At 33.1% G+C, this 111,606-nt stretch overlaps 5 protein-coding genes and 1 long non-coding RNA gene across 9 annotated transcripts; 2 read left to right on the top strand and 4 right to left on the bottom strand.

Annotated features, from left to right (window-relative positions):
- Positions 1-17,307: 17,307 nt before the first annotated feature.
- Positions 17,308-18,580, bottom strand: LOC139902756 (uncharacterized). The gene is made up of 3 exons (XM_071885357.1): positions 18,337-18,580; positions 17,923-18,110; positions 17,308-17,814 (listed from the first exon to the last, which is right to left on the bottom strand). The coding sequence occupies exons 1-3, from the start codon at positions 18,578-18,580 to the stop codon at positions 17,308-17,310; spliced, it is 939 nt and encodes a 312-aa protein (XP_071741458.1).
- Positions 18,581-36,572: 17,992 nt separating this feature from the next.
- Positions 36,573-37,460, bottom strand: LOC139902755 (uncharacterized). The gene has a single exon (XM_071885356.1). The coding sequence runs from the start codon at positions 37,458-37,460 to the stop codon at positions 36,573-36,575; it is 888 nt and encodes a 295-aa protein (XP_071741457.1).
- Positions 37,461-40,067: 2,607 nt separating this feature from the next.
- LOC139899544 (uncharacterized) lies at positions 40,068-43,449 on the top strand. 4 transcript variants are annotated; one of them, XR_011777559.1, is made up of 5 exons: positions 40,068-40,338; positions 40,643-40,709; positions 40,937-41,046; positions 41,884-41,976; positions 42,244-43,449. It is a non-coding gene; the product is annotated as an uncharacterized lncRNA (long non-coding RNA). The 4 variants fall into 4 exon arrangements; XR_011777557.1 differs by having other exon boundaries at positions 41,884-43,449; XR_011777558.1 differs by having other exon boundaries at positions 40,918-41,046; positions 41,884-43,449.
- Positions 43,450-52,869: 9,420 nt separating this feature from the next.
- Positions 52,870-54,034, bottom strand: LOC139902754 (protein FAR1-RELATED SEQUENCE 11-like). Its single transcript, XM_071885355.1, has 3 exons — positions 53,168-54,034; positions 53,013-53,099; positions 52,870-52,893 (listed from the first exon to the last, which is right to left on the bottom strand). Exons 1-3 carry the CDS (start codon positions 54,032-54,034, stop codon positions 52,870-52,872), a joined length of 978 nt encoding a protein of 325 aa, XP_071741456.1.
- Positions 54,035-55,502: 1,468 nt separating this feature from the next.
- Positions 55,503-59,419, top strand: LOC139899543 (pyruvate decarboxylase 2). The gene is made up of 7 exons (XM_071882373.1): positions 55,503-55,828; positions 56,025-56,353; positions 57,270-57,433; positions 57,540-58,190; positions 58,270-58,387; positions 58,469-58,657; positions 59,030-59,419. The coding sequence occupies exons 1-7, from the start codon at positions 55,633-55,635 to the stop codon at positions 59,198-59,200; spliced, it is 1,818 nt and encodes a 605-aa protein (XP_071738474.1). The 5' UTR covers positions 55,503-55,632; the 3' UTR covers positions 59,201-59,419.
- Positions 59,420-60,048: 629 nt separating this feature from the next.
- On the bottom strand, positions 60,049-94,672 carry LOC139899542 (chlorophyll a-b binding protein CP29.1, chloroplastic-like). Its single transcript, XM_071882372.1, has 2 exons — positions 94,181-94,672; positions 60,049-60,411 (listed from the first exon to the last, which is right to left on the bottom strand). The coding sequence occupies exons 1-2, from the start codon at positions 94,670-94,672 to the stop codon at positions 60,049-60,051; spliced, it is 855 nt and encodes a 284-aa protein (XP_071738473.1).
- Positions 94,673-111,606: the final 16,934 nt, after the last annotated feature.

Here is a 111,606-nt window from a genome sequence, read left to right as displayed (position 1 = left end):
AAATCATTATTCTTAGATCCTTAATTTTTTTTTTCAAAGCTATACTTTGACTTCAAAACTGTGATAGAACATCACTTTTAATCGTAACACTCAGATGAATATGAAAATCATTCGGGAGTCAGGACGAATTCATCATTTGGATATTGACTATGACAATCTGCATTTAAAACCCTTCGAAATTCCTGAAGACACTTTAAATAATGAACAATCGAGATGATGATCCAACCACACATTACCTGAAGTTTTGTACCTGAAAAACTCTCGAAACCAAAGTCATAATCTAACATGTGCCTGTGTCGAATTCTTCTAGTAAGAACAACATTTCGATTCCTTTTCAAAGTAGCCAATTTTGTCACAGCTCCAGCAAGTCAACTTCGATTTTTCAGTCGGACCAGTCTTATTATAACCCTGTTAGATACGTTGCCTTTCGTCATTATTACTGGGGAACCTTTCATATTCCACCATATTACCACCAGCGTTTAATCATCTAAAACATGATTCTTCTGAACCCACCTCGGATTGCTAACCAGAGATTCAGATATTAGCACTAAATGCAGAGGAAACATAAAAATGGTAGATGGTTTGAATGGTCAAAAGTTTGATGATAAAAGATAGTGAGTTGGTAAAGCTCAGAAAAAGAAAGGATTTGGTACTGAAAAACGGATTGAGCAAAGTATGAAGGAAGCAGTGGACAAATCACAAGGACTAAATCTGCCTTCAAAGAATCCAAATAAATCAGTGCCCGCTGAACTCGTTAGCAAACACCTTACTTCTTATTCTAAACCTTCACAGACAGATATTCTTCATCATCATCATATCTTAAATATTATGAGATATCTTCGTATCTTCCATTATACATATTCTCCATATCTTTGGAGATATTTTCACAACTATTCTTATCAAGTATCATTTATCTCTCCGTAATATCTGTAACATAAAAGAAACTGTGTTAGTTTCTAAATTCTGAAAAATTTGAATATGAATGTTTTTGAAGTGGTGTTGGGAACTGATGCATAGGTTAGTATAATATAATGACACTTGATCAACGTCATTATATTACAGTAATTCATGCTGAGTTTCTAATGGACGTGATGATTCACAGGACATACCGTCATCATGTGTCATTTACACGACTCTTACATTCTATCTAACCTCTAAATATATCAAGAAAATATTTCTTGATGATTCGGTCTTTTCCAGGGTATTCTGGTAATTTAACAAATCAATATTTTACCATTACCATTTCCTTCTTAGAACAATTACTATATTCCTTCTTAAATCCATACTTATCAATTTCGGACCATTACAAGAGCTATTTAATTGCAAGAAGAAGAAACGAAAGGACAAAGCTTTGAAACAGAAATTGGAGTATAGATCGCAACAAATAGAAGGGAGCATTAACTATGGATGACAATGATTATAGAAGACAGAAGCAGGGACATCGAAGTATAAGGGAAGATATAAAACCCAACAACCACCCGTAAATTATAAACCATAGATGTCAATGCAAATAGCAATATAAAGACACGGGAGGACTAGAAAAACTATAAACCCAAGAGTATAGTAGAAGTAAATAGATTCTTCCGGTGGCAGATTAAAAAGAAGAATGACAGATATGAAAGTTAAGAGGATATCAAGGATCAGGATGGGATGGAGCATATTAATGAATACTTTAAAGTATGAATTGAGGAAAAAAGAATAGAAGGTGTGAGTTGTAAGGAAACGAAGGGGGTAGATTTATAGACAAAGTAATCAAAGCAGATTATCGCGTATAACCAAAGAGGATCCTAATCTCCTTAATTACCGACGAATCAAATCTTATTATGGAGATCTTCTTCTAAATTCCTTAAATTCCGGAAAGCAATCTTGAACACGCCGCCGGTTAAGTCAAACCTGCATTTATTCATTTTTCACTCTTTTGCGATAGCTTCACTTATACTCTTCGCATAATCAAATTGGGTTATCTATATTACTCAATGATGATAAAACTCTATGTATCAGTTTACATTCGTCATAATAACATTCTTACTGTTAGCCATGACGACCTCTATCAAATTTCGGGACGAAATTTCTTTTAACGGGTAGGTACTGTGATGACCCGGAAATTTCCAATCAAATTTAAACTTTAATCTTTATATGTTCCCGACACGATGAGCAAAAATATGTAATGTTGAGTCTCGAAAGTTTTGAAAACTATATTCATATAATCAATTACCCTTTGACCATGCCAAACGATTCACGAACAATTATGTGTAAATAAATATACATGTATATATACATGTGTGATTATTAAATTGAGATATATTAGTAAAACATTGAACGGATTAGTTAATATGAAAATAAGCTATGAGATCTATTTTATGAACTTGGAAATGCTATCAAGGTATTAAATGAATAATACTTTATATGAACGTATTTGTTCGATGTAAGTTTATCGACGAGATTAAGAGATAATATTAAATGATTGAATTATCAGATACATTGAATTATGATTTCGAGTCTCTGTTATGAGACCCACTTTGAATTAGAAAACCCTTACTTTTTAACGGTATTCGGAATAAATGGTAAATTGATTACAAGTAAGAACAAAGTATCACTTATTGGGAGTTAGACAAAAGTTAGTGGAGAATCGAATTTCATAATACTCGATTTATCATATAGAAGGAATAATTGGGATAAGATTCGTTGACTAGATAAACCCATTTGATATGTTATATTAAGATATATTATTTAGAAAGTTAAAGAAATTAAACTAAACATTTACGCATAAAAGAATGAAATCAAATTAAGTTTTAAAGCATAAACGTTATAGGATTTTTCGATTTTGTAAAGGATCTTAAATTATATAATTAGTTTTGAAAGGATAACTAGTATGTTATTAGATGAATATTTTAAAAATATGTATAAGATTATAAATTTTAATTTAAATTAGTCATAAAACGTTTTAATATTAAACTAATATTAATAAATAGGCTTTGATAAATAACAAGATTATGAATTATAAAAGTAAATGACCAAAACACTCAAAAGATTAAGTTACACTTTGAGTGGGTTAGTTTTTAATTAATTTAAGTCTAGTTGTTAATAATGGTACGTGTCACAAAATGTTTAATTTAAAATAAAATATTTTGACAAACAACGAGACTTTGATTTATTGAAGGAAATGACCACAACGCTCAACTTTATAAGTTATATTTTTATAAAGGTAATTTATTGTTATATAAGTCTAATTTTTGTAAAAGATACATGTCACGTAACGTAAAAGGCTAGTTTTCTAAACGTACGAAAGTGCGCACGAAAAACCGAAAGTGGTACATGAGTCGTGAGACTATGACCGTGTCATTTTTGTAAAAATTATATTTTTACCATGAGCGTAAATATAATATAATATTTAATTAATTCTAAAGATTAAATATATTAAATATTAAATAATATTAAATCTATATATAAGCTAGTTTTTTTGGACGTTCATATGTATGTATGTAAAGTTAGGCCTTTTTGGACAATTCATATATGCCGCTAATTACGGTTGCTTTTTCCTTCATCACTCCAGTGAATGGGTCCCAAAACATTCTATAAATATCAAACACGTTTTGGTTAATTTCACAATTCATATATCCACTTATCTCCCTGATTACTCTGCAATATTTATTTAATTTAATATTTTATCTATTATTAAAGATTATTATTATTAATCTATTTATATTAATATTAGTAGTAATATTATCAGTAGTATACATAAAATATTACGACGAGGTCATGAGCGGGTCATTTCAAGACAAGTTTTATGAGTAGCATAGGGCTAGGGAAATTATGGGTTATGGCTATGGAGGTGATGGGTATGGTTCATGGGTATGCCCGTGAGGTCAATTTGGTAGTTATCATCTCCGTTGCGTCTACGTACCTTTCCTACAATATTGAATCTCAATATTGATACGTTCGTGAATCCGAGGCCAACCCTACACTTGTTCAATGATGTTATATGTATTTTTACTACAAAATACAGTATGGTGAGTTTCATTTGCCTTTTTACCCTTTATATTTTTGGGCTGAGAATACATGCGCAACTTTTATAAATGTTTTACGAAATAGACACAAGTACGTGAAACTACATTCTATGGTTGAATTATCGAAATCGAATATGCCCCTTTTTATTAAGTCTGGTAATCTAAGAATTAGGGAACAGACACCCTAATTGACGCGAATCCTAAAGATAGATCTATCGGGCCCAACAAGCCCCATCCAAAGTACCGGATGTTTTAGTACTTCGAAATTTATATCATGTCCGAAGGAGGATCCCGGAATGATGGGGATATTCTTATATATGCATATTGTTAATGTCGGTTACCAGGTGTTCAATCCATATGAATGATATTTTTGTCTCTATGCATGGGACGTATGTTTATGAGAAATGGAAATATGAAATCTTGTGGTCTATTAAAATGATGGAAACGATTGTTTAAGTTAAACTAATGAACTCACCAACCTTTTGGTTGACACTTGAAAGCATGTTTATTCTCAGGTTTGAAAGAGATCTTCCGCTGTGCATTAGCTCATTTTAAAGATATTACTTGGAGTCATTCATGACATATTTCAAAAGACGTTGCATTCGAGTCGTTGAAGTTCATTAAAGATTATTATTAAGTAAATGACAGATTAGGTCATTTATAGTTTGGATATTATGAAATGGTATGCATACATGTCAACTTTCGATGTAATGAAAGATTGTCTTTTAAAAATGAATGCAATGTTTGTAAAATGTATCATTTAGAGGTCAAGTACCTCGCGATGTAATCATATGTTATTGTATTCGTCCCTATGGATTGGGTCGGGTCGTCTCAGTGATGACCCTAATTTTGGTGCATGATGATCTTGTTTATCAGATTTGTTGCAAGTTTTTTTTTTTTTTTTTTGCAATTTATAAAAATGTAAAAAGAAAAAAAATACCCTTGTTCGTTACTGTTATATTGTAGCTACTGTTATACTGTAGCAAATTTGATGATGTGGTGGGATATGATTGGTGGCATTGTCCATATTTAGTACTACGTATATATATAAATATCATGTGTTAAAAAGAGAAAGTAGATTGACTGACCCAACCAGCTTGAGCTAAGGTTCAATCAGTTTGAGAAAGTAAATGTGTTTGATTAAATGCGTAGTAATCTTAGACCACGGATAATGGTGACGCTTACGTGGAGTGAATAATGTGCACTTTTTGAGGCAAGGACTGGACCATGCCAGGGAATGGGGAGTTGTTATGGAAAACTTTTGTCAAAGAATGACATTGACGTGACATTTTATTTTTTATTTTATTTTTTGTTTTATATATTAGATTTTATTTATTAAATAAGATAAAATAAAACAATACATAAATAAAAAAAGTTACATGAATAAAAAAAAGCACAAAAAAACTTAATTGTCATTGTTGCTAGCCACGCTTTCTCTTCGGCATCCCACACCTTTTTCTTGTATATTTCTTTTTTCGATGCACTTACATAAATACATATACAAAAATAAATACACAATTTTGTCATACGCCTTTTAATATACACGAAATACATATAAAAAAATTAAATACAATATACATTTTACATATACATAATGTATACACGAAAATATACATATTAAAAATTAATTAAAATATACATATACGAAATACGTAAATAATAAAAATATCATACCACCAATTTTTTTCTTATGGCTTCGTTTCTTTCGAGTAGGCGTGTCGGGTGCTTGGGATGTCGGTTGCGATTGTGATTGTGGTTGGGAGGTCGGTTGCGTTTATTGTGACCCGAAGTGAACATATTTGGTTGACGAGCTTGTTGAAGCAACATTTGTTGTAAGTTATGTTGTTGAATTTGTAATTGTTGTTGTTGAATAAGTTGTTGTTGTTGTTGATCAAGAGTCAATCGTTGATTCGGATAGAAACTATTGAAGTTAGGATATGGCGAAGCATTCGGGTTGGATGAAGAGGCACCAAAGGAGTTTGGGTAAGATGAACCATATGTGTTCGGGATGGAAGAAGATCCCGAGTAGAGTAAGTTGGTAAACGAATTCGTTAAACCGGAGTTATCGTTTTCATTTTCGTTAACATTTGAGTTTGAGTTATTGCTGGTATTTGCCATTTGGTTTAAAAAAATAAAGATTGATGAAGAAATGAGTGGTGTTTTGTGTTGTTGAATGTATTTTATTTGTGATAGTTGTGATATATATAGAGTAAAAATAATAAGTAAAATTATTTTTTTTATTTAATTCATCTCAAGTAACGCGGGTAGTTTCTATACATGCATAAGACCACTTGTATCAATAAGACCACGGATAATGGTGACGCCTACATTATCACACCCCCAGTTAGGGCCTGGGCGAAATGTGACTTAATATCAAAATATACCAACATATTATAATAACGAGAACAATACTAAATGATAAAATCAAACTTTATTGAGAGTACGCAGCGGAAAATGAAATGTCATTACAAAGGAATAAAGTAAATGTTTAAATGCAAAAGTAAAATATGCGATAATCTCTTGATCCTATGTCCAAGTAGCATCACATAAGCAGTAGATAAGTAAGCTTGAATCAAACAGCACCTGAGACAAAACATGCTAAAGTGTCAACCAAAAAGGTTGAGTGAAGTTCATAGGTTTAACAAAAGTTTGACCGTTGTTTTAGACCACAAGATTTAGTTTGTAAAGTTGATCTCCCGCAGGATCTAAAGTTATGCCAAAGCGTGATATTTAGACTAAACGTTTAAGTTTTCCCCATGACAAGTTGTGTCTGTCCTTGTCGGTTTTAATTTCATTATCAAGTAATACAAAGACTGAGTCAAATGTATCGGGGACGTTACTCCCGATAGGCCTACCCCCAATAATTAAGCATGCCGCAGCAACAAAAAATATCACTGTAGGGACTTAGTCGGATATAGCCGGGTATAGCATAGTTTAACAGTTTGGTACTTGTGTCTAAAGTGTAAAAAGTAAAAACAGCATGTGTCTCACCCCAAGTAAAGTAAGTAAGTTTGCTAGCAATAAAGAGGGGCTATGAACTCACCTTAGTAAGTAGAGAGAAAGTTATTTCTCGGAATAGAGAGTTGAACAAGTGAGCAGAAAAGTCAGCCTCTTGACATTTAAGAGTAGTTAAGTGTTTTGCCCATGTTTGAGTTTAAGTACGTGTTTATGTATAGTTTGTTTCATTAAATTTCTATTCCTTATAAGTTTCCATACTTAGAAAGTTTCTACTTAAAGAGTGTTTTCTATTTTAGGATACTTGTCGTATTAGATCAGCTTCCAATCACCCATTTCCCTTCGAATGGCTATTTGAGATCTAGGGGCTTGAGCCATAGGACCCTTTAAATCGGAAGTCAAAACCCTCTGCCTAGAGTCTCGTAGAACCATTTGTCAAGAAAGTTCGAAGATCTATACATCTCTAATACATATTCCAAAATGTTCTTAAGTGTTATAATATAAGTAGTAGGTTATAGGTGCTAGTAATAGTAATAATGTATACATGTTAATTAATAGTATAAGTAGTATTAGGGTTTCATTAATTAGAGTTAGTTATTTAAAGTGGTATTTAATTAACTAGGGTTTAGTAATTAATGTCCTAGGATTTCATAAATTAGGGTTTAGTAAATTAGGGTTTTACTTAATGTAGTAATGATTAGGTAATGATTAGAGTTTAATAATTAAAGTGGTATTAAATAATTAGGGTTAGGTTTAATGAATTAGGGTTTAATAATTAATTAGGTTTTTAATAAAACTAGGGTTTTAATTAAAGTAGTGTAAATATATATATATATATATATATATATATATGTCGATTTATATGTATGTATATATAAGTTTATTTTGTTTCCTTTTATAAACACAAACAAGTTTCCTAAGTGTATCTAGGGTTTTAAAAATCAAAGCTTCCTTCCTTTTTTTTTTCTAGTCGAAACATACACACACATGTGTATATTTATATTTTTTTTACATGTATAGATCTAGGTTTGTTCTTATATTTATGTGTTTATGATTTTATGTGAGTATAGATTAAAACAAAGATCAAAGATTTAAGAAAATAAATTAGGGTTTTATGTTATACCTTTGAAGATTCGAAGATGACTAACGAAGAAAAGAAGAACTTGATGAAGATGGAAGATCAAAGCCTTGAATATCTTAAAGAACACCTTGAAGATTCTTGAAGATCACGAAGAACGCGAAGAACACTTGAATATTTCTTGGAAACCCTAAGGATTTCGATGGGATGGTATTGGATTCGGTTTTGGCCGAATTCAAGAGAGGGAGAGAGAGATTTTTGAGTGAGGGATGTAATTATGATTTGGTACATGGAATGGTTTAGCCTAGGGGTCTATTTATAGGGAGGATAGGAGCATTCTAGAATTAGATTTTAATAACGAATTACTTAGAGAACAAGTTGGTTTGATGAGGAGGTTATGGGGCTGATGGGTGCCAAAAATTTGGAGGGGTAGAAGGGTAATTTTGCCCTTCTAAATTGGCTAGGGTTTTATGAGCTAGGGTTTTAATATTTTCACTTAAGTCCTTGTATTTTAATTTAGCTTAATAACCCTTAATTATTCAAGTTTATTCATTTTAATTATACAAGTCTTTTTATTTATTTACTTACTCACAAAAGTTTATTAACTTATTATTTTCATTAACTTGTCAATTAATGTACGAAGTTAATTATCGTATTTTATAATTCTTAACGCTTAACTTTTATCGATTAAAGTTTAATTATTAAGTTTAATTATTTTATTGGGCATTTAGTAAGGAAAAGTATTGAATGGAAAAATGAGAAATATATAATGGAAAAATGAGAGTCGTTATAGTACCTCCCCGTTATTGAAAACTTAGTCCCGGAGTTTTTAGGTAGTTTCCTCGTTTGCATCAGCAGTTGAGAAGAGATGGGGATATTTCCGTTTCATGTGGTCTTTGCATTCCCAGGTATATTCGGGGCCTCTACGCGAATTCCACCGGACTTTAACGATAGGTATGTTGCTTTTATGCGTTTGTTTGACTTCCCCTTCCATGATTTCTATAGGTTCTTCAACGAAATGCATTTGCTCATTAATGCGAATATCATCCAGAGGAATAACGAGTGTGTCATCAGCAAGACACTGTTTAAGATTTGAGACATGAAACACATCATGTACTTGACTGAGTTCGGTTGGTAGTTCTAATCGATATGCCACAGGACCGAATCTTTCAGTGATTGTGAAAGGTCCTACATATCGTGGACTGAGTTTACTTCGCTTACCGAAGCGAACAACACCTTTCCAAGGGGATACTTTCAACATGAGTTTATCTCCAACTTGGTATTCGATGTCTTTTTGTTTCTTATCGGCATAGCTCTTCTGTCGGCTACGGGCAGTTTCTAAATGTTGCTTAATCTGAACGATCTTTTCAGTAGTTTCATGGATAATTTCGGGACCAACTATATGTCTGTCCTCAAGTTCATCCCAACACAGAGGGGATCTACACTTCCGTCCATATAAAGCTTCAAAAGGTGCAGCTTTAATGCTAGAGTGATAACTGTTATTGTAGGAAAATTCAATCAAAGGTAGGTGTCTATCCCAATCTTTGCCGAAATCAATTGCGCAAGCACGTAGCATATCTTCCATGGTTTGGATAGTCCGTTCACTTTGACCATCAGTTTGAGGATGATAGGCTGTACTCATGTCTAGTTGAGTTCCAAGAGCAGATTGTAAAGTTTTCCAGAATCTAGAAACAAATCGACTGTCGCGATCAGAAATAATCGAGATAGGAACACCATGACGTGAGACGATTTCTTTAATATAAAGCTGTGCTAATCTCTCCATCTTGTCGGTTTCCTTGATCGGTATGAAATGTGCAGATTTAGTAAGGCGATCAACTACGACCCAAATAGTATCATTACCGTTCGCAGTCTTCGCTAACTTAGTAACAAAGTCCATAGTGATACATTCCCACTTCCACTGCGGAATATCTGGTTGTGTCAACAGACCAGAAGGCTTTTGATGCTTGGCCTTGACCTTCAAACAAGTAAGACACTTACTAACATAAGTAGCAATGTCGGCTTTCATGTTAGGCCACCAGTAGAATTGCTTCACATCGTGATACATCTTACTGGAACTGGGATGAATAGAACACTAGTCTTATGAGCTTCATCCAAGACTAGTTCACGGAGATTACCGAAACGAGGAACCCAAATTCTGTTGCCAAAATACCGTGTACCATTAGCTTTCACTTGAAGTTGGTTCTCAAAACTAATGGGTCCTTCACCTTCGATAAGTGTCGGTTTAATGGCTTCCAATTGAGCTTCACAGATTCGTGAGATAAGATTTGATTTGATTTTCAGGTTTAGAGCACGAACACGTTTAACATCGTCTTTCCGACTAAGGGCATCGGCAACTACATTCGCCTTGCCAGGATGATACTTCAGCTCACAGTGATAATCGTTCAATAACTCGAGCCATCGGCTTTGCCTCATGTTCAGCTGTTTTTGATCAAAGATGTATCGAAGACTTTTATGATCAGTGTACACCGTAAAATGGGTACCATACAAATAATGTCTCCATATCTTTAATGCAAATACCACGGCACCTAACTCAAGATCATGTGTGGTATAGTTTTCTTCATGTTTCTTCAACTGCCTAGATGCATAAACGATAACTTTCTCACGTTGCATTAAAACACAACCAAAGCCTTGCTTCGAAGCATCGCAGTAAACAACAAAATCATCAGTACCTTCAGGTAAAGATAGAATCGGGGCTGTGGTCAATTTCTCCTTCAGAATCTTGAAAGCAGATTCCTGTTCTTCGGACCACTCAAATTTCTTCCCTTTTTGAGTTAGCTTGGTAAGAGGTTTAGCAATGAGAGAAAAATATTTTATGAACCTTCGATAGTAACCGGCAAGTCCCAAAAACTGGCGAATATGTTTCGCAGTCTTTGGTATCTCCCAGTTCCGAATAGCAGTGATCTTAGCTGGATTGACATGTATTCCTTCTCTATCAACTACATGTCCAAGAAATTGTACGGTTTTGAGCCAAAACTCGTATTTAGAAAATTTAGCATAGAGTTGTTCCTTTCTTAAGAGTTCAAGAATCATACGCAAATGTTGCTCATGTTCTTTCTCACTCATGGAATAGATCAAAATATCGTCAATGAACACAATAACGAATTTATCGAGGTTAGGCTTGCAGACACGATTCATAAGATCCATGAATACATCAGGAGCATTGGTCAAAACAAAAGGCATGACACAGAGTTCATAATGTCCATATCGAGTACGAAAAGCAGTCTTAGGAATATCAGATTCCTTGACTTGGAGTTGGTGATAACCAGATCTCAAATCAATCTTTGAATAGACGCTTGACCCTTGAAGTTGGTCGAATAGATCATCAATACGCGGCAACGGATAATGGTTCTTGATAGTAAGCTTGTTAAGTTCACGATAATCTATACACATCCTTAACGTACCATCTTTCTTCTTAACAAACAGAATAGGAGCTCCCCATGGGGACGAGCTAGGACGAATGAAACCTTTATCCAATAGTTCTTGGAGCTGATTGGATAATTCCTTCATCTCGGAGGGTGCTAAACGATACGGCGCTTTAGCAATAGGAGCAGCACCAGGAGTTAAATCAATTTGAAATTCAACTTGTCGAGGAGGTGGAAGACCAGGAAGATCCTCGGGAAACACATTGGGAAAGTTTTTAACCACTGGTACATCTTCAATACGCTTCTCTTTCGATTCAATCATCTTAACGTGAGCTAGAATAGCTGGATAACCTTTCATAAGGTATTTACGAGTTTTAATACAGGAGATGATGTTGAGATTGGAATCACTCTTTTCACCTTGGATGATGAGAGTCTCTCCATTTCCCAATGGAACATTAACAGTTTTATCGTAACACATGATGGCAGCATGTAATGGACGTAACCAATCTATTCCGACTACAACGTCAAAACTTCCGAGCTCGACCGGAAAAAGGTCTATCTTAAATTTCTTATTGGCTAAGATTAAGTTGCAGTTTTTATAGATTTTATTGACTTGCATGATCTTTCCGTTGGCTACTTCTACTAATCGTTTAGTTTCTAAGGGTTGAGGCTTTTCAGTAAATAGGGTACAAAAATCACTAGACACTTAACTTCGATCGGCACCAGTATCGAATAAAATAGTTGCATAAAAATTATTAACAAGATACGTACCCGTGATGACTTCATCCTCATCTCGGGCTTCAGCAGCAGTGATAACAAACGCACGACCCTTCACAGTAGTAGCATTAGCTCCAGTAGCGGGATTATCCTTCTTCTTAGGTCAATTAGGACTAATGTGTCCCTTTTCTCCACAAGTATAGCAGGTTGGAGGAGCTTTGGCTGGAACAATAGCCTTATCCTTTGGAGGAGTCTTACACGTCTTAGCAACGTGTCCCACTTTCTTACACAACGTACAAACCGGAGTACACTTCCCCGGGTGATGCCTCTCACAACGAATACAGAAGGGATAAGTACCCTTATAATTCGACCTTATGTTATCCGCAGGCTTCTTATTATCATTCTGAGCCGAACCTTGAGATGGCTCAAACTTCCTCTTACCATCATTACCCTTGGTTTCAACCTGCTTATTGGCCAACGCTCTTCTTCTCTTGGCCAACATTAGATTTTGTGCCATAAGAATCACAGTATCCAGAGTAACCTTCTCGGCAGCTATAACATCCCCTTGAACATCCTCGGGAAGACCTTCGATATACCGCTCAATTCTTCTAGCTTCGGTAGGAAACATTTCAGGACATAGAGTAGAAAGTTCCAAATAACGATTGGTATAGTTCTCAATATCAGTATCCTTGACCTTGAGTTCCCAGAACTCAACTTCAAGTTTCTGAACTTGGCTCCTCGGGCAAAATTTATTGACCATCATGCTTTTGAGTTCGTCCCATGGAATTGCATTAGCATTATCAATTCCTACGGACTTGGCATGAGCAGTCCACCAAGTTAAAGCATTACCACCCAATGAGATAGTGGCATACTTTACTCGATCGTCATCTCCACAGTTACAAATACGAAAAATAGATTCCATCTTTTCGAACCAACGGACTAGTTCTACAGCTTCCTCTGTTCCCTTAAATGCAGGAGGATGACAGTTTGAAAAATCCTTGTAGGAACAAGGTTTCGGTTGAGGATTAACATTGTTAGCTTGGTTGTTGCCTTGTGCGGCAGTGAGTAGCTGTTGGAATTGCTCAGTAGTCAAGACGATATTGTTAACAGTAGGTGCAGCTGGACGAACCATGATGTCGCTACATAAGTGAACATAAGTCGGATAAGTTAACAAATTATAGGGTTGAGCAATTACAAGTAGGAATAAGATAAAGTATTAATATCACATGATATAAATAAAACACTTTATTTTATTAAGGAACGAGGCATTAAATAAGCCTTAATACACGATTCGGAATTAGAAATAGTTTTAAGGCATAGCCTTTACATAGATGGTAAAATAGGAAAGATAACTAAAGAATATTAAGATTAAAATAGTCTTCATATTTCTTCTTCTCGTCCTCAAACTGCTTCATCACTTTTTCCATGTTATCCTTCACAAGTTTATCTAACCTTTCAGTTTGAGAGTCGAGAGATTCTTTGATATTTTCCTTCAAGATTTTGTTTTTTTTTCTAGGTTGTTTAGACGCACTTCTATTCGAGCAACATGACGTCTACTAAACTCCCTATTCTTCTCACAGCTACTCTGAAGGTTGATGATATCAGTCTTCACCCTTACATGCTTCTCGTTATTACAGAATAATGGACTGGTAGCGGGTTCGGGTTGCTTCCTCTTTAGAGTTGAGATTTCAGACGATTCTTCCATAGGCTCTTTTTCGGGTTCATAATTGGAGAAGTCGCTGTCGTAGTTAGGGAGGTTTTGAAGAGCATCCCATTCAGGAGTACTCATCGGTTTATGTACCAATGAATGAAAAGAGCCAGAGTTAGCAGATTCAGCAGGGCTTTCTCCGTCGCTTTCAGATCTTTGAGTTGGGTGAATTTCAGGATGAGAAGGTAGTGTATCTGGACTATAGTTTGGTGAAGCAGGACTGTAAGAAGGACTTCGAACAGGTCTTGATGTTTCAGAGTGTCCAACACCTACTTCGGTAGTAGGGTTGTGATTTACCTTGTTGGGCTTGTTAACGCTTGAGCTTGACATCCTATTATTATTAAAGAGACTTTGATTAGAATATTTTAGTCAAGTTTTGGAAAGCATAAATGTTAAGATTATAGGGCAATCCTAAGTGATTTAAAGTCTAAGGCAGGAAAGGTTATAGTTTCCTAGATTGCTAAGGCACCCTAGCTAGCAAATAAGGCACACATAAAGATGCAATCCTGGTTCTCTATAACAGCCTGGTTATGCTCTGATACCAATCTATCACACCCCCAGTTAGGGCCTGGGCAAAATGTGACTTAATATCAAAATATACCAACATATTATAATAACGAGAACAATACTAAATGATAAAATCAAACTTTATTGAGAGTACACAGCGGAAAATGAAATGTCGTTACAAAGGAATAAAGTAAATGTTTAAATGCAAAAGTAAAATATGCGATAATCTCTTGATCCTATGTCCAAGTAGCATCATATAAGCAGTAGATAAGTAAGCTTGAATCAAACAGCACCTGAGACAAAACATGCTAAAGTGTCAACCAAAAAGGTTGACTGAAGTTCATAGGTTTAACAAAAGTTTGACCGTTGTTTTAGACCACAAGATTTAGTTTGTAAAGTTGATCTCCCGCAGGATCTAAAGTTATGCCAAAGCGTGATATTTAGACTAAACGTTTAAGTTTGCCCCATGACAAGTTGTGTCTGTCCTTGTCGGTTTTAATTTCATTATCAAGTAATACAAAGACTGAGTCAAATGTATCGGAGATGTTACTCCCGGTAGGCCTACCCTCAATAATTAAGCATGCCGCAGCAACTAAAAATATCACTGTAGGGACTTAGTCGGACATAGCCGAGTATAGCATAGTTTAACAGTTTGGTACTTGTGTCTAAAGTGTAAAAAGTAAAAACAGCATGTGTCTCACCCCAAGTAAAGTAAGTAAGTTTGCTAGCAGTAAAGAGGGGCTATGAACTCACCTTAGTAAGTAGAGAGAGAGTTATTCCTCGGAATAGAGAGTTGAACGAGTGAGCAAAAAAGTCAACCTATTGACATTTAAGAGTAGTTAAGTGTTTTGCCCATGTTTGAGTTTAAGTACGTGTTTATGTATAGTTTGTTTCATTAAATTTCTATTCCTAGTAAGTTTCTATACTTAGAAAGTTTCTACTTAAAGAGTGTTTTCCATTTTAGGATACTTGTCGTATTAGATCAGCTTCCAATCACCCCTTTCCCTTCGAATGGCCATTTGAGATCTAGGGGCTTGAGCCATAGGAACCTTTAAATCAGAAGTCCAAACCCTCTGCCTAAAGTTTAGTAGAACCATTCGTCAAGAAAGTTCGAAGATCTATACATCTCTAATATATATCCCAAAATGTTCTTAAGTGTTATAATATAAGTAGTAGGTTATAGGTGCTAGTAATAGTAATAGTGTATACATGTTAATTAATAGTATAAGTAGTATTAGGGTTTCATTAATTAGAGTTAGTTATTTAAAGTGGTATTTAATTAACTAGGGTTTAGTAATTAATGTCCCAGGGTTTCATAAATTAGAGTTTAGTAAATTAGGGTTTTACTTAATGTAGTAATGATTAGGTAATGATTAGGGTTTAATAATTAAAGTGGTATTAAATAATTAGGGTTAGGTTTAATGAATTAGGGTTTAATAATTAATTAGGTTTTTAATAAACTAGGGTTTTAATTAAAGTAGTATAAGTTAAATTAGGATTTAGGGTTTTAGTACGTATATGTATATGTAATCGTGTATATATATATATATATATATATATGAATACAAAAATTTATTTTTTTACAAGTATATATATATATATATATATATGTCGATTTATATGTATGTATATATAAGTTTATTTTGTTTCCTTTTATAAACACAAACAAGTTTCCTAAGTGTATCTAGGGTTTTAAAAATCAAAGCTTCCTTCCTTTTTTTTTTCTTTTCTAGTCGACACATACACACACATGTGTATATTTATATTTTTTTTTTACATGTATAGATCTAGGTTTGTTCTTATATTTATGTGTTTATGATTTTATGTGAGTATAGATTAAAACAAAGATCAAAGATTTAAGAAAATAAAATAGGGTTTTATGTTATACCTTTGAAGATTCGAAGATGACTAACGAAGAAAAGAAGAACTTGATGAAGATGGAAGATCAAAGCCTTGAATACCTTGAAGAACACCTTGAAGATTCTTGAAGATCACGAAGAACGCGAAGAACACTTGAATATTTCTTGGAAACCCTAAGGATTTCGATGGGATGGTGATGGATTCGGTTTTGGCAGAATTCAAGAGAGGGAGAGAGAGATTTTTGAGTGAGGGATGTAATTATGATTTGGTACATGGAATGGTTTAGCCTAGGGGTCTATTTATAGGGAGGATAGGAGCATTCTAGAATTATGTTTTAATAAGGAATTACTTAGGAAATAAGTTGGCTTGATGAGGAGGTTATAGGGGTGATGGGTGCCGAAAATTTGGAGGGGTAGAAGGGTAATTTTGCCCTTCCAAATTGGCTAGGGTTTAATGAGCTAGAGTTTTAATATTTTCACTTAAGTCCTTATATTTTAATTTAGCTTAATAACTCTTAATTATTCAAGTTTATTCATTTTAATTACACAAGTCTTTTTATTTATTTACTTACTCACAAAAGTTTATTAACTTATTATTTTCATTAACTTGTCAATTAATGTACGAAGTTAATTATCGTATTTTATAATTCTTAACGCTTAACTTTTATCGATTAAAGTTTAATTATTAAGTTTAATTATTTTATTGGGCATTTAGTAAGGAAAAGTATTGAATGGAAAAATGAGAAATATATAATGGAAAAATGAGAGTCGTTATATATGTGGAGTGAAAGATGTGAACTTTTTGGGGCAAGTCAGTGACTGGACCATGCCAGGGAAAGGGGAGTTGTTATTGTGGGGGGCTTTTGTTAAAGGTTAACAGTGACGTGATATTTAATTTTTAATTCTTTTTTGGTTATTTTAATTAATTTTTATTTATTAAATAAGATAAAATGTAACGTATCATATATAAATAAAAATAAGTTACGTTAATAAAAAAAATTACATTAAAAAAAACGTTACATACAAAAAAAGTTACATTAATAAAAAAACATTACATTAAAAAAAACATTACATGAATTAAAACAATAAAATACTAGTTTGTAGATCGAAAGTTTGGTGGGAGGTCCCAAATATGAGCCGTTAAATCTTCACGTAGTTGATCGTGTACGTTTCGATCACGAATTTCCTTTTCTCGTGATCTTCGATCTTTGACTCTTCTCCTAATATTACGATGGGGCCTTTTTTCGGGTTTATCAAACCATTCTTGTTCCCAAGTACTCAAGGCAAAACCGTTATCTTCTTGTATCATGTTGTGCATAACAATGTAACTGTACATTATCTTTCTCATCTTGTTAACGCCCATAACTCGTGCCGGAGTTTTTAAAATTGCAAACCTACTACCTTGTAAAACACCAAATGTACGCTCTACGTCCTTTCGAGCACTCGCTTGAAATCTAGTAAATTTGACTCGTGGCTCATCAATAGGCGTCGAGTATCCCTTTATTAAGGTTGTCCAATCAGGATAAATCCCGTCCGCTAAGTTGTAACCAAAGGGATAGACTTGTCCATTTACTTCAAACAGAGACAGTGCAGCTGTATCCTTTTTGAGTTAATCAAACAACGGAGAGTGATTCAACACATTTATGTTGTTGTTTGAACCAGCCATTCCAAAAAACGAATGCCATATCCACATATCGTATGAAGCAACCGCTTCAAGCATGATCGTAAGGTGACCGTGATCACCTCTAGCATATTGACCTTTCCATCCAACGAGACAATTTTTCCAAGCCCAATGCATACAGTCAATACTACCCAACATTCCTTTAAAACTATGTTTCTCCTCGTGCGCCAAATACAACGGAGTAACGTCAGTTGCCGTCAGCTTTCGCAAATATTCTCGGCCATATAAATCAATTATACACTTGCAAAAATTATTTAAGCAAACATATCCCGTTTTCTCCACCATTTTTATATATTCATCAAAAATATCAGCGGATGTTCCATAACGCACAAGTTATTTTATGATACGTAGTAAAACCAAGACGTCCATGTGCATCCGGACGTTGTTGGAAAAATACAAAGTGTTTAGGAGCATTATTAGTATAAGAGTGATTGAGAATACCGTCTTTGATACGTAGAAATAAATTAATTCGCATCTGAAATCGTCTCTTGAAAACGTCGTCTGGAAACGCCGGATTTTGCAAAAAGTAGTCGTTCCACAAAAGGAGACCCGCAGCTTCACGATCTCTATTAATAAAAGGTCGTGGGTTCCATTGCACCCGAGTTCTTCTAGGTGGGCTTTCCTCCTCTTCGTCGGACGAGGTGCTATCGAATAGCAAATCTAGACTAGCGGCTAAAAACTCCATTTTTTGTTGATAAAAACGAATGTGTTTATGTTTATATAATTTGAATTGATAAGTAGAAAGTATAAGAAATGTGTGAAATGAATGGTTAAATGTGTATGTATTTATAGGGAAAAAAAGAAAAAAAATGCAACGGCTACATCTCAACGGGTATAAATCCTCCACCAATCAGATTAAGACACGTGTGCAAATCGCCATCCCTCACCCCCGTGATCCAGCGACAAACGCCGCCGCACAAACGCCCATTTCTGGCTTTTGTGGTGGCGTTTGTGGCGGAATACGGCTCTATGCCGCCGCGTTATCCATGGTCTAAGTAGAAACGCTTGTTACTTGCCTAGTCCTCACAAAGAAATACCAGTTTTCAAGTAGTGAGGCGTCACTTGGTGGTGTTACTTTGGCGTTTGTTGAAAAGAGACGGTAGAAGAAACACACGTTTTTTTTATTATTATTTATTTATTAATTTAAAAATATTATTTTTATCCCCTTTTAATACTTAACCCAATTATATTTTAACACATCATCACAATACTCCTAATAAACACCAAAAAGAAACACCGCCACTACTTTACTCAAAAAAGAAACACGTCATACTCATCCAAAAAGTGCAAAAAGTCAAGTGACCCGAGCAAGAAATGCCCCATCCAATACAAGTGGTCTAAGCATAAAAAAGTTAAATTATTATTCTTAGCAATTCTAGAAAATGTAAAAAATAAGCGTAAGAAACGAACAATTTTTTCCATAATTCACAGTGCAACAAAATTCTTTTTAGAAAATTAGATTGGTGAATTTGAGCTTTTAGTCGCAACTTTGATTTAGTTTGAATTAATATTTATCTATGGTGAATACGGTGAGCAAAAAGCTGAAGTCAAAATACATATGATTTCCGTGCTACTCACGAGTCAAATCATCGGCTAAGAGAGCACATACGCTAGACCATGCAGCGCAAACATACATCAAGAGCAACTATAGGCAAACAAGCGATGACACAAGACCTGCATAAAAGACTGAAATCTGCCATCCACAGATAAAGCACAAACAAATAAAGAGAGCACAACACGATCCCGACATTATACGATCACTAGCCAGCGCTACAGCCTGCAAAGCAACTATGACAGACAAAAAACAGACCCGACATGATGCTATTTACTTTTGTCAGCTTTTCAAGTGAAATAGTACAATCAGAATCAGGCACGATATCTTTGTCCTATTATGTGAAACCTATGGAACAAATGCATTTCAGCTTAGAGTGTTAACTCTTCATTTCAAGGGAGCGACTTTCATTCTAGAAATACACATTACAACCATACTAGACCATCAATTCATAATTCTTTAGTATCAGCCCGCGCAATCATATTATACGGTATTCTACCCGCGCTACCGAACTAACCACAGGACAAGCTTTACTTAAACGATTACAGGTAACGTCCTATGAACATTAATCCTAATACCTCTCGAGAGCCTTCAATACCGGTTATCACGGTGATGGTGGGTCGATGTTTAACCACCCCCGTTGAGATCTTCATCTCGCAGTGATGTTATTCACGGTAATCTGACCGAAGAGTTAAACTTGAAAGACCCTTAAATCCCCCTCTTTGTTGTCAAGTATGGATTGAACCATTGAGTCTATTATATGCTTGATCACTATTTATAAGTGAAATGTTGATATCTTATGTTGAGAGGTATGGATCATCAGTCTATCTAAAACAATTGGCAATTGATGTTGCAGATGCAATTTCTATTTAACTAAAAATCGACCTCGTTTCCATCAAAATAAGTTTAAGAAATTTCTTAAATATGTGAAAAGTAATTGGCACGCAGTGAACAACATCTGTAGGTAACCACTGATCTATCCTTCATTTCATTATAGATTTATGTTAATATTTATTTAACTTGTTAAAATAGTGTGTTTGTTTTATAAAAAAAACCAAAAAAGGCAAAATAGTGGTTAGGAGTAAACTATTAACCCAAGGCAATTTAGGCTAATCCAAAGCTAAGAATCATATTCCCAAAAAACTCTCAGTTGAATATATATACGGAGTATTATACTGTATAATATATGAATTCTTTAAACTTACCTTATCACTGTTATATGAATAAATAGTTCAATATATTTATTTGTTCAATGTTATGTAATTAGTGGTGATGGGTGTGATAGATGCTTTTGTGGAGTATAGCTAATATGACAATTCTGACAAAGTTATGAGTTTGTAGACTATTTCTAACCCTGCCTGTGACATCACAGGCAGATTTGTACTTTTTGGCTCAAAAAGTGCATTTGCCTGTGACATGGCAGTGTCAGATTTTGACCCCCAATAACCCCAAATGTCAAATGGTAGTGTCAAATTCAGTAGGGTTCACCAATTTTGTATTTTTTTCAAATGAATTAAAATGGTAAATAAATACAACAAAATAAAATAAATTACATATTAAATAAAAAAATACATAATTAATTTTTCATAAGAATTTAAATATACATAAATTAACGATTACATAGATTCAATAAAAAAACTAATTCGCATTGCGAAAAGTAGGTGGAAGGTTCCAAATATGCTCGAATAAATCCTCGGTAAGTTGGTTGTGCATATCTCGATCCCTTATTTCTCTTGTGATGATATCTCGATCGCGTCCTCTGTTCCGTATACGTTCCATACCATTTTCCATTTCTTCGGTAGTTAATCTTTCTTCCCATTTAGAAAGTGCAAAGCCATTATCTTCAAGTATCATGTTATGTAATATGAGACAACATTCCATCACTCTTCGCATCCTGTTAACTGACATACTTCGTGAAGCTATGCGTATAATATGAAAACGACCTTGAAGAACCCCAAATGCCCTCTCTATATCCTTTCGGGCACTAACTTGAAATCTTGTAAACTTAATCGTTGGTTCTTCAGTAGGACATGAATATCCTTTAACTAAAGTTACCCAATCGGGATATATACCATTCGAAAGGTAATATGTAATGACTCGGAAATTTTTGGCTAATTTTGAACCAAACTCACGATACGATTTCATAATTCTGACACGATAAGCAAAGTCTGTAATGTTGAATCTCAAAAATTTTGAACTGTTTCATATATTCAATTGACCTTCGACCATTCTCGATGATTCACGAACAATTAATTGTAAATAGATATGTGTGTATATATATATATATATAAATAATAATTTGAAATATAGTTTGAAGTATTATATGTTGTTGTTATTAATAAAATAAAAATAGGATATTATAATAATTATTATTTAAAATATATCTATATATATAAATAAAGTATACTAAAAATAAATATTTAATAATTGTAATACTCGATGGACGTTTCGACTATTATTTATAGAAGTTTAAATCGAACTTATGAGATTTTTAAATAAGCGGTGATCCAAAAAGAAGTCATATAAATTATAGCTTTATTAAATATATATTTAGAATATATTTGTTAAGTTTTAACACTTATTATATTTTACTTGGGGTTGGGGACTAATAATTAATTTAATTTTTATTTAATAATTTTAAACAATTAATGACTGATTATTTTTACCATAATGACTGAAATAAATAAAGATAATTAAAGTAAAAATTTGAGATTTTTCCGAGAACTTTTATCCGTCACCGATTATCAACGGAGTACGATATGGCAGTCCGTGAAAACTGTCGGTAAAAGAAGACAATTCAATAATGGCCTTGTTGATGCACGTTTATTTAGCATATGATTTAATTAATTATTTTTATTATTATATTATTAATATAGTACATATTTCTGTTCTAAATTGATCCGTGAATTTGAATTTAACAATCAAACTTATTGTTTTGTTTCTTTTCTCTCCACTATCAATATTATATATTATTACATATCTAGATATTTGAGATGTTTTCACGTTTTAAGAAGTGGGTAATTCATTTACTATGTTTTCAACTTTTTAACAATAATATTATATATATGCAACCATATGCATATTAGAAGACACAATAAACAAAACCCATTAACTCTTATATTTTCTTTTAAACCTTCTACTTCTACTACTTCTACTGATTTCTTGTGCATACGATCGAGCACCAAATTCATTTCCATCACACTTTGCCACTTGAGAACAAACGGGAACCACCACGACAATTGAAACTAGTAATGTTTTCTCCTTTTGATCGACCCACTATCACTTTGAATCACCATATAACCTCACAACCATCTCCCCCCACATTCACACGATTAAGTTCTATATTTTCTTGTTGATTACTACTTGTGTCTTGTACCACCCAAGCTACTGCTCGTCCCTTTTGTGCAACTAATCGACCTATTAATTACTGCTGATGTCCCTTCGGTTGTAAACCAAAACATCAACTAACTACCGGTTCTTTCTGTTTTTGGTTCAACATGAACATCACCCTCTTTAACTATCATCAAATCCACGCCAAATGTAGTCACCTGCAACTCGACACCTTCTGTTCTACGATGAATGAAAACCATCACTTATGTTCCTGTTGTTGCACGTTCACCATCAAACAATCATCATCGAACACCACCAACTACGGCTATATATCTCTTCTGTTTTAACCCGTCGCCAACCACCATAGTACCATCTCAAACTAACACCACGAAACCACTAACCACCGGCTACATAAACTCTTGACCCACCGCCACCGACTAAGTGTTGTTGTTACTATTTTGTGATCACCACCACATTCACCATGTCTGTTACAACCAAACCCACGAATAAGCTGCTGCACCTGCAAGGTTTATATCTCTGTATCTGTTTTGGCCGAGAACCACCCAAGAAAAACAACCACCACCACCATCGTTAACTACTACAAGTTCTTGTTATTTTTTTTTTGTTTACAGCCACCACATGAAACTACAGTTCCTTCTTTCTGTTTCTGTTTATAGTTCGAACAAATACCACACTCAAATCCGTCACCATCATATTGTTCCTGTTTTCTAATCAAACTGAACCCAAACAATCACCATAATTATATTGCTCAAGCTCCTACTGTTTCGTTTTCTTTCTGATGAAGATGATTTAAACCGCAAATAATTATGATGATTAAGTAAGGATGTTTAATTAATAAGGTGATGACACGATAAGGAGGAACGTGATAACAATGATAATTATAAAGATGACTAAAGATTTATAATAATATTAAACCAAAAACAGATTGTCGGTATACATGTTGGTTATGGAATTGGATGGTTGACAGCTAATAAATCGAATTTTTAAACAATTTCTTTCCTTTTGAAGCTGCCGACCAAACTTGTCCCACGTGCAATCTTGTTCCATCACTCTCGTATTCTTTTAAACATGCTATTGGACCGAGTTTCTCTTCTATTAGGTCGTGGTCTTAGATGGGCTTGTAACAAATCATATTAGGTTCTATAAAGTGATTAACGAAGACGATGATTTAATCATGATATACGTGATACATGAGGATGAACGACGGAAGAAGATGATTATAATAACGATGATGATCGTGATGAGAAATGATGATGATGAATGTCACGATGTGAGTAGAGATGATGCTGTGATGATACGAAAACAATGGAGGTTATGAAGAATATGAAGGAACTAAAATATAAAATAAATAAAATTTAAATCGTGGTTATAATAGATAAAGAGAGACAGATGGTTGGTTAAAGATGTTATCGGGTTAGCGTGAGGTCGCGGGTTCAAACCCGGGCTTGGGCATTCTTTTATTTTTAAGACTACTCCTTTGAGGTAGTTATTACTAATACTCTTATTATTATTATTTCATTATTATTATTATTTTTATTATTATTATCATTATTATTATTACTAAGATATATATTATTATTATTATTATGAGTATTAGTATTATGATTATAATAAGTATTATTATTGTGACCATTATTACTAAAAGTATCATTATTATTGATAATAGTATTAGAATTATCATTTAACATTAATATTGGTATTATTATTAATATGACTATTAAAATTTCTATTAATATCATCATTTTTATTAAAAGTAACATTATTATTTAAAATATTATTTATATGAAAACTAACATTTTTATCTTATCATTATTATCATTTTATTAAAGTTATTATTATTACTAACATTACCTTTATTATTAGTATTATTATCAAAAATATTAATTTCAGTATTATTACTAAATCTAATTAATTTTAGTATTATTATTATCATAAAAAGATACAAATTTTTACTTACTATTATTATTGATATTTTTTTATACCAAATAAATAGCTATATAAGAATATATTTAAAACACATCATATAACGACATTAATATTTTCATAATAAATACTAATTATTTATCTAAAGTATATAAGTATAGTTAATTTAGTTATTAATGAAACATACAAGTTACTAACATAACAACTAATAATAAAACATAAACTTGTTCGATTACGATCATACGTTTTAATATATATAATTGATATAGGTTCGTGAATCCGAGGCCAACCCTGCATTGTTCAGTTCCGTCGTATGCATATTTTTACTACAAAATATCGTATTGTGAGTTAATTTGATTCCCTTTTACTCTTTACATTTTTGGGACTGAGAATACATGCGCTGTTTTTATAGTTGTTTTATTAAATACCTTTGAAATCTATATTTTTAGACTGAGAATACATGAGATGCTTTTATAAATGTTTGACGAGATAGACACAAGCAAAATATTCCTCGTATGAGTTATTATACAGACATAAGTTCTGTTGATTATTATTGAATTAGTTGGACGTTATAATTTCCACTAATTGATGTGAATATTTCCCCTTGATTATTATAGCTTGGTAACCTAAGAATTAGGAAACGGGTATGGCCCCTAATTCACGCGAATCCTAAAGGTAGCTACCGGGTTTAACACCCACACCCAGAATGTTCACTAGACGGAAGAGCTAGTGGGCGTGGTGTTTAGTACTTCGAGGTTTATATATTTATTACAGACTGAAAGTTCTGTTTATTTTGGGGATATTATTGATGCGCATTATATGTTAAGGTCGGTTACCAAGCCAAGCAAAGAAAGCAAAGTGAATGTTATATATCGAGAGAATGATTTTATACACAGGTTATGTGTAAGATATTTTGTACACGAGATATGTGTACGGTTAATAAGCATTTTGAAAGAATGATTTTGTACACTAGATATGTGTACAGTATTTAAAGGAAATCGCATGTACATTACAGGTGGGTATAGGATTCGGGCCCATTTGTACCATGCAATATTTAAATCTTGTGGTCTATCAAAATTATAAATTTTATTGTTTATGATAAACCTATGAACTCACCAACCTTTTGGTTGGCACTTTTAAAACATGTTTATTCTCAGGTATTAAAGAAATCTTCCGCTGTGCATTTGATCATTTTAAAGATATTACATGGAGTCGTTCATGGCATATAGGGGTCAGTACCTCGCAATGAGACCAGCTGTTGAAGACTTCGTCCGGGTGGATTAGGACGGGTCACTTCAGGTGGTATCAGAGCGGTGGTCTTAGCGAACCAGGTCTTGCATTAGTGCATCTAACTGGTAGTTGTTAGGATGTATTAGTGAGTCTGAACTTCGACCTAGTAGTTGTTAGGATACATTAATGAGTCTGGACTTGAACCTGGTCTGCATGTCAAAAGTTTTACTTACCATTCCTTGTCGAAAAATATCTACCTATCATTTTTAGTCTCGACACGTCTTATTGCAATTAATGCATAGATGGTGTACAGACGAATTCATATTCCATCACATTAGACCTTGTCTGACACATTTCCTTAATTCCATCCGTAATCTACGGGATCTTCTGTACTATATATAGGTATTCTACGTAATTAGAATATCATCCGATATCCGAAAATCATTTCATATCGAAAACCTTTTTTTTTCCTAACCGTACAAGATGGAACTCGCAACTAGTTCAAATTCCTCGGATTTCGACAGCTATTCCGATATGGATTTCCACTCGAGCTCCGAAAGCAGTATAGCCGGAATGAATCAACCAATTAGCCATCATCAATTCTGGATGAATTGGGTATTGGGTTCGTAGTCGACTTAAACAATGTAGATAAGAAAAAGGTAATCCTTTCCACCCAACATATTGCCCTATTGGCGAAGAACCTAAAGCAGTTACCGGCGAACCTATCCGAAACACCATCTTCACCCTCATTTCCAGAATAGCTCGCAACAATTACATAATATCCATTATTCTAAACCTTATTCATCCGCTCGTTCCTACCGCCAGTCACCCCGGAGTAATAGAAGAAGTCAACGAGCTCCGCGCTCGAGTAGTAGCTTTGGAGAGTACGATGCACAACTTACAAGTACCACTAGCGTCACCGACATCAACAATACCACCAACAACAACATCCGCAGTACACGCCTCAACATCAAAATCTGTACCTCAAGCATAATCTTGTTCTACATGACGTTCTACACCATTTATCTTCGTTCTACATGGCGATTATGTAATCTCTAAAATTTAGAGATTATGTGTCCTAGTCCTAACCGAGAACCAGATGAGATTAATATTATATTAACTCATTAAATCCATGATTACATCTAAAGAAAATATATATGTAGTTATATTTTCATAAAGATTGTAATTAAAAATTCTTTTGTACAAACTGTTAATGGTGAAAATATTTAACGGGTAGGTAATACCCGAGGAATATTTAGATTTCACATTAATAAGTTACACTGTATATTCTTCAATTCTGATTCAGCAGTCATTAACAATACTGCTCAAATCCGCACATATACGTATCCGTGCACCAAAAACAACTATTTTCATTCAAATTCAATTTCATATTTGGATTTTGACCGATCGGAATCCAAGTCAAGATTTGTCAAGTGGCATAAAGAAGAAAATAATGGACAAAATAAAATTGATTAGTAACCAATTAATTAACTACGAAAAATGTTAAAACTATACTAACCAAATCCAAGCTAACTATTCCTATAACCGTTATGACTATTTCTTTATTACATTTTATTTATTATCATTTTAAATTATCGCAATTTATTCATCGCAATTTTAATTATCGCAATTTTAATTATCGCAATTTATTTATCGCAATTTTAATACTCGCAACTTTATTTATCGTCATTTATTTTACGTACTTTATTTATAGTCATTTAAATAATGTTATTTATTTTACGCATTTTAAATATCGTCGGACAATCGGGACACATGTACACATGTACAATGGGTCACGATACATCTTGATTAACTATATTATATATTGAACTATTGGACTACTAACATTGGACTACTAACTTTGGACATATAAGAAGTATTAAAAGAGTGGAAAATATTAATTACAACATTTTGATTTAAAATATCGTAAATAAGTTACATCTACTACAGTTAAATAATTCTTCAAGTTTACCACTTGATTTCATCATATATATCTTGACGATTACATCTACGTTCAAACCCTTCGAAATTCTTGAAAACACCTCGGATTGATAACCAATGATTCAGATATGAGAGTGCTGATGAAGCAGCAAAAGCTATAGATGGTCCTAATGACCAAAAGCTTGATAATAAAGAATGGTGTGTTGAAAAAGCTCAGTTTTGGTACTGAAAAATAGATTGAGCTAACCATGAAGGAGACCAAGGAAAAATACAAGGACCAAACCCTATATTCAAAGAATCCAGGTAATTCTGGATCCGATGAAATCTTTTGAGAATATCTTGCTCCGAAGTCATGTTAAAATCTTGCGGAAAATTTTTCTTCATCAACTTTCGAACTTAGAAATCCCAAAATATCATCATAAATATCTTCGATATTTCAGAAGATATTTTCATAAATATTCTCGTCCGAAATTATATATCTCTTCGTGCTATCTGTATTACATTATATTGGAAATTTCTGTAAAACCTAAGTATAAATTATGAATGAATTCTGGAGAAGTGTTAAGAATTAGAGCATGAGTTAGTATAATATAATGACGCTTGGCCAACGTGATTATATTACAGTAAGTCATACTGGAAGTTCTAATGACACATGATGATTCACAGATCATACCATCATCATGTGCCATGTTACACAACTCTTTCATTCTAATTAACCTCTGAACATATCAAGGAAATATATTCTTGATAGTTCTATCCTCAGAGATTCTGGTAATTCGACAAATCAAATCGTGCTATTACCTTTCCTTTCTGCAAAGTATATTACGATTATTCGAAACTTCACACCTACGAATCCAAGACGTCTAAATCGCTTTACGTAAAGTCGGGAAGAGAAAACAAAAGCATAGAGCTTCAAAATATAAATAGGAGTATAAATCACAGTAATTAGAGAGATCGTTAACCGTGGATGTCAATAAATATGGAAAGACAGATGCAAGGAATGATTTTGAAAACCACTACCCCAAGAGCGAAGTAGAAGTAAACAGATTCCTCCAGTGGAAGTTGGAATAGAAGGATGATTGTTGCGATAGTCAGAATGAGGTCAAGAATCAGGACTGAATTTAGCATTTTCACCATCTTTTGAAAGTAAGAATTGAGGAAGAAAATAAAGGAGGGGTGAAAATAATGGAACGGAAGAGATTAATTTATAGCGAAATATCAGACATAGAAATCGAGGCAGATTACCGTATTTAATTAAAGATATTACCGTATTTAATTAAAGATGATCCTAATTTTCTTAATTTCTGAAGAATCAAATCTTATAAAGATTTCGAAGATTTTATTTTAAATTCCTTGAATCCCGGAAATCAACTGTGACCACGTCAAAAGTAAAGACGAATCTTATTTTCCTCATTTCACTCTTTGTGATAGCTTCACTCGTACTCTTCGAGTAATCGAATTGTTTTATCCATATTACTCAACGATGATAAAACTCTATTTATCAACTCATATTCGTCATGAAAACATTCTTATTGTTAGCCATGATGACCTCGATCAAATTTCGGGACGAAATTTCTTTAACGGGTAGGTACTGTAATGACCGGGAAATTTTTGGCTAATTTTGAACCAAACTCACGATACGATTTCATAATTCTGACACGATAAGCAAAGTCTGTAATGTTGAATCTCAAAAATTTTGAACTATTTCATATATTCAATTGACCTTCGACCATTCCCGACGATTCACGAACAATTAATTGTAAATAGATATGTGTGTATATATATAAATAATAATTTGAAATATAGTTTGAAGTATTATATGTTGTTGTTATTAATAAAATAAAAATAGGATATTATAATAATTATTATTTAAAATATATCTATATATATAAATAAAGTATACTAAAAATAAATATTTAATAATTGTAATACTCGATGGACGTTTCGATTATTATTTATAGAAGTTTAAATCGAACTTATGAGATTTTTAAATAAGCGGTGATCCAAAAAGAAGTCATATAAATTATAGCTTTACTAAATATAAATTTAGAATATATTTATTAAGTTTTAACACTTATTATATTTTACTTGGGGTTGGGGACTAATAATTAATTTAATTTTTATTTAATAATTTTAAACAATTAATGATCGATTATTTTTACCATAATGACTGAAATAAATAAAGATAATTAAAGTAAAAATTTGGGATTTTTCCGAGAACTTTTATCCGTTACTGATTATCAACGGAGTACGATATAGCAGTCCTTGAAAACTGTCGGTAAAAGAAGACAATTCAATAATGGCCTTGTTGATGCACGTTTATTTAGCATATGATTTAATTAATTATTTTTATTATTATATTATTAATATAGTACATATTTCTGTTCTAAATTGATCCGTGAATTTAAATTTAACAATCAAACTTATTGTTTTGTTTCTTTTCTCTCCACTATCAATATTATATATTATTACATTTCTAGATATTTGAGATGTTTACACGTTTTAAGAAGTGGGTAATTCATTTACTATGTTTTTAACTTTTTAACAATAATATTATATATATGCAACCATATGCATATTAGAAGACACAATAAACAAAACCCATCAACTCTTATTTTTTCTTTTAAACCTGCTACTTCTACTACTTCTACTGATTTCTTGTGCATACGATCGAGCACCAAATTCATTTCCATCACACTTTGCTACTCGAGAACAAACGGGAACCACCACGACAATTGAAACTAGTAATGTTTTCTCCTTTTGATCAACCCATTATCACTTTGAATCACCATATAACCTCACAACCATCCCCCCCCCCCACATTCACACGATTAAGTTCTATATTTTCTTGTTGATTACTACTTGTGTCTTGTACCACCCAAGCTACTGCTCGTCCCTTTTGTGCAACTAATCGACCTATTAATTACTGCTGCTGTACCTTCGGTTGTAAACCAAAACATCAACTAACTACCGGTTCTTTCTGTTTTCGGTTCAACATGAACATCACCCTCTTTAACTATCATCAAATCCACGCCAAAGGTAGTCACCTACAACTCAACACCTTCTGTTCTACGATGAATGAAAACCATCAGTTATGTTCCTGTTGTTGCACGTTCACCATCAAACAATTATCATCGAACACCACCAACTACGGCTATATATCTCTTTTGTTTTAACCCGTCGCCAACCACCGTAGTACCATCTCAAACAAACACCATGAAACCACTAACCACCGGCTACATAAACTCTTAACCCACCACCACCGACTAAGTGTTGTTGTTACTATTCGATGATCACCACCACATTCACCATGTCTGTTACAACCAAACCCACAAATAAGCTGCTGTACCTGCAAGGTTTATATCTCCGTTTCTGTTTTGGCCGAGAACCACCCAAGAAAAACAACCACCACCATCGTTAACTACTACAAGCTCTTGTTATTTTTTTCTGTTTACAGCCACCACACGAAACTACAATTCCTTCTTTCTGTTTCTATTTACAGTTCAAACTAAACACCACACTCAAATCCGTCACCATCGTATTGTTCATGTTTTCTAATCAAACTGAACCCAAACAATCACCATAATTATATTGCTCAAGCTCCTACTGTTTCATTTTCTTTCTGTGATGAAGATGATTTAAACCGCAAATAATTATGATGATTAAGTAAGGATGTTTAATTAATAATGTGATGATACGATAAGAAGGAACGTGAGAACAATGATAATTATAAAGATGACTAAAGATTTATAATAATATTAAACCAAAAACAGATTGTCGGTATACATGTTGGTTATGGAATTGGATGGTTGACAGCTAATAAATCGACTTTTTAAGCAATTTAATTCCTTTTGAAGCTGCCGACCAAACTTGTCCCACGTGCAATTGTTCCATCACTCTCGTATTCTTTTAAACATGCTATTGGACCGAGTTTCTCTTCTATTGGGTCGTGGTCTATTTTTCAATTTAGGCCGAATCCTACATTTTCTGTTGGGTTATGTTAGATGGGCTTGTAACAAATCATATTAGGTTCTATAAAGTGATTAACGAAGATGATGATTTAATCATGATATACGTGATACATGAGGATGAACAACGGCAAGAAGATGATTATAATAACGATGATGATCGTGATGAGAAATGATGATGATGAATGTCACGATGTGAGTAGAGATGATGCTGTGATGATACGAAAACAATGGAGGTTATGAAGAAGATGACGGAACTAAAATATAAAATAAATAAAATTTAAATCGTGGTTATAATAGATAAAGAGAGACAGATGGTTGGTTAAGGATGTTATCGGGTTAGCGGAAGGTCGTGGGTTCAAACCCAAGCTTGGGCATTCTTTTATTTTTAAGACTACTCATTTGAGGTCGTTATTACTAATACTCTTATTATTATTATTTCATTATTATTATTATCATTATTATTATTCCTAAGATATATATTATTATTTTTAATATGAGTATTAGTATTATGATTATAATAAGTATTATTATTGTGACCATTATTACTAAAAGTATCATTATTATTGATAATAGTATTAGAATTATCATTTAACATTAATATTGGTATTATTATTAATATGACTATTAAAATTTCTATTAAAATCATCATTTTTATTAAAAGTACCATTATTATTTAAAATATTATTTATATGAAAACTAACATTTTTATCTTATCATTATTATCATTTTATTAAAGTTATTATTATTACTAACATTACCTTTATTATTAGTATTATCATCAAAACTATTAATTTCAGTATTATTACTAAATCTAATTACTTTTAATGTTATTATTATCATAAAAAGATACAAATTTTTACTTATTATTATTGATATTTTTTTTACTAAATAAATAGCTATATAAGAATATATTTAAAACACATCATATAACGACATTAATATTTTCATAATAAATACTAATTATTTATCTAAAGTATATAAGTATAGTTAATTTAGTTATTAATGAAACATACAAGTTACTAACATAACAACTAATAATAAAACATAAACTTGTTCGATTACGATCATACGTTTTAATATATATAATTGATATAGGTTCGTGAATTCGAGGCCAACCATGCATTGTTCAGTTCCGTCGTATGCATATTTTTACTACAAAATATCGTATTGTGAGTTCATTTGATTCCCTTTTACTCTTTATATTTTTGGGACTGAGAATACATGCGCTGTTTTTATAGTTGTTTTTTTAAATACCTTTGAAATCTATATTTTTAGACTGAGAATACATGAGATGCTTTTATAAATGTTTGACGAGATAGACACAAGCTAAACATTCCTCGTATGAAATATTATACAGATAGAAGTTCTGTTGATTATTATTGAATTAGTTGGACGTTATAATTGCCACTAATTGATGTGAATATTTCCCCTTGATTATTATAGCTTGGTAACCTAAGAATTAGGAAACGGATATGGCCCCTAATTCACGCGAATCCTAAAGGTAGCTACCGGGTTTAACACCCTCACCCAGAATGTTCACTAGACGGAAGAGCTAGTGGGCGTGGTGTTTAGTACTTCGAGGTTTATTTATTTATTACAGACTGAAAGTTTTGTTTATTTTGGGGATATTATTGATGTGCATTATATGTTAAGGTCGGTTACCAAGCCAAGCAAAGAAAGCAAAGTGAATGTTATATATCGAGAGAATGATTTTATACACAGGTTATGTGTATGATATTTTGTACACGAGATATGTGTACGGTTAATAAGCATATTGTAAGACCCAAATATTTATTGTACATAATGTATTTATGGTGTACGATGCGTATACGAAGTGTACGAAGCAGGTACGTGTTGCTTGCTCGAACGTCGAAGAAAACTGGACGTTGTTTGAGGTACAAAGTGTGTACGTATCTTTTCAACCCCAAATAAAGTTTGATTTGATGTTTCAAAGCCTTACCATTGGAAAGAATATCTTATTACGTTTCCAACGATATTTGGTTCATCGAAAACGGAGCTACGGTCAAAAAGTTATGGCCAAAACAAGTTTCTGAAATCTGACCTGCAGTGTGGAGCGGCGCGCGACCTTTTGGCGCGGCGCGCCGAATGGGTCTGATGCGTTTTTTTCAGCATTTTAAGTGTCTAAATGAAGGGTATTATGGTCCTTTCACTTGTGGACGGATTTGTGGCTTTTAGATCAGTTTTAGATCCACTTTTGGATCATTTTCAAGTCCACAAACACTCTCATCTTCAACCTCAAGTTCTAGAGTGAGAGTAGAGTGAGAAGGCTTGAGAAGAGGAAGAAGAAGCTTGGATTCTTCAAGTTTAAGCTCATTACTTGTGTTGTTGTTGTACTAGCTTCGTTTTCTTCAAAAGGTAAAACCCTAATTCGGATTTAGTTGTGTTAATTCGTTTATTATGCTAGGGTTTGTGTTAAAGTAGATGTAAAACCCATTTCTTGGAAGTTTGGGGTAAACGGGTTAAGTTTTAGTGCAAGAACCCTAATATTGGTGGGTCTAGGGTTGGATGATGATATTGTGGGTTTGTAAAACTAAATTAGTTGATGAAATCACTAGCTACTTGGATTGTTGGTGATTAGGGGTGTAAACTTACAATTTGGTGTTTTGACTAGTTTTAGGTCAAAATGGTTTTTTGAGTAAACAACCCTATAAATGGCGTTTAATGGCTAAAAGAGTTAAGATTAGCTATTTCGGGAACGCGGGAAGTGATTTCATAAGTTTTGGACTTGTGAGTATTGTTTTATGCTTAATAGGGTGTAAAACACACTTTAGGACCAAATGGGCGGGTCGTGTGTTTAAATGAGTGATCGAATGACCAAACCATGTTTAAATGATGTTGTTGAGGCATAATCACAAGTCATTTGTGATTATGAAGGTTTTCGAGCGAAAAATGGTTTTTGGTCAATAGGATGTTCTAGGAGAACATATGTATTGTTTAAGTCGAACAAGCATTGTGAGTAGCTTATTTGCATGTATACTTTGCGTAGGTGATTTGCGTGAAGTCGGTGGAAGAAGTTAAGATCGCGGGATACGTTCTTCAAGTATTTCAAGGTGAGTGGAATATTTATACGCTTATGTATATAATTTGGTTGCTTGTGTGCGGGGTGGTAAGTGATATCCGTTAGGATTCACTTTTCGTGGACCACATTTGAGTTGGGAAAAATATAGTGAGTGATATCCGCGTGGATAGCTCTTCGTTGGCTATATTCGTTTTGGATATGTAGCGAGTGGTTAATGTTTGACCTATCACTCTTCGTCGGCTACATGTGTGCGTTTGGATATGTGACGAGTGGTTAATGTTTGACCTATCACTCTTCGTCGGTCACATGTGTATATTTAGTTTGTGGCGAGTGATTAACGTTTGACCTATCGCTCTTCGTCGGCCACATATGTGTTTGGGTAAGTGGTGAGTGTTAACCGTTTAGGGGTTCGCTCTTCATTGGCCACTTATCGTGGGATGGTAAGCGGTTCCGCTTTTCGTCGGCCATCCTTGTGATTGAGGTAAGTGTTAACGTTTCGGTTGCACTTTTCGTCGGCCTCATAGTGCGTAGTGGTGAGTAGTTAACGATTTTGACCTACTACTCTTCGTCGGCCACTTACGCGTGCGATGGGTGGTGAGTAGTTAACGATTTTGACCTACTACTCTTCGTCGGCCACCATCGAGTCGAATGTCGACATTGGGTATATTGGGATGTGTAATTTTATTAGCATTGTACGTATTCGTTTTTGGCATGTATTATTGTTGAGATCTCTATGCTAATGATGTTGACTTGTTGTACGTACGATTAATCGTTTATTTGTTATTGCGGTTTACTAATGTTATTGTGTTGTTGTGTAGGTGTATGCAAGTAATTGGATTATGTATGTATGCGTATAAGTATTGCATTCACTAAGCATTAGCTTACCCTCTCGTTGTTTACATTTTTAGGTTCGAAGGCGGACGTGGCAAGGGTATGCTCGGGATTAGATGATTTTCCCATTTTGATGCTTGCTTGGATTCGACCTAGGATTGGGTAGTTTATCCCCAACATCATGCTCGTAGTTTGTTGGAACTTAAACTCATTGGGTCGAAGTTGTATTTTGTATTAAAAGGGGTATTTGGGCATATGTGGGCCCCGCGATGTAAAGCTCGTTTTAATTAATTAATCATGTTAGTTTTACTTATATTAATGTGTTGTAAAAAGCGTTTCGTCTGAAAGTGTCGGGAACGAGTCTATCTTTTTCGCATTTAAAAAGCCCGGAGACAGGCCGTTTTGGCGCGGCGCGCTAGATAGGGGGCGCGGCGAGCGGGGTCACTGTACAGAAATTTTTTTTTTTTGTTTGTATTTTCACGGGGTTTGGTCGAGGGTTGGTTTGGGTTGTTACACATATTGAAAGAATGATTTTGTACACGAGATACGTGTACCGTATTTAAAGGAAATCGCATGTACATTATAGGTGGGTATAGGATTCGGGCCCATTTGTACCATGCAATATTTAAATCTTGTGGTCTATCAAAATTATCAATTTTATTGTTTATGATAAACCTATGAACTCACCAACCTTTTGGTTGACACTTTTAAAACATGTTTATTCTCAGGTATTAAAGAAATCTTCCGCTATGCATTTGCTCATTTTAAAGATATTACATGGAGTCGTTCATGGCATATAGGGGTCAGTACCTCGCAATGGGATCAGCTGTTGAACACTTCATCCGGGTGGATTAGGACGGGTCACTTCATAATATCTTTTGCTATATTCATGCCCATTTACCTCAAATGGTGCGGATGGACATGTTCCATTCTTAAGTTTATCAAATATAGGTGATTGGTTCAAAACGTTAATATCATTGTTGGAACCCGCCATTCCAAAAAAAAAAGCATGCCAAATCCACAAGTCATATGAAGCAACTGCTTCAAGCATAAGGGTCGGTTTCTTGTGATCACCCCGAGTGTATTGTTCTTTTAAAGCAACAAGACAATTCCTCCACTCCCAGTGCATACAGTCTATAATCCCAAGCATACCCCTAAAACCATGTCTCTCCTCGTGTGCACTATATAATCTAGCAACATCGTGTGCATTCGGAGATCGCATGTATTCCCTTTTGTACAAAGTAATAACACACATACAAAAGTAATCTAGACATAGTATTGATGTTTGCTCACTCATTTGCAAATATTCATCACACATATCGATAGCGGTGCCATACGCCAATTGACGTATAGCCGACGTACATTTTTGTAAAGTAGTAAATGTAGGCCTACCGATAGCATCAACTCGTTGAGAAAAGTAACTAAAATATTCTGGCATATTATCACTTTGGAAAGTAGTTATACATTGCACTATCCGGAGAAATAATTGTATTCGCAGACGAAAATGCCTTTTAAATTTTGTGTGTGGATATTTTGGCGTCTCACAAAAATAATCATCCCACAAACGTTGTGCAGCAACCTCCCGTTCCCTAGGAATGTAACCTCTAACTCTCGGAATAGATGGTGCCGATTCGACTTCAGAATCATCATCTTCTATTTCTTGAATTAATTGAACAATCCGAAAATCTTCGGAGTCGAAATTAGACCCCCGTAACCTCGAACCCATTTATAAACTAGAAAACTTTTGTAAAAAAAATGTAAAGAAAAAGAGTAAGAATGAAATGTGTGAAAAATGATAGAATTGTTGGTGTTTAAATAGGAGTAAAATAGATTAAAAATGATTTAAAAAAAATAATACAAAAAACGGGTATATATCCGCTGGGTAACGAATATATTACCCCAACCAATCACATGCTGCCACATGTCCCTTGAAGCCCCATTTTTTCCAGTCAAAACAGCAACTGACGCCCCCTAGCGTCAGATTTTGACGCCGCGGTAATGGCGTCAGGGGCGTCAGATGGCGCCAGCTCGTCTGACGCGACCATCTCTGACGCTGCGTTAGTTCCAGTCTAATTGTTTTGAAGTGATGGAGCTTGATGGAACGTATATCTCCTATTTATTTTCTTATAATTATTTTATTGTTATTAGTGCATTGTAGTTATAATTCATAACTTAAATTTTTATAAAATCAAACACATACATCCAAATTTTTTTCTTCATATTATTAAAAATAAAAATTACAATGACTTTTGTAGAAAGCTAGGATTATTTGTTAAGGACAGGATTCTGGTTTTTTTTTTTTTTTTTTTTTTTTTTTGTTGCAAGAATATTAATATGTGTATATATAAAAAAAGAACCGAGGTTCCGGTAGTACAACATTAAATAAATCATAACGATCTCTAGAGAAACTATGTTCGTTCTAAACGATATGAACGACACATAATACACATAAGCACTATAGGATTCAGGGTTAGTGAGTGATTAGAATTCTAGTTAATTATTATCTCTTTAATTATTTAATTTTATTTATTTAATTTAGTCAATTTTTATTTAAAAATTCAGGCTTATATATATATATATATATATATATATATATATATATATATATATATATATATATATATATATATAATGGTAGGATCAAGAGGGAAGTAACCATTCGGGGGAAACGAGGGGAAGCAAAAACTTTTTTTTTTTCGTTTTTTGAAAAAACTTTGTTCACGAACATTATAGATGAGATGAAAATATGAACATTTAGTAGAGACACTTTGTGATAAATGTTTTTATTTTGGCGGGAAAACGCTCGAAGAAGTAATATATAACAATTATCGTGTTTTTCGAGCGTATTTTGAGATTTTAGCTATTGGGGTTTAGATATTAGGGTTTAGATATTAGGGTTTATAGGGTTTAGATATTAGGGTTTAGAAATTTAGGGTTTAGGGTTTAGATTTAGGGTTTAGATTTAGGATTTAGATTGGGTTTTTAACACGAACGGTTTAGAGTTTAGGGTTTAGGGTTTAGGGTTTAGGGTTTGGTGTTTTGAGTTTATGGAATAAACCCAAAACACCAAACCCTAAACCCTAAACCATAAACCCTAAACTCTAAATCGGGCTAAATTTTACTTCACAAAACATGAAGAAAAAAAACGTTCACATTCTTCACGAACAATACTATCTTGAATGTTATTTTTGTCGATCGTTTTCCCGCCTAAATAATAACATTCATCACGAAGTGTCTCTTCTAAATGTTCATATTTTTGTGTGATCTTGATGCCGGAAAAAAAAATTCAAAAAAACGAAAAATTTTTTTTTTGCTTCCCCCCGCTTCCCCCCGATTGGTTACTTCCCCATTGATCCTGCCCCTATATATATATATATATATATATATGTATATATATATTTGATTCTTGTTATTTTACCAAGTGTACACTCTAGTCCTCGTACATTGTATGTATTTATTTATTTGTAATGACGATGATCCAAAATTATAAAAAGATGGTAAATAAATTACCCAAGTCTCGTTGGTTTCACACAATCTAGTCTCGGTTTCCTAAACCGCACGAGATTAAAGTTTACTTTGGTTAGTCTAGGACTCAATCCTAAGTTTAAGTTTCGTTAAATTCTTAACGGTCGTTAGTAAAAATATAAAGAAAAGAGTCGAGTTGTTACAACCGAGCCTCTTCTTCCTAAGAAAACAACAAACAAAAATTAACCTGCACTCAATATACCATTATCCAACTCGAAATATAAAACACAAACGATAAATTAATCATTTTTGGTCGGAATGACAATCTAGTAAATCAAGACGTTAGCGGACGGATCACCAACCAAAATTGCTGAAGAGGGGCAAATATACAGCGATACTTGAGATCCTGAAAGAAGCCTTTCAAAGGAATCAAACCCTTAATCACTACAAGATTTAAACATTCGACCTTGTGCAAGGATAAGTAATTATTCGATATCTCTTGTGAGTTTTAACCGAATATCATTCTTAATTATATGACTTTAATAGTTAATTAAGTTTTATAGACATCTAATGAAAGTATTACAATATCACTATCACTATATCACTATTTACTATATACATTAAAAGAGAGTCTCGATTAGCTAATAATTATTTTCAAAACCCCCTTAATTACCGTTAGATTAGATAATTACAGCATAATACCCCTTATCCAACGGTCCTTGATCATCCACTTAAAATATTAGCTAATAAATCATTCTTAATCAAAATTATACCCTTTGTACCCTTAAAAAAAAAAAAAAAAAAAAAGCGGACCTTAATTTTTTCTATTGGGATCCTTACCCACCCAACTACGGACTAAATCCCTAAATCAATTCATCTTCTTCATCCATCCTACGATTCTTCTTCCAGACTTAATCGATACCTAAGCCATTTTGTTTTCTCAGTTAATTCTTCATCCATTATGTATCCATCCTCAACATACTACGGACTAAATGCCCCAAATCAATTCATGTTCTTCATCACCCAGACTTTATCGACAGGTTCAATCAATGGCGCGAATTAAGGTTCATGACCTAAGGAGCAAATCGAAAGACGTTTTGGTTACCGGTGGTGCTCCAAACAAGCTCTCCAAGATTAAGGTGGTGTGATTTCGCAAATTAATACCATATTATATTAATATGGCTACAGATTATGATTATGATTGGGTGCATAAGTGCATCAACTGATTCCGATTAAAGCTATATTATTGTTCATTACCTTTTTGTTATCCTTAATCAAAATGAACTTAAGCAGATTTTTTGGTATCTGTACTGGAATTAGATTTTCCTTGTGTTTTTTCGATCATTATTATTGACTTGAATGCGTAATATAATAATTCAGTAGGCGTAATCCTATTATAGATCATCTTATAAACCTTTTAGCATGTATTTTCTATGATTTCAGGGTCCATAAGAGAGAGCACCAACAACCCTTGTGGCAGTTCCAACTGCACAACCTGCTTAAGTGCTCAGTGAGTGTCCTTTTTATTTCATTTTTTTATTTGTATTATGTTGCTGGAGGGTTATTTTAATGAGATTGTAATAGAACTAAACATGTAAAGCTAATTATGATGTTGTTGCTTATAATATGTTTCACAAATGCTCCTTATTATTCTATATATATACACTTATACTTATGGTGTATCTATTGTTCTAGATATGCTCTCACAATCCATATAGTGTTTGTTTTTTTTTGCAGGAAGTTCACTTAATAAAATAGTCAGGCATTTTTCCTTTGCAGTGATGGATGATCGTTTTTAAGGCTCTTTAAAAGTCACTCTAGCTTTTGGTGTTGATTTTCTCAAATAGGTAATTGATTAAAGTGCATAATCACTATCACTATCACTATATCACTATCACTATCACTATATACATTAAAAGAGAGTCTCAATTAGCTAATAAATCAATTTTACATATAATCCATCCCTAAATTACCCTTCTAATGAGAAACACGGTGGCTGTTAAAAAAATTAGGGGTTTCTCTATTGAATTTTAGATGAGCCTTATAGGTTATGAAGAGCCTAACGAGTAACGAAAAGCAATTGAAGATCGACCGGGCATTAGTTAAATCGGCCTAGATTATGTTTAAGTTATCGTATGTTCAAAAAATTCGTTTGATTCTTCGGCTTTATAATTGAGTTTAAAAATTAATGTTAGATTAGTACCGTGTTTGCGATTTTTCTTTGTTTCTAATCTAACAATAATCAGATTATCTGGCTTGATATTTGAGTTCTAATTTGGATTCGGTGTGTTCTTCACTTGCAGTGGTTTTCATTTTTAAGTTTCTTGTGTGATTTATATATATTGTAAGTACTTGGTTAATTATTAGTTATAATTGATATCAATTTCCACCTATTTCATCCAATTATGTACCCTTTTTGTGTTTAATATGATAAGTGGTAGGAGTTTTGAAAATAACTACTTCCACTACATCAAAAATAGAAATGTTTCACATTTATATGGCAAAGATGTAGTACTGATTAAATGTTTTATTTAGTTAATGTTGTCAGTTTCATGAATTTGTTAACTTTTATGATAAAATTTGCGAGTTCCGTGACATATATATGTGAGGGGATAAAATGGCGAGTTGTTGAGGCTTCGTCTTAGCTATATTTAAATCTAACAGTCCTATGATTTTTGCTTCAGCGTTTCGTTGTGTTTGTTCAAGAACATGGTGGAAAGGATTTGGAGAGCTTTGTGCTTTCGAGCTTCGATGAAGCACGTAGTTTGTTAGTCCAGGTATGTTCATTTACCATTAAATGGGTCGATTTGGGTTATGCTTTATCTTTAACGGGTCAAGTGGTAAAAGAAAAGGTAGAAGGAAAATGGGTCAAAAAGATCACATAAGTTTTTTCATCCTGCATGCAACCTGCTTAATACCTTTATATGAAAAATGTTGATTTGTATGTTGTATGTATGTTTTGAATGATAACACAACCTGCCCATAATGAGGCTAATTTGAAGATCCTAATTATGTTGTAATGGTTAATTGATCAATGTACACAGGTTACTGTTGCTTTGGCAGTTACAGAAGCTGCTTTTGAATTTGAACATAGGGATTTGCACTGGTTAGTAACAACCTATAATTTAGGTTATAGTTTGTGCTCGGGGTTTGATGGTTGTTTATTAACTTTGTCGATATTATAGGAAGAATATATTGTTGAACCGAAAAGGTTCTGATACATTGCAGTTCATTGTTGATGGGAAGAAAGTTAATGTCAAAACATTTGTTTTGGTGGCATCGATAATCGATTTCACATTGTCTAGGATCAATACAGGTTGTGCACCACCAGATCCCGAAGAGGTACGAGACTGCGAAAAAAAACCTAGAGTATTCCTTGGTCGCCTTGATGAGAGACCAAAATGTCCTAAGTTGCATCAGAGTGTTCGTGATGTTGTCTTCGGAAGTGGTGAAATTGTGAGTTCTTTAACCTTTTTTTTTTTTTTTTTTTTAAATGATATAGTTTACAAAATAGGCGAGTTAGGTAAAGAACCAAAATAGGTTGATATGGGTTGACCTCAGTTAGGACGTATACACTAGGACTTTGAAAAGTCGATCGAGACGTACGTTGACCAGCGTTGACTTTTAAATAAATAAATATATTATATATTAAATTAAATATTAATATAATATTTGAAACATAAACATTTTAAACATAAATGAATCGCCTTTAAAAAGAGGAAAAAAAAACATAAGTGAATTACAAATAAGATGATGTGATGTTAGTTTAAATAATATATATGTTTTTATAATGTTTTCTATAAATATAGTGTATTTATTAACTGGTTTTGATAGTTGACCCAACGTTGACCTACTTTGACCTGACTATTTAGCGATGACAGACTAAATTTTTTTTTTTTTGGGTGAAACGGGACGGGATGGTCACTAAACCGCCGCAACTTCCATTCGCAACCATGGAGAAAATGGGAGGGTCTGGCGGGTTTGGTAACGGGTACATACATGTTCGGTTCAAAGTTCATGGCTATTTGTTATAGGAATCAAAATGGGTCCAGTTGGGTTCGCCTGGAACACTTTTTATCTAAAATTATTAATTTAAATAGTAATTATATTGGATGTCAGGCATAGTTTTGGATCCTAATGAAATCATTACACCATTTTCTTCCCTGACTTAGTACAAATGAAAAATATAAAATAAATTCATGGAGTAACATACATGAATACAACTGACATAACACCAATACGAAAGATAAGGGTATGCAAAAAGAACCTTTCTTTGTTCTCCAGATAGCAAAAAGGTATGCAAAATCCAAATTGTTATATTCAAAGATGTAGATTATCACAGTAACTATAAATTTGTCTAAAATAATGGATCACAATGTTTTAATCACAACCTGACCCATCCCATTTTGACCTTTTTTTAAAAGACCCGTTTTAACCTGGTTAGATCAAGTTTGGCCCATAACCCAACCTGCCCATCTTGTCACTTATAAAAAAGATTGGACTTAGGAGATTGCGTGAGCCACACGGTTCCAGTTTATGATGTGACTGATGCATCAATGAAAATTCTAACCGAACGAGGTTTGATGCGAAAGGATTGATGGTAATAGAAGGATTAGAATATTATACCTATATCTAAATGGTATAGTGGAAATGAATAGTCCTATTCATTTCCCCACTTTCAACAAACTTAACCCCTTAACTTTTAATTAAAATACAAATCGAACCCCACACTTTATACGTTTACTTTTCCCCAAATTTCACAAGCTTAACCCCCACCTTTTATTAAAATACAAATCAAACCCCCACTTTACTAACTTTTTTTTTTTTTACTAATATTCAATTTTCACAAACTTAACCCCCTAACTTTTATTAAAATACAAATCGAACCCCCACTTTATACGTACAGTTTTTTCAAATTTCACAAACTTAACCCACTAACTTTTATTAAAATACAAATCGAACCCCCACTTTACTAACTTTTTCTTTTTAAAATAAAACCCGAACGCTAAAAGAAGCAACTTTCACAAAAGGAACAACCCTTCAATGTTATGTCGAAAAAAATTCTTTTTTACAAAATAGATCAAGACTTTTTTTTAACTCGCATTCAAAACGGAGCCCCCGGCGCGAAGCGAGGGCTCCACAACTAGTTATGTTTATTTAGTAAAAATCATAGTTATGTTTTTTTGGGTGTAGATATGCAGGGCACTTGCTTACATTCACAATTGTATCGATTTGATTATTGTTTTGTGACTTCTATAAGATGGTGGTGATCAAGGTTGTAAAAGTCGCGAGTCGGGGACGCATCGGTCGAGACCTAAAAAGGACGCGTCGGCCGAGTCGGGGGACGCATCGGTCGTTGACCAACGTTGACTTTATTAATAATTTCTTATATATATATATATATATATGTGTGTGTGTGTGTGTGTGTGTGTGTGTGTGTGTGTGCGTGTAAAATAGTTGATTATGTACCATAAATTTCTTAAATAAGAACTCGAATTTAAAAACAATCAAACTTGAAACTAAATTAATGTTACCGAGTACATAATCAGTAAGGACACAGAGAAAAGAGCGGCCCAAAAAATGAAAACAACCCCTAATTTTAAAATATATCAGATCTTGACGAAAATTTGACTGACGTTGACCATTTTTGACCGTCTTTAACAGACTTTGACCGAACTTTTAGCTCTGACCGTCTTTTGAGTCGTTTTCTGATAAAACGGGACGGAGAACCCAAAAAAACAATGCATCGCTGGTGGTGATACTGATATTGTTATAAAATCTCAAAGTGGTTGTGAAAGCCATTTGAACAGGCATTTAATTTAATTTGTTATGGTGTGACACTATAAAAGGGATCTTTTTGTCTTTGTATGTGTGGCGCAAGAAGACAGCACATAACATGTTTTGTTAATGTTGCTAAGTTAAGTAAGTTTATATCAACTTGTATTTATCTTTTAAGTATACTGATCCAGCCATGTCAATATGGTCATTGTTTCCTATTAACGAAAATGGCCTTTGGTATGCTTTGGAGAGTTTGAAAAGTTTTATATTCTGTCGCTATGAATGATCCAAGAGTTGGTAATATCTTAACATTCGATATCACGATTTTCGTTTTTTTTTTTTATATTATTCCAAAGTTGTAACCTGATAGAATACTCTATAAGTTGGTGTCACTAAATTGTCTTTGTCCTTTAGATTTAGATTCTTACTAAATTTCATTTACTATGTGAAACACGCAAGCTGGCTTATCAAATTAGGATTCTTCTAAAATCAGCTAGCTATCTATATTTGCGAAAACTTTTAGAGAAGATGATTGATAATGCGTAGATTTTAGGTCAATCGCCATACTTTCCACCCTGTATTCTAATGACAAAAAAAAAATAAAAAAATAAAAAAATAAATTAATTAATAATGACACATTACATTTGTCAAGTAACATATACATCATATTACAAAAAATATGAATATGTATTTACTTCTTTCAATAAGATGATTAACCCCAATTTTTAAACTCTAATTTCTAAACCCTAATTGCTAAATCATAAACCCTGGATATAAGGTTTAGGGTTTAGGTTTTAGGGTATAAGTTTTAGGGTTTAGGATTGGTTTAGGGTTAAGAGTTTAGGGTTGGTTTAGGGTTGGTTAAGGGTTTAGGTAGGGGTGAGTATGGAGCGGTTGGGGGCGGTTTTTTGCGGCACCCACCCCCATAACCAATACTTCGGTTAATAGATATTTTTAACCGTTCGGTTAGGTTAAAACGATTTGGTTAATTCGGTTAAATCGGTTAATGAATAGATTTAAAATGGTTAATTTGGTTAACCATTTATGTGTAAAAAAACTTCATGGGAAACTAACATTATATATATGATTAGGTCTTTTCTCATTTTTTTAAGTCAAAATAAAAATTAAATAGTGTATCTTTTACACTTCAGATTCAAGCAAAAATACATAAATGATTAAAATAATTATACATGGAAAGTTTTGAAAGTGTTAACTATTCTTCAAACCTTATTTATCAAAGAGTCATTGATATGTTAACACCAATATAACAATATTATTAGCAATATACTCCAAAATTCGGTTTCGAACAGAAGCCATGAGTCCATGGCCTTTTATATCCTTTTCATTTATTAAATGATAACCCGATAACACACACATAACACACACAGATTAACTGAGAATAATGCTACAACAAGCAATCAAACTAAAATTGGAACATAGTAATAAGTGTATATATGTGAATTAATTAGTTCACATTCTTTATATGATTTGGTCATTTCTATGATTTGGTCAGTGATACGTATGGACTATTCTTTACACGTAAAAAGTAATGATTTGTTCAATGATAATGGGGCGGGTCGGTTAATGTGGTGCGGATATCTATTATTTTCATAACCGCCCCACAAACTTCGGTTAATCCATTAGTGTTAACCACATCCACGGTTATAGGTTTGGTTTGGTTAATTCGGTTCGGTTTTATCGGTTAATACGGTTATGGTTCGGTTAATTCGGTTTCCTGCTCGGCCATAGGTTTAGGATTTGGGGTTTTTAGTTTTGAGTTTAGGGTTTATGAAAACTAAAACCCCAAACACTAATTTCTAAACCCCAATTTCTAAACCCTAATTTCTAAAATGTAATTGCTAAACCCTGGATATAGGCTTTAGGGTTTAAGGTTGGTTTAGGGATTAGGGTTTGGGGTTGATTTAGAGTTTAGGGTTTAGGATTACTTTAGGGTTTAGGGTTGGTTAAGGGTTTAGAGTTTAGTGTTTAGGGTTTAGGGTTTAGGAAAACTAAAACCATAAACCCTAATTTCTAAACCCCAAATTCTAAACACTAATTTCTAAACCCTAATTGCTAAACACTGGAAATAGTGTATATGGTTTAGGGTTGGTTTAGAGTGTCGTGTTTAGGGATGGTTTAAGGTTTAGCATTTAAAGTTAGTTTAGGGTTAATTTAGGGTTCAGGGTTGGTGAAGGGCTCAGGGTTTAGGATTTAGGATTTAGGATTTAGTGCTTAGGGTTTAGGGTTTATGATTGGTTTGGGGTTTAGGGTTTAGGATTGGTTTAGGGTTTGAGTTTTAAGGTTTAGGATTGGTTGAGGGTTTAGGGTTTAGGATTTAGGGCTTAGGGTTTAGAAAAAGTAAAACCATAAACACTAATTGCTAAACCATAAACCCTGGATATATGGTATAGGGTTTACGGTTTAGGGTTGTTTAGGGTGTAGTGTTTAGGGATGGTTTGGGGTTTAGGGTTTAGAGTTGGTTTAAGATTTAGGGTGAGTTTAGGGTTTAAGGTCTAGGGATGGTTAATGGTATAGGGTTTAGGATTTAGGGTTTAGTGTTTAGGGTTTATGTAAGATCCTGAATTTCCTGTTGATCGGGACGCCGTCTAAAATGGTGGGACGCCGTCCCAGTGTGAAGAGCTGGACGCCGTCCAGTAATTTGGACGCCGTTCAGATATACTGGCGGGCCTGCTGTCTTGTTTTTAGATATTTTAAAGGGGTATCTTGGTAATTTCACATGGGGGACGACTTAAAGGCCCCAAGATCAGTTTGGTGGAGAACTTTACTTCATTTCCACCTACCTTTTTCCTTTCACTTACATCCTAGAGAGAGATGAGACTTTTAGTATGAGAAATCTCAATCCAAGAAGGAAGAAGTTTGTTTCGGGTTAAAGCTCGAGTTTTAAAGTTGTTCATCTACTTCCTAGCTACATTTTGATCGTGGTGGTAAGTCTAACCTTGATTTTCTTACTTTAATTGTTTAAGGGTTAGGGTTTTGGTTAGTGATGAACTTAAAACCCATTTGCTTGTGCATTGGGGGTTTTTATTGGGTAAGATTGGGTCATGAGGACTCAAAGATGACTAACCTAGGGTTTCAAAGTGTAAATTGGTGTTGGTGAGACCTAAGTTGGTTAGTTAACTACTAGCACACCTAGATGTTATGTAAGTGGGTGTTATTTGGGTATGTGGTGACCCAAATGGGGGTGTGAACCTTGAAATGGGTCAAAATGATACTAGGATGGCGAGTGAGTTGGTTGACCAACTCGATTGTGTGATTGATTATATGCATATATATATAGGTACGTCGCGTTGAAGGTTGCGAGCTTGATCATCTCACCAAAGACGTTAAGGTGAGTGGAATAATTATGCGTATATGTATATGGCGAATTTATTTGTGAATGTTATGGTATGAACCACGAGCCGGTAGTACCATAGCATGTATGTGACGAGTATCAAGTGTGAACCACGAGCCGGTAGCACTATAAACAAGTGTGAACCACGAGCCGGTAGCACTATAAACAAGTGTGAACCACGAGCCGGTAGCACTATAAACAAAGTGTGAACCACGAGCCGGTAGCACTATAAAAGAGTGAGACTCAAATGCGTATGGTGTGAACCACGAGCCGGTAGCACCATAGCGTTATGGTTAACCATATTATGTTGTTGGATATTGTTTAGCATGCTATGTATATATATGTATATATTGTGTTGAGGATATACTAATGTGGTGTTGTGATAGTGTACGAGTTGTTAGCATTATGAGTATGACGGCATGCTAATTGAGTTATTTTATCGTATGAGGTATTTGGTGGGTGCGGTTGCAAATAGATGGGTTATATATGTGTATGTATAATTGTTGCACTCACTAAGCATTGCTTACCCTCTCGTTGTTTACCCTTTTTAGTTTCGGGCTTGGATAAAGGCAAAGGTATACGATTGGATTAGAGGCCTCCCGCTTGTTTTGGATAGGGGATGCTTTTGGGATGTTAGCTTTTGAAGTTTGGCCATGATGTGGGTAGTTTAACCCCAAACACCATGCTCTAGGTGTCGTTTGGAATTTAAACTCTTATGGTCGAACTTGTATTTTTGAACGAAACTCGTAAAACGGACGATGCGGGCCCGATGTTGTAAAACTTGGTTTTATTGCAGAAACTTCTTAGTTTTAATTATGTTGACATGTTGTAAAAGGGGTTTCGTCTAAAAGTGTCGGGAAGCGGGTTTTCCGCTCATGTGAGTTGGACCCGGGGAGCAGTATTATTTAGTTCATTGGGACGCCGTCCCAAAAGGTTGGACGCCGTCCAGACCTTCAGTACTGGACGCCGTCCAGAAATCTCGACGCCGTCCAGATGTATTGAAACAGAATTTTTTTTTTTTTGGGTCGTATTTTGGTATAACGAGGGTTGGGTTGTTACAGTTTATGGATTGGGTTTTAGAGTTGGTTTAGGATTTAAGGTTGGTTTAGGGTTTAGGATTGGTTTAGGGTTTAGGATTGGTTAAGGGTTTAGGATTTAGTGTATATGGTTTAAGATTTTAGAATTTTGAATGCATGTTTTAGGGTTGAAGGTATAGGGTTTATGGTTTAGTTTTTATATTTTACTGTTTAGGGTTTAAGGTTTAGAGTTTATGGTTTAGGGATTAGGGTTTAGGGTTTAGAATTGGTTAAGTGTTTTAAGTTTAGGGTTTAGGATTTAGGGTTTGGTGTTTAGGGTTTAAGGTTTAAGGTTTAGGTTTTAAATTTTAGAATGCATGTTTTTGGGTTGAAGGTATATGGTTTAAGGTTTAGTGTTTATAATTTATTGTTTATAGTTTAGGTTTAGCGTTTAGGGTTTAGGGGTGGTTAAGGGTTTAGGATTTAGAGTTTAGTGTTTTGGATGTAGGGTTTAGGGATTTGGGTTTATGTTTGATTTAGGGTTTAGGATTTAGGGATGGTTTAATGTTTAGGGTTTAGGATTGGTTTAGGGTTTAGGGTTTAGGATTGGTTAAGGGTTTAGGGTTTAAGATTTAGGGTTTATGGTTTAGTGTTTATGTTTTAAGGTTTAGGGTTTAGGTTATAGGTTTAGTGTTTTTGTTTAACATTAGTATCTATTGATAGGGTTTAGTGACTACATGTTTAGTGGGTCTATAATGTTTTACGGTTTAGGGTTTAGTGGGTGATCATTATAATTCGCGGGTTTTGGGTTTAGATTTAGGGTTTAGGGTTTAGATTCTAGGGTTTATATTTTAGGGTTTAGGGTTAGGGTTTAGGTTAGGTTTTAGATTTAGGGTGTAAGGTTTAGAGTTTAGGTTTAGAGTTTAGGGTTTAGATTTAGGGTCTAGGTTAGGGTTTAGGGGTTTAGATTTAGGGTTTAGGGTTTAGATTTTAGGGTTTAGAGTTTAGGTTTAAGGTTTAGATTATAGGGTGTAGGATTGTGGGTTTAGATTTAGGGTTATTGTAGGGTGTAGGGTTTAGATTTAGGGTTTAGGGTTTGAATTTTAAGGTTTAGAGTTTAGGTTTAGGGTTTTGGGTTTAGAGTTTAGGTTTAGGTTTAGGTTTTGGGTTTAGATTTAAGGTTTAGATTTTAGGGCTTAAGGTTTATGGTTAGGGTTTAGATTTAGTTTTTAATTCAAAAGATTTAGAAGAGTTTAGGGTTTAAGGTGTAGGGTTTAGATTTTAGGGTGTAAGGTTTAGATTTTATGGTTAAATTATAGAGTTTAAGGTTTAGGTTAGGGTTACCTAATATTATCATATGAGATCTGCAATCTGTACATTGGTTTTACTAATTAAATCTGTAATCTGTATAAAATGATGTATTTTTACTATCATTTTAAGGTATGATTTAACTAATCTTAAATCATGTTGAATATTTAATGTGTTTTTAAAAGTAATGTAACCAGTACATGTAACCTATAGTTTGTGTTTAGTTCTACCTTCTACTATAACTTTATCATCTGAACATTACCACGAACAATCAACTTAGTAGTCACGATGGCGCGTTGAATGTAACTAATACATGATTCACGTTAATTGTATTCAATATGAGCTATTGAGTTTTGTCAACGCTTATCGTCGTGTAAAAAATTATACAGTAATTCATAACATATAGCTGTGTCTCTACACCTATATCATTTCAGACATCACAAATTATTTGATGCACATAATTGAATTTAGTTACTTGTATTGAAAGAAGCAATGAGTTGGTGAATTAATACATGATAGGAGTTTTGAATGAAACGAATTCATTAACCAATTTAGGATCCGCTCCCGATCCAAAAACTTGCTCAAGTTTGATGTTAACGGAAGCATGTATAAACTTAACACCTTCCAAATACAATATAATATAATAAAATATGATATTAATAAATGATTTCAACTTTCAAAATAACAACAACAACAACAACAACGAAACTCAATACCACATGAGTGGTGTATGGGGAAGTGAGATGTAGACAATCCTTCCCATATCCGAGAATAAATACAAGTCATTTCTCCACCCAGAGTGAAAACACTCTCAAGAGTTGGGAAAGTCATCCCTCTCTTTATTCGACGGATAAAGAGGTTGCTTCCGAGAGAACATCCGGCCTTCAAGTAGGAAAAAATATTTTTTTTAAAAATAGAATAAAAATAATAATAGACGCCTTGAAAATGGTAGAATCAAATTTTCATGAGTTTTAAATCATGTCTGGAATTTAATTTAGGTTCTAAGAGTCAGTCAAGTCGTCAATATATCGACGATTGTTGTCGACTCAATAGAGCCGTTATTTCAACTTTCAAAAATCCCGCGAAATCGCGGGTCTTTAACTAGTTTAATAGATATTTTATGATTAAAAATATATAAATAAAATCGAGAAACAATTGCTACTCGTCCTCAAATCATAAAACTTTGTACCTCAACATATATATATTTGTTTAATTATTACTCCGTATTAATAAAAAAAAAAAAAAAAATTACTCCGTATTACTTTTGGACTTATGGTTGACACGGGTCACGTTGCCTTGTTTTCTCTGTGGAACCATGGTCTTTGTGACCTTGATACCGTTTAATTGTTTTTAATACAATTGAATCCCACCGATTACTCACCCGATAATTAATAAAGTATCTTTTCTACTTTATGGTTGGTAATATTTTAATATCAATCATGTTTGGGATATCATTTTCCACTTTTTTAAGTATAGCTTTTATGATAATAAAATAAGATATTACTTCTGCATAAATTACAGTAAGATTTAAGATACATTTGACTTGCAATATTAAAAAAAAAAAAAAAAAAAAAAAAAAAAGTAGATGAAGAAAATAAATAAGGGTACGATAATAAGCTTTTATTACTCGTATTATTTTTAAAAGTTTTTCTAATGGTAGCCCTTAGGGCTATCCTTAAGGGTATAACTTCCAACTAAATTTTAGTAACTGCTCCTATATTCAACTGTTTAATTTATTTGCAAAATTTTTGACATAAAACTGCAACCCACGTTCATATATATCATAAAAAGTCAATGCATTTATCTTCCATTATTTTAGCAGAAAACATTAAATTCACTTAATTATACGATGTACACAATTAAATTAATTAGTAAATTAGAGATGTATTACTTGAAAAGGAGGGAGTATTACTACTTTCATTTCATTGAAGCCAGACTTTACTGCATCCACATCTAAATGGATAAAGTAAGGCTACTTTTTGATTTTAAACTCGAAGACAATTTATGTTCCTTATATTTTTCACTTGAAAAGACCAACAATAATTCAATAAGAATACCAACATAATTACATAAACAGATACTCCCTACTAATTGTTAAAACAACATGAAGACATACAATAATTGTTAAAACCCAAGACTTTCGTAATTCGTACAAACCTTGCACATGCTTATTATTCTCCAAATTATACTTTTTAACTATTAGAAACCAATTGTGCTCAAACTCTTCGACCGAATTCATCCTATAGAGGATATAAAAATCATGACACCAATTTTGATATTCGGTACGAAGAAGTGCAGTAAACCAACAACTGAATTTAGAAGAGATATGCCATATGCAATAGCTATGTTTTGTAGTTGCCATTTCAATCGCAATTGCTCCAGACATCCACCTATCTTGATCCGTGATGATTGTTTTTGATGGCTTTTTCATTGTAGTTACAAAAGTCTGCATATATAATATAAGTTAGTAAGAAAACATAACGTATAAATTACATATGTATGTTAAAGATATACCTTCATTAACCACCTAAATGTATTTGTGGTCTCGTTCCGAAGAAGTGCACTTCCGAACAATACGGTCTTGCCATAATTATTAACTCCAACAAAAAGTGCACAAGACATGTCATAGGCATTAACTTTGTAAGTGGTATCAAATACAACTACATCACCATACTTTTCATACCATTCATAACTTTGTGGATGACACCAAAACAAGTTTTCTAACCTCTTTTCTGCATCTAACGTGTAAACATACTGAAAATTCTTATCTTGTAGTTTTGAATTTTCCATGTACTCAATTAGGTCCACTGCATCACTAGCTCCATGCAATCTACTCACTTTAGCAAATAAGTTATGAACATCTTTTTCAAGGAAAGAAAGATCTCCATGTTTTACTTGTTTTTGAAGCTCCATGACTCGAACTATTTGTTGAACTTTAAGTCCAGCTTCTTTGTATAACAATATCTGTTGTTCATCCTCGGGAGTGATAATACGGTTGACGGGAAGAAAACGCATTGCTTCCGGAGAAAATAATTCATGATTATGTTCCTTCACGAATTTTGTAATATGCCATTCTTCGGGAAATATATCATAGCTTCTTTTAAAAGTAAGGCGCATATGAGCATTACATCCACATCTAATTGACTCTCTTTTTCTATGATGCTTTGATTTTAACTGTTTTTTCCCTCCACGATGACAGTAAATATCACGTCGTACTGTCCTATTTTTTTCTTCTGTCAGATCTATCTTTACGTACAACAAAACCGTTTTGCTTGGCACAACTTTCATACATAACAAATGCTTCTTGAAATGTAGAAAAGGTTTGCCCAACGAAAGGTTCGTTAATTTGTGATTGGCCAATGGATAATTCAACATCTTCATCGATAGGAGGAAGGTTTAAATCTAACATAGTATACCTGTGTTAAATATCATTAAGTGGATGCCAACAACTCATAACCCAAAAACTACCATTACAAAAATAAAGCAAGCCGTATCATACAGTAATTGAAAAGGAATAAAAGTTAAAAATAAAAAATGAAATGGATGAATGTAATGTATCAATCCATATGTAATTGCGAACAGTAATATACATATCCATATTAAAAAGTTAAAACTCATAATATACATTCCGTTTACATTAACATATATTAATCCATATGATACTATGCAAATCGAACTTTATTGAACTCAATTACCTCTTGAAAGTGAATGAAGAATGAAGTTGGTCTTGATTTTTAACTTATATACTTTGAGTTATCTGCAAATTGTGAATGAAAAAGTACAGACACGTTTTCTCCTTTTTGCTTTTAATAAAGGAAAAATGGGGGAAATCCAATTGTTAAAAGCACTTTGACTAGAAACAGTTAACAAATACGTGTGTGATTTTATTATGATTTTCTATTTTCTATTTATTTATTGGTAGTTGGAAGTTAACCTTAAGATAGCTCTAAGGGCTACAATTAGAAAAACTCTATTTTTAATATAGTTTTTTTTTTTTTAAATATAGTTGTTATAGTTAACTAATAACTTATATAAGTGATTTTTTTTTCCAAAAGTATGATAATAATTAATAGTTAATAATTTCTTACTCTCAATTTATGTATAGTAAATCACTTTCTTTTCTATCAAGAAATACCAATGTATTTTATCTACCCTGATTTATAGCTAAGAATCTAAAACCGAAATAGATTTAAATTTAAATTAAATGTTTGGAAAGGGCCAGAGTATTATATTAAGATAGTAACAGTATATTATAATTAATGAAATTATAGTTATTGATTTGCAATATTATAGATTTAAATTTAAATTTAATTAATCAAATTACTTCTGCATAAGACATATTACGGTAAGATTTAAGATACATTTGCCTTGCAATATAAAAAAAAAAAAAAAAAAAAAAAAGTAGATGAGGAAAATAAATAAGGGTACGATAATCAGCTTTTATTATTATTATTTTTACTATAGTTATTATATATAGTTATAGTTATAGTTATTATAGTTAACTAATAACTTATATAAGTGATTTTTTTTTTTTTTTCAAACGTATGATAATAATTACAGTAATAGTTAATAATTAAAAATTAAAAATTAATAATAATATTACTCTGAATATTTTTAGACATAAAAAAAAGTGAATAAATAATTTGAAACTGGTTTAACCTAAATGTATGGTAAATCACTTTCTTTTTTATCAAGAAATACCAATGTATTTTACGATATCATAATTAATTAAAAGTTCTGGTTTTAAAAAATAATATTATAATTAATGAATAAATATAAATATAAATAAATTACTCCGTATATTTTAGTAAATGAAAACCATTTCCTTTACAAACAACGCACATATAAACCGCCTCTGGTGTTTCCAGTCTAGACTATATACGTTTAGCGCCAGTATAAATAGGCTTCCATCTATTCATCACTTCGTCAAACTCAAAATCAACTCAAATTATCAATCAAATCAAATTAATTTATTGAAAATGGATACAAAAATCGGTGCTCTAGAAGTTGTTACTTCCCCTAACGGCAATCTCGGTTGCCCTGCCACAATCAACGGCGGTGCATCTTGTGTACAATCATCCACCGTACCATTCAACTCCGGCGAAGCTACTCTCGGCCGTCACCTTGCTCGCCGTCTCGTTCAAATCGGCGTTTCCGACGTCTTCTCTGTTCCAGGTAATTATTTATTTTTTTTTTTTTTTACAACGATGAACCTACGATTTTATCTCACGTGAACGTATATAGTTTACATGTATAGAAACGTTACACGTGGTTTCTCTTACAATTTATTTTTAAATTCGTAAATTTACAACCTACTATCTACAATCTACAATGAACTCATTCAATTCACATACTAATGTTGTTTGATCAGGTGACTTTAATCTAACTTTGCTTGATCATCTAATTGATGAGCCTGGGCTCAATCTGGTTGGCTGTTGTAATGAACTGAATGCCGGATACGCTGCTGACGGTTATGCTAGGGTTCGTGGTGTTGGTGCGTGTGTTGTTACGTTTACTGTTGGTGGATTAAGCGTGCTTAATGCTATTGCTGGCGCGTATAGTGAGAATTTGCCTGTGATTTGTATTGTTGGTGGACCAAATTCAAATGATTATGGAACCAACAGAGTTCTTCATCATACGATTGGTTTGCCAGATTTTAGTCAGGAGCTTCGTTGCTTTCAGACTGTCACTTGCTTTCAGGTATAAAATTTGAAACTCGTTAAGGTTGTAAATCTGTTTGTTAATCCGCGTGTGCCTATGTATGTGTAGTAGTTTGTGATATAAAATGATTCTCCAGCATAACCATAGAAATCAGAGTATTACACTTGTGGATCTAAATTAATTGGTTCTAATTATTAGTTATTGTGATCAGTGGCGGATCCAGGAAATTTTTTCACCGGGGGCGAAATTTTTTTCTAAACGTAGAGATTTTTTTTGGGCAAAATATGGAGTTTTTGGGGCAACATATAGAGGTTTTTGAGCAAAATTTAGAGATTTTTGGGCAAAATACTAAGATTTTGGGGCAAAATATGAAGGGTTTGGGGAAAAAAAAATTCCACCCGGGTCAAAATCGAAAAACCGAAAAAATTTATACTAAAAATTGCAAATCCACTGGGGGCGCGGCCGACCCACCCTTCATAGGTCCGCCCCTGAATTTGTGATTTTACTTATTGTTAAATTATTATTTGATGTTAGCTCTGTATACGTTTATGTTTATTTTGTTATTGTATTATAATAATAATGATGATGATGATGATGATGATGATGATGATGATGATGATGATATTAATATTATTATTATTATTATTATTATTATTATTATTATTATTATTATTATTATTATTATTATTATTATTATTATTATTATTTATAGATTATAGATTAACTGATTTGATTATATTACTTTTAAATTAAATAATGACTTGTTTCTGCGACTAGATATAAGGTATAAGGTGGTGTGCACTTGTAATGTACTAATACTTGAAACATTGAATAGTTGTGTAAAATAGCTACACATAACACATTGAATATAGGTATAAGGTGGTGTGCACTTGTAATGTACTAATACTTGAAACATTGGAATTGTTTGGTTAACTTATTAGTGTTTTGAATGCAGGCTGTGGTGAATAACTTGGAAGATGCTCACGAGCTAATTGATACAGCAATTGCTACTGCTTTGAAAGAGAGCAAGCCTGCATATATCAGCATTGGTTGTAATCTGCCAGCAATTCCTCATCCTACTTTTAGCCGAGACCCGGTTCCATTTTCCTTAGCCCCAAAGTATGTTTTACATATAGCCTTCAGAGTCTTGCACCTTTTCATTTTATAAATGTTGTAGTAGATTATTATATGTGCTTTGAATTTATAGATATTTCTAATGGTTTAGGTTGAGTAATAAGATGGGTTTGGAAGCAGCTGTTGAGGCTGCAGCAGAATTCTTAAACAAGGCGGTGAAGCCTGTGATGGTTGGTGGACCTAAACTGCGTGTTGCACGCGCATGCCAGGCTTTTGTTGAATTGGCAGATGCTTCGGGTTATGCTCTTGCGGTAATGCCATCTGGAAAAGGGCTAGTTCCAGAGAACCATCCTCACTTCATTGGGACATATTGGGGTGCTGTGAGCACTGCATTCTGTGCAGAAATTGTTGAATCGGCTGATGCTTACGTGTTTGCTGGTCCTATATTCAATGATTACAGCTCTGTTGGTTATTCTCTATTACTTAAGAAAGAGAAGGCCCTAATCGTTCAACCTGATAGGGTCGTAATTGGAAATGGCCCAACTTTTGGGTGTATTTATATGAAGGATTTCTTACAAGCTCTAGCCAAGAGGGTTAATAAGAACACCACCGCTTATGAGAATTACCATCGTATTTTCGTTCCTGAAGGACACCCTCTAAAGTGTGTCCCGAAGGAGCCATTGAGGGTTAATGTTCTTTTTGAACATATACAAAAGATGTTGTCAAGTGACACAGCTGTAATTGCTGAAACAGGTGACTCCTGGTTCAATTGCCAGAAGCTAAAATTGCCACAAGGATGTGGGTAAGTATCAAATAGGATGTTACAAATTCTACACTTGCAATTTTTCATTGTATTTGATTATTCAAAACGGATATTGTAGGTATGAATTCCAGATGCAATACGGGTCGATTGGGTGGTCAGTTGGTGCTACCCTTGGGTATGCACAAGGTGCAACTGATAAGAGAGTGATTGCATGTATTGGTGATGGCAGCTTCCAGGTATATACAACTTAACATAAATCTCCTTCAGGTTTAATGGTCTGAATTGATAATTTTTGAGATAATTTGTTTTAACCGCAGGTTACAGCTCAAGATGTGTCAACAATGCTGCGATGTGGGCAAAATACCATCATCTTCCTGATAAACAATGGCGGTTACACTATTGAAGTAGAGATACATGATGGGCCTTACAATGTGATCAAGAATTGGAACTACACTGGATTAGTTGATGCAATTCACAATGGGGAGGGCAAGTGCTGGACAACAAAGGTAAGATACTCTTATGGAACACCGCGGAGGTGGCAATATTGGTTCATATTTATGAACAAGTTGAGATAGGTGCTATCTCAAATGGGTTAGATGTGCTAAAAATAGCTTATATACAGACAGGCCAAACGGGCTGAAATTGAATGTGATTCCCCTAAAAAGTTTTCTTTTCAAAGATATATGTATTCTTGTAAAAGATTGTTTTGGTTATTCAAAATCAACGCATTAGTTAATGTAACTCGATTCTGACCTGTTTTAAGCCTTAATTCTAGAAAGGAGAAATATATTTTGACCCATTATCCAACACGCCCATTCATCCATCCTTGCTCATAATGTACAACAAGAAAACTCACTAGAAAATATTAAATTTTGTAGGTGTTTTGTGAGGAAGACTTGATTGAAGCAATAGAGACAGCAGAGGGTGATAAAAAGGATTGCTTGTGCTTTATTGAAGTGATTGTTCACAAGGACGATACTAGCAAAGAGTTACTCGAGTGGGGTTCAAGAGTCTCTGCTGCAAACAGCCGTCCTCCAAACCCTCAGTAAAGTCTTTTCTTTCTGATGGTTGGTTACTCTTAATTGTCAAAATAACAAGCATTAATGAGCTTGGAATTCTTATTACAAGTATCTTTATTTCAAATTTTTTTTTTTTTTTTTTTCATTAAGAGCATAATAAGTACTGTCTTTTAAGTTGTTTTTCTTTTGAGTAATATGAGAATGGTTTATTGCATTGAAATTGCTATCTTACCTGTTACCTTTTGTTTATCGTTTTATTTTTACCTTAAAGCTCTTCTTGTTCCTTTTCATCTATGATTATAAACATTAATGTATTGATGTATATATTTCATATAGAAGTTCAGATCCCTATATGTAAGCATATAGCGTATAAAACTGTTCAAGTACTTTGATTGTTTCAAAGTAGTCTAATTATATGAACCTCACAATGTTACTCTGTTATCATCTACGGTAGAAACTTTGGCAAAAAGACTGGTTATGCTTGGTGCATAATTAAAAGATACTGTTAAGCCACATTGTTTCTAGATTATTATGTATACATGTTAAAAAGAAAGTGTCTTTAAATTAGGTGATTCCTTGAGTTTAAGATCCTTCATTATTGTCACTACAGAGAGTTCATATAGAGCATTTGAAATGTTGCAATATCTCCGGTCACCAAAAAGTGCACTTGTGAAAGTATAAGATTAATGTTTGGTTCATATTAACATATCAAATTAAGCAAATGAAGCAACATTGGGTTAGTTTACGTCTTGATCCATATGACTGACATCAAAAGCATACATTGTTTCGTCAAATGTTACGTCCTTTGCAAGATAGAATTGACGATAAAAATACAGAGGTGAACCATATATATATATAGAGTGGCTAAGAATGGAAATCTAAGAGAAGAAGCCGAAAGTGTCAAGGATGGTGGTGTGAAGTGGGTCACTCAAATGGGTAACCCAGTTGTTGAGTGGGCCCTTTCCAGTGGCTGCAGCTTGGACAGCAAACCCGAGGAATGCCACCATGGCAAGACGGGCGTGTTTAATCTCTGCCAACTGAAGGGTCGCCTTCTTCTCTGGGTCGCTGGCCAAGTTTAACGGATCAAATGGACCACCTGGGTAGAGCCTCTTTTCGGGTTCAAGTTCAGCATTTCTTTGAAACTCGATGAACCCAATAACCAAAACCTCGATCCAGATTAAAGTGGTGATTGAGAAGGGAAGTGGTTGGCCAAAATAAGATGATCCATCAATAAGTTCCACCTAAGAAAGATCACGGGAAAAAATCAAATCTTTTTTTAAGCTAATAAGGTTATTTATAATCTGATAAACAATCTTAACTTTCCTTGTTAAAATACAACTTTCATTATATGCTAAAGATTCACACCTATGATAGGTAATGAACATAGTCCGCCTTGACTAATATCCGATAAATTCAGAACGATCTCTACTTTATGATCTAGCTAGCTATATTTCAGTTAAAATTTTCGAAACCAAAGACATGAATTTGTAAATTAAATAGGAAAATATTTAAGTAAAGGCATGACTTCAAGAGAACTTGTAAGGATTCTTTGTCGCATTATGCAAAGTACGATAGTTGTAAAGCTGAACTTATTCACTTTATCTACTCTGAAACTATTCACTTGATCAAGTTTTTTACGTAGTCAACAAATGACAAAATTACGCTCGTCGTCCCTCAACTTGTTCCCAACCTTCTCAGGTCATCCTTAAACTTTTTTTTTGCTGACGTCGTCCCTAAACTTGTAATTCGTAACTCTGGTCGTCCCTCCGTCTATATTCCGTCCAATTTGTCTGTTAAACTGACTCATGTGCGAATCATGTGAGGGTATTTTAGTCTTTTTAACTCTTTTACTCCTTTTAATCCTGATTACAAGTTCAGGGACGTCGGGCGTAATTTTTCCTTTATATCTAATTTTATATTTCCACATTTTCTCCAACTTATTTCGTCTTTAATCTTCATCTTCTCCAACAAAATTCTCTAAAATAAATTCAAAATTAAAACCCACATATATTCAATTTCACTCTTCGATCGATGCATAAATAATAAAAAACAAAAACATAATTTAAACCCACCTATATTCAATCTCACTCTTTTACCCTCTCTGTTTAACAAATCCTTAAAAAATTTGAAATCTCTTACACTTGAATTTATCTTTTTTTACTTTGACAGCAGTTAAAAATCCACAGCAACATCAAACACCTTTATACACAAAATTAGGAAACTAATATATGAAACCTCACTTGAATTTATCTGATGTAACTGTACCATTCCAAATGTTAGTCGATTGCAACCTCTCAACCGTCACCAGCGGACCACCGATCACCACCACAATATCCGGTCACCACCATAAGGGTTTCAATCTGTATTTTTTTACTGGCTACGAACTGGGTCTCTCGAATTATACAAAAAGATATAATTTTTAAAGGTACTTTTTTCACAATCGCAAATCTTATGACTGGGTCTCTGAATTTTACAGAATAGATTGAATTTTTATTGATGCGTTTCCTCCATCAATTTTTTGAGCTTATTGGAAGTGGGTTTCTCGATTTAGATAAAAAGATTGAATCTTTTTCACTTTTGTGGGTCTGATTTTGCTTGAGTTTCATGGACCGATGTTGTAGATGATGGATCTTTAAAGTGAAGATGATTTAATTGTGTGGCTGCAAGTGAATGGTAGAGAAGGGATAAGGAAGAAAGAGATGAATTAAGAAATGAAATGGTTAAGTAAATAACGAGATAAAAAGTAAGGAAAGTGAGGGACGACCCGGGCAATTTTGTTGAGAGTTTAAAAGGAGTAAAACAGGAAAATGACTGAAATACCCTCACATGTTTTGCACATGTTTTAGGTTAACAGAAAAAGAGACGGAAAATTAACATAAGGACGACATGAGTTACAAAATTGAAGTTTAGGGACGACCTCAGCAAAAAAAAAAGATTAGGGACGACCCTGGAAGGTTGGGAACAAGTTGAGGGACGACGAGCGTAATTTTGTCTTAACAAATTGACACCTATCATATATTATTATTGTTTGCTCAAACAAAATAAAAGGCATAACATAATATTATATGGATTAATAACACATATGAAAGGACCCGTTCATATACATTATAAACGATTCACAATAGTTGATTACATCGCGAGGTATTTGACCTCTATATGATACATTTTACAAATATTGCATTCGTTTTTAAAAGACAAACTTTCTTTACAATGAAAGTTGACGGCATGCACACCATTTCATAATACATCCAACTATAATTGACATAATAATAATCTTGATGAACTCAATGACTCGAATGCAACGTCTTTTAAAATATGCCATGAATGACTCCAAGTAATAATATCCTTAAAATAAGCTAATGCACAGCGGAAGATTTCTTTAATACCTGAGAATAAACATGCTTTAAAGTGTCAACCAAAAGGTTGGTGAGTTCATAGGTTTATCATAACAATCATTTCAATATATTAATAGACCACAAGATTTTCGTTTATAAATATACGTACACTCGCAAGTGTATAAAAGTATTCTATAAGTTGTATTATTTTGTAATAATAATTATTATTATTCTATAAAAAAATAATAATATTTATATTTACTAAAAATGTTATTATGATAAAATGATAATACTAACATAATAGTAATAATGATATTTTATAATAACAATGATATTTCTATTAAAATAATAACGACGATAGTAATAATAATCATTTTAACAATAATACTAAAATTCAGTTGACTATAACTTCTAATCCGTTCATCGAAACCATTCGATATCTAAATGAAAAGTTCTTAACTTTTTGCTAGCTTTCCAATGACATGCATATCATATACCCTATCTCAGTAGCATATGTATCTAATTCAGGATTCAACAAACCTATCTAAGGACAATATCGAATGTACAAGCATGCATAATCCTATATACTCGAGCACTAGTCAGGGATACACTATTGATATATAAAAGTTAAGTTATGAGTGCTCACGTATCAATATTGAGATTCAATATTGCAGAAAAGTACGTAGACGCAACGGAGATGATAAACACTAGATTGACCTCACAAGCATACCTATGAACCATACCCATCACCTCCATAGCTATAACCCATAATTTCCTTAGCTTCGACTCATTCAAAAAAACTATTTTGAAATCACTCGGACATCACTCCGTCGTAATATTTTATGTATACTAATAATATCTTGAAATAATACAGAGCAAATATATATATATATATATATATATATATATATATATATATATATATATATATATATATATATATATATATATATATATATATATATATATATATATATATATATATATAAAAATCGATTGAGAGAGATAAGAGAAATATATTTTCAAGTTTCTATGAAATAATGAAATCTATTGAATTCTATTTATAATAGATTTTTGAATTATTAAAGTATGAATTATTAAAGTGAATTATTAAAGTATGAATTATTAAAGTGAATTATTAAAGTATGAATTATTAAAGTGAATTATTAAAGTATGAATTATTAAAGTGAATTATTAAAGTTAAAGTAAAGTAAAAGTAAAGTAAAGGTAAAGTAAAGGTAAAGTTAAAGTATAGTAAAAGTATAAAAACTATGTATGTATAATACGCGTATAAATATATATAATATTAATTTAAATCGTTATATATATTTAATGAAATAAAATAGAAATATCGTTATATTTATTATACTGGTTAAGTAATGAGTTGTCAAAAGTGGTTCTAGATATTTATAAAAATTATATACGTTTTAATAATAAAGTTCTTTTTAAACTAAAAACGTTTTTGTACGTTTGAAAATAGATTAATAGAATATTATGGAAACCAATTCTCCACTAGCTTTTGTCTAACTTTCGTAAATGACACTTTTTATTTTTATTTATAAATAGTTTTACAAATTATTCCGAATATCGTTAAGAGGAATAGATTTTCTCAAATCATAGTGGACCTCTCAACAGAGACTTGTAATCATAATTCAATGTTTCTGATAATTCAATCATTTAATATATTTTTTTTAATTTCGTCGATAATCATATTGAAACAAATACGTTCATATAAAGCATTATACGTTTAAATACTTTGTTGACATTTTCAATTTATAACATATACACATATACATACATATTCATATATGTTCATTTAATGGTTCGTGAATCATTGGAATTTGGTCGAGGTTTAAATGAATGTATAAACATAGTTTAAAATCCATGAGATTTAACTTAACAAACATTTCTTATCGTGTCAGAATAATATAAAGATAAAGTTTAAATTTAGCCGAAAATTTCCGGGTCGTCACAGTACCTACCCGTTAAAGAAATTTCGTCCCCGAAATTTGATAGAGGTCGTTATGGCTAACAATGAGAATGTTATTATGACGATTATGAAGTTTTATCATGTCTAAGAAGTATGGATAAAATAATTCGATTACTCGAAGCGTATGAGGAAAGTTATCGTAAATGAAGGAAATAAGATTATAGTGATTCGTCATATCTTTTGACGTCATCACAATTGATCTCCGAATTTAAAGAAAAACTTTGTAATCTATGTTGGATTTGATGCTTCGGTGATTAAGGAGATTATGATTCTCTTCGAATTAATACGATAATCCATCTTGATTTCTCTGTCGGGTATTTCACTATAAATCCACCTCCTTCGTTTCCTTACAACTCACACCTTCTATTCTTTCTCCCTCAACTCATATTTTAAAGTATTTGTCAATATGCTTCATCCAGTACTGATTCTCGATATATGATGTTTTGCGAGGTGTATATAAAATAGCTTTATATTTCAGCAGGAGATACTATTAAATACGATACAATTTTATACAAGATATTTATTTATTTAGAGAATGGATATACTTAAATCTTGCTACAACACTTATAGGCAGTGTACCTAATCGTACAGTAGTGTAGTTTTTAGTAAGTCCGGTTCGTTCCACAGGGAAAATCTTTAAACAAAGCTTAACGCTATATTAGTTTACTTTTATAAAAATACAAATATATATATAAGTAATATTATTATTATAAAGAGGGGTTTTTACCGTTTAATGACCGGTTTGTCGATTTTAAAACTTTAGTCGCAGTTAAAACCAAATGTAAAATAATAAATAAATACAAGACTTAATTTAAAGCGTAAAGTAAATAACGATAATGAAATTGCGAATAATAAAAGTGCGATAAAATAAACTTGCGATAATTAAAAAGTACGATAATTAAAAGTGCAATTAAATATAATAACAATAAATAAAAGTGCTATAATTAGAAGTGCAATTAAATATAAAATAAAGGAAATAAAATATGAAATAAAAGAATTATGCTTATTTAAACTTCCGTAATCATGATGTTTGACGTGTTGATTTTAGTTTTATGCCCATGGGTTAATTGTCCTTTGTCCTGGATTATTTAATATGTCCATACGGATTTGTCCATAATAGTCCATCAGTCATAAATATAAAGAGCGAAAGCCTTCGTCAAATTATTCTTATTCCCGAAGTCAAATATTCCAACTAATTGGGGATTCGAATTGTAACAAGGTTTTAATACTTTGTTTAATGAATACACCAGGTTATCGACTGCGTGTAAACCAAGGTTTTACTACTTTGTTAACAATTACACCAATTACCCTTGAATGTAATTCACCCCTGTTTCAACAAGTCTATTAACTATTAATCCAGTTCCGTGTCCGGTAAAATGAATAATTATTAGTATTTATAGATATCCCGCCACCGTACCCAGTCAAGCGTATGTGGTTATATATAAATACGTCGAATTATAAGTTTGTATATTAAATTAACAAGGTATTGTTTAGTTAATATAAAACCCATTAATAGCCCATAGTCTAATTTCCACAAGTGTCGTTCTTTTATCCAAACCCCAATTATGGTACAAAGCCCAATTACCCAATTTTAGTAATTAGCCCAACATCATGATTACTTCAGATTAAATAAGCATAATAATAACTTAGCTACAAGACATTAAATTAAAAAGGTTGAACATAACTTACAATGATTAAAAATAGCGTAGCGTTACACGGACAGAATTTCGACTTACACCCTTACAACATTCGCTAACATACCCTTATTATTAGGATTAAAATTAAAATTAAAATATAAATTATAAATATAAATATTACGTATATAGATAGAGAGATGGATATATATTATGTTATTTTTGCGATCAGAATTCGTTTGCTTTTATAGGGAGTTTCAGTATTTGGGGCTCCGCGACTCGCGGCATTTTTGCTCTTCAAACTCCGCGAGTCGCAGAGTTTGAAATTCCAGCTCACTCCAAATTGGATCTTAGTCTGCCGACGGTTTATTATATAATATAATATATATATATAATTTATATAATTAATTATATATTATATTATATTTATATGCATAGTTAACTTGTAATTTTTAGTCCGTTGCGTCAAGCGTTGAGAGTTGATTCTGGTCCCGATTCCGGATTTTCGAACGTCCTTGCGTACTATTTTATATCTTGTACTTTGCGTTTTGAATCTTGTACTCTTGTAATTTCGAGACGTTTCTTATCAATAATTTGAACCTCTTTGATTGTCTTTTGTACTTTTGAGCTTTTTGGTCGTTTGCGTCTTCAATTCGTCGAATCTGTCTTTTGTCTTCACCTTTTATTATTTAAACGAATATCACTTGTAAATAGAACAATTGCAACTAAAAGCTTGTCTTTCTTGAGGAATAATGCTATGAAATATATGTTCGTTTTTAGCATTATCAAATATTCCCACACTTGAGCGTTGCTTGTCCTCAAGCAATATCGTCTTGAAATACTAGAATCACTTCTTTATTCTTCACACTTTGTACATCAGTGATTTCTTATACGGCGGTATAAACAATGGTAGTAACGATATGGTTTACAGTCCCACATGACTATAAAAATTTAGATCCATTAAGGAAATTGGATCTTTATGAAAACATTTGATCTTTTGAAAATTAAATCTAGTTTTTACCCTAGATAAGTTTTCCGGAATAACCCTTCACCGGTGTTTGCAAAATATTTTTGTGGGTTTGGTGGGTTTCAGATTTGAAAATTTTAGCTCAAAACTTGCGGTTTTGTGTCACCCACTTGCTAACCTTGTATTAGGAAAGCAACACGTCCAGTTTACTTGTCCCGTATATTACCTTTGGGTAAACTACCGTCCGGTTGTAAAGGAAAGCGTTGAACAAGCAACTGTTAAGGCAATGTCCCCTGACATGCTTTTAATTATGGTCTATAACGTGTCAGACGCAATTACTATCCTTGGTAGGAGCAATAGTAAAGCTTACCCTTATAATTTGTAGGTTTGGCACAAGGTCCTGTCCTTGACCATGCTATGCAACCACCGTTCTTACGGTTGACACCCGATTTGGTTCAGGTGACCTAATGAATTCCAGGTGAATTCCTAGGATTTTACGTTCAATGGTAATGAACGCATTGAAAATAGGGTTTTCAGAAAACAAATCGGTTTGTAATTTTGATCAAAATATTTTCTCGTTCAGGCTCGAGTTTAGATATCATTGAATTTCATGAGTTTGTAATTCTCAATCTTTAAGGTCAATCTCAAGGATTGAGTAATATCAGGCTTAAAAGCTGATTTTTGATCTTTAAGGAGATTATCCTTTCTGGGGATCTGATTTATTAGTCTTATCAAGCTAATTTGCACAGTGCCCCCCATTGTACGAGATAAATCCTTCTCATGGTTAGGATAAATCTGACCACTTGGCGACCCTGTTTAATGCTGAGGTCCGTGGATTTCCTGCTGATTTTAGTGATGACTTTTCTAGGTTTTTCGTCAACCTACAGCTGGTCTGGACGACAACTTCATGACCTAAATCAAGAAGCGCGTTTCTTTTTCGGAAGACTTTACTTCCTTTTAATGATGGAATTGATTCATCGTGTAGATCCATCTCTTCTTTTCTTTCATCGGGTAAAATAGTTTAGTTTAGTCCAAAGCAAAAGTATTTTCAGTTATTTGTTACAGAAATATGTGACATATGTTTAAGATAACTTGGTAATTTTTCCCACACTTGGCTTTTATTTTTCTTTTTATTGTCCTCTATTCCATTTTAAATGTATTTTAACATTTTGGTTTGTTTCTCAATTTATGTCCTTTTCGAGGTAACAATAATTTCGGTGTTAACACCTAGTTTTATCGTTCATAAATATGTATAAACATGATTTTGAGTTCATTTAGTTGAAAATTTTGAAAATTTTTACTAGAATTGGGTAGTCAGTATATAAGACTAGGGCTGTTCTTTATTATCAGAGAGCACTAGATTCTAATACAACTACTACTTTACTAGTATTTTTAATGGTAACCAAGTGTTTAAGATAAAAATTTTAAAAATCCGAAAGAATTTAACCCCTTCCCACACTTAAGATCTTGCAATGCCCTCATTTGCAAGAAATCAGTAACAATTTAAATTATTGAGGGTGATTTGTGTGAAAATGATTAAATTTTACCAAAGTTTCCAAACATATTTGTGTTTGCTTGCTGAATGATAAATGGTGCATATCATTTGTTCATTCCGTCTTGTTGTTATTTCACATATATTTTGCATCTTGTCGTCAAAATTAGTTGCTTTTGCTGAACTTAATGCCAGTCTTTGAAAATGCGTTGTTTTACCCTGTTGTGTACATAAGATAAACTGCAAACATATATACATATTTTTGAAGTTTGGTATATTACCCCACATTCAAAAATTATTAAAATCTAAGAATAAAAGTTAGAAAATTATAACAACTATTACAATATTAACATAAGTATTAAACGTATCAACATTACAAATTATAAAATAAATAAAACTAAGTAGACTAGGGATGACACTGATACCAATAGGGGTTCCATGCATAACCATAGGTGCTATAAAATGCTTCGGCTGGGTTATACGTAGGATACGGTGGTTGAATCTCTATAGACCAGGGAGGGAATATGGGCATTGGAGTAGGAATATAGTTTCTACCTATATGTTGGCAATAAGCAATGATTTAGTTTTGATGAACTTGCCAATCTTCAAATGCTCTCTGTCTAGCATTTTCGTACTCCTGTGAAGCTATAAACCTTTGCATTTCTTGCATTTCATTTCCCCCTCCTACATTACCTTGCTGTTGGTTTCTCTCAACCTGTGGATGTCTACCATGGTATTGTACTGCGGCGTTATTTCGCCTCTTCAAAACTTTCGCACCATGGTATACATTTAAACCTATTGTATCGCGGGGTTCTGGTTCTTCGACTAATAATCCCCCCCGACTTATATCCACACCGAGATATTCAGCAATCAAAGTAATAAATATACCACCTCCTATTATGCTATGCGGTCTCATCCCCCTAACCATAGCTGATAAATAATAACCCACACAATAAGGTATACTTACAGCGCTTTGTGGGTCTCGAATACACATATGGTAAAACAAATCCTGTTCATTTACCTTTTCCTTGTTCTTACCTCTTTGTGTAATCGAATTAGCTAAAAACTTATGAATTACTCTTAATTCAGCTCTATCTATATCCAAATAAGAGTAATTTCCCCCTTTGAATCGGTGATGGCTTGTCATTTGACTCCATACACCATGTGTATCAAAATTTTCATCTATCTTTCTACCATTTAGTATCAACCCTCTACAATCGGCAGATGCTAACTCCTCAGGCGTATATATACGTAAAGCCTGAGCCATGTCTAGTAAAGACATGTGGCGCATCGAACCTCCTAACAAAAATCTAATAAAAGATCGATCGGTTAAACTAGCTACCCGATCATTTAATTCTATACTACACAACAATTCTTCACACCATACTTTATATACAAGTCTACGCATGGTGAATAAACGTACCCAGTCGTTAAAAGTAGAATTACCATACCTCTGTGCAAGTAATTCCCTAATTGGCCCAGCCAATTCTACAGCTTCTAATGGTCCCCATTCTATGACCCTAGGTACCTCAACAACTTTAGAATGAAGAGTATGCAAACCCCTTTGGTATTTTGGATAATCTATCCAAAGTCTGTCAAATCTCAGGTTCGGGTGCAAATCTTCCAAGTGCATATCAGAAAATGTCATGACTGGATGAGGTATATCTTGTTTGTAGTAGTTATCCACCTCCTGTTGTTCCGCATTCTCAGCAGGAGCATTGCAAGCTTGGGATGAAGATTCACCCCTTTCAGTCTGCAAAACACATCAAACACAATTTTTGTGCATCCAAATATGCATTAGTGTCAGCAAAATCATCAATCAAAATAATTACAATGACATGATCGATTTATATCAAACTTAAGCTCATTTTCATATTTTTATCAAATCTACACTTTTTTAAATAAGCATATACGAAAATGTTCGCCAAGTTCATAAGCATTCAACTCAAATAACATGTCAAAATAATCATTACTAGCAATTAAACAAGTTTCAAATGGCATTATCTCTCAAAAATCAAGTTCATGAATTTTAGACTTGAAAAAGTCCACTTTAATTTTCAAAATCATGTTTAGGCTCAAAGTTTGGATCATTTAACTACCTAAACATGTTACACTACTTAATTTAGCAACAATTCATGACAAAAATCGGCCATAACCTGTTTATATCAAAAAGCCCCAAATTGCTCAAGAACACAAACCCTAGATTACTCAAAATTTGAAGTTTAAGGCTTCTAATCATGTTAAATAGCATCAATCTAGGTTATACAAGCATAATACATAAACAATTTAAGCATAATTACACTAAAAAGCATCAAAATCAAATTGGGGAAAAAATTGCTTAAGAACACTAATTTTCGGATTAAATGGTGTTTAGGTGTAGAAATTTACCGTTTTTCTTGAGTAATTCCTTGATAGCATCCTTCTCAACATGATTTTAGTAAAAGATTTGATGATTAACGGTTAAAAATTGTGATTTTGAGAGGTCTTTTTCGGGTTTTTTCGGGTTTTATTTTCGCAGTATTTGTTTTTGTGGTGTGTGGACTGAGCTGTTCGTTCAACTTTTATTTTTTTTCTGGATTTTGATCCCTCCGCGAGTCGCGGGGTTTAAACCTTCAAACTCCGCGAGTCGCAGAGTTTGTATTTTTTTTTTTAACATCTTATACTAATTAAAACAATTAAGTAATTAATTTTAAAATTTTGTTTCCCTTGTTATTTAGGACGAGGTCGTTTCGGATCGATGTCCTAGTCCGTCCTTCGACAAAATTTTAAAATTTGTCTTTTTGTAGCGATTGTTTTAAAAGCTAAGATTTTTGGGGTTTTTTTTAATGTTTTTGGCATACTTTAATTCAATAAGATTAAAAATAATGATAATAAAAGTTCTCGTCTCTCCCTTGGGTAAAGCAATTTCGGTTTAAAGACCTAGTCTTCAACTTACGACGAATTTTAAAAATCATATTTTTAACTAAATGAGATAAAGTAAATTTTTGTTTTTAAATTCACACAATTTAAATATAAAATTCAAAATTAATATTAAAAATTCACACCAAACTTAAAATTTGAAATGCATAAAATTAAAAATTCATATTTTAAAAATTAAAAATCCACACCAAACTTAATTTAAAAATTCATATTATAAATTCACACCAAACTTATATTAATTTTTCAAATATTTACAATTTTAAATATATTGTTTTTACAAAGTTTACAATATTAATTTAAGATTTATATATTAATTTTAAAAACATGGTAAAAATAAAATTAAAAATCTTTTTGGCTTTTTATCCCACTTTAATCAATCAAATATTATCAAAAATATGCGCCCCTCTTTTCGGTAAAGTAATTTCGGTTCCATGACCTAATTTAACTCATGACGAATTTTTGAAATATTTTGGGTTGATTGATTAAAGATATTTATACCTTAAGAATAAACGTTAAATTTTGCAGTGATGTAATAAATTTTTGTATGATATCAACAATTTCGGTCGCCAAACCTAATTTTATTTAATACCAATTTAATACTTTATAGCGAACAAATTAGCGTTTATTATCAAAAGGTTAAAAATAAAATAAAAAAAATAAAAACTGTACAGACTTACCTGTGAGATAGTATTCTTAGTTATATGATCTATCCCATTCATAAGATAGTCGGTTTAATTGGTTTTCCATAGCTACATAGGCGTAACCTCGAGCATTCAGTGTCTTTTCTTCTAAACATATGAACGGTCCGTCTCTGCATAAAGTAACAAATTCGGTATTTGAATAGGTTTGATTATTTGAACATTTACCTCCATGTGACCATTTTCCGCATTTGTGACATCGTCCTAGGTGTCGTGCTCTTCTTTTCGCTGCGGATTTTGATTTTCCTTTACCAAATTGTAACTTATTATCTTCGCATCTGGATTCTTTTCTTACTCCGTCCAATCTTTCTCTGATTACTGATACTATTTCACTTGAAAGTGTGTCATTATTACGTTTAGTGATCAAAGCGTGTAGCATTAGACCATGGTTTAGTTCACAGGCAGTCTTCATTTCCTAAAAACCTAAAAAAATAAAAATTCAGAATGGGGGGGAGAAGACTAGTTCTTTAGGGTCTGCTAGAAAAAGACCGTTCGGGTTCCATTTTCGAGAACTACACGAAAACAGACAATCTAACTCTAACAGAAATACATAAACCCCCTATACTTAGTTAGCTGTGGTATCGAAATTGTGATTAACTTCATTATCGAATTCCATCAGACCATGTATGTAATGTTTAACTCTGTGACCATTAACTTTAAATTTAATCCCATTTGAATTTATTAATTCTATCGTTCCGTATGGGAAAACTCTTTTGACTATGAATGGTCCAGACCATCTTGATTTCAATTTTCCAGGAAATAGCTTGAATCGTGAATTGAAAAGAAGAACTCTGTCTCCTTCTTTGAATTCTTTTGAACTTCTGATTCTTTTATCATGCCATTTCTTCGTTCTTTCCTTATAGATTAACGAATTTTCGTATGCTTCATGTCTTAATTCTTCTAATTCGTTTAATTGACTTAATCGTAGACGTCCAGCTTCATGTAAATCAAGATTGCATGTCTTCAAAGTCCAAAATGCTTTGTGTTCAATTTCTACTGGAAGATGACATGCTTTTCCATAAACAAGTCTAAAAGGTGTGGTTCCAATTGGAGTTTTGTAGGCTATTCTAAAAGCCCAGAGTGCATCCTCCAATTTAATGGACCATTCCTTCGGATTTGATCCTACGGTTTTCTCTAGAATACGTTTTAAAGCTCGGTTGGTATTTTCAACTTGTCCACTTGTTTGTGGATGATATGCGGTGGAGATTTTATGAGTTACTCCATATCTTTTAAGAACTTTCTCAAGTTGATTATTACAGAAATGAGTACCCCGATCACTTATTAAAGCTTTTGGTGTTCCAAACCTTGCAAAAAGACGTTTTAAAAAGTTGACTACAACTCGTGCATCGTTAGTTGGGAGAGCTTGTGCTTCCGCCCATTTAGATACATAATCAATGGCTACGAGTATATATAGATTATTATGAGATTTTGGAAATGGACCCATAAAGTCAATACCCCAAATGTCAAATACTTCACATACTTGGATGACATTTTGTGGCATTTCATCACGTTGACTTATTTTTCCGGCCCTTTGACAAGCATCACAGGATTTGCAAAGAAGGTGTGCGTCTTTGTAAATTGTAGGCCAATAGAATCCAGCATCATAAACTTTTCTTGCTGTTAGTTGAGGCTCATAATGCCCTCCTGTTGGTCCTGTGTGACAATGGTTTAAAATTTTACTAGCTTCATCTCCAAATACACATCGGCATATTATTCCATCGGGACAACTTTTAAACAGATGTGGATCTTCCCAAAAATAGTGTTTTATATCACTGAAGAATTTCTTTCGTTTTTGGTACGATAATCCTTTTTCAAGGAATCCACAAACTAAGTAGTTTGCATAGTCTGCAAACCATGAAATTTCTTTATAATCTATCTTCAATAGATATTCATCAGGAAAGTTGTCTTGTATGGCCGATTCATTTAGAACTTCTAATTCGGAATTTTTAAGACGAGAAAGATGATCAGCGGCGAGATTTTCTGCTCCTTTTTTATCTCGGATTTCAATATCAAACTCTTGTAAGAGTAAGATCCAACGGATTAATCTTGGTTTAGCATCTTGTTTCGAAAATAGGTATCTAAGAGCAGAATGGTCGGTATAGACCACCGTTTTTGCTAGAACGAGATATGATCGAAATTTGTCAAAAGCAAAGACAATAGCAAGGAGTTCTTTTTCAGTAGTTGTATAGTTCGTTTGTGCTCCTTGTAACGTCTTACTAGCATAATATATAGGTTGAAATCGTTTTTCAATCCTTTGTCCTAAAACGGCTCCCATTGCAAAATCACTTGCATCGCACATTAGTTCAAATGGTAGATTCCAATTTGGTGTTATCATGATCGGCGCATTAGTGAGTTTCTCTTTAAGAATATTAAAAGATTTGATACACTCATCTGAAAAGATGAATGGAGCATCCTTTTCTAGGAGTTTATTCATAGGAGTGGCAATTTTAGAAAAATCTTTTATGAAACGTCGGTAAAAACCGGCATGCCCTAGAAAACTCCTTACTCCTCTAACATTGGTGGGATGTGGAAGTTTAGCAATTACATCTACTTTAGCTCTTTCCACTTCAATTCCTTCTTTTGAAATTTTATGACCAAGAACGATGCCTTCTTTAACCATAAAATGGCATTTCTCCCAATTAAGAACTAGATTTGATTGTTCGCATCTAATAAGCATTCGTTCCAGATTAACTAGACATGATTCAAATGTATCACCGAAGACTGAAAAGTCATCCATGAAAACTTCCATGCATTCTTCTATCATGTCGTGAAAAATCGCCATCATACACCTTTGAAAGGTTGCAGGGGCGTTACAAAGTCCAAATGGCATGTGTTTGTAAGAAAAAGTACCATAAGGGCACATGAATGTGGTTTTCTCTTGATCTTCGGGTGCTATTGGAATTTGAAAATATCCGGAAAATGCATCTAGAAAACAATAGTAACTATTTCTGGCTAATCTTTCCAACATTTGATCAATGAAAGGTAAGGGTAAGTGATCTTTTCTGGTGGCGTCATTTAATTTTATATAATCAATACATACACACCATCCTGTTACAGTCCTAGTAGGAATAAGCTCATTTTTCTCATTTGTAATGACAGTCATGCCACCCTTCTTAGGCACGCATTGAACTGGGCTTACCCATGGACTATCAGAGATTGGATAAATTAGACCTGCATCTAGTAGTTTAATAATCTCTTTCTTAACTACATCTTGCATATTAGGATTTAGTCTTCGTTGGCGTTGCACATACGTTTTATGACCTTCTTCCATAAGGATTTTATGTGGGCAATACGAAGGACTTATTCCTTTAATATCATGAATCTTCCATGCAATGGCTGGTTTATGAGCTTTCAACACAGAAATGAGTTGTGATTTCTCATTTTCAGTAAGAGAAGACGATATTATTACAGGTAATTCAGATTCACCATGTAAATAAGCGTATTCCAAATGGTTTGGAAGTGGCTTTAACTCTAATTTCGGAGGTTCTTCTATCGATGATTTGTATCGATATCTGTCTTCTTCTTTTAGCATTTGAATTTCTTCTGTTGTTGGTTCATATCCATTAGCTATAAGTGTAGCTAACATTTCAGCTTCATCAATTGGTTCATTACCTTCTCCTAAAGAACATTCTCCTGTTCCTTGTAATTCTGAAAATTCTTCTAATAATTCTGCATGTGCATCTATAGTTTGAATATAGTAACATGTATCATCTGCAGATTGTGGTTGTTGCATTACTCTATCAACTGAAAAGGTAACACTCTCATCCTTTATACTTAGGGTCAATTTCTTACCGAACACGTCTATCATTGCTTTAGCCGTGTTTAAGAATGGTCTTCCTAATATGAGAGGAACTTGAGAATCTTCTTCCATGTCCAAAACAACAAAATCTACTGGAAATACTAAAGTACCAACTTTAACTAGCATGTTCTCCATTATCCCTCTAGGATATTTTATTGATCGATCGGCTAGTTGTATGCTTATTCTGGTTGGTTTCAATTCTCCAAGGTCTAGTTTAGCGTATAGTAAATATGGCATTAGATTTATACTAGCACCTAAGTCTGCTAATGCTTCTATTGAACTAAGACTACCCAGAAAACATGGATTTGTGAAACTTCCTGGATCAGATAGTTTTTCTGGTATCTTATTCAACAGCACTGCTGAACAATTAGCATTCATAGTAACAGCCGAGAGTTCTTCCATTTTCTTTCTATTCGTGATTAGATCTTTCAAGAATTTAGCATATCTAGGCATTCCTGAAATCACATCAATGAAAGGAAGATTTACATTTATCTGTTTAAACATATCCAAGAATTTGGATTGCTCGGCTTCAAGTTTCTCTTTCTTCATTTTACTCGGGTAAGGAAGTGGTGGTTGGTATGGTTTAACATAAGGTTTAGCCTTAACTGTGTTATCTTCATTAACCTTTTCAACTACCGGTTCTTTTTCCTTATCTTTATTAGGTTGTGGTTCTTGTGGAGTAGGAATAGCTTCATCAGAAGTTACAGGTATTTCGGGTGGTTTAAGTGTTGTACCACTTCTTGTGATAATAACTTTAGCTGTTTCATTCCGGGGGTTAGCATTTGTATCACTAGGTAGACTTCCCGGTTTTCTTTCACCTATTAACCTTGCTAGGTTACTTACTTCTTGTTCCAGATTTTGAATAGAAGCTTGTTGATTTCTAAATGCTTGAGCATTTTGTTCATTAGTTTGTTTCTGAGATGTGAAAAACTGCGTTTGAGTTTCAACTAGCTTCGTCATCATATCTTCTAAATTTGGTTTTTTATCATCGGTTTATTGTGGTGGTTTGTTTTGAAAATTAGGTCTTTGCTGGTTGTAAGTATTATTGGATACTTGTTGATTGCTAGGACCTTGTTGGTTGTTGTATGGAATATTTTGGTTATAATTCTGGTTTTGATTGTAAATCGGTCTTGGCGGTTGATAATTATTCTGATAATTATTTCCAGGCCTTTGGTTTATGTATGAAATATTCTCTCTTTGTTCCATTGTTAATTCAATACTGAGACAATCTTTTGTCAAATGTGGTCCTCCACACTGCTCACAACTAATTCGTATTGAGTGAATATCTTTAGTCATCTTTTCCATTCGTCTCTCAACAGCATCTATCTTTGCGGAAATGGAATCTAAGTCATGGCTAGAATCGGCTCTAGCTGCTTTAGATGATCTAACGATATCTTTTTCTTGGTGCCACTCATGTGAGTGGGAAGCAGTGTTATCAATAATTTTATAAGCATCAGTTTCAGTTTTCTTCATAATGGAACCACCAGCTGCTATATCTATGTCTTTCCTTGTAGTGATGTCGCATCCTTGGTAGAATATTTGTACTATTTGGCAGGTGTCTAAACCATGTTGCGGACATCCTCTTAACAACTTTCCAAATCTAGTCCACGCCTCATATAGAGTTTCATTTGGCTTCTGTGTGAATGTAACAACTTCTCCTTGAAGTCTTACGGCTTTAGATGCAGGAAAGAATTGTTTAAGAAATTTTTCAACTAAAACATCCCATGTACCGATCGCCCCTTTAGGTAACGATTCCAACCAATCTTTGGCTTCTCCCTTTAAAGTTCGGGGAAATAACATGAGATATATCTGTTCATCCTCTACTTCTCGGATTTTAAATAGTGTGCAGATCCTATTAAAGGTACGTAGATGTTCATTTGGATCTTCCTTCGGCGCACCACTAAATTGGCATTGATTAGTCACCATGTGTAGAATTTGTCCTTTGATTTCATAATCTGGTGCATTAATGTCTGGATGAGTAATTGCGTGACCTTGGCCAGTGCGTTTAGCTCTCATTCGGTCTTCCATACTTAAAGGTTCCAGATTCTCCATAATTGAATTTGTTGAATCGGAATCACTAGAGGATTCTGATTTAATGGTTCGTTCCTCAACAATCTCTGTTTGAATGATTGGTGGTTCCGGAGGAAAGTTTAGTGGTTCAGGATCTATGAATCGTCCCTGAATATTCTCCGGATTCTCAATTGTGAGGTCGGGTTCAAAAAATGGATTATCGGAAATTTGAACTGGAGTACTTGGTCGACTGGATGACGATTCTAAAGAAAAATCAACGGCGGTAATATTTGCTAAATGTCTTGATCTTGTTACAGGTGGTGAACGCACAAAAGGTGGTGAACGTCTTGCTCGGTGCATTCACTGAATATCCTATTAGTTTTTAAAAGGAAAGAAAAATTATAATAAGTTATCCAATCAATAGACTTTTCTGATTTTGCCCACGTTTCGAATAGCCAAAAGATGCAGCAGAGGGACAGGATTCGTTTGGTCTCAATATAATTGAGGACTGTTTGGCTCCAATAACCCGGTCCACGTACAAATCCAACTATTACTACGAACCAGAAAATTTTGATGTCTATCAATTTAACCACTTAAAATAAATTTTCGTAATTTTAAGAAATTTAGATAAGAAGTAGAATAAAAATCTATGTCCTAAAACTAGAATAGCGAGAAATAAGAAAGAAAAAGAGTTCGTCGAAAAGGGTCGAAAAAGAAAAATGGTTGAAAAATAAAAGGTGACGGAAAAATAAAAGAAACTTATAACACTTAAAAACACATGACTAACCTAACCTTATTATTACAACTAACTTAAAATTATAATCGCAAATTGAGATTACTAATTGGAATGATAATTGATACATAGATAAAAGTCGTCTAAAAATATTAAAGCTTACAGGAAAAACTATATCCCAAATGGAAATAACTTAAAAAGAAACTAAAACTTAAAAAGGCGTCGCAAAATTCTAAAGTACTTAAATCTTAGTCTAAAGAAAAAGCACTTAAGGAATTCTACGGCAAAGCTTAAAAATCTAGAAGTAAAAATAACTATGGCAAAAACTAAGTTTAAAACTAAATATGAGCTAAAAATACAAATATTACGCTAAAACGATTAAAAAGGGACAAAATATATAAAAATATACAAAAAGTTGTAAAAAGTACAATTTTTATAAAAATATTATTTTTATATTAATTATTTATTAAAACTATTAATTTTACAATTTAATTAAACTAATTTAACTAAATATATAAATTAAATAAAAAGAAAATTAAAATAAAACTAATTATAATAATAATAAGTATTTAGGGTTAATAATAATAATAATTAATAATTACTCCGTAATAAATGCTGATTAGGGTTCTATCAGGCGCGTCAGAGAGAACTCCGCGAGTTGCGGTATTCCAAGCAGCAAACTCCGCGAGTCGCGGGGTTCCAAATTTCAACTCAGGTACAGTTTAAAATTCGACGAGTTTTTTTTTTTTTTTTATATTTTCTGTTTTCTGTTTTAAAATCTAAAATATTTATATAATAAAAACTTATATTTAAAAACTAAAATAAAAATAAAGAAACTTTATAAAACTTAAATATTTAATAAAATCTTAAAAATATATAAATTTTTATTTTTCTTTTTATATTTTCGAATAATTAAAAACGTATTTTTACAAAAGTGAATTTTAATAAAAGTAAACTAAAAATAAAAATCTTTTTTTTTTAATAAATTAATTAGCGTTGCGCTTCCGGCTTTTAAGCTAAATTGTCCCCGGCAGCAGCGCCAAAAATACTTGATGTTTTGCGAGGTGTATATAAAATAGCTTTATATTTCAGCAGGAGATACTATTAAATAGAATACAATTTTACACAAGATATTTATTTATTTAGAGAATGGATATACTTAAACCTTGCTACAACACTTATAGGCAGTGTACCTAATCGTACAGTAGTGTAGTTTTTAGTAAGTCCGGTTCGTTCCACAGGGAAAATCTTTAAACAAAGCTTAACACTATATTAGTTTACTTTTATAAAAATACAAATATATATATAAGTAATATTATTATTATAAAGGGGGGTTTTACCGTTTAATGACCGGTTTGTCGATTTTAAAACTTTAATCGCAGTTAAAACCAAATGTAAAATAATAAATAAATACAAGACTTAATTTAAAGCGTAAAATAAATAACGATAATGAAATTGCGAATAATAAAAGTGCGATAAAATAAACTTGCGATAATTAAAAAGTACGATAATTAAAAGTGCAATTAAATATAATAACAATAAATAAAAGTGCTATAATTAGAAGTGCAATTAAATATAAAATAAAGGAAATAAAATATGAAATAAAAGAATTATGCTTATTTAAACTTCCGTAATCATGATGTTTGACGTGTTGATTTTAGTTTTATGCCCATGGGTTAATTGTCCTTTGTCCTGGATTATTTAATATGTCCATACGGATTTGTCCATAATAGTCCATCAGTCATAAATATAAAGAGCGAAAGCCTTCGTCAAATTATTCTTATTCCCGAAGTCAAATATTCCAACTAATTGGGGATTCGAATTGTAACAAGGTTTTAATACTTTGTTTAATGAATACACCAGGTTATCGACTGCGTGTAAACCAAGGTTTTACTACTTTGTTAACAATTACACCAATTACCCTTGAATGTAATTCACCCCTGTTTCAACAAGTCTATTAACTATTAATCCAGTTCCGTGTCCGGTAAAATGAATAATTATTGGTATTTATAGATATCCCGCCACCGTACCCAGTCAAGCGTATGTGGTTATATATAAATACGTCGAATTATAAGTTTGTATATTAAATTAGCAAGGTATTGTTTAGTTAATATAAAACCCATTAATAGCCCATAGTCTAATTTCCACAAGTGTCGTTCTTTTATCCAAACCCCAATTATGGTACAAAGCCCAATTACCCAATTTTAGTAATTAGCCCAACATCATGATTACTTCAGATTAAATAAGCATAATAATAACTTAGCTACGAGACATTAAATTAAAAAGGTTGAACATAACTTACAATGATTAAAAATAGCGTAGCGTTACACGGACAGAATTTCGACTTACACCCTTACAACATTCGCTAACATACCCTTATTATTAGGATTAAAATTAAAATTAAAATATAAATTATAAATATAAATATTACGTATATAGATAGAGAGATGGATATATATTATGTTATTTTTGCGATCAGAATTCGTTTGCTTTTATAGGGAGTTTCAGTATTTGGGGCTCCGCGACTCGCGGCATTTTTGCTCTTCAAACTCCGCGAGTCGCGGAGTTTGAAATTCCAGCTCACTCCAAATTGGATCTTAGTCTGCCGACGGTTTATTATATAATATAATATATATATAATTTATATAATTAATTATATATTATATTATATTTATATGCATAGTTAACTTGTAATTTTTAGTCCGTTGCGTCGAGCGTTGAGAGTTGATTCTGGTCCCGGTTCCGGATTTTCGAACGTCCTTGCGTACTATTTTATATCTTGTACTTTGCGTTTTGAATCTTGTACTCTTGTAATTTCGAGACGTTTCTTATCAATAATTGGAACCTATTTGATTGTCTTTTGTACTTTTAAGCTTTTTGGTCGTTTGCGTCTTCAATTCGTCGAATCTGTCTTTTGTCTTCACCTTTTATTATTTAAACGAATATCACTTGTAAATAGAACAATTGCAACTAAAAGCTTATCTTTCTTGAGGAATAATGCTATGAAATATATGTTCGTTTTTAGCATTATCAATATACTCCTCACTTTCATATCTGTCGTTCTTCTTTTTCATCTGCCTCCAGAAGAATCTATTTACTTCTACTATACTCTTGGTTTTATAGTGTTTTTAGTTCTTCCGTATCTTTATATTGCTATATACATCGATATATACGGTTTATAATTTTTGGGTGGTTGTTGGGTTTTATATCTTCCCTTATATTTCAATGCCCATGCTTTTGTCTTCTATAATCATTGACATCCACAGTTAATGCTCCCTTTTATTTGCCGCGATTTATACTCCAATTTCTATTTTGGAGTTTTGTCCTTTCGTTTCTTCTTCTTGCGATTAAGCAACGTTTGTAATGGTCCAGTATTCGCAGATATGAATTTCAGAATGAACGTAGTTAATGTTCTAAGAAGGAAATGGTAATGGCACGATCTTGATTTGTTAATTTACCAGAATACCCTGAAAATACCGAATCATCAAGAAAATATATTCTTGATATTTTTAGAGATTAAATAGAATACAAGAGTCGTGTAACATGGAACATGATGACGGCATGGTCTGTGAATCGTCATGTCCCATTAGAAACTCAGCATGACTTACTGTAATATAATCACGTTGATCAAGTGTCATTATATTATACTAACTCATGCTTCAGTTCCCAACACTACTTCAAAACATTCATAATTTAAACTCGAAAGTTTATAGAATATAGAAACTAATAGTTTCTTATATGATGTAACACTGATAGCGCAAAGAGATAAATGACTTCAGATAAGATTAGTTGTGAAAATATCTTCAGAAATATCGCGGATATTTATAATGAAAGATATGATAATATCTTAGAATTTCTAATATTGATGGATGATGATGAAGATTTATCTGTAAAGGTTTAGAATAAAGAGTAAGGTATTCGTTAATGACTTTAGCAGGCACTGAATCATTTGGATTCTTTGAAGGCATATTTGGTCTTTGTGATTTGTCCACAGCATCCTTCATAGTCTGTTCAATCCGTTTTCCAGTTCCAAACATTCTCTTTTTCTCAGCTTTACCACCTTACTATTCTTTGTCATCAAAGTTTTTACTGTTAAGATCATTTACAGTTTTTGATGCTTCGTCGGCATTTCAAGAACTAGTTTGCAGTTCAAAATATTTTTCAGAACTTCACATTCAAAGTATGTAAGTCCAGGAGATAGACGTTTTACGTACACATATAACTGTTGGCGTAGACATGCTGCGAGATTTCAAAATACTGGTTACTGTTTTCCGATGATTCATATGACAATTCTCGTTACAAGATGCGAATGAGTAAATGATGTGATTTCAATGAATATAATGATTTTTCGAAAAGTCAAAGATAATTGAAGTTGTTGGTAAGTTTATTGCTAAGGTGGTGAGATATGAAAGGTCCCCAGTAACGATGACAAAAGGGCAACGTATCTATCAAGGTTATAAAAAGACTAGTCCGACTGAAAAGTCAAAGTTGACTTGCTAGAGCTGTGACAAAACTGTCTACTTTGAAAAGGAATTGAAAAGTCATTTTAGCTAATAAATGCCAAAGGGTCTGACACGGATATGTGTCGAACTATGACTTTGGCTTCGAGAGCTTTTTAGGTACATAAATGTGGATAATATGTGGTTGGATCATCATCTCGATTGTTCATTGTTTGAAGTGTCTTCGAAAACTTTGGAGAGTTTGAACACAGTTTGTAATCGTTAATATACATATGATGTTCTAACACAGTTTTGAAGTCAAAGTATAGCTTTGAAAGATGTAGGAATCTAAGAGTGATGTCTTCTGTTAAATCATGACTTGGATTTTGATTTGTCAAAATCAGAATGTGTAATCAAATTTGGGTGAGAATGGTTGTTTTGATTTCTATACAAGAAGTGTATATTGTTGTGAGATTTTGGGAGTATAGTTGATGATTTGCTTAATCAGATTCGAAAAATGTAACATATTAATTGTGAATTTATATATCTCTCGGGTATTACCTACCCGTTAGAAAAAATTTTCACAATTAATATTTTGTACAACAGAATTTTATTACAGTCTTTATGAAAATATATATGTGCATATTTTCTTCAGATGTAACATAGATTTAATGAGTTAATATTAAATTAAACTCATTTGATTTGCGGTTGAAACTAGAACTGAATAATCCCTAAAGACTTTAGAAATTACATAACTTTTACGGAGTATTTATTCAATAAAATTGAAATTATGAATTAATACTTCGTTATTTGTTGGTGTTTGTGGATTTCTTGTGAATTTCGCAAGGTACGAATAATGTTATTTGAAAAGTTTCGAGTACATCGACGATGAAAGTGAAAAATCAAACTTATATTTGAATAATTCATTTGATTTATTATGAATTGGGATTTATTGAATTGAGGCAGAGATTGTAGTTAATGATGGTTAAGTTGTGAACGAAGGACGTACATTATCGCATATTAGTAACATGAATTAACCGAGTAGTTAAGATTCACACATAATAGCTTAGTACGGAAATATTTATTATGGTCTAAAAATTTATATATAGAAGATATACATATAAATTCTTCAGTGGAAATGAGTTAATACTTCATATACATATATAAGTAACATCCCGTGTTTTTCCGTTAAATTTATTTTTAACACTATCTTTTTTTTTTATAATACCTTTCGTGATTTAAATTTGTGGTTTCCATTGACTAACGTTCATAATATTCCCGTTATTTAATTATAACATCACTCGTTTACTCGAGCGTTTTTAAAATATTCGTTTGGTTAATTCCCGCACCCGCTTTGAAACTTGAGGGACCGAGGTTGCCAAGTGGGCAAACTAGTTGACTAGGTCAACTAGTCAACCCACCTCATCTACCCATTCACTTCCACTCATCTCCTTCTCTCCTTTCTCATCTTCCATTTTTGAACTTAAACACCCAACTCACAAATTCATCATCTAAATCCGATTGAAGAAGCAAACATCAAAACAAATTACATTTTCGTGATCCTCTCTTCATCCTCTTCGATTTGGTACCAATTTCATAGCTTGGGGTAAAGTTTCTAAAAACTCTAGATTTCTCTAAATTCATTTTATATACTTGAAATGGTGTTAGTTAGTGTCTATGGCTCGTGTCTAGCATGAATACATGTTTTGTTTGCTCGATTTGTTGTTTTGAGTAACTAGTTTGAACATTTGAAATGGGTGTGCTTAATCTTGAGTTTTGGGTGATTAAATGTTGTTAAATTGTTAAAGTTCATGTTTTAATTGTGTTACTAGTATCACTAGCTTCAATTTGATGTGTAGGTTGCTTGAGAAAACTCCATAAACTCGATTATTGGTTTTGGTGGATTTGGGTTAGGGTTTGATGAACTTGAAATGGAATTTTGATGCTTTGAATTCCATGAAATGTTATTAGTTAGTGATTAGTTGTATTGTATGTTTCATTACCTTCAAAACGGCATATCATATGTGTGAATTACATTCCCGAATCTTAAAATGCGTTTTGTAAACTTGAAACGATGGTTTTGAACATTTAATGACCACTTGACGAGATTTCGGCTATTGTAAATGATGTTTTGCTTGATGAAAAGTGGTTAGTTGTATTCTTTGTCAAAATACCTTTCCAACGATATAAGATATTTGTTTTGGATGTTTACGGTTTAGGATTTATGGGTATTTGAAGTTGGATTCGTGCTTGAGTGTGAAAACTGCCAGAATTCTCTGCACAGGTAATGGCGCGGCGCGCCACATACCCGCGCGGCGCGCCAAATTGGTCTGTCCAACTTTGTCGATTTTTGAATAATGTTTGCTATGCTACGCACCTCCGATTCACATGTAACTTGTTCTAACATGCTCATATATGATTAAAAACCTCAGAAAAATAGTTCGGGACCCGACCCGAACGTGTTGACTTTTCGTTGACTTTGACTGACCGAAGTTCGACTTTTTGTCAAACTTAACCAAATGATTGTGCAATCTTCCTAACTTGTTTCTATACTCGTATCTTGCATGAAACTTGACAAATTGATTCACATGCTATTTATTCGAGTCGTAACGAGCCATAGGACTAATTGAACGCATTTCACCCGACCTTGTGTCGTAACCGGTTAATTAATACAACGTACTTGTTTAGGTCAAGGCTAAGCAACTATCATGCACACGTTTACTTTGTGAAGTACTTTTATACTCGTGCACTCGAGGTGAGATCATAGTCCCACCTTTTCAACAACTTTGTATACTTTTAAATTGTGGGCTGAGAAACATATACTTTGTTACATTTTGTACTACTTACTTTTATACTTTGAACACAAGTACAAGGAAAACAAACATTCCACAGCGAGTTAGAACAAAAATCCTCAATTCGATTATCATTAGTTACACTTGCAGGGTGTAAGCGAGAACTTATATTGTGTGGCCATACGGGTTTGACAAACCCTCATTACAGATGGTTCGCTACCGTCTACGGATGAAATATATTTTCGATAAACAGTGTATGTTCTAACACTATTGTGATGGGGTTCTATGGAAGGAAACGTTAAGTCTTGATAATTGGGTGCTCGCGAACAATACTTTTGGAATGCAAACGATTTTGATAATCAACTATGGGAATACTAAATCTTGTGGTTCAAAAACAACGTTTACAAATACACCTATGATTTCACCAACGTTTTTCGTTGACAGTTTTCTATATGTTTCTCAGGTTCATACTCGGCTACTTGATACATGCTTCCGCACACTTTGATTACTTGATTGGAGTCAACCATGCATGCATACGCTAGGGATAGCACTTTTGGATTCAAACTTTTGTTTACATACTTACGCTATTTATAGCAACTGTGTTTTTAAACTAATGATGTCGCAAGTTATTTCATTTATACTTTATGACTTTTGTAAACTTAGACTTGTTGTCGAACGGTTTTGTAAACTAAACTTGCAAGTCTTGTACCTTTCAAATGAATGCGACATAATTTTGGTCAAACGAGTCTCATATAGGGACTACGACCACGCAACGGGACCTAAGTTAACGGCGCCGTCAATAACGGTTTTGGTCGGGTCGTTACAAGTGGTATCAGAGCGTTGGTTGTAGGGAACTAGGATATGCATTAGTGTGTCTAACAGAGTCGTTAGGACGCATTAGTGAGTCTAGACTACAACCGGATAGTTAGCATTTGCATTCTGACATACATTTGCTATAGATAGCACTTACTTGACTACTTGTGCATTATACTTGAATCATTCTTAGGAAAACTTTTTTTTTATGGTACCCAACCTTCATCATACGAACTCGTATTCCGCCACTTTTTGGTAACACACGTAAATTCATGATTCATACACGTATGGATGACGACTTTATTAGTCACACTTGTTCGGGAACTCTGTCTCCCGGATTGTTATTTGCCACCGTTTCAACTTACTATCGGTTTCCCACTGGTGTTTCTTACTATCTACTTTTTGGTGTTACTACCATCACTACTCTAGGTGAGTATCGTCATCAACATTTATCACTACGGTTACGTGCTACTCGTTATCATGACTCGTTACTCTTTTCATACCTGAATACCTTATTGTCTGACTCGAACCACATTGACGTGAACAATCATTTATACACTTCCCTCGGGGAACGCTTCTTTATAGTTGCACTAATTCTTTCGATTCAATACGAGTCACCTTAGAGACGTTGTTACACTTTGTTTATTTTAAACTTCACGATTACACGAACTTGAATCTATAGAGTGATGTGGGAATGGAGGTATGAGTTAGCGTAATATAACGACACTCGATCAACGTGGTTATATTACGGTAAGACATACCAAAGTTCTAGTGACACGTGATGGTGGTTAGACTCGATCAACCTAAACACCACCATGAGCCATGTACATGACTTCATCTATTCATGTTGGACATCTGAAAACTCCGAAAGTACTGACAACAACCATACCGGGGACACACCTTCGAATATTGTCGAACCATATTTATGCTTCCGAATGAATGACGAATTCTTTCAACTTCAAACATACATTATACATGAATACTATCTCGTCCTCGCACAGTCTTTTTGATTAACTACAATTTACTCGTTATGCTTACATCGGGGCGGAAACTTCTCTTGCATCACCCTCATAATTTCCGGTTCAGGAAATCTTTTATTCTAAACTCTCAATGGAGAGAGAGACTCTCCACGTTATACTAGTATTCGCCTCGAGGGTGAATAGTCCCGACGAACATTTTTGGAAAGCGATAAATCTTCCGCGGCGCGAATTTCTTGAGAAACTTGTTCTATCTAACGTTTTCAAGTCCTAACAAACTTTTTCAAACATACCTTACAAAAATGTACCTCATTTCAGATCGAGATTCTTGTTTCACTTCTAGATTTCGGAGTGCCTTACAAAAAGTCTCGGGACCACGCTTAAACATGAGTACAACACATCAACCACAACCCGACGGACCGAGCAAACATATGATTCAAACTTTGGAAACCATAACACGAGTTCGTGTTATCGACTTCAAATTTACTTGAGAAAAGTACTTAGTCAAATTCTCTTACTACAATAAAATTTCATTCGAGTATTAACGTCACACTTTTCGAGGACTCGAATAGCCGTGAATGTCATTTTCTTAAATTGTTGAACCTAAGTAGTTGACATGCAAACCACCGGACCCGGACTCATTCATGAGATAACCGTTATGATCGTTCAAATCCAAGAAAGGCTCAAGCCGGACCGTAGTCGCCAAAAGAGCTATGCCGATGTTAGACGTGGACCTCTCGAATTCCAAGTGGTTAAAAGCGTAACGTTAAAAGTCGCACCTTAGGAAGGTGCAATCCATTTCGGGAAACGTAGGAAGCTAAATCCGCGATACACAAAACCTTTTAAAATTCTGGGGGCGTTTCGGGCCCGTTACTAGCCGATTAGATTTTTCAACTCATTCGAGTCTTAGTACATCCCACATTCTACGTATCAAACTTAAAGACGTGCCTTGCGAAACCAGGACTTGTTACCCTCTTCGACGAACCTACTATCGATGACAAACTTTCCTTCCTAGGAGAACCGGTTGAAATTTTGAATCATGAAACCAAACTTTGAACCAACGTAAAATCGCGACTGTCGAAGTTTGTTGAAATACCCGAGGGAGTACCTTCACTTATTCGTAGAACCGACAACGCAAGATCTCGAGGAAGAAACAACGACTACTACTTCCAACTAAATTTCGGGACGAAATTTCTTTTAAGGTGTAGGTAATGTAACATCCCGTGTTTTTCCGTTAAATTTATTTTTAACACTATCTTTTTTTTTTATAATACCTTTCGTGATTTAAATTCGTGGTTTCCATTGACTAACGTTCATAATATTCCCGTTATTTAATTATAACATCACTCGTTTACTCGAGCGTTTTTAAAATATTCGTTTGGTTAATTCCCGCACCCGCTTTGAAACTTGAGGGACCGAGGTTGTCAAGTGGGCAAACTAGTTGACTAGGTCAACTAGTCAACCCACCTCATCTACCCATTCACTTCCACTCATCTCCTTCTCTCCTTTCTCATCTTCCATTTTTGAACTTAAACACCCAACTCACAAATTCATCATCTAAATCCGATTGGAGAAGCAAACATCAAAACAAATTACATTTTCGTGATCCTCTCTTCATCCTCTTCGATTTGGTACCAATTTCATAGCTTGGGGTAAAGTTTCTAAAAACTCTAGATTTCTCTAAATTCATTTTATATACTTGAAATGGTGTTAGTTAGTGTCTATGGCTCGTGTCTAGCATGAATACATGTTTTGTTTGCTCGATTTGTTGTTTTGAGTAACTAGTTTGAACATTTGAAATGGGTGTGCTTAATCTTGAGTTTTGGGTGATTAAATGTTGTTAAATTGTTAAAGTTCATGTTTTAATTGTGTTACTAGTATCACTAGCTTCAATTTGATGTGTAGGTTGCTTGAGAAAACTCCATAAACTCGATTATTGGTTTTGGTGGATTTGGGTTAGGGTTTGATGAACTTGAAATGGAATTTTGATGCTTTGAATGCCATGAAATATTATTAGTTAGTGATTATTTGTATTGTATGTTTCATTACCTTCAAAACGGCATATCATATGTGTGAATTACATTCCCGAATCTTAAAATGCGTTTTGTAAACTTGAAACGATGGTTTTGAACATTTAATGACCACTTGACGATATTTCGGCTATTGTAAATGATGTTTTGCTTGATGAAAAGTGGTTAGTTGTATTCTTTGTCAAAATACCTTTCCAACGATATAAGATATTTGTTTTGGATGTTTACGGTTTAGGATTTATGGGTATTTGAAGTTGGATTCGTGCTTGAGTGTGAAAACTGCCAGAATTCTCTGCACAGGTAATGGCGCGGCGCGCCATATACCCGCGCGCCGCGCCAAATTGGTCTGTCCAACTTTGTCGATTTTTGAATAATGTTTGCTATGCTACGCACCTCCGATTCACATGTAACTTGTTCTAACATGCTCATATATGATTAAAAACCTCAGAAAAATAGTTCGGGACCCGACCCGAACGTGTTGACTTTTCGTTGACTTTGACCGACCGAAGTTCGACTTTTTGTCAAACTTAACCAAATGATTGTGCAATCTTCCTAACTTGTTTCTATACTCGTATCTTGCATGAAACTTGACAAATTGATTCACATGCTATTTATTCGAGTCGTAACGAGCCATAGGACTAATTGAACGCATTTCACCCGACCTTGTGTCGTAACCGGTTAATTAATACAACGTACTTGTTTAGGTCAAGGCTAAGCAACTATCATGCACACGTTTACTTTGTGAAGTACTTTTATACTCGTGCACTCGAGGTGAGATCATAGTCCCACCTTTTCAACAACTTTGTATACTTTTAAATTGTGGGCTGAGAAACATATACTTTGTTACATTTTGTACTACTTACTTTTATACTTTGAACACAAGTACAAGGAAAACAAACATTCCACAGCGAGTTAGAACAAAAATCCTCAATTCGATTATCATTAGTTACACTTGCAGGGTGTAAGCGAGAACTTATATTGTGTGGCCATACGGGTTTGACAAACCCTCATTACGGACGGTTCGCTACCGTCTACGGATGAAATATATTTTCGAGAAACAGTGTATGTTCTAACACTATTGTGATGGGGTTCTATGGAAGGAAACGTTAAGTCTTGATAATTGGGTGCTCGCGAACAATACTTTTGGAATGCAAACGATTTTGATAATCAACTATGGGAATACTAAATCTTGTGGTTCAAAAACAACGTTTACAAATACACCTATGATTTCACCAACGTTTTTCGTTGACAGTTTTCTATATGTTTCTCAGGTTCATACTCGGCTACTTGATACATGCTTCCGCACACTTTGATTACTTGATTGGAGTCAACCATGCATGCATACGCTAGGGATAGCACTTTTGGATTCAAACTTTTGTTTACATACTTACGCTATTTATAGCAACTGTGTTTTTAAACTAATGATGTCGTAAGTTATTTCATTTATACTTTATGACTTTTGTAAACTTAGACTTGTTGTCGAACGGTTTTGTAAACTAAACTTGCAAGTCTTGTACCTTTCAAATGAATGCGACATAATTTTGGTCAAACGAGTCTCATATAGGGACTACGACCACGCAACGGGACCTAAGTTAACGGCGCCGTCAATAACGGTTTTGGTCGGGTCGTTACAGTCTCCAATTATTGAGGAGGCTACGAACCTATCCCCAATTCATCCAGAATAGATGATGGCTAATTGGTTGACCCATTCTAGTCACACTGCTTTCGGAGCTTGAGTGGGATTCCATATCGGAATTCGAGGGACTTGAACTAATGACGAATTCCATTTCGTTCGATTGAATAAAGGATTTTTCGATATGAAATGATTTTTCGGCTATCGGGTGGTATTCTAATTACATAGAATATCTATATATATAGCGCAAAAGATTTCGTAGATTACGGAGGAATTTACGGGATATGTCAAGCAAAGTTTACAGTAACAGATACGCTAAGATATGGATTAGCAGATACGCTAAGATATGAATTTTGGCTATACACTATTCATGCAATCAATGCAGTAAGACGTATCTAGACTAAGAATGATAAGCAGGCAATTTTCGACAAAAATGATAAGCAAAACTTTTGACATGCAGACACGGTCGAAGTCCAGGCTCACTAATGCATTCTAACGACTATTAGTTAGACACACTAATGCAGACCTGGTTCGCTAAGACCACCGCTCTGATACCAACTGAAAGGACCCGTTCATATACATTATAAACGATTCACAATAGTTGATTACATCGCGAGGTATTTGACCTCTATATGATACATTTTACAAACATTGCATTCGTTTTTAAAAGACAAACTTTCTTTACAATGAAAGTTGACGGCATGCACACCATTTCATAATACATCCAACTATAATTGACATAATAATAATCTTGATGAACTCAATGACTCGAATGCAACGTCTTTTAAAATATGTCATGAATGACTCCAAGTAATATCCTTAAAATAAGCTAATGCACAGCGGAAGATTTCTTTAATACCTGAGAATAAACATGCTTTAAAGTGTCAACCAAAAGGTTGGTGAGTTCATAGGTTTATCATAACAATCATTTCAATATATTAATAGACCACAAGATTTTCGTTTATAAATATACGTACACTCGCAAGTGTATAAAAGTATTCTATAAGTTGTATTATTTTGTAATAATAATTATTATTATTCTATAAAAAAATAACAATATTTATATTTACTAAAAATGTTATTATGATAAAATGATAATACTAACATAATAGTAATAATGATATTTTATAATAACAATGATATTTCTATTAAAATAATAACGACGATAGTAATAATAGTCATTTTAACAATAATACTAAAATTCAGTTGACTATAACTTCTAATCCGTTCATCGAAACCATTCGATATCTAAATGAAAAGTTCTTAATTTTTTTGCTAGCTTTCCAATGACATGCATATCATATACCCTATCTCAGTAGCATATGTATCTAATTCAGGATTCAACAAACCTATCTAAGGACAATATCGAATGTACAAGCATGCATAATCCTATATACTCGAGCACTAGTCAGGGATACACTATTGATATATAAAAGTTAAGTTATGAGTGCTCACGTATCAATATTGAGATTCAATATTGCAGAAAAGTACGTAGACGCAACGGAGATGATAAACACTAGATGACCTCACAAGCATACCTATGAACCATACCCATCACCTCCATAGCTATAACCCATAATTTCCTTAGCTTCGACTCATTCAAAAAAACTATTTTGAAATCACTCGGACATCACTCCGTCGTAATATTTTATGTATACTAATAATATCTTGAAATAATACAGAGCAAATATATATATATATATATATATATATATATATGTATATATATATATATATATATATGTATATATATATATATATATATATGTAAATCGATTGAGAGAGTTTAGAGAAATATATTTTCAAGTTTCTATGAAATAATGAAATCTATTGAATTCTATTTATAATAGATTTTTGAATTATTAAAGTATGAATTATTAAACTGAATTATTAAAGTATGAATTATTAAAGTGAATTATTAAAGTATGAATTATTAAAGTGAATTATTAAAGTATGAATTATTAAAGTGAATTATTAAAGTTAAAGTAAAGTAAAAGTAAAGTAATGGTAAAGTTAAAGTATAGTAAAAGTATAAAAACTATATATGTATAATACGCGTATAAATATATATAATATTAATTTAAATCGTTATATATATTTAATGAAATAAAATATAAATATCGTTATATTTATTATACTGGTTAAGTAATGAGTTGTCAAAAGTGGTTCTAGATATTTATAAAAGTTATATACGTTTTAATAATAAAGTTCTTTTTAAACTGAAAACGTTTTTGTACTTTTGAAAATAGATTAATAGAATATTATGGAAACCAATTCTCCACTAGCTTTTGTCTAACTTTCATAAATGACACTTTTTATTTTTATTTATAAATAGCTTTACAAATTATTCCGAATATCGTTAAGAGGAATAGATTTTCTCAAATCACAGTGGACCTCTCAACAGAGACTTGTAATCATAATTCAATGTTTCTGATAATTCAATCATTTAATATATTTTTTTTAATTTCGTCGATAATCATATTGAAACAAATACGTTCATATAAAGCATTATACATTTAAATACTTTGTTGACATTTTCAATTTATAACATATACACATATACATACATATTCATATATGTTCATTTAATGGTTCGTGAATCATTGGAATTTGGTCGAGGTTTAAATGAATGTATAAACATAGTTTAAAATCCTTGAGATTTAACTTAACAAACATTTCTTATCGTGTCAGAATAATATAAAGATAAAGTTTAAATTTAGTCGAAAATTTCCGGGTCGTCACAACATACCTTTCCAGCATCTTGCCATGTAACACCAGTAACTGACTCGACAGTAAGAGCACCAAGTGTAGCCAACATAGCCCAACGACCATGAATCAGCTCACACTCCCTAAATCTTTGAAGCCCAAATACCTCACTGTAAGGCTGGAAAGGTGTTGACTTTACGTCGGCACTTTCGAACCGTGTTCCAATCACATCACCAGCCAAGTTCTTGGCCAAGTTTTGGTCTAAAGAGTCCAGATCAAACTGCAAATATTCTGCGGGTTTGCCCAAACCAAAAGGGTCAAACCCATAGTCTCCAACCAGACTACCGTCCAGGTACTCTGGTGCTTTTGCACCAGGATACCATAATGGACGGTCTGATGTAACGGTTTTCGCTACTTTCTTAGGGGCTGCTGCTTTTTTCTTTCCGAATAGGGCGATAACTCGGCTCGAGTTTGAATGTAGGTCCGGGAGACGGGTTCCGATGAAGGAGGAGGCAGCGGCGGCGGTGGATGCCATTTGGTCGTGTGATGATTTTTCTGTTTGTGGGATGTGAGTTATGTGGAAGTGTGGTGGTGCATGTTGTATAGAGTTTAACATGTGTTAAAGGGATGAGGTAATGAGTGAATTGTGACCGTTGGATTAAGAGAGTGAATCCATCTAATGGATGAGCGTGTTTAGGCCTTATCTATGTTTTATCTGGTTGTCAAGAATATTGATTTCTATTGGATGGTTTTTGTGGAGTACGTGGATTGTGGCTCAAATTGTTCCTTAAAAAAACTATTTTGTCAAAATAAAAAATAAAGTACTCAAATTAACCATATTAATTGATTAATTGATTGATGGCTTGTGGCTCGCCTTGTGGGTGTGCTTGTTTTGTGTTGGTTTGGCTTCCATTTAGTCACCGTCGGTTTGCTTTTGTATTGTTTTGTTTATATTTTAATCAAGTCTTCATTTTTTTTCCCAGAAAAAAAAATGAGAAAAAAACAATTCAATCGTTCATTGTTAGTTATTAACCATACTGTAATGTTTATTTAAGTATTCTCAAATCTTGCCTATATAATCACGTAGACTTGCCTGAGTGACCACTGAGTTGCTCAATAAAACACACCACTCATGTTTAATTCATGACTATGCTAAATTGTTCAAAAGGAAAGTGTAACCAGATGGTGCACATAAAGCACGTCACCAATCACTTTTTAATTGTCGGTTATCAATTTGTATAATAAAATAAAGCTATCATAAATGTTTGACTGATGAAACTTGTTTTGATTTTTATGTTTGACCTGTTTTACTCATTCACAAGACTCATTAAACATATCTCTGTGTATTGAGCTTTATGAATTACGGATTAATATTAATTGAAGTTGCTCCTTTTTATTTTATACATGACCTAATAGGTTTGAGAAAAATTGGTTGGACCTTTTTTATTTTATTTTTAAGGTTTTAAGTTTACATTGCATGACGTTTTGTTTTCAAGATTTAAATGACCCAAAAAATTGACCAAATCTAAGATTGTGGGTAAGTATATGTTATTTATTGAATTAAATTATTTAAATTATGTAAGTATTTTTTTGGAAAGAGTATTTTTGGTGGGAAATTTTTGGTGGGATATTTTGGAAGGAGTTTTTTTGGAGAGAATTATATGGAGGGAACTTTTTGGTGAGAACTTTTGGGAGGGAATTGTGTGTATAAATAGTAGTCATTGTGTAAGAAAAAAAGTGGAGGAGTTAAAGATAAAAATAGAGAGTTTGTGAGAGTTGTTTAACTTCATCCCGAGTGGTGGTCTCGGTGATTTAATAACGATGGGAGCGAATTCCGTTATTGTAATCTACCGTTTGTGAGATGTGTTGAGAAATACGTGATAATATTCAAGAGTGTTGTAATATTGTTCGTATATAGTGGAATTTAAGTAGCTTACGAGTCCGTGATTTTTACTCTCCCTTGAGAGGTTTTCCACGCAAAATGTTGTTCGTGTATTATTATTGACTTATACATGGTTGTGTGGTTCTTAGTGTGATGGAGATCGATCTCAAAAGTGATATGTGTGCGGGTTCGATCCCAACAAACTGGTATCAGAGCGGGGTTCGGGGTTCGTGGAGAAGAATCGCATAACCGGGAGGAAGTCAATTTGTGAAGAAAAAAAATGTTCGGTTCGTCATATTCTACGCAGCGAAAATAGAATTGACGTTTTGAGTTCGTTAACCGTTGGATCAGCGTGAAAATTAGACTGTAGGTTCAAAAGAGGTATATGCACGATCTGACCGTTGGGATCTGTGATTGGAGTTGTCGTTCGAGAGATATTATTATCTGAAGTGTGCTGCAGAAAAAAATTCGTCATTTCAGCGCAGTTGGAAAGAAACGGGTGTTGTAGATTCGTTAGCCGTTGGATCATCGTGATTTTTGGAAAGAGGGTTCAGAACACTTTGATTTATGCTGTGACCGATTTTTGTGGTGATCAGAAGAGTAGTTTGGGAGATACATGTGTCTGAAGTTGTTGCTGAAATCATACGAAATGAAGGAGTTGTTGAAGAGAGGTTAAAAGATGAAGAGGCTCAGTGGAGAGTTAATCATGGAGAGTTCCTTGTGTCGAAAGTCTTCCTAACAATGAGATTGTTTGGCGGCGTGTTCCGGTTGAGATAAAGTCGACAGCAACAAGATGAAGATTAACAATCCACGTTCGAGATCGAGATTTAAAGAATTTGATTCAAGGGAGGATGTGTTATTTATTGAATTAAATTATTTAAATTATGTAAGTATTTTTTTGGAGGGAGTAATTTTGGTGGAAAGTTTTTGGTGGGATATTTTGGAGGGAGTTTTCTTGGAGGGAACTTTTTGGTGGAAACTTTTGGGAGGGAATTGTGTGTATAAATAGTAGTCATTGTGTATGAAGAAAAATGGAGTTATAGATAAAAATAGAGAATTTATAAGAGTCGTTTAACTCCGTCCCGAGTGGTGGTCTCGGTGATTCAATAACAATGGGAGCGAATTCCGTTATTGTAATCTACCGTTTGTGACATGTGTTGAGAAATACGTGATAATATTCAAGAGTGTTGTAAGGAGCGTTCATTCTTGTAATATTGTTCGTATATGGTGGAATTTAAGTGGCTTACTAGTCCTGTGGTTTTTACTCTCCCTTGAGAGGTTTTCCAAGCAAAATGTTGTTCGTGTATTATTATTGACTTATACATGGTTGTGTGGTTCTTAGTGTGATGGGGATCGATCTCAAAAGTGATATGTGTGCGGGTTCGATCCCAACAGTATAATCTCGCCTAAATTTTAATTCATCGTTTTTCACATTTACTATTTCAAATTTGGACGAAATTGGCAGCAACTGAAAAACGGTCTTTCCTTCCCTTTGTAAGGACTCACGGGAAAACTTTAGCAGGTCAAAATTGATTGGGTCTCAAAACATACTTTTTCTATTTTAATTGTTTTTGAACCTTATAGGTAAGTAGTTTTTGTTGATTTTTTTTTTTTTTTTTTTTTTTTTTTTTGGAACGGCCACAAATATTTTTAATAAAAACTCCCTGGCGAGTAGCTAGGAAAGCCAAAAAAGTTACAACGGCTTTACTTGCCAAGTATTCCAATTTACAATCGATTTTCCTCTAGAATTAAGCCAAGTAAAAGAAAATAAAACAATGGAATCAAACAAAGCGTTTTTCTTCAAAGCCCTCGGGTTAAATAAAACGCCAAACCTGTACCTCCATAAGTGCCAAACTGTAGCAGAAAAAATAACAAACAATCTTGTTTTTGTTGTAGACGGTGTGTGCCAATCTTCATACCAATTTAAAAAGGCTGCCCAATCATCAAAGATACCAACATCTAGATCCATCCACCTGTAAATCTTACGCCAAAGATCCCTAGCTAAATCACACTCGAACAAGATATGACCGGTGGTTTCGATTCTGTTAACACATGAAACGCAAATAATACGTTCAATCTCCAATCAAAGTCTTCAAAATTGTCTTTGATTAATTTTGTAGTTTTTAGAGAGAATGCTAAAAAAGTTAACGATGGGGCCGAAATTTGGAGGGCTCCATGTGGACTAGATAGGTTTGGAGGATGCGTCATAAATTTCTATCGCAAGTTTTGATTAGTCAATAAGTCTTAAATAAACTAGTAGAAAAGTGATCGAATAATTCTTTCAGACAATTAATTCCATTAAGCTCTAAATAGATGCTTAGTACACTAAGATGTTGTATACAAAATCAAATCCAACTGAATTAATAACACGAGCTCTAGTGACTTCGCTTTTGTCGCTTTCAAATTTGATAAAATAGTTGATAAGAAACTAATGGTCGAGGTTCGGCTGTAGCTAATACCATCCCGGATTCTACAATTGCCGCTTTTGACTAGATATTTTTCAACATGGAAACCGGGAATATTGAGGTCATTCTTATAAATTCTTATTATTTGCCTAAGAAAACAACTAAGGTAAATAATCCAAGAAAAAGACATTCGGTTCAAGGTGCCGAGATGAAGAAGTTACCGAATTCGGCAAGGACATTCGAAGTTGTATCCCCTTTTGTTCGTTCGACTTTTGGTTTGTCGGGATGTAGATGGTTTATAATCTTTCACCGTTTGCTTGATTGGTTACCCTCTACATTTTTTGGTTTAATCTTTAGCATTTATTGTAGCGATTATTGATTGTTAGGTCTTGTGGTATTGTTGTGAGCTCTAGATATATATAATGTTCTTGTTGAGCTCGATAGTATATTGTTTGTACATCTTTTGGGGCTTTATTTGTTTGATGAAGTCCCCAATCAGTTATAAAATTTTATTTTTTACGAAAGAAAAAAAGAAATAATTTATTCAAACACACTCGAGTAGTAAAAACGGTCAATGAGATACCCAACGTTGCTGCGGAAAATGATTTCATTTTATACCTTAAAAATTTATAACTACATTATGCCATCGGCAATGAGTACATACTTTATATTAAATCCAATGTTAAAAAAGCATATATATTATATATACATTTTATTTAAAAAGGAAGTGAGGAAAAAAGTAAGATGATAAAAATATAGAAAAAATTGCTCATTTCATCCATGTATTTTTTACTTTTTGCCCGTTTCATCCATTTGTTTTATTTTCTGCATTTTTCATCCTTAAAAGCATTTTAAAGTCCCAATTTCATCCCTCACCCTAATGAAAGTTAACTGAGTCCGTTAAAACTACTGACATGGACTATCCATGCAATCTTTCAATGTAAGACTTTTACTCTGTTTCCAATTATACCCTCAAACAAACAAACCAAAGAAATACGCGTACTTAGTATTGGAGTTACTCCTAAATCAAACTTTTAAACCGTATAATACCATCCCTGTAACCTTTGTATCATTCTTTCATTTTCATAAAAACCTTTGGTAAAACCGCTAATACTCGCTTGATGTGGACTTCTATTTGATAACTGCTTCATGAACACACATAGATGTGTAGATTTGCTGAAACCGATGTTTGAAACTGACGATTATATCATCAATTTATGGTTTTACTATTCAATTTCAAAACACAATTTGATCCTCTGAATCTAGCAAAATATGTTACCACTTTAAATCCATGTAATTACAGGTATCAATGGAGATTGGATCCATGTAAGGTTTGTATTGACGGGACGGCCCTGGTAATCATGGGTATTCAGTGGAGATTTCATGTGAACTTTTCAGTGTGCTTTCTTCTTTCTCTTCCTTTTGTGTTGCGAAGGTGCGTCTTTTTTTTTTGGGAAGATGCAGTAGTTGGTTGTTGGTGGATCGATTATTGTTCTTCTTTTTTTCCGTGGTTATTGTTTGCTTATTACTTTCGAACGGCTGCTTATGTTCTGTTTTGAGCAGTTGGAATTTGTGCGGTCCGTTTGTTTTGACATCTATTGAAGCTTCAGGTTGTTAACGCTGTGTAATACAAGGTTGGCTTATGTTTACTTCAGGTTTTTTCTCATGTTATAATTTTGAATACTTGATACTTATTTTCTGATTGTTTTGTCATTAGTGTGTGCTATATAAACGTTGCTGCTCATGGGTTATTTTATTTTTCTTGCTTATCTGTATGCTGTATGCATTACTTATATGTTTGATTTTTGTTGTTGAATACATTACAGTGATTAAATTAATTTATATGATGTGTAATAGAAAAAAGCAAAAAAGAGGTAGTTGTAGGGGGACTACTCCAGGTGATCCTTCTAATGCTATTGGTGTTTGGGTCTACTTTATTAAATTTAAGGGATTGATTTTTGTAATTTAGTTAGTTAAATATTACGTGGATAGTTTCTATGAATAGTTTAAACGGACTCAACTAACCTTCGTTAGGGTGAGAGATGAAATTGGGACTTTAAAATGCTTTTAAAGATGAAAAATGTAAAAAATAATATACATTGATGAAACGAGCAAATAATGGAAAACACATGGACGAAATGAGCAATTTTGTCTAAAATATATATATGAAAACATAAAAGAAAAAATAAACAATTTAAGAAAAATGTGTGTAACAAAAAAGACTATGGAATGAGTGACTAATCTATATAGTATAATAAACCTCTAAAATGATGATGTCATAATTAAGCTTAATTTTCATAATGATGATGTCATAATTATATATTAATTTAATTCAAAAAATAATACAAAATCTTTTATAAAAGGAAATATTAATCTCTCCTAAATTTATAATTTTACTAAAAAAATTTAAAAGGCATTTATTATTATTAATTATTATTATTATTAAAAATATAAATATAAATACTCAACTTTGAGCGAACTTTATGTTTGTAAAATTAACGACAAGTTTCTTAGTCGTAATTCGTGATTCCACGGGGCAGTAAACTGAATGACTTTAATAGTTACGTTCACTTAATACGTAAAACATATCATTAAACTGTTTTGTTTAAACAAACCCGTGTTTTCACGGGTCATTTCACTAGTAATATATACAATTTAAATTTTTCACGCATTGTTGTAAAAAATCATTTGCAGACTCACAACAATATACGATTTTAGTATATATCTTAAATACTGTATTATTTTAATCATTTACAACTAAAATATGCATATCGACGATTTGTACAAAACTATATGTTTTCTACTGTATTTATTTTACCCGTAGTTAACGTAGCAGAAAAAAATAAAGTAACATATATATATATATATATATATATATATATATATATATATATATATATATATATATATGTATAATCAAGAGGAAAGCACTTTTTTGGGGGAAGTAGGGGAAAGTAATTTTTTTCTTTTTTTCCGAATTTTTTTCCAGACATCAAGATCACATGAAAATATGAACATTTAAAAAAGACACTTTGTTATGAATGTTATTATTTTGGCGGTAAAACGATCGAAGAAAAAAAATGAAAACATTCAATGGATTGAATGTTTTGATTCTGAGTTTTTTTAAGGGATTAGAAATATAACCTCTTATTACATATACATTTGATTTTATAAAAATAGAAAAAATAATGATAATGAAAAGTATTTAGAAAAACTTAGAGTTTAAAAAATTGCCGTTTGACTATTTGGAACGACCATAGAATTGGTGACAATTAATATAAGTAATAATATATATCTGGTGAGGATCCAGAGAGAACCAAAGGTATGAGAGAACTCAATATGTGCGCAGATTGAGCTCTGTGTGCAAATTGGCTCAATCTGTGTGCAGATTGAGCTCAATCTGTGGGTCCTATAAGTTCTCTTCCACTCTTAGTTCTCTTTGGATCCCTGCACTATATATATATATATATATATATATATATATATATATATATATATATATATATATATATATATATATATATATACATATACATATACATATTACATCTTATTACATCTTATTACATATACATTTGATTTTATAAAAATCTAAAAAATAATGACAATGAAAAGCATTTAGAAAAACTTTAAGAGTTTAAAAAATTTTGCCTTTCGAAACAAAAGAGTTTAAAGAATTGTCGTTTGACTATTTGAAACGACCATAGAATTTGTGACGATTAATATAAGTAGCAATATTTACATGAAAACTTTCTAATTTAACTAGTAGACTATCAGTTTTCGAGATTTATACAAGAAAAATATAAATGGAAGAACTACTTTATACTTTGTGTGGACACTAATACTCCTGACAGCGTGACAAGTGTTGCACAACCATGCGTAAGTTGAATTAACACCCAATCAAACAGCCCATTACCCTTCAGTCATAAAACGGATCCCTCCCTCTCTCCCTTTACCCTCGCTCCTACACCCACACCACCGACGATCGTGTCCTCCGATGCCGCTGATAAACCTCGCCGCCACAGTAAATTTAATCGCTGCTATTTTACGCACTGAACGATACTAATTTTGTATATTATCTCCGGTAACTCGACTGCACCGTTGCGGATTTTTAGGATAATTTTGACGACACCTTGTAACGACCCGGATTTTTCCGTTAATATATATAAGATTAATATTTACATAATTAAATATTTACAACATGTTAAGCAATCAAACTTATTAAGACTTGATTATTTGAAATGAATTTTATACAAACGTTTGTTCACCCAGTTTGTCTGACGATTCACGAACGTCATAACTTGTAATAATTATTTAAAGGAATATATATTTGGATTTATATATTTATGATTTGTTAAAATGATATTTAAGTATCTCATTAAATATATTAGAAAAGAGTTATATATATATAAAATGAGACTACTAACTTAAAGACTTCGAAATAATATATATATATATATATATATATATATATATATATATATATATATATATATATATATATATATATGAAGAAGATTGCTTCCAACTTTTAATCCAAATTCAAGAACTCTTTAGGATCAAGAATTCTACTTTTATTTTAGTAGCTTTTCACTTCATAATCAAGGTAATAACCTTATTTAAGCTTTGGTTCAATTCTTATAAACATAATTATCTTAAATCAAGATAGAATTCTTATTCGAACTTTTGTTCATTCCATGATTCTACTTCAAGAATTCTAAGATATCAAGGAGATCTTCAACCTCAAGATTATTATCTTGTTTTTTCAACAACTTTGTTCATTTGATTTGAGGTAGTAATCTTATTCATATTCTTGTTCAATTCCTATCTTTATAGCTATCGTATTTTGAGTTTATAACTTATAACAACTAGAACATAGTTTAGTAAATTCTAAACTTGTTCGCAAATAAAATTAAACCTTCTAACTTGACTCTTAAAAACATTTCAACACATGTATTATATCTATATGATATGCTAACATAAGGATATAAAACTTGTAAACATGAAGAACACCGTAAAACCAGACATACGTCGTCGTAGTAAAACAGCGGGCTGTTTTGGGTTAGATAATTAAAAACTATCATAATCTTTGATTTAAAAGTTGTTCTTCTGGAAAAACAATATTTCATATGAACATGAAACTATATCCAAAAATCTTGGTTAAACTCAAAATAGAAGTATGTCTTTCAAAATGGTCATCAAGATGTCGTTCTTTCGACGGAAATGACTACCTCTTTCAAAAACAACTTGTAACCTGTATTTCCAACTATAAACCTATACCTTTTCTATTAATATTAATAATATTCGGTTCGATACGAAACCATGGTAATTTGAAACACTCAAAACGGATTTGAAATGAAGAAGTAATGGGTAAAACAAAATTGGATAGATTTGCTTGTTTTAACTACGTGAATTTTTCTAACAAAATCTATACTAACCTTATCCTAGCTAACTTATCCTATATCTTACATGTATTTATACATGTCTTGATCCCTTATTAGTAGAAATACAATTTATAGTAGTTGTGGTTAAGTCTACGACAATATATTATAGTGTCAATAAAAATCGTAAGACACCATGTATATATATGAATTGATATCCATAGACACGTATAAAATATTTTGACACATCATATTAACATCATCTATATATATTATTTTGAATAACCCATAAGACACTATATGCGGTAATGCTCGAGTTAGCATATAATGGGTCGAGGTTGATTCTAAAATAATATATATATACCATGGGTTGTGATCGAGTCTGAGAGATGTATACAATGGGTCGTGGGGTGATTCAGACAATATATATATTATGTGTCTTAATTATATTAAGACAATATATAATAGTGTTAGTTAATTCTAACACGATATATATATATATATATATATATATATATATATATATATATATATATATATATATATATATATATATATATATATATATATATATATATATATATATATATATATATATATATATATATATATATATATATTATTGGACTATTGGACTATCGAACGTTGGACTACTAACATTGGACAATTAAAAATAACATAAGTATGGAATATTAATTATATATATTTTGACGTAAAATATTGTTATTAGGTTCGTGAATTGTCAATGCCAGGTCGTATATCCATCTATTTGAAAATCATCATTACAAGTGAGTTATAGTCCCATTTTTACTATCTAATTATTTTTGGGATGAAAATACATGATGTTTTATAAATGTTTTTTCGAAATAGACACAAGTACTTGAACTACATTCTATGATCGATTGATTACATCGGATATTTTCCCTTTTTCTGGTAACCTAAGAATTAGCGTTTATTATACACCCATCATGCTGGAAAATGGTATGGGGCCTGTATAATGGCCACTAATTAACGCGAATCCTAAAGGTAGATCTACGGGCACTAACTCCCCTCATAATGGAAAATGGTATGCTTTCGTAATTCGAATTTTTGTATATTAGCTGCGCGCTGTATACTGGAAAATATTCTATATTCATATTGTTAAGGTCGGTTACCAGATGTTTATCATATGAATGATTTTTATACACATGATTTGTGTACGCTATATTTAAATAAAATCTTGTGGTCTATTATTATTATAAATTATTATATAGGAATAAACCTATGACTCACCAACATTTTTGTTGACTTTTTTAAGCATGTTTATTCTCAGGTGATTGTTAAACGCTTCCGCTGTTGCATGTTAACCCAAGGTCAAGATTTGGAGTCGGCATGCTTTTCATAATAATTAAACTTGCATTCGGAATTTGTGTTTGTAATATATTGTCTACTTTTATGTAATGGTGTATGTAAAAATTTTGTACTTTGAGGAGATTGTCTTTGATCGATAATCTAAATTTATGTCATTAGACCTTTATTCATATAATAAAGGTTATGGTTGTTTTTAAAACGAATGCAAGATTTGAAAAACGTCTCATATAGAGGCCAAAACCTCACAAAGAAACCAATTAATATGAAACGTTTATAATCCATATGAACGGGGCATTTCAGTTGGTATCCGAGCGGTGGTCTTAGAGAACCAGAAAATGTTTCATTAGTGTGTTTAACCGATTTTTGTTAGGATTCATTAGATAGTCTGGACTTCGACCGTGTCTGCTTTAAAAACGATTGCTTAACACTTTTGTTGGAAACATAGATCATTAACATGTAAATATTATAAGATATATTAATATCTTAACGTGCTTGCTGTTGTGTGATAGATGTCTACCTCTAGCATCGAATTTATTATCTCATTTACCGACTCCGAAGATGAATCTCCAGCAACGGAACCGATCATTATTTTATCAAGTGATGAAGTGGACACAAAGACAGATGCGTCAACCATCCATATATCTAATGATGGATATGAGGGAGATGATGAGGCTTTTTGGGAAGATTCACAATTTCCGGATGAACCGGAAGTGATAGAATCGGAAGAGGATCTAAAAGAGGATCCAGAAGAAGAAGTGATCGAGATTTCAAGGGAAAAATTTGATGAAGCAGCAAAACTTAAAAATAAATCTTAGGGGAAATCTTTAACCCCAAAACCCGAACTTGACATATCTTCACCTTATCCTAAAAATATAGTAGTTATTTGTGTACTAGCTATTGAGTATGAATTTTAACGGGTGGGTACTACCCGAACCACAATTATAAAACGCTAATATGAAGAAAAGACTTTTATAATAACAAATTAATATTACGCTACAAAGTGCTATTAACTACTCATAATATTCTATATGATTAACCCATTCAGCTATTTTTGAAGGAAATGGCCCCAGTCACGAGACAAAGCTTGAACACTGAGGAACTTCAAGCCTTTGCTGCAAGTGTTGCTGCAGTGGTGGCTGCAATGAACAACAACAACAACCAATCAGGTTCCAGCAGTGGAGCGAACAATACAGGCAACCATGTAGGATGTTCCTACAAAGCTTTTATGGCCTGTAAACCAAATGATTTTGAAGGGACCGAAGGACCCATTGGATTAAAATGGTGGACGGAGAAAGTCGAAGCCGTGTTCGCAATTAGCAACTGTTCGGAAGAGGACAAAGTGAAGTATGCCTCACATACTTTTAAGGGTACTGCATTGACATGGTGGAATACCTACATTGATCACGTAGGACAGAATACCGCCTACGCTCTTCTATGGTTTGCCTTCAAGCACATGATGAAGGAAGAATACCGTCCCCGAATAGAAATCAACAAGCTCAAGACAGAGCTTAGAGAACTGACAACCCAAGGTTATGACGTCACCAGTTACGAGCGACGTTTCACAGAACTGGCTTTAATGTGTCCTGGAGCATTTGAGGACGAGGAAGCCAAAATAGAAGCATTCGTGAAGGGATTACCGGAACGAATTCAGGAGCAAGTAGGTTCAAACGACCCTACAACAATGCAGAAAGCAAGTCGTATGGCCCATAAACTCATAGGCCAAATTGAAGGGAGCATGAAAGTGCAGGAGGCCGATGAGGCCAAAATGAAAGAAGGTAAAATAAAGTGGGAAGAAAGCGGTGACAACGGTCACCAACACAACAATAATAACCAAAACAACCACCACAACAATAACAAAAATTACAACAATCATCGCAACAACAATCGCAACAACCATCGCAACAACAAAAATCGCAACCCCAACAACAACTACAACAACAACCCCAATCCCAACAATAACAATAACAACCGTCCCAACAACAACAATAACCCCAATTACAACAACAACAACAACAACAACAACAGCAACAACAACCTCAATCGCGGTAACAATAACAACAACTATAACAACAACAGGAGGCAGAAAACTCCGTGCCCAAGATGTGAAACCAATCATCCGGAAATGTTCTGTAGGGTGTTATGTACCAAGTGTAATAGGAGAGGTCATAGTGCAGCAAAGTGTGAGATTTACGAACCACTGGCTTACGGAAATAGAGGAGCAAATAATGGTGTCATTATTTGTCATGGATGTGGGAAGCCAGGCCATTTCAAAAACGCATGTCCTAATCAAGGGAATAATAACGGGCAAGGCCGTGGAAGAGCCTTCAACATCAATGGGGCAGAAGCACAGGAAGACCCAGAGCTTGTTACGGGTACGTTTCTTATCGACAATACACCTGCTTATGTTTTATTTGATTCGGGTGCGGATAGAAGTTATATGAGTAGAGAATTTTGTGCCAAATTAAATTGCCTGTTAATGCCTTTGGATAATAAGTATATAGTCGAAGTAGCAAATGGTAAACTAATTAAGGTTGATAAAATTTGTCGTAATCGAAAAATTGGAAGCTGAGGTAAGGCGATTCGCATCCCGAGCAAAGAAGGATTACCCTTAATGGTGTACGGAGAAAAGGGTAATGCCAAATTAAATCTTATTAGTAGCTTAAAGGCGCGCAAACTAATAAGAAAAGGTTGCTATGCCGTACTATCACACGCCGAGAAGGTCGAAACAGAAGAAAAGAAAATCGATGACGTTTTCGTCGAAGAGAATTTCCTGAGGTGTTTCCGGACGAATTACCGGGACTACCTCCATGAAATGTCCCGTTCTTATTGATTAAAAACATTCCATATTAATTATTTTCGTTGCGAGGTTTTGACCTCTATATGAGACGCTTTTCAAAGACTGCATTCATTTTAAAACAAACCATAACCTTTATTTCATCAATAAAGGTTTAAAAAGCTTTACGTAGATTATCAAATAATGATAATCTAAAATATCCTGTTTACACACGACCATTACATAATGGTTTACAATACAAATATGTTACAATAAAATAAGTTTCTTGAATGCAGTTTTTACACAATATCATACAAGCATGGACTCCAAATCTCGTCCTTATTTAAGTATGCGACAGCGAAAGCTCTTAATAATCACCTGAGAATAAACATGCTTAAAACGTCAACAAAAATGTTGGTGAGTTATAGGTTTAACCTATATATATCAAATCATAATAATAGACCACAAGATTTCATATTTCAATACACATCCCATACATAGAGATAAAAATCATTTATATGGTGAACACCTGGTAACCGACATTAACAAGATGCATATATAAGAATATCCCCATCATTCCGGGACACCCTTCAGATATGATATAAATTTCGAAGTACTAAAGCATCCGATACTTTGGATGGGGTTTGTTAGGCCCAATAGATCTATCTTTAGGATTCAACCATATAAAGTAGTTTCACGTACTTGTGTCTATTTTGTAAATCATTTATAAAACCTGCATGTATTCTCATCCCAAAAATATTAGATTTTAAAAGTGGGACTATAACTCACTTTCACAGATTTTTACTTCGTCGGGAAGTAAGACTTGGCCACTGGTTGATTCACGAACCTATAACAATATATACATATATATCAAAGTATGTTCAAAATATATTTACAACACTTTTAATATATTTTGATGTTTTAAGTTTATTAAGTCAGCTGTCCTCGTTAGTAACCTACAACTAGTTGTCCACAGTTAGATGTACAGAAATAAATCGATAAATATTATCTTGAATCAATCCACGACCCAGTGTATACGTATCTCAGTATTGATCACAACTCAAACTATATATATTTTGGAATCAACCTCAACCCTGTATAGCTAACTCCAACATTCACATATAGAGTGTCTATGGTTGTTCCGAAATATATATAGATGTGTCGACATGATAGGTCGAAACATTGTATACGTGTCTATGGTATCTCAAGATTATATAATATACAATACAAGTTGATTAAGTTATGGTTGGAATAGATTTGTTACCAATTTTCACGTAGCTAAAATGAGAAAAATTATCCAATCTTGTTTTACCCATAACTTCTTCATTTTAAATCCGTTTTGAGTGAATCAAATTGCTATGGTTTCATATTGAACTCTATTTTATGAATCTAAACAGAAAAAGTATAGGTTTATAGTCAGAAAAATAAGTTACAAGTCATTTTTGTAAAGGTAGTCATTTCAGTCGAAAGAACGACGTCTAGACGACCATTTTAGAAAACATACTTCCACTTTGAGTTTAACCATAATTTTTGGATATAGTTTCATGTTCATAATAAAAATCATTTTCTCAGAATAACAACTTATAAATCAAAGTTTATCATAGTTTTTAATTAACTAACCCAAAACAGCCCGCAGTGTTACTACGACGGCGTAAATCCGGTTTTACGGTGTTTTTCGTGTTTCCAGGTTTTAAATCATTAAGTTAGCATATCATATAGATATAGAACATGTGTTTAGGTGATTTTAAAAGTCAAGTTAGAAGGATTAACTTTTGTTTGCGAACAAATTTAGAATTAACTAAACTATGTTCTAGTGATTACAAGTTTAAACCTTCGAATAAGATAGCTTTATATGTATGAATTGAATGATGTTATGAACATCATTACTACCTTAAGTTCCTTGGATAAACCTACTGGAAAAGAGAAAAATGGATCTAGCTTCAACGGATCCTTGGATGGCTCGAAGTTCTTGAAGCAGAATCATGACATGAAAACAAGTTCAAGTAAGATCATCACTTGAAATAAGATTGTTATAGTTATAGAAATTGAACCAAAGTTTGAATATGATTATTACCTTGTATTAGAATGATAACCTACTGTAAGAAACAAAGATTTCTTGAGGTTGGATGATCACCTTACAAGATTGGAAGTGAGCTAGCAAACTTGAAAGTATTCTTGATTTTATGTAACTAGAACTTGTAGAATATATGAAGAACACTTAGAACTTGAAGATAGAACTTGAGAGAGATCAATTGGATGAAGAAAATTGAAGAATGAAAGTGTTTGTAGGTATTTTTGGTCGTTGGTGTATGGATTAGATATAAAGGATATGTAATTTTGTTTTCATGTAAATAAGTCGTGAATGATTACTCATATTTTTGTAATTTTATGAGATATTTCATGCTAGTTGCCAAATGATGGTTCCCACATGTGTTAGGTGACTCACATGGGCTGCTAAGAGCTGATCATTGGAGTGTATATACCAATAGTACATACATCTAAAAGCTGTGTATTGTACGAGTACGAATACGGGTGCATACGAGTAGAATTGTTGATGAAACTGAACGAGGATGTAATTGTAAGCATTTTTGTTAAGTAGAAGTATTTTGATAAGTGTATTGAAGTCTTTCAAAAGTGTATAAATACATATTAAAACACTACATATATATACATTTTAACTGAGTCGTTAAGTCATCGTTAGTCGTTACATGTAAGTGTTGTTTTGAAACCTTTAGGTTAACGATCTTGTTAAATGTTGTTAACCCAATGTTTATAATATCAAATGAGATTTTAAATTATTATATTATCATGATATTATCATGTATGAATATCCCTTAATATGATATATATATACATTACATGTCTTTACAACGATAATCGTTACATATATGTCTCGTTTAAAAATCATTAAGTTCGTAGTCTTGTTTTTACATATGTAGTTCATTGTTAATATACTTAATGATATGTTTACTTATCATAGTATCATGTTAACTATATATATATCCATATATATGTCATCATATAGTTTTTACAAGTTTTAACGTTCGTGAATCACCGATCAACTTGGGTGGTCAATTGTCTATATGAAACATATTTCAATTAATCAAGTCTTAAAAAGTTTGATTGCTTAACATGTTGGAAACACTTAATCATGTAAATAACAATTTCATTTAATATATATATAAACATGGAAAAGTTCGGGTCACTACACTCCACACCCATCCGTCGAATTTCAAATAGATCTTGTACCAGGAGCCGCACCTATATCTCGTGCTCCATATAGACTTGCACCTACCTAAATGAAAGAATTACAAAGTCAAATACAAGAACTATTAGAGCGTGGTTTCATCCGACCAAGTACGTCACCTTGGGGAGCTCCAATTCTTTTCGTCAAAAAGAAAGATGGGTCTTTTCGCATGTGTATCGATTGCCATGAGCTGAACAAAGTAACCATCAAAAATTGATACCCTTTACCGAGAATCGACGACCTATTTGATCAACTCCAAGGTTCGAGCGTATACTCCAAAATTGAATTAAGGTCGGGTTATCATCAATTGAGGGTTAAAGAAGCCGATATACCAAAAACAGCCTTCAGAACTCGTTATGGCCACTACGAATTCATGGTTATGCCATTCGGTTTAACCAATGCACCCGCAGTATTCATGGACCTCATGCACC

This window comes from Rutidosis leptorrhynchoides, chromosome 3 (genome assembly GCF_046630445.1).
Source record: "Rutidosis leptorrhynchoides isolate AG116_Rl617_1_P2 chromosome 3, CSIRO_AGI_Rlap_v1, whole genome shotgun sequence".
NCBI lineage: Eukaryota > Viridiplantae > Streptophyta > Magnoliopsida > Asterales > Asteraceae > Rutidosis > Rutidosis leptorrhynchoides.
The sequence above is the reverse complement of the archived record's forward strand: the minus strand, read 5'-3'. Positions and strand labels throughout refer to the sequence as shown.

What these genes read in the sequence shown, in the direction of transcription:
- LOC139902756 (XM_071885357.1), bottom strand. Translation starts at nt 18,580, where the DNA reads ATGGAGTTTTTAGCCGCTAGTCTAGATTTGCTATTCGATAGCACCTCG. An exon ending in ATTTCTACGTATCAAAGACG is followed by an intron (nt 18,111 to 18,336) that starts GTATTCTCAATC and finishes TATATGGCCGAG; the next exon opens with AATATTTGCGAAAGCTGACG. An exon ending in TTACGATCATGCTTGAAGCG is followed by an intron (nt 17,815 to 17,922) that starts GTTGCTTCATAC and finishes TAACTCAAAAAG; the next exon opens with GATACAGCTGCACTGTCTCT.
- LOC139902754 (XM_071885355.1), bottom strand. Translation starts at nt 54,034, where the DNA reads ATGAAGATGTTGAATTATCCATTGGCCAATCACAAATTAACGAACCTT. An exon ending in CATTTAGGTGGTTAATGAAG is followed by an intron (nt 53,100 to 53,167) that starts GTATATCTTTAA and finishes TTATATATGCAG; the next exon opens with ACTTTTGTAACTACAATGAA. An exon ending in GAGCAATTGCGATTGAAATG is followed by an intron (nt 52,894 to 53,012) that starts GCAACTACAAAA and finishes TATCCTCTATAG; the next exon opens with GATGAATTCGGTCGAAGAGT.
- LOC139899543 (XM_071882373.1), top strand. Translation starts at nt 55,633, where the DNA reads ATGGATACAAAAATCGGTGCTCTAGAAGTTGTTACTTCCCCTAACGGC. An exon ending in AAATTGCCACAAGGATGTGG is followed by an intron (nt 58,191 to 58,269) that starts GTAAGTATCAAA and finishes CGGATATTGTAG; the next exon opens with GTATGAATTCCAGATGCAAT. An exon ending in GCAAGTGCTGGACAACAAAG is followed by an intron (nt 58,658 to 59,029) that starts GTAAGATACTCT and finishes TAAATTTTGTAG; the next exon opens with GTGTTTTGTGAGGAAGACTT.
- LOC139902755 (XM_071885356.1), bottom strand. Translation starts at nt 37,460, where the DNA reads ATGGGTTCGAGGTTACGGGGGTCTAATTTCGACTCCGAAGATTTTCGG.
- LOC139899542 (XM_071882372.1), bottom strand. Translation starts at nt 94,672, where the DNA reads ATGGCATCCACCGCCGCCGCTGCCTCCTCCTTCATCGGAACCCGTCTC. An exon ending in CATGGCAAGATGCTGGAAAG is followed by an intron (nt 60,412 to 94,180) that starts GTATGTTGTGAC and finishes GATCTTTCTTAG; the next exon opens with GTGGAACTTATTGATGGATC.